The sequence below is a fragment of the Trichomycterus rosablanca genome, chromosome 19 (assembly GCF_030014385.1).
Source record: "Trichomycterus rosablanca isolate fTriRos1 chromosome 19, fTriRos1.hap1, whole genome shotgun sequence".
Classification (NCBI taxonomy): Eukaryota; Metazoa; Chordata; class Actinopteri; order Siluriformes; family Trichomycteridae; genus Trichomycterus; species Trichomycterus rosablanca.
This window is the reverse complement of record NC_086006.1, coordinates 18424671-18546566: the sequence shown is the minus strand read 5'-3', so window position 1 is coordinate 18546566 and position 121896 is coordinate 18424671. Positions and strand designations below refer to the sequence as shown.

General features: G+C 41.1%; 2 protein-coding genes across 2 annotated transcripts; both read right to left on the bottom strand.

Annotated features, from left to right (window-relative positions):
* Nucleotides 1-3134: 3134 nt before the first annotated feature.
* Nucleotides 3135-78285, bottom strand: xkr7b (XK, Kell blood group complex subunit-related family, member 7b). Its single transcript, XM_063016060.1, has 3 exons — nt 77777-78285; nt 15281-15465; nt 3135-4105 (listed from the first exon to the last, which is right to left on the bottom strand). Exons 1-3 carry the CDS (start codon nt 78283-78285, stop codon nt 3135-3137), a joined length of 1665 nt encoding a protein of 554 aa, XP_062872130.1.
* Nucleotides 78286-117862: 39577 nt separating this feature from the next.
* On the bottom strand, nt 117863-120198 carry sox18 (SRY-box transcription factor 18). Its single transcript, XM_063015533.1, has 2 exons — nt 119865-120198; nt 117863-119030 (listed from the first exon to the last, which is right to left on the bottom strand). Exons 1-2 carry the CDS (start codon nt 120196-120198, stop codon nt 118069-118071), a joined length of 1296 nt encoding a protein of 431 aa, XP_062871603.1. The 3' UTR covers nt 117863-118068.
* Between the last annotated feature and the right edge of the window lie 1698 nt (nt 120199-121896).

Below are 121896 nucleotides of genomic sequence, written 5' to 3'. Positions count from 1 at the left end.
TGGTTGTACGTGATAGTGACACCCAGTGTTCAAGCTAGGAATTACTTTTTTAGACCTTAGACCTGTGGGCCAACTTTCATTTAATTTCTAAAATACTGTACCTCACAGGCTATTTCAGATAAAGTAACAGGCCACAAATGGCCCACGGGCCGCAGTTTGGACACCCCTGGTCTATGTGAACCTCTGTTATTTGATTCATGATGCTAAGAAATCTTACATATGAAAATACACCAACTAGGCATAACATTATGACCACTGACAGGTGAAGTGAATAACACTGATTATCTCTTCATCACGGCACCTGTTAGTGGGTGGGATATATTAGGCAGCAAACATTTTATCCTCAAAGTCGATGTGTTAGAAGCAGGAAAAATGGACAAGCGTAAGGATTTGAACGAGTTTGACAAGGGCCAAATTGTGATGGCTAGACGACTGGGTCAGAGCATCTCCAAAACTGCAGCTCTTGTGCGGTGTTCCCGGTCTGCATGGGTCAGTATCTATTAAAACCGGTCCAAGGGCCGCTCAGGTGGCACAGCGGTAAAAACACACGCTGGAACCAGAGCTGGGATCTCGAATACATCGTATCGAATCCCAGCTCTGCCTGCCGGCTAAGGCTGAGCGGCCACACGAACAACGATTGGCCTGTTGTTCAGATATGGGCGGGACTAAGCCGGATGGGGTCTCTCTCCCATGACTGGTGCAATTACGACCTCTGCTGGCTGATTGATGGCGCCTGCACTGAGATGAGAAAAGAGTGCTCTCAGGGTGTGTCTCTCCGTGCACAACGCTGAGCTGCACTGCACTCGTCAAAGTGTAGGAGATAAGGTGCATACGGCATTGCTGCCCACGTGTCGGAGGGGGAGTGGGTTAGCTTCGTTCTCTTCAATCAGAGCAGGGATCGGCATAGGCGGAGAGGAAGCGTGATGCAATAGGGCAATTGGACGCGCTAAAGGGGGAGAAAAAGGGGAGAAAATGCATCAAGAAAAAAAAAAAAACGGTCCAAGGAAGGAACAGTGGTAAACCGGCAACAGGGTCATGGGCAGCCAAAGGCTCACTGATGCACGTTGGGAGCGAAGGCTGGCCCGTGTGGGCTACTGTAGCTCAAATTGCTGAAGAGGTTAATGCTGGTTCTGATAGAAAGGTGTCAGAATACACAGTGCATCACAGTTACAAAGCTGTTTTGGCAGCAAAACGTGGACACACACAAGATAAGAAAGGTGGTCATAATGTTATGGCCGATCGGTGTACATTGCTAATCAATCATTGCCCTACCTGAGCAGTTGCAGTGTTTGTAATTCTGAGTTAGCCACTACAAAAACTCTCTTTGTATCTGTTGTTTCTGGTATTTTGTCCACCCAAAATCTCACGCTGCATCTTGCTGTTTGAATCAAATGCCTTGTATAATAGAATCACAGCTTTGCAAAGGAATAAAATAAGACAAAAATGGATCTTTTGCTAAGGCTGTTGACTCAACCATTTTTACTAGAGTTTATTTTCCAACTACATATAGATCATAGCATTTGTGTTCTGTCTGGTCCACAGAAAAACTGATACATTTGACAACATTTGCATTTTTAGACAGCATTAGTCTTCCACTGCTGGGGATTCGGATCGCCTTGGGCTGCTAACCAGGGTCCTTGCACAGAGTTTGAAGACCCCACCCACTAATTAGTCCGGTCTTTCCCACCCAGCAGACTGGTGGCCAATTTTGTCTGCTGCAGGCACTGCCAATTGTGCCCACTAGGGGGCACCAAGCTGATTGGTAATAGAGCTGAGATTCGAACACGGGAAGTTCAGAATCCCAGAGCTGGTGCACTAGCGGAATATCCCGCTGCATCCCGCCCCTAATGGCTTTTTAAAATGCATTTTCTCCCTTTTTCTCCCAAATGTAGTGCGTCCAATTGCGTTATGCTCACCCCGATTGAGGAGAGCGAGACTGTCACACGCCCCCTCCGACACATGTGCAGTAGCCGACTGTATCTTTTCACCTGCACGAGGCGAGTTCATACATAGATCAGATTTGTGCACGGATCAGCATTATTCCTCGACTCAGTGCAGACGCCATCAACCAGCCAGCAGAGGTCGTAATTCGCTCAGTTATGAGAGTCTCTATGCGGCTTATCCTACAGTATGAACAACAGCCAGTCGTTGTTCATGCAGCCGCCCAGCCCTGCCGGCTGGCAGAGCAGAGATTCGATACGATGTATTCGAAATCCCAGCTCTGGTGTGCTAGTGTGTTCTACCGCTGCGCCACCTGAGCAGCCCTAGAGGCTTTTTTATCAGTAGATAGCTTTGCACTGGCATTTACGAGAGGCTATGTTGCACCTTATTCACGCTACAACTCAAAATGCAAGAGAAGTGGATCGAGCCAAGTTTGTTTTCAAATGTATCGACGCTTCCGTGGAACAGCCCTCAGGGTCGAGAGCTATTTCGACTTCACATAGGTTTTTTTTCCCTCTTTTTATCCTGACAGATAAACATTGCAGTATGATCAAAGACCAGCTTCACATACAGACAACCGAGTAAGACATTCATACCCATACACTGATACCATTCCAATACTGTATACATATAACCAAAAATTATATGTATACATTAATATATTATAAGAATTATTTTATGGCTACAGAGTAACAAAAAATAAATCTACCTAGTCAATAAATAAATGGACAATTTTTTTTTGAAAGAATATAGATTATTCGACTGGCTAATCGCATCATTCACATAAGCAAATTAATACACCATCGGTACTATTTTTTAAGTCACTAGAACATTGATTTAGATCATACAGATCTGAGGACAGTCCAAGATCGTTATCATTCTTACCGTCATGCATATCGTCATCGCAACATCTACGGACGTGTTTCACATTTTCAGATTAACACTTACTGCTGGCATTGTATCGTTCTTCAATACCGTTTCTGACATCCAACCACTAATCTAGTTCAATAAGTCCAGTCATACCTTCTCACAGACCTTCTCAAACCATTGCCAGGCAAAGGCAACATCCAAACCATGCACATTAGGTTGTACATTAGAGCACCAATGATATTCTGTGAGCTTGGCTTGCTTCAACATTACAAGATCTGGGTCACACAAGACACCCCCTGATGACAACAGGTCAGAAACTGTAACTACACGGTAGTCTCATATTCCATAACCTCTTTGGGGCTGCCTTGGCTGCGGTACTGAATCCGTGGTGTAACCGGAGAGGTATTCTCCAGCAACAGGATGGTTTTTCTTAACCGCCGGTCAATGAAATGCGCATCCCAGGCCGGGTAGCTCTTTCTGGGCAGATCAATACGGATCACAGGGCCCTCAGTCTTTGGCGTGTGGAGCGGAGGTCCAGGAGTCACACTGATAGACCTGACCTGAAACACAGGCAGGCAACTATCCCTGTCCCCTGATTCACGATCCCCATCTTTAGTCCTTTGCAAGGTTCTTGGTGGACTTGTTACCACATCCGGTTGGGGCAAAGGTGTCCCCAGGTCTCCTACTCCTCCCATTCCCAATGCACCCATCCCTTCATCCACACAGCTCCACTGGGAGCCCAGAATAGGGCCATCAGGATGAAGCAGGCAGTAGTAGATGAACATAAAAAAGGTTCCCAGAGCAAAACTGCTCACCACGACGCACAAAATAACGAGGGCGTAAAAGTCTGACGTGTGCGGGTTCCTGTAGGCGTACCAGGCGGCCGTAAGAGCCACGTTCTCCACCAGGATCACACAGTAGTACGTAGCCAGGCGGCAGCGTGCCGGGCCCTCCTTGACGTTAAACCAGCAGAAGATGTAGATGATCCCCACGACCATGTTGTAGATGATCTCCTCCCACTTGGACATGCAGAAGTCCGTCTCACCCTGGATGATCCAGAAGGTCATGGCGCACCAATGTGCCACGACGAATACGCCAAAGTAGAGCTGGAAGACGGAGGCGAAGAGCGCGAAGGCGATAGTACGTGCGCCTATGGTGAACAGGTGCCAGAGCATCTGCACAATCACTGCCTTGTAGGACATGGGTAGCTTGTCGTCTCGGGAGTCACGCAGGACCTTCTGGTAGGAGGCGATCATCCAGGCTAGGGACACCAGAGAGGCGGAGGCAGAAAGACCTGTTTAAAGTCAAAAGAGAGGCAAGTTAGAGAGGCGACTTATATAAGGTTTTCATTTTCTGCATTTATCAGACGCTTTTATCCAAAACAACTTACAGTACTGTGACAGTATATTGTCTAAGCAATTGACGGCTAAGGGCCTTGCTTAAGGGCTTCAACCAGTGACCTTTTGATTACTAGAGCAGTACCTTAACCACTAGGCTACAACTGCACTCTAAGCTTTATATACTGTATGTACAACCCCAAATAAGTTGGGACAGTATGGAAAATGCAAATAATTATAAAACACAGATTTTTTTACATTTACTTTTATTTGATTGCAGACAGGATGAACCTGAGATATTTCATCTTTTGTCTGGTAAACTTTATTTTATTTATTAATAAACATCCATTCCTGCATTTCAGGCCTGCAACACATTCCAAAAAAAGGTGGGACAGTAAAGCATTTACCACTTAAAAGACGTTTTGGCACCGAGGATACCAAGTGATTTAGTGTCTCAGGTTGAATTTTGTCCCATTCTTCCTGCAAACACGTCTTTAAGATGTGCAACAGTACGGGGTCGTCGTTGTCGCATTTTCTGTTTCAAAATTCTCCACACATTCTCTATTGGGGACAGGTCAGGACTCCAGGCAGGTCAGTCTAGTACCCGTACCCTCTTCTTCCACAGTCATAAGATGACGTCTTGAAGGCAGCATATGTTGCTCTAAGATCTCAATGTACTTTTCTGAATTAATGCTGCCATCACAGAAGCGTAAATGACCTTTGCCAAGGGCACTGACACAGCCCCATACCATGACAGATCCTGGCTTTTGGACTTGCTGCTGATAACAGTCAGGATGGTCCTTTTCGTCTTTGGTCCGGAGCACACAGCATCCATTTTTTCCAAAAAAAGACCTGGAATGCTGATTCATCTGACCACAGTAAATTTTTCCACTGTTCTCAAAACCCAGAGAAGTTGACAGTTTCTCTCTGTCATACTTGCCAGGTCCTCTGTTGGCGCACCTGCTTTTCTCTGAAGCCGTGATACTGGGCCACCTGTGGGAACTTACCCTGGTCTCACAGGGTCTCACGATGGAACAACCCTGGGAGTGCAGATTGCCCCTGAGGAGGTTTTTATCGCCTGTACTTGCTTAGGATATGGTTCTAGACCCCCACTAGCAGCACCTACATGCCTTATTATAGAAAAAAAACCCTATCACAGCTTTATTAAACTGTATTTTGTTGAATGATGCTGAACGTACAACCTGATCAGATGTATTACTGCAAAAAAAAAAAAACCTAGATTTTTATATTTTTGGAACAGCACCCTCAATATTTAATCAGTTCTAATGTAATGTATTGCGAATTAGACGTCACTGAATTATTAACAGATGAACAATGAATAATTCATGCATCAAATGATCTCTCGTCACTCGCGACTCATGATGTATATGAGTCCATGAATATTTCCTGCTCTTTAACTGACCGGGCTGATTAGAAACGCCAAGATTAAATAATAAACAGACATTACACTGATATAACAGACCTTTGTAATCTTTGTAATAATTATGACTGCGTTTACAGGTTAGCTGTGCTACCCGCAGGGACGACAACATCTGTGCGGCTGCCTGTGATGCCCCCTTGATGTGAGTGTGTGTTTGTGTGTGTGAGCACCAGTCTGACAAGTGCTTTTCTTTTCGATTCAAGGGACCCTGGGGTGTAAAGGAAGAAAAAGTATGCATATGTTTGCGTGAATGTCAGAGTATGTGAAGACTTAAACAGCATCCTTATATCCACATCCACAACTATGTGCATTATAGTAGAAGTGGTGCATATTTGCTGCTTTGGACCTCTGGAAAGGCTTTTTGATGCATTATAAAGCATAATAATAGCATTAGTAAGGTCAGGCTGATGTTGGGCTATAAGTCTTACCAGCAGTCAGCATCCCTGATCAACTCAAATGTAATGGTTGATGTTATTTAATTTAAATAGGCGGTGGCAGCTCAGTGGTTAAGGTACTGGACTAGTAACCAAAAGGTTATTGGTTTAAATCCACACTAATGCCAGATTGCCAATGTTGGGCGGTAGTGCAAGACTCTTAACCCTCAATTGCTTGGATTGTATACTGTATTGTATACAATTGTAAATTACTTTAACCAAGGCTTTCAAGTGGCAGTGCAGTAAAACACACTAGCACACCAGAGCGGATGAGTTCAAATCTCAGCTCAATGGACAACGATTGGCTCGACTAAGGGAGGAATTGCTGAAGGAGACCAGAGCACACCAGGGGATAATGGGGATCAGTGCGTGACTTTCTGTACGTGATACTAAGACCCATGTAAACCTCTCTTGTGCAGGTACAAAGAAGCAGTCGGCTACTGCCCACAGGTCGGAGGGGGCGTGTGCTAGTCAGAAGTAAAGGTCAGCATCAGTATAGAGGAAGAAAAATGCAATTACAACTATATCACTTTTATACACTGATCAGCCATAACATTAAAACTACCTCCTTGTTTCTACACTCACTGTCCATTTTATCAGCTCCACTTACTATATAAAAGTACTTTGTAGTTCTACAATTACTGACTGTAGTCCATCTGTTTCTCTGAATGCTTTTTTAGCCTGCTTTCACCCTGTTCTTCAATTGTCAGGACCCCCACAGGACCCCCACAGAGCAGGTATTATTTAGGTGGTGGATCATTCTCAGCACTGCAGTGACACTGACACGGTGGTGGTGTGTTAGTGTGTGTTGTGCTGGTATGAGTGGATCAGACACAGCAGCGCTGCTGGAGTTTTTAAATACCGTGTCCACTCACTGTCCACTCTATTAGACAGTCATAGACGATTGCTCATCTATTGCTGCTGTTTGAGTTGATCATCTTCTAGACCTTCATGAGTGGTCACAGGACGCTGCCCACGGGGCGCTGTTGGCTGGATATTTTTGGTTGGTGGACTATTCTCAGTCCAGCAGTGACAGTGAGGTGTTCACTCATACCAGCACAACACACACTAACACACCATGTCCATGTCAGTGTCACTGCAGTGCTGAGAATGATTCACCACCTAAATAATACCTGCTCTGTAGTGGTCCTGTGGGGATCCTGACCATTGAATAACAGCATGAAAGGGGGCTAACAAAGCATGCAGAGAAACAGATGGACTACAGGCAGTAATTGTAGAACTACAAAGTGCTTCTATATGGTCAGTGGAGCTGATAAAATGGACAGTGAGAGTAGCAACAAGGAGGCAGTTTTAATGTTGTGGCTGATCAGTATATTTTGGTTGGAAGTGGTGAGGGTGGGAGGAGTAGTAATCGATGGCGTTTAAGAGACTGAGAGAGAGCTTACAGTTCGGATTTAGCGCCATCTGATTTCAACCTTTGTGGACCGCTCAAAGAAGCTTTAAGGGGAAGAAGATTTTCATGTGATGATGATGTGAAAGCAGCGGTGCATCAGTGGCTACGCGCTCAACCCAAAACATTTTATGCTGATGGCATTAAAAACCTAGAAGCCAATCCACCTTCCTAAGGTGCAGGGCTGTGTGAATATAACCCCCTTTTAGCAATAGCTTTGGGTGTAATAGTTATATTCATTAAGTTAAAACAGTGTCCACATAATTTTAGCCACATAAAGTATATCATGCACTTACACACAGGTCCTAAGTCAATTACTTTCTCTGCTCTTAGACTTTTCATTACTATAGAGCCAAGTACCGGCTTATAATTCCTTTTTCCCCCTTCTCAGCTGTTGCCTTTCACTCGCTCTCTTTTGGAGTACACCTAGACTAATAGAGGTCTTAATTAATGGCGGACTGATAGCGTTAGGCCCGGTGTCAGACTACCGCATGCTCTCTGTCTGAATCTGGACACCGCGTTTCTGCTGCCCTCATGAAACATGACGGACAATCTTAATTAAATCAAACAGCGGAAACCGCCGCCACGTAGATTAAAGCCCGGGCGAAAGAAAGAGGCACGGATTCATCGAACACAGAGCTGGCAACCTGCTGAGAAGTAACTGTAATTGGAGAATTGGTTCTGCTAACTGAACGTGGGTGACATCTGGCTGCACGGTATTTTTCCAGGATGCTAATTTACAAATGATCTGGAAAAGAAAGCCTCATTAGTTATAAGCTACTAAAACCAAATAATAAAAAACATCTCACTTCAGATCCAGTCTCACCAGCCAGACTTTTACTCACAAATCTGGAGAATCTGTCTAGTGATCTGGGCTTAAGGGTAGGTAAAAAATGCATATAATAAATTTGAACTGACGGGCGGCACAGTGGCTCGGTGGGTAGCGCTGTCACCTCACAGCAAGAAGGTCCTGGGTTCGATCCCAGGCGGGGCGGTCCGGGTTCTTTCTGTGTGGAGTTTGCATGTTCTCCCCGTGTCTGCGTACACTGGAACTGACTGAAGTTGAGACGGGCGGCACGGTGGCTCGGGGGGTAGCACTGTCGCCTCACAGCAAAAAGGTCCAGGGTTCGATCCCCAGGCGGGGCGGTCCGGGTCCTTTCTGTGTGGAGTTTGCATGTTCTCCCCGTGTCTGCGTGGGTTTCCTCCGGGAGCTCCGGTTTCCTCCCACAGTCCAAACACATGCAGTCAGGTTAATTGAAGAAACTGACTTGCCCTATAAGTGAATGGGTGTGTGTATGTGTGTGTCTGCCCTGCGATGGATTGGCATCCTGTCCAGGGTGTGCCTTGCGCCCATTGAAAGGCTGGGATAGGCTCCAGCACCCCCCCCCCCCCAACCCTAATCGGATAAATGGATAGTAAAATGAATGAATGAATGAAGTTGAGACTGAGGGCAATACATGGCTCTTAAAGGGACTGTGTCCCAAATCGCACATTACCTGTTTATTGATTTGTGATTTGAAGGGTGGGTGGTGGGTAGAAAAAAAAAACTGGAACTGAGTCAGCTGGAATTAAAGCCAAGTGTTAAAGGGGCTGTGTCTCAAATCACACATTACCAAACTAAATAATATGTCGTCACTAAAAGTAGTGGACTTCTAATTATTTTGTACACTATGTAGGACTTAGGATATGGTTTGGGGCTCAACCCAGGATTTACCAGTAAACTATTTCTTTATGAGTAAAATCACAGAGTACAATTAAGTGTAATTTCATTAAGTGAGCAAAACTGCAGTAAAATTAAATATTCATTAATTCCATGTCTGTTTTCCCAGTGCTTTATCCTATTCAGGGTTGTGGTGGGTTCATCCTGGAACGGTTGCCAGTCCATCACAGGGCAAACACACACACACAATTTTAGTACCTTCAGTTAACCTGACTGCATGTCTTCGGACTGGGAAAGGAAATCGGAGCACCCAGAGGAAACCCACGCAGACATGGGGAGAACATGCACACAGTCCACAAGTCCACACAGAAACAATGGGTATTTAACCCAGGACCTTCTTGGTGTGAGGCGACAGCACTACCCACCATGCCACTGTGCCACCAAGACTAAACTTTTTGGAATACATAAATTTTAAACTGTACTGTAGCATTAGAAGAAATCCCTGCACAGGATGGTTAGATAAGTAATGGCGCACTGGAGCTGAACAATGTGCTGTTACTCATGAGGAGGGATACAAAAAAGTTGTGTTATGCAAAAGTTTTGGACAGTTTTTGGACACAGTTAATTAACATAATCTTAGAGTGTTACTCTCAGGCTGCAGATCCTAATATTAGGTTGAATTAGAAGAGCAGGACTATGAGTGTGTATGTGTAGCCTGTGTGTGTATGTGTGTTACAGGGGTATTTATGTGTACAGTGGGGGTATCTTGCGTTCTTAACCTCCAGGATCGTGATGCTGAGCTGCAGCTACAGCTAAAAATCATGGTGGGTGTAGTGTGTGTGTGTGTGGTTGTACTGCAGAGGATGTATGTCGTTGCCATGAATTTTGATGCTGAGAAACCGCAGCTCTGTGAGCTGTGTGTGTGTGTGTGGTTGTACTGCAGGGGATGCATGTTGTTGTCATGAATTTTGATGCTGAGAAACAGCAGCTCTGTAAGTTTGTGTGTTTGTGTGTGTGTGTGTGTGTGTGCATAGCCAGCAGACGCTAAGGAATTTCATTGTTATGGATCACAGTGCTGATCCTGTGTGTGTATATGTGTGTGTGTGTGTGTGTGTGTATATTTGTGTATGTGTGCATGTACAGTATATATGTGTGTGTGTGTGTGTGTGTGTGTGTGTGTGCATAGCTGAAGGACTCATAGGAATTTTATTGTTAGGGATCACAGTGCTGATCATGTGTCTGTATATGTGTGTGTGTGTGTGTGTATGTATGTGTGAATATATATTTGTGTATGTGTGAGTATGTGTATATGTGTGTTTATGTGGATATATATTTATTTGTGTATGTGTGTGTATATATTTGTGTGTATATATATATTTGTGTATGTGTGTGTATATATATATTTGTGTGTGTATACATATATATATATATATATATATATATATATATATATATATATATATATATTTGGGTGTGTGTGTATATATATTTGTGTATGTGTGTGTATATATATATTTGTGTGTGTATATATATATATTTGTGTGTGTGTATATATATTTGTGTATGTGTGTGTATATATATATTTGTGTGTGTGCGTGTATATATATGTGTATGTGTGTATATATATTTATTTGTGTGTGTATGTGTGTGTGTATATGTTTGTATGTGTGCGTGTATATATATATTTGTGTGTGTGTATATATATTTGTGTATGTGTGTATATATATATTTGTGTATGTGTGTATATATATATTTGTGTGTGTGCGTGTATATATATTTGTGTGTATGCGTGTATATATATTTGTGTATGTGTGTGTATATATATATTTGTGTGTGTTTGTTTACATATTTGTGTGTATATATTTGTGTGTGTATATATGGGTGTGTGTGTACGTATTTGTGTATGTGTGTGTATACATTTGTGTGTATGTGTGTGTTTACATATTTGTGTGCATGTATATATATTTGTGTGTGTGTGTGAATGTATATATTTGTGTATGTGTGTGTGTATATATGCATGTGTGTATATACATTTGTGTGTGTGTATACATATTTGTGTGTGTGCGTGTATATATATATTTGTGTATGTGTGTGTATATATGCATGTGTGTATATATATTTGTGTATATATATTTGTGTGTGTGTGCGTGTATATATATTTGTGTATGTGTGTGTGTATATATGCATGTGTGTATATATATTTGTGTATATACATTTGTGTGTGTATACATATTTGAGTGTGTGCGTGTATATATATTTGTGTGTGTGTATATATACAGTGTATCACAAAAGTGAGTACACCCCTCACATATCTGCAGATATTTAAGTATATCTTTTCATGGGACAACACTGACAAAATGACACTTTGACACAATGAAAAGTAGTCTGTGTGCAGCTTATATAACAGTGTAAATTTATTCTTCCCTCAAAATAACTCAATATACAGCCATTAATGTCTAAACCACCGGCAACAAAAGTGAGTACACCCCTTAGTGAAAGTTCCTGAAGTGTCAATATTTTGTGTGGCCACCATTATTTCCCAGAACTGCCTTAACTCTCCTGGGCATGGAGTTTACCAGAGCTTCACAGGTTGCCACTGGAATGCTTTTCCACTCCTCCATGACGACATCAATATTTCGGATATATTCGAGATATTCGGATATTCGAGACTTTGCGCTCCTCCACCTTCCGCTTGAGGATGCCCCAAAGATGTTCTATTGGGTTTAGGTCTGGAGACATGCTTGGCCAGTCCATCACCTTTACCCTCAGCCTCTTCAATAAAGCAGTGGTCGTCTTAGAGGTGTGTTTGGGGTCATTATCATGCTGGAACACTGCCCTGCGACCCAGTTTCCGGAGGGAGGGGATCATGCTCTGCTTCAGTATTTCACAGTACATATTGGAGTTCATGTGTCCCTCAATGAAATGTAACTCCCCAACACCTGCTGCACTCATGCAGCCCCAGACCATGGCATTCCCACCACCATGCTTGACTGTAGGCATGACACACTTATCTTTGTACTCCTCACCTGATTGCCGCCACACATGCTTGAGACCATCTGAACCAAACAAATTAATCTTGGTCTCATCAGACCATAGGACATGGTTCCAGTAATCCATGTCCTTTGTTGACATGTCTTCAGCAAACTGTTTGCGGGCTTTCTTGTGTAGAGACTTCAGAAGAGGCTTCCTTCTGGGGTGACAGCCATGCAGACCAATTTGATGTAGTGTGCGGCGTATGGTCTGAGCACTGACAGGCTGACCCCCCACCTTTTCAATCTCTGCAGCAATGCTGACAGCACTCCTGCGCCTATCTTTCAAAGACAGCAGTTGGATGTGACGCTGAGCACGTGCACTCAGCTTCTTTGGACGACCAACGCGAGGTCTGTTCTGAGTGGACCCTGCTCTTTTAAAACGCTGGATGATCTTGGCCACTGTGCTGCAGCTCAGTTTCAGGGTGTTGGCAATCTTCTTGTAGCCTTGGCCATCTTCATGTAGCGCAACAATTCGTCTTTTAAGATCCTCAGAGAGTTCTTTGCTATGAGGTGCCATGTTGGAACTTTCAGTGACCAGTATGAGAGAGTGTGAGAGCTGTACTACTAAATTGAACACACCTGCTCCCTATGCACACCTGAGACCTAGTAACACTAATAAATCACATGACATTTTGGAGGGAAAATGACAAGCAGTGCTCAATTTGGACATTTAGGGGTGTAGTCTCTTAGGGGTGTACTCACTTTTGTTGCCGGTGGTTTAGACATTAATGGCTGTATATTGAGTTATTTTGAGGGAAGAATAAATTTACACTGTTATATAAGCTGCACACAGACTACTTTTCATTGTGTCAAAGTGTCATTTTGTCAGTGTTGTCCCATGAAAAGATATACTTAAATATCTGCAGAAATGTGAGGGGTGTACTCACTTTTGTGATACACTGTATATATATATATATTTGTGTGTATATATTTGTGTGTATATATTTGTGTATGTGTGTGCATATATGGGTGTGTGTGTACATATTTGTGTATGTGTGTGTGTATTTATATCTGTGTATGTGTGTGTGTTTACATTTGTGTGTATGTGTGTGTTTACATATTTGTGTGTGCATGTATATATATTTGTGTGTGTGAATGTATATATACACTATAATTGTGTATGAGTATATATATGCATGTGTGTATATATATTTGTGTATATACATTTGTGTGTGTATGTGTGTGTGTATACATATTTGTGTGTGTGTGCGTGTATATACAGTGTATCACAAAAGTGAGTACACCCCTCACATTTCTGCAAATATTTTATTATATCTTTTCATGGGACAACACTATAGACATGAAACTTGGATATAACTTAGAGTAGTCAGTGTACAGCTTGCAGAGCAGTGTAGATTTACTGTCTTCTGAAAATAACCCAACACACAGCCATTAATGTCTAAATAGCTGGCAACATAAGTGAGTACACCCCACAGTGAACATGTCCAAATTGTGCCCAAATGTGTCGTTGTCCCTCCCTGGTGTCATGTGTCAAGGTCCCAGGTGTAAATGGGGAGCAGGGCTGTTAAATTTGGTGTTTTGGGTACAATTCTCTCATACTGGCCACTGGATATTCAACATGGCACCTCATGGCAAAGAACTCTCTGAGGATGTGAGAAATAGAATTGTTGCTCTCCACAAAGATGGCCTGGGCTATAAGAAGATTGCTAACACCCTGAAACTGAGCTACAGCATGGTGGCCAAGGTCATACAGCGGTTTTCCAGGACAGGTTCCACTCGGAACAGGCTTCGCCAGGGTCGACCAAAGAAGTTGAGTCCACGTGTTCGGCGTCAAATCCAGAGGTTGGCTTTAAAAAATAGACACATGATTGCTGCCAGCATTGCTGCAGAGGTTGAAGACGTGGGAGGTCAGCCTGTCAGTGCTCAGACCATACGCCGCACACTGCATCAACTCGGTCTGCATGGTCGTCATCCCAGAAGGAAGCTGACGCACAAGAAAGCCCGCAAACAGTTTGCTGAAGACAAGCAGTCCAAGAACATGGATTACTAGAATGCCCTGTGGTCTGACGAGACCAAGATAAACTTGTTTGGCTTAGATGGTGTCCAGCATGTGTGGCGGCGCCCTGGTGAGAAGTACCAAGACAACTGTCTCTTGCCTACAGTCAAGCATGGTGGTGGTAGCATCATGGTCTTGGGCTGCATGAGTGTTGCTGGCACTGGGGAGCTGCAGTTCATTGAGGGAAGCATGAATTCCAACATGTACTGTGACATTCTGAAACAGAGCATGATCCCCTCCCTTCGAAAACTGGGCCTCATGGCAGTTTTCCAACAGGATAACGACCCCAAACACAACCTCCAAGATGACAACTGCCTTGCTGAAGAAGCTGAAGGTAAAGGTGATGGACTAAACCCAATTGAGCACCTGTGGCACATCCTCAAGTGGAAGGTAAAGGAGTTCAAGGTGTCTAACATCCACCAGCTCCGTGATGTCATCATGGAGGAGTGGAAGAGGATTCCAGTAGCAACCTGTGCAGCTCTGGTGAATTCCATGCCCAGGAGGGTTAAGGCAGTGCTGGATAATAATGGTGGTCACACAAAATATTGACACTTTGGGCACAATTTGGACATGTTCACTGTGGGGTGTACTCACTTATGTTGCCAGCTATTTAGACATTAACGGCTGTGTGTTGAGTTATTTTCAGAAGACAGTAAATCTACACTGCTATACAAGCTGTACACTGACTACTTTAAGTTATATCCAAGTTTTATTTCTATAGTGTTGTCCCATGAAAAGATATAATAAAATATTTGCAGAAATGTGAGGGGTGTACTCACTTTTGTGATACACTGTATATATTTGTGTATGTGTGTGTATACATATTTGTGTATGTGTGTGTGTATATATATTTGTGTGTGTGTTTACATTTGTGTGTATGTGTGTGTTTACATATGTGTGTGCATGTATATATATATTTGTGTGTGTGCATGTATATATATATTTGTGTGTGTGAGAATGTATGTATATATTTGTGTATGTGTGTGTATATACTGTATATGCATGTATGTATATATATTTGTGTATATACAGTATATGTGTGTGTGTATGTGTGTGGGTATACATATTTGTGTGTGTGCGCGTATATATATTTGTGTATGTGTATGTGTGTGTGTGTGTGTGAATGCGTGTACTTGCCCTGCAGGGGTAGGATGTGTTTGCTGTGGATCATGATGCTGAGTTGCAGAACGAGCTGGGGTGCACTCTTCAGGAAAGCCTCCAGCAGCCTCAGCATGTTCACGTCAGCCGTCTCGAACATCAGACGCCAGTAGCAGTGACGATACCACTGACTCTGCACACCCAGGTACAGCGTGTGGATGTATCTGAACACACACACAAACACACACAAGAGTGTTACACAGTAATGAACCGCAGATGGCTTGTGGATCTATTTGCAGGAGGGGTTTTCGAGACAATATGATTTAAGAAACAATATCAATGTAAACAGTCTGTTGTAATACGCAGGTGATGTATGTTTACTATCTTTACACCATGTTAACACCATCTTTCTTATTAATTACATTTTTAAGTCATTCTTGCTTACCATTCCTGCTCAACAGTCCAACAGTGGCTGTTATCCGTGGTAAAACACTGATCATGCTGCCCCCTGGTGGCCGGGTGGAGCGTTTCTCTCAGAGCTTGATGGATGAAGTCAAGTAGCAGTTTAATATGTGCTGACAATGGGTCTGTCTCAAAACCTACTGAGCTCTCTACACTGATCAGCCATAACATTAAAACCACCTCCTTGTTTCTACACAGACTGTCCACGTTATCGGCTCCACTTACCATATAAAAGCACTTTGTAGTTCTACAATTACTGACTGTAGTCCATCTGTTTCTCTGCATGCTTTGTTAGCCCCCTTTCATGCTGTTCTTCAGTGGTCAGGACCCCCACAGGACCACTACAGAGCAGGTATTATTTGGGTGGTGGATCATTCTAAGCACTGCAGTGACACTGACATGGTGGTGGTGTGTTAGTGTGTGTTGTGCTGGTATGAGTGGATCAAACACAGCCATGCTGCTGGAGGTTATAAATACCTCACTGTCACTGCTGGACTGAGAAAAGTCCACCAACCAAAAACATCCAGCCAACAGCGCCCCATGGGCAGCATGGTCCTCTGACCACTTATGAATGTCTAGAAGATGACCAACTCAAACAGCAGCAATAGATGAGCGATCGTCTCTGACTTTACATCTACAGGGTGGACCAACTAGGTAGGAGGGTCTAATAGAGTGGACAGTGAGTGGACACGGTAATTAAAAACTCCAGCAGCACTGCTGTGTCTGATCCACTCATACCAGCACAACACACACTAACACAACACCACCATGTCAGTGTCAATGCGGTGCTGAGAATGACCCACCACCTAAATAATACCTGCTCTGTGGTGGTCCTGTGGGGGTCCTGACCATTGAAGAACAGGGTGAAAGCAGGCTAAAAAAGTATGTAGAGAAACAGATGGACTACAGTCAGTAATTGTATAACTACAAAGTGCTTCTATGTGGTAAGTGGAGCTGATGAAATGAACAGTGAGTGTAGAAACAAGGAGGTGGTTTTATGATGTTATGGCTGATCCTGAATGAGAAATAAAATATACATTTTAGAGCAGATGCTGTAGGTTTAGCTGCTTTATCTCTAAAGCAGAGCAAATGTTTTTATATACAGTAATTCCCTAAGCTTATAGACTGCAGTGAGACAATTGTAAGCCATGCTTGAGTCCTCTGTAGAAGATTGTTTCATGCTGATCTGTAACCATATGTTCCACCCAGAGGTGATTATTTTCTTCATGTCGCCCCATTCACAGTTTGTTTGAGGCTTGTGGGCTTTTTTTTTTACCTCAGGTTTACCGCTGGTTGCTTGGCTTTATGAAAATGCCATAATGTAGCGTTAGTTTGTCGATTTTTAAAAGCTGCATCTAGACATTAGTGGAGGCTTTCCTAAACTGTTGTCACAAAGTTGTCACGAGGCGAGTTTCTATGCGATCAGCCTTGTGCATGGAGAGCCACACCCTGATCAGCATTATTCCATTACTCTGAGCAGACGCCATCAATCAACCAGCATCAATCAGGTCGTAATTGCACCAGTAATGAGGTCCCTATCCGGCTCCCTAACCCTGGCCGCCCAACCCATGTACAGATGTATTCGAAATCCCAGCTCTGGTGTGCTAACGTATTTTACTGCTGCGCCACTTCTGACAGTCCCAACTTTTTAGTAAATGTGGTTTGTAGATGCATTTTGCCACAAGATTATTTTATCTGACATGTCAAATCCACAAGGGCACAGAGACCTGACAGAAAGATGATTTCGTTGAAGGCGATGAAATCAGGGCAGAGTCGTAGAGCAGAAAAGAAGTTACGCCAACCTGTAGTCTTTGAATGACACTAAATACGGCAGGTGCAAATGAGTCTCAACAGCCGGCATCACAGCAGTAACAAAGCAAACAGAAGGAGCTTCCTGGCATGCTACGCTCTTCTGTAACACCCCAGTCATACACAGAATCCTGCTCATCAGAGACATGATATGCCCACTCATTCAGACAATATAACCAATCAGATTTACAATATAGAAAATTGGATACATAATATAGCGAATCATGAAATGCACTACCCAGTAATTAGCTGTGAATTTAAACCGATATATAAAACACACTGCTGTATGATGCTTGCTTTAAAAAAAAAGTTTGTTAAGGATTTTGACAGCTACTTTGAAAAGTGATTAATAGACATCAGTCTATAGCTGCGTGTCATTTTAATAAACTATATAAAATTCTGAATCCTAAAAAAAGCTGAAAATGCTTAAATCAGTTCATCTGGACACAAGTTTCTTATAGAGATACGTTTCATCACTCATCCAAGTGACTTCTCCAGTCTGAGCTTACACTGATCAGCCATAACATTAAAACCACCTCCTTGTTTCTACCTTCACTTACCACATGGAAGCACTTTGTAGTTCTACAATTACTGACTGTAGTCCATCTGTTTCTCTGCATGCTTTGTTAGCCCCCTTTCATGCTGTTCTTTAATGGTCAGGACTACCACAGAGCAGGTATTATGTAGATGGTGGGTCATTCTCAGCACTGCAGTGACACTGACATGATGCTGGTATGAGTGGATCAGGAGTTTTTAAACACCTCACTGTGACTGCTGGACTGAGAATAGTCCACCAACCAAAAATATATCCAGCCAACAACGCCCCGTGGGCAGCGTCCTGTGACCACTGATGAAGGTCTAGAAGATGACCAACTCAAACAGCATCAATAGATGAGCGATCGTCTCTGACTTTACATGTACAAGGTGGACCAACTAGGTAGGAGTGTCTAATAGAGTGGACAATGAGTGAACACGGTATTTAAAAATTCCAGCAGCGCTGCTGTGTCTGATCCACTCATACCAGCACAACACACACTAACACACCACCACCATGTCAGTGTCAATGCAGTGCTGAGAATGACCCACCACCCAAATAATACCTGCTCTGTGGTGGTCCTTGGAGAGTCCTGACCATTGAAGAACAGCATGAAAGGGGGCAAACAAAGCATGCAGAGGAACAGATGGACTACAGTCAGTAATTGTAGAACTACAAAGCGCTTCTATATGGGCAGTGGAGCTGATAAAATGGACAGTGTGTGTAGAAACAAGGTGGTTTTAATGTTATGGCTGATCGGTTTGTGTGTGTGTTTATATATATATATATATATATATATATATATATATATATATATAAAAAAAACTAAAAACAATATATTACCAATAAAGCTCTGAGTAAAAAGACTGAAACTTCTGACAGCTGCCAAGTGTTTAAACCCCTACCAGGCATGGTTGGCAATATTTGTTGCAATATATTTAAGCTCTATAGTGGGTCCAAAAATACAAAACTAAATAATGTCTGAATTTCGCTGGAATAAACGGCCAAATATATATATATGCATTTTCTCATAAATAAAGCCAATTAGTCTTCCGTTGCTAAGGACCCTGATCGTGTGTGATAAGGGGATATTCATCTGACACACCGAACCCTTCTTATTTGTCCAGATTTGCACATGAGGCCAGTCTCACTCATGGAGAGTCACGCACTGATCTCCGCGTTCCTCCACTTCTGTACAGGTGACTCGGGCTACTAACCAGGGTCCTTACCCCACCCTCTTTTTAGTCCGGTCTTTTCCCACCTAGCAGTCCAGTGGCCAATTATGTCTGCTGCAGGCACTGCCAATTGTGCCAGCTAGAGGGCGCCCAGTCAACCCATAGCAGAAACAAATATTTTTTAACTCACATTCTGAGCCCAATCGAGACTGTGGTACAGCATCCCTATTATATTTTAGATGCCTTTTAGCCTCTAGTCTTATTTTTAGCAAGTGAAACACATACTCCATCAGCGTGGGATTAGCAAACTGACTGAACTCAAATCATTTTCACTTTCTGGCCTGAAATAGTTTATTTTAGCAAAACAACGTTCCATAAACTGCTGTGAGAGCAGAAAGAACCCTGACCCTGCAAAATTCTACTAATACTAATATTCTGGTACGAATTACTTCAGTGATACAGAGCACAATTGGTCCGGCATAATCTACAGAATGTCAAATTACATTGATGTGTTTGTCAAGAATACAAAACGATGCACTTATTAAACAAAGCAAATAGTCATCCACACATTACTCACGATCAGAGTCATTTGTTACTCAAGTGATGATGAAGTTAGAAAGGCTCTTAGCAAATAATGAATTCAGGAAAAAGCCTAAACCCACAGAACCAAACTTATTTTCTACAAATACACCTAAAACATCATACCACTTGAGTTCAAAAATAAGCTGAAATGATGGGCACAATTTTGTAAATGACTTTTACTACCTAGATTTAGACCTGATGCACCCTGAGGATGAGACTTGAAAATTGTTATCATCTAGTACTCAAGTAGCGCCTGATCTATATGCAGACAGACAGATAGATAGTGTTATGCCTAGTTCACACTACACGATTTTTCGCCCTGATTTTCGCTCGGCGACTGGTCGGCGCTAGATTTGCTGGCTCGGGAGCAACTGGGCGTTCGCTCGGCGATTGAAAATCGGCTCTCAATCGCTATGTGTGAACTACTCAACAACTCTATCCGAGCGGCTCGCCGAGCGTTCGGCGACCGAAGCGAGATTTCTAGCATGTCAGATATCTGAATCTGAGTCGCACAACTGGCAATGAGTGCTATGTCGAACAGCCAATGAGAACGCAAGATAAGGTGTGAGGGGAAACGCAGGGTAGTTGTTGTAAAAGGTGGGACAGGGGCATAATATAGTTTATATCAGAATACATCAGCATACACACAAGTTTTACAGAATTTCTGACCTGATCATTTATTTTTCCTCTTTGATCTTACGCTGCACATCAGCGCACAAACTTTGATCGCTCGCTACTTGTTGACGTGCATTTTTGGACGTGGTATCGCTAAACCTTTCGTCACTTCTTGCGTTTGTTTTCGTAGTTTGGGAGAGCAGAGAAGCTCGCCTGCGATTCCAGTTGGTGATAGATGGTGTAGTGTGAAACCGATCAGTCGTGTAGTGTGAAAGCCACACCGACCTGAAAGACTCTCGATTACTCACTTTGTAGATGTAAAGTCAGAGACGATCGCTCATCTATTACTGCTGTTTGAGTTGGTCATCTTCTAGACCTTTTATATGGTAAAAGGAGCTGAGAAAATGGACAGTGAGTGTGGTTTTAATGTTATGGCTGATCGGTGTATAGTACACTGAAAGACTATTAATGATTTCAGTTGTATGCTTTCAACTGAACAATTCACTATAAAATACTTGTGAACAGAGATGCTGCTTTTGTGCTCCGGCTGGACAGTGATGGACAGTTCTATAGGTGAACGCTGACATTCTACTGCGAGTTGAAAGCAAACATCTTAACCTTTATAGCCCAAAGAAAAAGCAGACACAGAGCACTAGCTATCAGCTGGTTGTATCCCAGGAGGAAAAAGGGATGGTGTTGGTGTGCTAGAGAGGGAGGTGATATCGAGTCGTGTAAAAATGTGTAAAAAAACCGAAAAAACATGAAATACAGACATAGGCAGAGGGGATTGTTATGATGCTTTCTTCTTTCATGGCTTCCCAAACAAAGCAAAAAACAAGATACAGTGGTACCTTGTAACCTAACATCCCCTAAACTCAAAATCTTTGAAACTCAACGCCCTTCATCGATAAATTTGTACCCTTAAACTCAACGTGTTCAGTTTTTTTTTTTTTTTACATGTATTTATTTAATTTAAAAATAAAAAGTCGCTTTGTTCAGCGCTGTGCGGTAAAACGTCGTCAAAGTGCGCATATGAGACGAATCTGCATTTGTGTGGAATAACTGTCAAATCCACTCTGAAAGCTCCACATGTATCTGTGTTTAGCTGGACTTTTCTCCTGTTTCACTTATAAACTTGTATTACAGCTCGAGGTTCTGAGAAATTGTAAGAATAAGCTTTTTATTTCAGTTATACTCCACAAGATGGCGCCGTTGTTTGGCGACGTCTCAGGTGTGCTACCTGTTGTTATGTTTTTATTACTGTTTGTGTCTCTGTTCAGTCAAGTGCATGCTGTGTCTATTACCTATGACCGTGGGACGTTATTTAGTATTCGTACTCGGATGCTCGAGGGCTTTTTTAGAGAGAAAGGTGCGGGATATCCCTTTCCCCTACCTCTACTGCTTCTACCGGCGGCTTTGGAGGTGTGTCGCTCCCAATACTGGACAATACATTCAACTGGACGTAAACAGCGGCGGAGGAAACGAGGAAAAAGAGGTGGCCTCCTGGTCCGGCTGCGGGACCAGTACAATCACCGTTCAGATCGGTCTTATGAATTTAATAACTGGCGGCTTTCTGATGGCACAGACATACGCCTCGGATATTTCCCACGGCTACGCTCAATGGAGGAGCGCTACGTTTGGTTGCAGCCGGTGTTTCCAGGACAACATCCTTGTGTGCATTCCAGGAAACCTGTAATGAGGGGCGGTGGAGTGGATTTTAAAAATCTACGTGCAATTCCCTGCCTATCACCCTTGGATACGAGTAATGTCTCAAATTCTAAGCTGGCACTGTTTAACGTCAGATCACTATCTGATAAGGCATTTGTTATGCGTGACTTTATATCCTCTCATGTCATGGATTTTTTGTTTTTAGTAGAGACCTGGCTTAAACCTAGTGAGAACTGGCACCTAAATGAACTGTGTCCCCCGAATTATTCTTGTTTAAATTCCCCGAGGACGTCAGGACGGGGTGGCGGCCTGGCGGTCATTTATAAAGACTCATTTACATGTTTGAGTGTATCTGTAGGAGTTTTTACAACTTTTGAAATGTTGTCTTTTAAAGTGCTAGGAAAGATTCCAGTATTTTGTGCTGTGATTTACCGCCCCCCCTCCAAGTCTCAAAGCGGTTTCATGTCAGAATTATCGGATTTTCTGTCTTCACTAGTTTTGGAATATGATAAAGTATTGTTGCTTGGTGATTTTAATATGCATATTGATGATGCCTCTGATGGAACTGCCGTAGAATTTTTGAACACTATGGAATCTTTTAATTTTGTTCAGCATGTGGTTGGCCCAACTCACAATAGGGGTCACACACTGGATTTGGTGTTTACTTTAGGCTTGGGTCTCCACTCTGTATCTGTGACAGATCTATTTGTGTCTGACCATAAGTGTATCACTTTTAATATGCCCTTATTTATTAATATGTCTGCTTCTAAACGCTATGTGCACTCACGAATATTTAACAATGAGTCAATATCACAGTTTTTAAATGAGTTTACAGGACTTAGTGAACAAGTGTTCATTTGTACTGATGTTAATGCTCTGGCTAGCTCTTTTAACAATGTATGTTTAAGTATTTTAGACAAGGTTGCTCCAGTTAGTCTGAGGATAAAACCTCTTGTTAACTCTACCCCATGGATAAATGATGATATCAGGCACTTAAAAAGGATATGCAGGAGGGTAGAGCGGGAATGGAAAAAGTCACAGCTTCAAGTTCACTATTTATTTCTGAAGGACTTATGGTCTATCTTTAACAATAAACTGAGGAATGCTAGAACCAAATATTTTAAGGAGTTAATAACTGCAAATAAACACAACCCAAGGATTTTGTTTTCTAGGATAGATAGTCTAGTAAATGGGGTAGCGGGGAACACAACCATTTCTGAGATTGACCCTGAATTGTTTTTAAAGTTTTTTGTTGAAAAAATCATAGATCTTAAAAGTAATATAATAATACCTCCCTCTACAGATTATGAAGTTGTTCCTCCGAGTGGAAGGGTTGAAATTTTAAATCAGTTTTCTCCCATTTCTTTAGAGGACTTTGTGCACTGTTTGCATCCCTCAACCTCTCCTGATGACATTCTCCCAGCTTCATTTGTGAAGAAAGTTTTTTATTTTGTTGGCAGTAATCTTCAATCAATAGTGAATTTATCACTTAGTTCAGGCTGTGTGCCAGATTGTTTAAAATTGGCGACGGTGGAGCCTATACTCAAAAAACCTGGTCTTGACTCAACAAATTGTGAGAATTACAGACCAATCTCAAAGTTACCTTTCTTTTCGAAAATTCTGGAGAAAGTGGTGGCAAACCAGCTGTTAGTAGTACTAGAAAAAAACAGTATATTTGAGAAATTTCAATCAGGTTTTAGGCAGAAACATAGCACAGAGACAGCACTTGTGAGAATTTTAAATGATCTTCTAGTGAATGCTGATGCTGGTGAGGTGTCTGTTTTGGTTCTGTTGGATATTAGTGCAGCCTTTGATACGGTTGATCATACTATCTTAATGAAGAGGCTGCATCAGTGGGTGGGAATATCAGGATCTGCATTAGATTGGTTTGTCTCATACTTATCCAATAGAACATTTAGGGTATCTAGTGGAGATAGGTTGTCTTCATGTGCTGATCTTCTGTGTGGGGTTCCACAGGGATCTATCCTTGGCCCCATTTTATTTTCTTTATATATGCTCCCTTTGGGAAACTTGATACGTCATTTTAATATTTCATACCACTTTTATGCTGATAATACACAACTTTATCTTTCTGTAAAGAGGAATGACTTCAGTAGATTAAAGAGTCTAACTGAATGTATTCATGCAATAAAGGATTGGATGAGCTGTAATTTCCTTAAATTGAATGAGGGAAAAACTGAAGTATTGGTTCTGGGCCCCCAATATGTTGCCAACAACTTAAGGAAGGGACTTGGGTCATTGGCTATACAGTCAAATCCTTATCCCAGAAATCTCGGTGTTATTTTTGACTCTGAGCTGAATTTCTCAGGGCATATAACCAAGCTGGTACAGGCTTGTTATTTTCAATTGAGAAATATTGCTAAAGTCAAAAAAATGCTCTCCTTCCAGGATACAGAGCGGATTATTCATGCTTTTGTATCGTCACGCCTTGATTACTGTAATGCTCTGTTCACTTGTTTGAGTCAAGGGGAAATGGCACGGCTGCAATTGGTCCAAAATGCAGCTGCCCGAGTACTCACTAGGACTATAAGACGGGAGCATATTACTCCCATATTGGCATCGTTGCATTGGTTGCCTGTTGCTTTTAGAGTTCAGTTTAAAATTTTGGTTTTAACATTCCAGGTGATGGACCAGAATATATTTCTGATCTCTTAATTCCGTATGCCGGCGCCAGGGCTCTGAGGTCCTCCAGTCAGGGGCTTTTAGTTGTCCCTAGGACAAAGCGGAAACGGAAGGGGGACTGTGCGTTTTCCGCATTTGCTCCTAAGTTGTGGAATACCCTGCCCTTGGATATTAGACTTGCTGGGTCAAAGGAGATTTAAAAAAAAAGGCTTAAGACATATCTTTATACCCTAGCCTTTGAGAATGGACTTTAAATGATGTTTCCTGTCTTATGGTTTATTAGAGGAAGCTGCACTGTTTGGATAATTTATGTCTGTTTTTAGTTCACCCATGGATGTATTTGGGTTGTTTTTCTTGTTTTATATGTATTTTATGTGTTTTATTTCTTTTTCTTTTTAATTAGATCATATCTTATTGATCTTATTGATTGTGAAGCACTTTGTAGCATTGTCTTAAAAAAGTGCTATATAAATAAAGGTTTACTTACTTACTTACTTACTTATATTTCATATTATATTTGTGTTATTTTCAGTGTATAAGTGTAAAAAAACTCCTTTATTTTACATTAGCCTAAAATATATGCAGTTCCAAGAGACCATGGAACGCATTAACAGGTTTCCCATACATCCACATGGGAAAAAAATACCTTGAAACTCAAAGCTTTTTAAAGTCAACGCCAGTCCCAGAACCAATTGACGTTGAGTTTCATGGTACCACTGTATCCTTAACAGTTCAGCTAGATCAAAATTCAGCGACAAGAGTTTTAACACAAATGGCGAAAGGTTTAGTTGTGTTTTAAAATATACAGTAGCGGGACAGTGGGAGTATAGTGGGTAGAGCCTTTGCACTACCAATCAATAGATTGTGGCTTTGAATCACAGTCCCAACCACTGTTGGGCACCTGAGCAAGACCCTTAACCCTGTTTGCTTTAAGGGCGCCATACAATGGCTCACCCCGCACTCTGACCCCAGCTTCTAAACAATCTGGGATATGCAAAGTTTCATTGTTCTGTATACGTGTACATATGACAAATAAAGACATTCTATTCTATTCTAAAGGGAAACAAGTGTTTGCTCAAGGACCCAACAGTGGCTGCATGGCAGAGCTGGGATTTGAACTCTAAACATTTCAATTGATAGCCTAAAGCTCTACCCACTAGGCCACCACTGCTACCACTGTCCCTTACTGTCTCATCTGCCTTTTATATTGTTGTATACACTGATCAGCCATAACATTAAAACCACCTCCTTGTTTCTAAACTCGCTGTCCATTTTATCAGCTCTACTTACCATATAGAAGCACTTTGTAGTTCTACAATTATTGACTGTAGTCTATCTGTTTCTCTGCATGCTTTGTTCATGCTGTTCTTTAATGGTCAGGACCCCCACAAGACCACTACAGAGCAGGTATTATTTGGGTGGTGGATCATTCTCAGCACTGCAGTGACACTGACATGGTGGTGGTGTGTTAGTGTGTGTTGTGCTGGTATGAGTGGATGAGAATAGTCTATTAACCAAAAATATATCCAGCCAACAGCACCCCGTGGGCAGCGTCCTGTGACCACTGATGAAGGTCTAGAAGATGACCAACTCAAACAGCAGCAATAGATGAGCGATCGTCTCTGACTTTACATCTACAAGGTGGACCAACTAAGTAGGAATGTCTGATAGAGTGGACAGTGAGTGGACACGGTATTTAAAAACTCCAGCAGCGCTGCTGTGTGTGATCCACTCATACCAGCACAACACACACTAACACACGACCACCATGTCAGTGTCACTGCAGTGCTGAGAATGATCCACCACCTAAATAATACCTGCTCTGTAGTGGTCCTGACCATTAAAGAACAGAGTGAAAGCAGGCTAAAAAGTATGTAGAGAAATAGATGGACTACAGTCAGTAATTGTAGAACTACAAAGTGCTTCTATATGGTTAATAAAGGATTTACTCTCTTCCTTTCTAGAAAGAACTTTAAGCTGTCTCACTGAACAACAGTATGTATAAATACAGTAGTACCTCAGCACTTGACTGCTTCACCACTTGAATTTTTGGCACTTGACCCATTTTTACGAGAAAAAAAAATGCTCCGCACTCGATGTCTGCTGGGCTCAAACAGACGCGCGTGCTCAAACCTGTATGGGTCAAGATGCCCGCCCTCGGATGCCCTACCGGCCAAAACAAAGGAGCGTGTGCCAGTTTTTCTGTTATTTTCACACGTTTGTGCAAATATTAATAACCTTGGATCTTACAAAGGTCAGTGAAAACACCCAACCCTTAAACACTCAAAGGAAATAGGTGAGAACAACAACAGAGCTAAATCAGGCATCAGGCACTGATCAGGCATAGCATTATGACCACCTTCCTAATATTGTGTTGGTCCCCCTTTTGCTGCCAAAACAGCCCTGACCTGTCAAGGCATGGACTCTTCTAGCCCTCTGAAGATCCTTTAACTCCTGTAAGTTGAGAGGTGGGGCCCCCATGGATCAGACTTGTTTGTCCAGCACATCCTACAGACACTCTATTGGATTGAGATCTGGGGAATTTGGAGGCCGAGTCAACACCTCAAACTGGTCGTTGTGCTCCTCAAACCATTCCTGAAGCATTTTTGCTTTGTGGCAGGGAGCATTATCCTGCTGAAAGAGGCCACAGCCATCAGGGAATACCGTTTCCATGAAAGGGTGTACATGGTCTGCAACAGTGCTTAGGTAGGTGGTACGTATCAAAGTAGCATCCACATGGATGGCAGGACCCAAGGTTTCCCAGCAAAACACTGCCCAAAGCATCACATTGCCTCTGCAGGTTTGCCTTCTTCCCATAGTGCATCCTGGTGCCATGTGTTTCCCAGGTGAGCGACGCACACGCACCCGGCCATCCACCTGATGTAAAAGAAAACGTGATTCATCAGACCAGGCCACCTTCTTCCATTGCTCAGTGGTCCAGTTCTGATGCTCACGTGCCTATTGCCTACAGGGGTCAGCATGGGCACCCTGACTGGTCTGCGACTATGCAGCACCATACGCAACAAACTGTGATGCACTGTGTATTCTGACACCTTTCTATCAGAACCAGCATTAACTTCTTCAGCAATTTGAGCTACAGTAGCTCGTCTGTTGGATCGGACCACACGGGTCAGCCTTCGCTCCCCACGTGCATCAATGAGCCTTGGCCGCCCATGACCCTGTCGCCGGTTATACTGACCACTGGAGACAGGGAACACCCCACAATTTGGAGATGCTCTGACCCAGTCGTCTAGTCGTCTGGAAGCTACAATACTAACACTGCTAACACTTGAATATGAAATGACTATTATACCTTTATTCCATATGTAGGAAATCTGCTCGGCACTCAACCTGCTCCATACTCGACAAGCTTTCTACAATGAATTAAGTTAATTAATGAAGTAAGAGTGTTGAGGTACTACTGTATTGTTGTTATAACTGTTACACTATTACACTATTAATTTTTTAAAAAGAAGAATTGCACACAAGAATTGCCTAAGAACCAGATTTTTATGTGAATACGATAAAAACAGATTTCATTTCATCTCCAAAATGAAATGACTCAGCCTTCGAATCAACTGAATAAAAACAATTCCATTATTGTATCATATTGTCAATCTGTTTCTCAGAACAGCTTCAAGAATTCTACAGTTCTGCTATCTGTCCATCTCTGCCTTCTACAATTCAGCGTGCCTGCCAATCACGGGTTTCTGCTCTCTGTGGGGAATGACAGCTTCAATAAAGCATTAAATACTGTCAGAAGAAGTTAAAAAGTGAGTCAGATTCAGAGTTGGCAAAGTCAAGAGGGTGATTAGTAAAGAGAATAACGTTTTTTCTTTACTTGGCCTAGTGGATAGAGCTTTGGACTATCAATTGAAAGGATGTGGGTCCTCAATGGCCTCTCGGTTCCAGGTGCACCGGACAATGGCAGTCCGTATGTTCTGACCCCAGCTTCCAAACAAGCTGAGAAACGTGGAAATAAATGTCATTGTAGTGTCCACGAGTATACACCGATCAGCCATAACATTAAAACCACCTCCTTTTATCAGCTCCACTATCAGTTCTGTAGTCCATCTGTTTCTCTGCATGCTTTGTTAGCCCACTTTCATGCTGTTCTTCAATGGTCAGGACCCCCACAGGACCACTACAGAGTAGGTATTATTTGGGTGGTGGGTCATTCTCAGCACTGCAGTGACAATGACATGGTGGTGGTGTGTTAGTGTGTGTTGTTCTGGTATGAGTGTCAGCACATAAGTCACAGCAGCGCTGCTGGAGTTTTTAAATATCATGTCCACTCACTGTCCACTCTATTAGACACTCCTACCTAGTTGGTCTACTTTGTAGATGTAAAGTCAGAGACGATCGCTCATCTATTGCTGCTGTTTGAGTTGACTGGATCAGTGATCACAGGACGCTGCCCACTGGGCACTGTTGACTGGATATATTTTTAGTTGGTGGACTATTCTCAGTCCAGCAGGGACAGTGAGGTGTTTAAAAACTCCAGCAGCGCTGCTGTGTCTGATCCGCTCATACCAGCACAACACACACTAACACACCACCACCATGTCAGTGTCACTGCAGCGGTTTGAATGATCCACCACCCAAATAATACCTGCTCTGTGGTGGTCCTGGGAGAGTCCTGACCATTAAAGAACAGGTGAAAGCAGGCTAAAAAAGTATGCAGAGAAACAGATGGACTACAGTCAGTAATTCTAGAACTACAAAGTGCTTCGATAAGGTAAGTGGAGCTGATAAAATGGACAGTGAGTGTAGAAACAAGGAGGTGATTTTAATGTTATGGCTGATCGGTGTATGTATATATGACAAATAAAGGAGTTCCATTCTAGTCTATTGTGTATTAGTGTATTTGGTCCCAATCGGAACTCCATTTAAATATCACAGCTAGCATTCTGCAAGAAAGAAACGTATAGAACTCAAAATACTAAAATGCCTTAAATACAAACTCCATTTCTGAAAAAGTTGGGACATTTTGTAAAATGCAATGAAAACAATCAATAATTTGCTAATTCTTTTAATCCAACTGTCAAAAGTACAAATTATTGACTTTTGAGGTTTTGGCAACTTAATTGTACTTTGTATATATACACAAACTGCAAAAAAAAAAAAAAAATTGGGACTGGCTGGGATTCTGAGCTCCCCGAGTTCGAATCTCAGCTCTGCTATGGGTCGGCTGTACGCCCTCTAGTGTGCACGACTGGTAGTACCGGCAGCAGACAAAATTGGCCATCAGTCTACTCGGTGGAAAAGACTGGACTAATACGTGGGTGGGGTCTTCAAACACTGTGCAAGAACGCTGGTTAGCAGCCTGAGGCACCTGTACAGATGTGGAGGAGCATGGAGGAGTTGGGACTGGCCAAATAAGAGTGAAAAAGTCCCACAATATAGTGAATTGTTAACAGGTGAGGGTATTGTTACATTTAGCAGACACTGTACAATTACAACAACTGAGGGTTAAGGCCTTGGTCACGGGCCCTACAGTGGCAATGTGGCAACATGACAGTGGTGGGGCTTATTCAGTACTAATCCAGAACCACTAAGCTTCCACTGCCAATTACCACTTTATTATAATTGGGTATAAAATAAAGATCCACCAAAGGCTCACTAAATTTTTTAATAAACTGCATAAAATCAACTAAAAAAACGGCTTTTAATATCTACCGTACATAATATTGTGAAAAGACACCCTCTTTCTGTCTGTGTCACAACTCTGGGTTACCATGGAAACATAAAAGATGCACTCAAGATGACCACTGGCTTTTAATAGAAATACAGTGAGGGCTGAAATACATTTCTCAATGCAAGATTGTAATTACAAGATTGTAGGTGTTTTACCATCTACCGTACATAATATTGTAAAAAGATTCAGAAAATCCTGAGAAATCTCAGTCTGTTTAGCACGGGTCAGAAACTACTAGTGAATGTTCATGATCATTGAGCCCTTGGGCAAGACTGTAGGAAACCATCATGCCACTGTGGTAAATACAGCCACAATTCTATAACCAGCAGGGATCTGGATGACCTTCTTTCTCTCTATGTCACTACTCTGGGGTACCACGGCAAAATAAGGACAGAAACCACTAGTGAATGTTCGTTACTATTGAGCCCTTAGATGACACTGTATAGGAAACCGTCATGCCACAATTCTATGACCAGCAGGGATCTGAGATGACCACTGAAGTTCCTTCCCAATGAATTGATGGACTTGGCTTTGTACATTTACCATGGCAACGTAAAAGATGCACTCAAGATGACCACTGGCTTTTAATGGAAATACAGCGAGGGCTGAAATACATTTCTCAATGCAAAATCGTAATTACAAGATTGTAGGTGTTTTACCATCTACTGTACATAATATTGTAAAAAGATTCAGAAAAAAAAGCCCTCTCCACTGATGCCGATCCACACCCTGACTGAAGAGAACGAGACTGACACACGCCCCCTCCGACACGTGTGCAGTAGCCAGTTGCATCTTTTCACCTGCACGAGGTGCGTTCATATGAAGATCAGCTTTGTGTACGGAGAGGTCGTAATTGCATCAGTTATGAGGTCCCTATCCGGCTCCCATCCTGTATGATTCAACAGCCAATCGTTGTACATGTAGGCGCCCAGCCCAGAAACCACTAGTGAATGTTCATGACCATTGAGCCCTTGGGCGAGACTGTATAGAAAACCATCACGCCACTGTGATAAATACAGCCACAATTCTATGACCAGCAGGGACCTGACGACCTTCTGGGTTACCATGGCAACATTAAAGCTAGTTCCATACATGCTTATTAAATAGTCAGAAATAAGAGATTTAAAAGATAAACTCAAGATGACTGGCTTCTAAAGGAAATACAGCAAGGCTGAAATACAATGTGACACCCGATCAGCCGATATTTAGTTCATAGAGTTTACCCCCCTTAACCAGCCCCCCGCCCTGTCTTTTAGTTCCCCTTTTCTGCAGTTTTCACATATTGACAGTTTGACGGTCTTATTTACAGAATGAACTTTCTCTCTCTCTATACTTACACCTTCTAACTGCCAACATCAGTCTTACTCTTATTGGAAAAGCCAGAGATCCATCAATCAAAGGAGTGAAGGTTGAGAAAGAAAAGAGAGAGACGGCGATCGATATGTTCGGTCAATTCTCTCAGCTCCGATGAGATCTCTCTGAGAGCTAATGTCTAATTAGCCCCCCAAAAAAACAGTTACCTGAAGTTTTGTTGTAATCAGACAATGTGAATAGGGCCAAATTAAAATGGGGTTGATTCTTGCAAAGAAAATAGTCAGACTTTGATCATTTATTCTGCAAATATTCAAGTAAAATGTACTATGGTGATGGTGGTAATAGAGTTTTTTTTTTTTAATGCATTTTCTCCCCTTTTTCTCCCCCTTTAGCAAGACCAATTGCCCAAATAGCCTCCGACACGTGGGCAGCAAGCCACAAGCATCTTATCAGCCATACACTGATGAGTGTTGTGCCACCTAGCGTTGTATACGGAGAGAAACACCCTAAGAGCACTCTTTCCTCATCTCTGTATAGGCGCCTCTAATCAGCCAGCAGAGGTCGTAATTGCACCAGTCTGACAGAGAGAGACCCATATCCGGCTTAGTCCCGCCCATCTGAACAACAGGCCAATCGTTGATCATGTGGCCGCTCAGCCTCAGCCAGCAAGGCAGAGCTGAGATTCGATACGATGTATACGAGATCCCAGCTCTGGTTGCAGCGTGCGTTTTTACCGGTGCATCACCTGAGCGGCTGTGTAATATAGGTATTTTTACAACAAAAAAAACAGTGGTTAAATAATTTACAACAGCAAATCAGAAAAAGTTGGGACAGTATGGAAAATGCAAATAAAATAAAAACACAGTGTTCCTGACATTTACTTTGACTTTTATTTGATTGCAGACAGTTTGAACCCAAGATATTTCATGTTTTATCTGTTTTATCTGCTCAACTTCATTTCATTTGTTAATAAACTTTGTTAAACCTCCATTTCTGCATTTCAGGCCTACAACACATTCCAAAAAAAGTTGGGATGAGGCAATTTAGGGCTAGTAATGAAGTGAAAAAACTAAATAATTATGTGATTCCAAACAGGTGATTGTAATCATGGTTTGGTACAAAAGCAGCATCCAGGAAATACTGAGTCTTTGATGAGCAAAGATGATCAGAGGATCTCCAGTTTGTCATTAAATGCGTGAGAAAATGATTGAACCTCAAAGAAAGATTGGAAGGGATTTGCATATTTCTCCCTCTACAGTGCATTATATCATTAAATGATTCAAGGAATCAGGAGGAATTTCAGTGCGTAAAGGCCAAGAGCACAAGCTTGTGATCTTCCATCCCTCAGACGGTGTTGCATCAAGAACCGCCACTCAACAATAGCTGATATAACCACATGGGTGAGGGATTACTTTGGAAAACCTTGGTCAAGCACTACAATACAGAGTTACATGCACAAATGGCTCTTAAAACTTTACTGTGCAAAAAATAAGCCTTATGTTAACCATGTTCAGAAGCGGCGACAACTTCTCTGAGCTTGGAAGCATCTAGGATGGACCATCACACAGTGGGAACGTGTATTGTGGTCAGATGAATCAGCATTCAAGGTCTTTTTTTTTGACAAGTGAGGTAAAAACATATTCTGATCAATGGACAGTCAACGGGCAACAGTCAGTTGTTGATGCAAATTCCTAATGAGCAAGATGTGACCCTTGCTTAAAGTATAAGAATAAAACCTCATTACTAGCCCCAAATTGCCCGTCTCAACTTTTTTTGGAATGTGTTGCAGACCTGAAATTCAGGAATGGAGGTATATTAACAAATGAAATGAAGTTGAGCAGATAAAACATGAAATATCTTGCAATCAAATAAAAGTCAATGCAGGGGCGTAACTACAGGGGGGGCAGGTGGGGCAAGTGCACTGGGGCCCATGGCAGGGGGGGCCCTCCACGACATGAACTCACTTCATTTTAATTTAACTACCTTTAATTCATTCTGATCAGCTATCAGCATGCAGCATATATATACAGTATATATATATATATACATGAAACTTGTTGAGGGGGCCCCAAATTCTTTTTTGCACTGGGGTACATGAGCTCTTAGTTACGCCACTGAGTCAATGTAAAAGTAAATGTAAGGAACACTGCATTTTTATTTTATTTGCATTTTCCATACTGTCCCAACTTTTTCTGATTTGGGGTTGTACATTCAGCATTTTTATCTATTGTCAATAACTGGCGACAGTCTGCAGGACCGCGTGAATCATCGAGCCGCCTGTTGAAAAGCTCTGCTCCAAAGTGATGAACCACATTTTACCATCTGGCATTCTGTATCATAGAAGTACCATACAGTTGGTTCTGAAAGCCATTCAGTCATGTCTCCACCTTTGGGGGTAATTTGGAATGATGAATGTGAGCTAAGTCTAATCATTCATCTTTTGTGCCTAAATTTATTAGGTTTCTTGATGAATGAATGGCTGAATAGATATACAGTACAATGATCAGGCAAAATATTAGGACCACCCAACTAATATGCAGCCAAAGCCGCTCTGACCTGCAGAGACCATGTCCACAGGACTTGGTAAAAGAAGTGGGCGATATGGCCATCAAATAACATCACATAATTTTGGTAATATTATTTGGTTCAATTTGGTTCATTTTAAAAAACTAAAAAGTGGTAGCCTGGCACCCAGGTGGCGCAGCGGGATATTCCACTACCACACCAGCGCCGAGATTCAGAACTCCTCATTTGGAAACTCGGCGCTGCCACCGGTCGGCTGGGCGCCATCTAGCGGGCACAATTGGCAGTGCCTGCAGCAGACACGTCTCTGTAGGGAACATAATTAATTATGTAATACACTATCTAGTGCACTATGTAAGGAACACAAATCATCATCTAGTTATACTTTCTAGTGCACTATGTAGTGAACATGAATGCGTTATCTAATACACTACCTAGGGAACATAAATCCGTGATCTGATATACAATCTAGTGCACTGTGTAGGGAACAAAAACCAATTGTCTAATTCACTATCTAGTACACTACATAGTAGTTTAGATATGAATTTATGTTCCCTATCTTGTGCACTATGTAGTGAACATAAATCCGTTATCTGATATACAATTTAGTGCACTATGTAGGGAACCTAAATCCATTAACTAATACGCTACCTAAAGCATTATGTAAGAAACATAAGTCTATTATCTATTACACTATCTAGTGCACTAAGTAAGGAACATAAATTCTTTTCTAGTATACAATCTAGTGCACTATGTAGGGAACATAAATCTATTATCTTTTACACTATCTAGTGCACTATGTAGTACACATTAATGTGTTTGTGACGCGAACAGTTAGCTTAGTAGCTCAGTTAGCAGCTCCTAAAAGTTCTGTTTTCACCCATATCCTTTGGGGTGCGAGAGGTTTTTTAGCTTTTTTTTTTTTTTTTTTTGGGCTTGGGGGGTCGGGGTCGAGGTCCGGGTCCGGGGGTACCTCCCTGTAATGAGTTTTTGCAACTTGGGATGTCTGCCGCTTCGCCACCTGAGCAGCATTACCAGGCTGTTTAATCAACCTCTAGTTGTGTCTGTTAACATAGGTGTATGAGTGCAAGTGACAGTTAGTGTGGCAGTCGGCTCAGGCAGATTTCCCTCCCAATCTAGTTGTATCCAATTACCCAATCACATTTCGCCGCCATTACTGCTGATCACCACTACTGACCAAGGAGGGTCATGACACGTATAGTAGCCGACTGCGAGTTCATATGATCTGTGCTCTTTACCTAACTGGGCACTGAACATTCATAATTGTGTCTGAGGGAGGGGGGTCGCCAATGGATTCCTTTGAGAACATGCAAACTTTACACAGAAAGGACCCTGGCCGGCCAAACCCAGACCCTTCTTGCTAAGACACGACAGCGCTACCCAGTGTCACCATGACCCCCCCTTCCAACCCCATCCCAGCCATCTGTTCCATATCTGACACTTCCCATAATCACCAAATGACATTAAAACAGTCTGTTTATGAGGTGTGTATGGATTTAATTCAGTAATTACATTGCCTACCATTGCCTTGATTAAATGGATACGCTGGCGTACTCTGGATTCTGTTAAGAAAGCATGGCTGGCTAGACATCAATCTCGCAGTGAGAAGCCAGACAGGAAGCAGAGAGGAGCGATGGATTTTTCCGGCGAAGAAAGGAGCCAAAATCTGCTTCTTTTAAAAGCTCTGTGGGCAGGCGGAAGAGAATATTGCCATCAATCAGTGCAATTATTCACCTGAACAACATCAGACCGGAGGAAATGAGGCCGTGTGGCCGGGTCCGGCCCATTCATTTTAGTTAAGAGCTAGAGAGAGACGGTAAAGTAGTCTCCTTAGGAGGCAGCTCATATTAAAGCCTGGAAATAATGTCGTCCACTCTTCATGGTCTCAGACGGAGACGGGTCACAGGTCTGATTTAAGTACTCGCTAAAGATGACGTGGGCGGCACGGTGGCGCAGTGGGTGGCGCTGTCGTTTGTCCGTTCTGTGTTGAGTTTTCACGTTCTTCCAGTGTCCACATGGATGTCCTGGTTGCCACTGTTGGGCCCTTGAGCAACGTCCTTAACCTTCAATTGCTTAGACAATATACACCGAATAGGCATAACATTATGACCACCTTCATAATATTGTGTTGGTCCTTCTTTCGCTGCCGAAACAGCCCTGCAACACTGTGTATTGGGACACCTTTCTATCAGAACCAGCATTAACTTCTTCAGCAATTTGAGCTACAGTAGCTCGTCTGTTGGATCGGACCACAAGGGCCAGCCTTCTCTCCCCACAGCATGAATGAGCCTTTGCTGCCCATGACCCTGTCGCCGGTTTACCACTGTTCCTTCCTTTTTTTTATGCATTTTCAATTTTCAATTGCCCGATTGCGTCATGCTTCCTCTCCACCAATGCCGATCCCTGCTCTGATTGAGGAGAACAAAGCTAACCCACGCCCCCTCCGACATGTGGGACACGTGGGCAGCATGCCGTATGCATCTTATCACCTACACTTTGACGAGTGCAGTGCAGCTCAGCACTGTGTATAGAGAGACACACCCTGAGAGCACTCTTTTCTCATCTCTGTGCAGGAGCCATCAATCAGTCGTAATTGCATTAGTTATGAGAGAGAGACCCCCATCCGGCTTAATCCCACCCATATCTGAACAACAGGCCAATCGTTGTTCATGTGGCTGCTCAGCCTAGCCGGCAGGCAGATCTGAAATTCGATACAATGTATTCGAGATCCCAGCTCTGGTTCCAGCGTGTGTTTGTACCGCTGCGCCACCTGAGCGGCTTCTTCCTTGGACCACTTTTGATAGATACTGACCACTACAGACCGGGAACACCCCACAAGAGCTGCAGTTTTGTCCCAGTCGTCTAGCCATCACAATTTGGCCCTTGTCAACCTCACCCATTTTTCCTGCTTCTAACACATCAACTTTGAGGATAAAATGTTCATTTGCTGCCTAATATATCCCACCTACTAACAAGTGCCGTGATGAGGAGAAAATCAGTGTTATTCACTTCAACTGTCAGTGGTCATAATGTTATGCCTGGTCGGTGTATTTAACACATTAGATCGGCGAGCGCTTGGCGACTCGGATAGAGTCATTAAACAGTTCACACATAGGATTTTCGAGCCTCCTGTCGGCGAGCGAAAAACGTGTAGTGTGAACCTCGCATTATCGCCCCAAGTGTCCACATACTTTTGGCCATTTTTACTCACACGACAGACTCAGACTAACTATTAAGATGTTGCAAAATTGCTCTTCAGGTGCTTATCAGACATGTTTCTCATGGAAATGACATTTTTATTGGCTATTTAAATCCCCCTGCTGTTAGAATAAGGGTTGTGTTATTTGTAATACATCGGGGTAATTGAGTGATAATAATAGCTATTGCCACTCTGACACATCTCCACGAATGGTGGCCATAATTAATAGTGGAATCAACAAAGAACAAACATTTACATGATTTAACATGGATCATTAATAATTCAATGCGGCAGAACAATATAAACAAGCTGCGTTTAGTGCGTGTGTGTGTGTGTGTGTGTGCTTGTTGAGCTGGGCCTACAGGGCATTGTGGCATATAGAAATATGAAATATATGCATCCCGGCTTTCTTATTAGATGGTAAGTTGTTCCAAAGGGGCTGATAACACTCACATGTTTTCTTTAATCGGCAATAGAGCTAAATTAAGTGCATTCTTTTCCCTATTGAGCTAAATGAAAGATATGTAAATATTAGGGCTGGCTCTATACCACTTTTTTATGTCCGATACCGATACTGCAAACTGAGTATCTGCAGATACCTATACCAGTCCGATACTGTCATTTCTCTAAGCAGTAATAATACATGTCTCAATGCACCATGGTTACACTAGCTATCTAAATAACAATGCTCAGACTGTGAAACAAATATTCTAAAGGAATAAATACAGAACCTACAACATCACACTTATGCAAAACTGCTGTTTTTATTTTCACTTTTACACACAGAACATTAAGCAGCATTTTTGGCGTGTTTAACAAAAGTGTCTACAATCGGAAGATGTAGATGTCAATCAAACGCGATGGACCAGTTAGAATTGAGAGTTGAGTTTTTTTCGTTAAAGTTCTGTCACGTTTTTAGTTTATTAAAAATTAAAGCATGCTAATTAAAACACCCTGCTGGATTTTGAAGAGGAAAATGGGAAACGGTGTAGTTTGTTTTATTTCATAACACTAATGGATTAATCGTTGAGGATGTGAGAGATCTCCAAGCCGGGACATGACTGATTTATCCAAGTCTGATTTATCATTTATAAAGCGATTTTTATTGTGTTTAAACAGTGTTTTTAGATGTGGCGGTAGTAGACGATTTTTTAAATGCTAAAAGTGTAAGTAGATCGGTGTGTTTTAATTTCTGAATAGCTGTTGCGGATGAGTTGTAGATCAGTGGCACATGTTAGTGATGTCATCAAGCGTGAGTGGCAATAAACGACACTTGTCATGTAATGTGAATTACATATATATTGTCTGGCCCTTTAAGAATGTTAAGTGTACAATGCTAGGGTATAGGGAGCGAGTGTGTAGCCGGCTGTGCTATGTTGTTCTGTGTTTGCACTGAGTGTTCTCGTGAAACCCCACTCGAATGTTTGAACATTGAATTATTTTACAACACTCTGTTGGAACGTATCTTCGTGTGTTATTTGCTTTACACACAAACAATGGCCTTATTTACATTGTGTTATTTACATTAAGCAACAGTATCAGATTACATGTTTTTTTTCCTTCTGATATCCAGTCCAGTGATTTGGGCCAACATTAGACCGATACCAATACCGAGTATCAGATCGGTGCCAGCCCTAGTAAATATGCAAGTGTGTGTGTGTGAATCTGCCGTAGAATGAGGCGCATCACTAAAGGCGACAGCAGGGCTGATGCATGGTGGGAAGAAGTTTACGTCTGCACTTTCCTCTTCTTAATGAAAGTAGGAACTGTCATCAAGATAACCATAACGAATTTGTCCTTCTTTCACTCTTTCCAGGCTGTTATCAGGTGCAGGAGTTTGTCGGTCCTTGATTGAGTTTCTTTACAAATGACTAAAGTCGGAATGTGTAGAGGTGCTCAGCAAAATTTGGGATTTGATGAGGCAGTCGGAGATTTGGGAGTGAATAATGAACTATAGTAAAGTAAAAGATTTTCATACACTTGTAGGGAACAAGTCTTGGGATTTTTGTTTCGTTTGGAAGCGTTAGCACTGTCGCCTCACAGCAAGAATGTCCTGGGTTTGATACCCAGACGGGGCGGTCCTGGTCCTTTCTGTGCGGAGTTTGCATGTTCTCCCCGTGTCTGCGTGGGTTTCCTCCGGGAGCTCCGGTTTCCTCCCACAGTCCAAAAACATGCAGTCAGGTTAATTGGAGACACTGAATTGCCCTATAGGTGAATGGGTGTATATGTGTGTCTGCCGTGCGATGGACTGGCGCCCCGTCCAGGGTGTTACTGTGTGCCTTGCGCCCATTAAAAAGCTGGGATAGGCTCCAGCACCCCCTGCAACCCTAATTGAATAAGCGGTTAAGAAAGTGAGTAAGTGACTGTTCCTTCCTTGTACTCGTCTATTCTACTCTAAATCACTGTCCACTGTCCAGATGTTCGCTCACTGTACATATATACACTGTATATATACAAATTAAAACCACCTCTTTGTTTCTACACTCAATGTCCATTTTATCAGCTTCACTTATCATATAGAAGCACTTTGTAGTTCTACAATTACTGACTGTAGTCCATCTGTTGCTCTGCATGCTTTGTTAGCCCCCTTTCATGTTGTTCTTCAATGGTCAGGACTCTCCCAGGACCACTACAGAGCAGGTATTATTTGGGTGGTGGGTCATTCTCAGCACTGCAGTGACACTGACATGGTGGTGGTGTGTTAGTGTGTGTCGTGCTGGTATGAGAATAGTTTTTAAACACCTGACTGTCACTGCTGGACTGAGAATAGTCCACCAACCAAAAATATCCAGCCAACAGCGCTCCGTGGGCAGCGTCCTGTGACCACTGATGAAGGTCTAGAAGATGACCAACTCAAACAGGAGCAATAGATGAGCGATCGTCTCTGACTTTACATCTACAAGGTGGACCAACTAGGTAGGAGTGTTTATTATAGAGGACAGTGAGTGGACACGGTATTTAAAAACTCCAGCAGCGCTGCTGTGTCTGATCCAGACTAACACACCACCACCATGTCAGTGTCACTGCAGTGCTGAGAATGATCCACCACCTAAATAATACCTGCTCTGAGGTGGTCCTGTGGGGGTCCTGACCATTAAAGAACAGGGTGAAAGCAGGGTAAAACAGTATGTAGAGAAACAGATTGACTACATTCAGTAATTGTAGAACTGCAAAGTGCTTCTATATGATAAGTGGAGCTGATACAATGGACAATGTGTGTAGAAACAAGGAGGTGGTTTTAATGTTATGGCTGATCAGTGTACATGTACCTTACAAGTGTAAATAAAAGACAAAGATGCCATTTAACACCATCCTGCATGATAGTTCTATAATAAACAAATGCAAATAACAGAGCAGATTGGTCATTAAACTTCATTCTTGCCAAAATGTGTGCGAAAAAGACTGTAGAAGAACATTGTGTTGAATCTCTTTGTGTGATCACACGTCTTTTATGCCAATTCCAGCAAAGAGATGGGTTTCAAAACAGGTGAGAACATGGCCTGAAGGAGCCCTACCAGCAATTTATTACTGTTTTGATCCAAGACCAGTTTCTGGACACCAGAGATGCATGGTGTATGTGCCAGGGCTTTAGGCCATCAGCTACTGCAAGATAATACCAACAACTTGGATGAGAATATCTCATTCCTAAGGGCTGTAAACAGTGTTTGCAGATGATCTGAGCTCTACATAGATGGCATTTTACGTCATCCTACACACGCTCCTGAGAAGAAGGCTGTCTGAATTCTTAAAATGCTGCCTACTTATTACAAGGCTATAAACTGACTGAGCGGATCAGACACAGCAGCGCTGCTGGAGTTTTTAAACACCTTACCGTCACTGCTGGACTGAGAATAGTCCACCAACCAAAAATTTCCAGCCAACAGCGCCCTGTGGGCAGGGTCCTTAGACCACTGATGAAGGTCTAGAAGATGACCAACTCAAACAGCAGCAATAGATGAGCCATCGTCTCTGACTTTACATCTACAAGGTGGACCAACTAGATAGGAGTGTCTGACAGAGTGGACAGTAAGTGGACACGGTATTTAAAGACTCCAGCAGCACTGCTGTGTCTGATCCACTCATACCAGCACAACACACACTAACACACCACCGCCATGTCAGTATCACTGCAGTGCTGAGAATGATCCACCACCTAAATAATACCTGCTCTGTGGTGGTCCTGTGGGGCTCCTGACCATTGAAGAACAGCATGAAAGGGGGCTAACAAAGCATGCAGAGAAACAGATGGACTACAGTCAGTAATTATAGAACTACAAAGTGCTTCTATATGGTAAATGGAGCTGATGAAATGGACAGTGAGTGTAGAAACAAGGAGGTGGTTTTAATATTATGGCTGATCAGTGTATGTCACAAATTATAATAGCATGGCCTCGTAGACATAAATTACATGTGGTTGACTGGCCTGCCTGCAGTCCAGATCTGTCTATTGACAATTGATGGCATATCATGAAGAGGAGAATCAGACAACAGTGACCATGGTCTGTTGAGCAGCTCAGGGCTTGTATGCAGCAAGAATGGATAAAAATTCTACTTGCAAAACTGCAACAATTAGTGTATTAAATTCCTAAATGATTAAAAAGTTATAATTAAAAGAAAAGGTCATGTGGCCCACTGATAGACATGATTCTGTCCTAGCTCATTTTGAGTGTGGGGCAATTAGTTTACACTGAATAAGTAAAATTAAGTTATAAAGGTTCATTGAATTAACAAATTACAGATTCTAAGTGTTTTGACCTTTTTTTAAATGGAGTTTGTACAATGCTGGGTCAACCCACCCACCGGCTTCTTATCTAATTTATTTCTACATTATAAAATCATTTCTTTCTCTTTATTCTGTGTTTGCCGGGCGACGGTGTACATAAAGTGCAGACTCTTCACTATGCATTGCTTGGCCTGTAAAACTGCCTCAACAGCAAACCAGGCACCCCTGGAAATGAAGTGTTTGCTTTGTTTTACTCGCACCGCTGGCCTTAAAATACACCCTCTACTCCCTATTTATTTATAAGGCTATTTATCAGTACACCGAGGTGCAAAAAAAACAAAAAAAAACAAGCGGCGATAGGGTGGTCTATTAAAGCTAAACACTTTGTTATAATGGCTTGGGCACTGTGTAAAAAAGATGATTAGGGATGCGGCCAGCAGTGTGTGATTTGTGGGCTGTTTTTTTATCGTGAATATATCTGCAAAAGCTAGTGTGACTGTCCACTCCTGGGTTAAAAAGGGCTCAATACACCATTGCACAGAGGATATTTAGAAAAGAAAGAAAAAGGTCACTGCTCTCCTTAGTCAGAGTGGTCAACATCAGTAGAGAGGAAGCGCAATGCAATTGGGTAATTGAATATGATTAAATTGGGGGGAAACTTTCTAGATTAAAGTATACTGTCTGTCTAGTCATCTGTCTGTCTATCTATCTATCTGTCTGTCTGTCTGTCTGTCTGTCCATCCATCCATCTATCTATGTAGTTACCTATTTATTTGTCTGTCTATCTGTCTATCTATCTATCTATCTGTCTGTCTGTCTGTCTGTCTGTCTGTCTGTCTGTCTGTCTGTCTGTCTGTCTGTCTGTCCATCCGTCCATCTATCTATGTAGTTATCTATTTATTTGTCTGTCTATCTATGTCTGTCTATCTAGTTATTTCTATCTATCTATCTATCTATCTATCTATCTATCTATCTATCTATCTATCTATCTATCTATCTATCTATCTATCTATCTATCTCCATCCAGCTATCTATCTATCTATCTATCTATCTATCTATCTATCTATCTATCTATCTATCTATCTATCTATCTATCTGTCTGTCTATCTGTCTGTCTTATCTATCTGTCTGTCTGTCTATCTGTCTATCTAGTTATATATACAGTATATATCTGTCTGTCTAGTTATCTATCTATCTGTCTGTCCGTCCGTCTATCTATCTAGTTATCTATTTATTTGTGTCTGTCTGTCTATCTGTCTATTTAGTTATCTATCTCTGTCCGTCCGTCCATCCATCTATCTAGTTATTTATTTATTTGTCTGACTGTCTATCTATCTATCTATCTATCTATCTATCTATCTATCTATCTATCTATCTATCTATCTATCTATCTATCTAACCATCTGTCTGTTTATCGATCTGTCTGTCTGTCTAGCTATCAGATATGGCCATCTGTACATGGTGTACATGGTACGAATGGCAGTGAAATCTTTGATAACTGCACAGCCAGGTGAGCAATTAATTAAAACTATACACTTAAGTACAGAAATATTTAAAAATTAGAAAATGTAAAATAGAGATTTAAATCAGAAGTAGAAAACAACAGAAGTAAATTAAAATAGAAGACAGACATACAAGGATGCAAGGAGAGAATTTAATGTTAGGCACCATAATGCTGTGAGAAAAGTGAGAGTCCATTATTAGGATGGCTGGGGTCCTTCACTATCTCCCTGGCCCCTGACCAGCATTGTTTCCTATATATGGACTGCAGGCCAGGAAGCTCGGTCGGGATGATCCGGATGATTAGCTGCATAATTTAGATTTTTTTATATTCTTCCCATAATTAAAACCCTATTTGAATGTATTAAAGGAAATAGTGAACAAATTAATTCAATAATTCAGTAATTCATTCTCACAGCTGATGAACTAACTAGTACATTGTGCTCCTGTGCTCTCTTATTAACGTGTTATCTCTAAATGTGGACGATGTAGACACGTACAGTAGTAATCAAAGCTGCGTATACAATCGAATCCCGATCCCATGAATGTACATTAACCTGAGTCACAAAGAGCTACTCAGACTTTTACTTAACCTCCCCGCCCCCTTTCCCACTGTTCTCCACAAAAAGCCCTACTCGGGTTCGTGAGATGAACTCTTTATCACCGGCTGTAAATGGGCGACTCTTTATTTCGTCTCCGAAATGAAAAATGCCTTTACGATCGGCTCTTTCTCTTTCTCGCCCTGTCTCCCTCTCTCGCTCTCTCTCTATCTGATGACAACAGTGATTTGTCACAGGAGATAGTGCGCTGAGGATCTACTATACTGCTGAAAGGTGATAAAAAATAGAAGAAATAGAGAGTACGGAGGTGAACGATGATGAAAAGATGATAAAGAGGTGGGGAAATACAAAGAGCAGCATTGGGGAGATTATGACATTTATCATAAAGGATATTTGTTTCATAGAGCAAATTCAGCCTAGCGCTGCACCACATCGACGGGTATTATTGAGAAAATGCAAACCTTTTAGGGGCTGGCAATGGCTAGAAAAAGCAGAATGAAACCCAACGACTGCTGTGTTCAGTCGCATTAAATGTTTAATTCTTGACAGCCTATTGTTGGAAACAATGCAGAGTGACAAAGTGAGAGCAAGAAAGCGAGTAGAATGTAGAACCACTGCAGATGACTGTTGAAATATGATTGAAAAAATAAAAATCACACAAGAATCATTTAAATATTCAATAAAAATAGAAATGTTTAAAAGAAAAATGGCTTTTTCTGTTCCAGCATGACACAAAGTGAAGTACATAAAGACATGGTGTATAATTATTACCTCTCCATTTGTTCTATATAAGCTATTTATAATAGTAATTGCATTGCATAGCAAATTTCTTTCCTTATTTTATCAATTTTATTCTACTTTTATTTACTCTACTTACTGTACTTACACTGTACTGGAGCTGCTGTATTACTAGACTTTCCCCCATGGGGATCAATAAAGGAATCTTATCTCATCTTATCTTATCTAAACTCAAGAACATGATCCTCTGTATTGTCACAATTGATTTAGGTACTGGATTAATAACCAGAATATTTCCGGTTCAAGCCCCACCAACGCTAAGTTGCCACTGTTGGGCTCCTGGCGAGTCCCTAAACCCTCAGTTGCTCAAATACTGTGTTGTTCATGATTGTAAGTCACTTCGGAAAAAAAGGCTGGAAATTGATTACAGTTTAGAAAGGTTCATCCAACATCAGTGCCCGACCTTACAAAAGCTCTTTTGGCCACAAATTCCCACAGAATATACAACCCCTAATCGAAAAAAGTTGAGACAGTATGAAAAAATGCGAATAAAATAAAAATGCAGTGTTCCTTACATTTATTTGGACTTTTATTTGACTGCAGACAGTTTGAACCCAAGATAGTTTTATCTGCTCAACTTCATTTCATTTGTTAATATACCTCCATTCCTGCATTTCAGGCCTGCAACACATTCCAAAAACAGTTGGGACGGGGACAATTTAGAGCTAGTGATGAGGTGAAAAAACTAAATAATGATGTGATTCCAAACAGGTGATGTCAACAGGTGACAAACAGGTACAAAAGCAGCATCCAGGAAAGGCTGAGTCTTTGATAAGCAAAGATGATCAGAGGATCTCCAGTTTGTCATATTTCTCCTCTACAGTGCATAATATCATTAAACTAGTCAAAGAATCGGGAGATATTTCAGTGCGTAAAGGCACTCGATCCCTCAGACGGCACTGCATCAAGAACCGCCACTCAACAATAGCTGATATAACCACATGGGTGAGGGATTACTTTGGTAAACCTTTGTCAAGCACTACAATACAGAGTTACATGCACAAATGCCACTTAAAACTTTACTGTGCAAAAAAGAAGCCTCATGTTAACCATGTCCAGAAGCATCGTTGACTTCTCTGGGCTCTAAGGCATCTAGGGTGGACCACCACACAGTGGAAACGTGTATTGTGGTCAGATGAATCAGCATTCCAGGTCTTTTTTTTTTTTTTTGGAAAAAATGGACGCTGTGTGCTCCGGACCAAAGATGAAAAAGGACCATCCAGACTGTTATCAGCAACAAGTCCAAATGCCAGGGTCTTTTATGGTATGGGGCTGTGTCAGTGCCCTTGGCAAAGGTCATTTACACTTCTGTGATGGCAGCATTAATGCAAAAAATGACATTTATCATAAAGGATATTTGTTTCATAGAGCAAATTCAGCCTAGCGCTGCACCACATCGACGGGTATTATTGAGAAAATGCAAACCTTTTAGGGGCTGGCAATGGCTAGAAAAAGCAGAATGAAACCCAACGACTGCTGTGTTCAGTCGCATTAAATGTTTAATTCTTGACAGCCTATTGTTGGAAACAATGCAGAGTGACAAAGTGAGAGCAAGAAAGCGAGTAGAATGTAGAACCACTGCAGATGACTGTTGAAATATGATTGAAAAAATAAAAATCACACAAGAATCATTTAAATATTCAATAAAAATAGAAATGTTTAAAAGAAAAATGGCTTTTTCTGTTCCAGCATGACACAAAGTGAAGTACATAAAGACATGGTGTATAATTATTACCTCTCCATTTGTTCTATATAAGCTATTTATAATAGTAATTGCATTGCATAGCAAATTTCTTTCCTTATTTTATCAATTTTATTCTACTTTTATTTACTCTACTTACTGTACTTACACTGTACTGGAGCTGCTGTATTACTAGACTTTCCCCCATGGGGATCAATAAAGGAATCTTATCTCATCTTATCTTATCTAAACTCAAGAACATGATCCTCTGTATTGTCACAATTGATTTAGGTACTGGATTAATAACCAGAATATTTCTGGTTCAAGCCCCACCAACGCTAAATTGCCACTGTTGGGCTCCTGGCTAGTCCCTAAACCCTCAGTTGCTCAAATACTGTGTTGTTCATGATTGTAAGTCACTTTGGAAAAAAAGGCTGGAAATTGATTACAGTTTAGAAAGGTTCATCCAACATCAGTGCCCGACCTTACAAAAGCTCTTTTGGCCACAAATCCCCACAGAATATACAACCCCTAATCGGAAAAAGTTGAGACAGTATGAAAAAATGCAAATAAAATAAAAATGCAGTGTTCCTTACATTTATTTTGACTTTTATTTGACTGCAGACAGTTTGAACCCAAGATAGTTTTATCTGCTCAACTTCATTTCATTTGTTAATATACCTCCATTCCTGCATTTCAGGCCTGCAACACATTCCAAAAACAGTTGGGACGGGGACAATTTAGAGCTAGTGATGAGGTGAAAAAACTAAATAATGGTGTGATTCCAAACAGGTGATGTCAACAGGTGACAAACAGGTACAAAAGCAGCATCCAGGAAAGGCTGAGTCTTTGATAAGCAAAGATGATCAGAGGATCTACAGTTTGTCATATTTCTCCTCTACAGTGCATAATATCATTAAACTAGTCAAAGAATCGGGAGATATTTCAGTGCGTAAAGGCCAAGGCCGCAAGCTTAAGCTGAACGCCTGTGATCTTCGATCCCTCAGATGGCACTGCATCAAGAACCGCCACTCAACAATAGCTGATAGAACCACATGGGTGAGGGATTACTTTGGTAAACCTTTGTCAAGCACTGCAATACAGAGTTACATGCACAAATGCCACTTAAAACTTTACTGTGCAAAAAAGAAGCCTCATGTTAACCATGTCCAGAAGCATCGTTGACTTCTCTGGGCTCTGAGGCATCTAGGGTGGACCACCACACAGTGGAAACGTGTATTGTGGTCAGATGAATCAGCATTCCAGGTCTTTTTTTTTTTTTTTGAAAAAAATGGACGCTGTGTGCTCCGGACCAAAGATGAAAAAGGACCATCCTGACTGTTATCAGCAACAAGTCCAAATGCCAGGGTCTTTTATGGTATGGGGCTGTGTCAGTGCCCTTGGCAAAGGTCATTTACACTTCTGTGATGGCAGCATTAATGCAAAAAAGTACATTGAGATCTTAGAGCAACATATGCTGCCTTCAAGACGTCATCTTTACCAGGGACGTTCATGCATTTTTCAATAAGACATGCTGCACACATTACAAGGCATGGGTGCGGAAGAAGAGGGTACGGGTACTGGACTGGCCTGCCTGCAGCCCTGACCTGTCCACAATATAGAATGTGTGGAGAATTTTGAAACAAAAAATGCGACAACGACGACCCCGTACTGTTGCACATCTTAAGACGTGTTTGCTGGAAGAACGGGACAAAATAAAAGCTGAAACACTAAATCACTTGGTCTCCTCGGTGCAAAAAGTGTGGTGAAAAAGAAATGGCAACATTACGAAGTAGTAAATGCTTACTTTTGGTCATATGGAGTGTCTTATAATACCTAAAAAAAATTCTATTTATTTCACATAAGCAGAGATGAATAGACTGAATAGCTAATGAAGGAAAAAAATCAGTGTTATAAAGTCCAGACCTCAACCCCATTGAGATGCTGGGTCAGGGTCTTATGAGATCTGTGCATAAACAAACAAGCCCGAACATCAATAAATAAATGGAAGCAATGTTGTAATGTGAGCCAAAAGTTGACTCCTACAGGACACTTATTGATGCTGAAGGTGTTTCCATATGCTACTAAATTATAGAGTGGGCTTATTTTCCACCTGGTTTCTGAATGTTGGTTGCTTTAAAATAAAAAATACTACATTTTGATATGTACAATATGTACAACAGAACAGATGGCAGGTGTACTTTCTTTTTCTTATGACTGTATACACAAACACACACTGTTTTCTCTTATACTAAAAGATTAGGGCTGAAGAGAAAGGGTTGAAAATTGATTACAGTTTAGAAAGTTTCATCCAACATCAGTGCCTGACCTTACAAAAGCTCTTTTGGCTAACCGTCCACAAATTCCCACAGAATGTTCGAGGCTGTTAAAGCCACATTAACTCCAGATCAATGACCATACTTGGATAAAGTGTCATGTTCAGGTGTCTACATACTTTTGGCCATATAGCGTGTCTCATATTACAGTGGTACCTTGTAACTCAACAACCCCTAAACTCGAAATCTTTGAAACTCGACACCCTTCATCGAGAAATTTGTACCCTTAAACTCAACGTGTGAGCGACTGCCGCTTTGTTCAGCATTTGGCTTGAGCGGTGCGGTAAAACGTCATCAAAGTGCGACTATGAGACGAATCTGCATTTGTGTGGAATTACCGACAAATTAACTCTAAAAGCGTGTGCATGTATGTGTGTTTGGCTGGATTTTCCTGCTGTTTCACTTTTAAACTTGTGTTATAGCTCGGGGTGCTGAGAAATTGTGAGAATCAGCTTTTCCAAGACTTAATGTATTAAAAGAACAACAAAGGAACACTAAACCTCTCCTAATTATTACTACTCATAAGTTCTCTCCACTATTGGAATTCCTCGCTCGTTGTTTTAGTACAATAAGTCACGTTAAGTTTTGTGCACCAGCACCCTCCATAGGAAATAACGGCACAGCCAGCGCAAAAGCGGTTTTGCTGCTTCTCATGTGAATGCGCCTTTACTAAACATAAGGAAACAATACAAAACAAGTAAAGATTGTACTGTATTTTATTTCTGATTTTACTATAACTTTTTAAATTGCATTTCAGTGTTTTATAATATATTTGTGTTATTTTTAATAAGTGTCAAAAACAACGCCATTATTTTACATTAGCCTAAAATATAGTCTAGTGCATGCCGTCTTGTAAAAGATAATAAAGCAGCACAAGGGTGTCTGGGAAATGTAGTCAGCAATACACATGTAATAAAACAGTGCAGTGTCTTTAGGCCTAGCATCAAGTGCCAAGTTATTATTTAACCATATTACATATTTAGTAAAATATACTATAATACAAATACAAATATATACAAATTAAGTGATTGGATAGATTTTTTTTTTCTCCCACTTTTTTTTTGCGCATCCAATTTCTGCCCGTCAATCATCCTCTCACTAATGCTGGTCCCTGCTCCTGATTGGGGAGGACGAGGCTGCTCCACGCCCCTTCCGACATGTGCACAGCAATCGATCATCCTATCACCTACACTTGACGAGTGCAGCGCGGCACAGCACTGTGTACGGAAGGTCAAACCCTCTACCGCACTGCTTCCCCATCTCCGTGCAGGCGCCACCAATCAGCCAGCAGAGGTCGTAATCGCACTAGTCTGAGAGAGAGTCCCCATCCGGCTTAATCTCGCCCCTATCTGAACAACGGGCCAATTGTTGTTCATGTAGCCACTCAGCCTCAGCCGGCAAGGCATAGCTGAGATTCGATACGATGTATCCGAGATCTCAGCTCTGGTGAACAGCGTGTGTCAACCACCTGAGCGGCAGATTTTTTATTATTATTAGTTTCATCAACCACTTTATCCTGGTCAGGGTCACAGTGGGACTGTAAAACACTGGCAGGAAGCAGGAATACCCTTCTACAGACATGTAGACACCCGACTGGCCGATAGCACCGCCACGATTTGAACCTGGATCTCAGCTGTGGTGGGCTACGCCACCCCAGCAGTGTTTGACTGTGCCTTTTTGAACTGTGAGAGTGAAATCCTTATTTACTCCTATAAAAGAGCATAAAAATGAAAAGGCCGGCTTGAGAGGAGATGTTATTCATGAAGCCTTTTGATTTTAGAAGCTGATATCAAGTACTATCCTGAGGGAAAGATTTGGGCTTTTGTGGTTAGATGCCTCAATCCAAATGTGCACACCACACACACACACACACACACACACACACACACACACACACACACACACACACACACACTAAACAGTAATAGCATAGTAAAGTTGAACTGCAGCACTGTTAACCCCACAGTATCCCAGAGCGCTTCTGAAAGCTGCTAGCCTTAGCAAACATAATCTGCTCAGTTCTGCACTCAGAAAGAATCACATTCAGGATTTTATTTACTTATTTACTAACAGTTTCTACACAGAATTCCTTTATTTTTACAAATGTGCACAAATTTATTTGTTTTATTTGTTTGCCTAGAGGAATATGTCATTTGAAGGCAACCAGGGGCTCACATTCAATCAAATAGAAACATGAGGCCAACTCAGTTCGAGTACACATCCTTTCGTACGTACCCGATGTTCTTTTGTTACCATGGAATTCACAAATGAATAGCCCTCACAGGGGCAATAAACTCACCCACAAGTCAGTCATATATATGACCACCTTTCTAATATTGTGTTGGTCCCCCTTTTGCTGCCAAAACAGTCCTGACCCATCAAGGCATGGACTCCACTAGACCCCTGAAGGTGTGCTGTGGTACCAAGATGTTAGCAGCATATCCTTTAACTCCTGTAAGCTGTGAGGTGGGGCCTCCATGGATCAGACTTGTTTGTCCAGCACATCCCACAGATGCTCGACTGGATTGAGATCTGGGCAATTTGGAGGACAAGCCAGCACCTCAAACTCATTGTTGTGCTCCTCAAACCATTCCTGAAGCATTTTTGCTCGGTGGCTGGGCGCATTATCCTGCTGAGAGAGGCCACAACCATCAACTGCAACAATGCTTAGGTAGGATGTACGTGTCAAAGTAGCATCCACATGGATGGCAGGACACAAGGTTTCCCAGCAGAACATTGCCCAGAGCATCACACTGCCTCTGCCAGCTTGCCTTCTTCCCATAGTGCATCCTGGTGCCATGTGTTCCCCGGGTAAGCGACGCACACGCACCCGGCCATCCACCTGATGTAAAAGAATATGTGAATTATCAGACCAGGCCACCTTCTTCCATTGCTCCATGGTCTAGTTCTGATGCTCACGTGCCCATTGTTGGCACTTTTGGCAGTGGACAGGGGTCAGCATGGGCACCCTGACTGGTCTACGACTATGCAGCCCCATACACTTTCTATCAGAACCAGCATTAACTTCTTCAGCAATTTGAGCTACAGTAGCTCGTCTGTTCAGCCTTCTCTTCCCACATGCATCAAGGAGCCTTGGCCGCCCATGACCCTGTCGCTAGTTTACCAATGTTCCTTCCTTGGACCACTTTTGATAGATACTGACCACTACAGACCAGGAACACCACACAAGAGCTGCAGTTTTGGAGATGCTCTGACCCAGTCGTCTAGCCATCACAATTTGGCCCTTGTCAAACTCGCTCAAATCCTTACGCTCACCCATTTTTCCTGCTTCTAACATCAACTTTGAGGATAAAATGTTCACTTGCTGCCTAATATATCCCACCTACTAACAGGTGCCGTGATCAAGAGATAATCAGTGTTCTCCCAAACTAGTTGTTTCCCATTACTCAATGGCAACCTCCTCCACCCCTAGACGAGTCACACAGGTTTTTCTTTTACTTACCAGAGACATGCAAAGAGACACGCTATACTAATCCATGCGCCACCCATCCATCCCCCTTTGTTTAGGCACATCCAATCAGCAGTAAAAAACCCATTCAACCCTCAAGTATAGCCAACTGTGCCTGTTGGACACCCAACCAGGATGATAGAAGAGCTGAAATCTGAACTCCAGAGCTCAAGATCTCAGCAGTGTTGAACTAGCACATTAGACCAAGGGGTCCAAAATAAATTGGTGACAAAAACAATGACTGCTGTTATAGGACATATGTGTGTGTGTCTTTAAGAGAGGTGTATAGTGGGAGATGCTCTGTTCACTGTATCGCTATAAGTGAGTCAGGAGTCGATTCGTATGAAGAGAAGCGTGTACACGTTCTGAGTTTCTCTCCTCAGTCACCTCACAGTTTTTACAGTTATTAATAAATGCTGCGGTTTTAAATAAACACCAGATACTGGAACATTTTGTGTGACTCGCTTTTCTTACAGGTACAGTGTATCACAAAAGTGAGTACACCCCTCACATTTCTGCAAATATTTTATTATATCTTTTCATGGGACAACACTATAGAAATAAAACTTGGATATAACTTAGAGTAGTCAGTGCACAACTTATGTAGCAGTGTAGATTTACTGTCTCCTGAAAATAACTCAACACACAGCCATTAATGTCTAAATGGCTGGCAACATAAGTGAGTACACCCCACAGTGAACGTGTCCAAATTGTGCCCAAAGTGTCAATATTTTGTGTGACCACCATTATTATCCAGCACTGCCTTAACCCTCCTGGGCATGGAATTCACCAGAGCTGCACAGGTTGCTACTGGAATCCTCTTCCACTCCTCCATGATGACATCACGGAGCTGGTGGATGTTAGACACCTTGAACTCCTCCACCTTCCACTTGAGGATGCGCCACAGGTGCTCAATTGGGTTTAGTCCATCACCTTTACCTTCAGTTTTCGAAGGGAGGGGATCATGCTCTGTTTCAGAATGTCACAGTACATGTTGGAATTCATGTTTCCCTCAATGAACTGCAGCTCCCCAGTGCCAGCAACACTCATGCAGCCCAAGACCATGATGCTACCACCACCATGCTTGACTGTAGGCAAGATACAGTTGTCTTGGTACTTCTCACCAGGGTGCCGCCACACATGCTGGACACCATCTGAGCCTAACAAGTTTATATTGGTCTCGTCAGACCACAGGGCATTCCAGTAATCCATGTTCTTGGACTGCTTGTCTTCAGCAAACTGTTTGCGGGCTTTCTTGTGCGTCAGCTTCCTTCTGGGATGACGACCATGCAGACCGAGTTGATGCAGTGTGCGGCGTATGGTCTGAGCACTGACAGGCTGACCTCCCACGTCTTCAACCTCTGCAGCAATGCTGGCAGCACTCATGTGTCTATTTTTTAAAGCCAACCTCTGGATATGACGGCGAACACGTGGACTCGACTTCTTTCGTCGACCCTGGCGAAGCCTGTTCCGAGTGGAACCTGTCCTGGAAAACCGCTGTATGACCTTGGCCACCATGCTGTAGCTCAGTTTCAGGGTGTTAGCAATCTTCTTATAGCCCAGGCCATCTTTGTGGAGAGCAACAATTCTATTTCTCACATCCTCAGAGAGTTCTTTGCCATGAGGTGCCATGTTGAATATCCAGTGGCCAGTATGAGAGAATTGTACCCAAAACACCAAATTTAACAGCCCTGCTCCCCATTTACACCTGGGACCTTGACACATGACACCAGGGAGGGACAACGACACATTTGGGCACAATTTGGACATGTTCACTGTGGGGAGTACTCACTTATGTTGCCAGCTATTTAGACATTAATGGCTGTGTGTTGAGTTATTTTCAGAAGACAGTAAATCTACACTGCTATACAAGTTGTACACTGACTACTCTAAGTTATATCCAAGTTTCATGTCTATAGTGTTGTCCCATGAAAATATATAATGAAATATTTGCAGAAATGTGAGGGGTGTACTCACTTTTGTGATACACTGTAGGAGGCTGAATTAAACTGGCTATTACCACAGAGCGGTAGCCAAGTCAGACACGTTCTGTCCGTGGAGCTAAAAGTTATCCCCCCTGAGTTTTCTGTCAGTCAAAGCTTAGCATTGATGTACTTTTGCCACTACTTGGCTCTGTGAAGTAACATTTTCTGCTCTCATCTACATTAAAAGCACCGCTTATGATTTATGATTTTATATTGAATTTCTATAATGCGCTTGCAGAATATGTTCAGCCGTCGCATTGAATAACATCCGGCTTTCAATATTTCAATTAGCGAAACTGCATCATATGTATCATGCTCACAACGTTTATTATGTTATTTTAGCTTGTCAAGAGCTTTCACGATGGTTTCTGTGTGAGGGTTGATGCGGTGGTGGGGCAAGGTTGACACGAAAAAGGGGCGCATGTCCAAAAAGGTTGAAAACCCCGGCACCCATGCATTACACCACTGCAACATTAATTTTCTATTTAACCTGTTATTAATGAGTACAGCCAAACCACCTTAATTTAATAATTAGACTTGGTGTCTTGAGATGTTCAAATACCTACTTTTCCATTTATGATCCAATTCTAATGTCAAAGCTCTTAATTAAAAGTAATCTGTTGCTAATATCTGATTGATTTTCTGGATGCAAGCTGTGAAAAACATACATAAGATGGATAGGCTGTTCTTAAGTCAAAATGTTCGTTAGTTAAACCTGTTTTTCCCATAAGAAATAATGTAAATGGAATTAATCTGTGCCAGACCTTCCAACCACCCCCCCCCCCCCCTTATCTAACCTTTCTAATGTCTTAAATGGTCTTTTTTGTTATAAATACAAGAATATTTTCCCTTAAATCTTAAATTATAGAATAGACATCAATGTAATAAACAATAATACACAGTAGTACTGTACATAAAAACACACACACCACATTTCAGTACAGTACGTGTGCTGTACCATACACCATAATACATTTCTTTCTTTTTTTTTATAAAATGTATCTACCAGAAACAACAATAACTCTCATATTTCTCTATGGTGCTCTTCTTTATTTTAGTAGTGTTGTATTTTGTAGGTGTAATTGCACGAGAGAAAGAATATTTTACTCAACATTTCCTTCTTCTCTCTCACTCACTGTCCCCTCTGTCTGATACACAGTAACAGCTACTGGCAGGAGTAATTATACAACAACAAATGTAATAGATTTGTTAATTTTCTCAGCACTACGCTTCCTCTGCACCTTCTTTGAGGCCATTTTAATATTGAATTTTACAAAATATAAAGAAAACACCGAAAAAACACCATCCGCTGTCCGTTCACTGTATATATATATACAGTGTATCACAAAAGTGAGTACACCTCTCACATTTCTGCAGATATTTAAGTATATCTTTTCATGGGACAACACTGACAAAATGACACTTTGACACATTGAAAAGTAGTCTGTGTGCAGCTTATATAACAGTGTAAATTTATTCTTCCCTCAAAATAACTCAATATACAGCCATTAATGTCTAAACCACCGGCAACAAAAGTGAGTACACCCCTTAGTGAAAGTTCCTGAAGTGTCAATATTTTGTGTGGCCACCATTATTTCCCAGAACTGCCTTAACTCTCATGGGCATGGAGTTTACCAGAGCTTCACAGGTTGCCACTGGAATGCTTTTCCACTCCTCCATGACGACATCACGGAGCTGGCGGATATTCGAGACTTTGCGCTCCTCCACCTTCCGCTTGAGGATGCCCCAAAGATGTTCTATTGGGTTTAGGACTGGAGACATGCTTGGCCATTCCATCACCTTTACCCTCAGCCTCTTCAATTAAGCAGTGGTCGTCTTAGAGGTGTGTTTGGGGTCATTATCATGCTGGAACACTGCCCTGCGACCCAGTTTCCGGAGGGAGGGGATCATGCTCTGCTTCAGTATTTCACAGTACATATTGGAGTTCATGTGTCCCTCAATGAAATGTAACTCCCCAACACCTGCTGCACTCATGCAGCCCAAGACCATGGCATTCCCACCACCATGCTTGACTGTAGGCATGACACACTTATCTTTGTACTCCTCACCTGATTGCCGCCACACATGCTTGAGACCATCTGAACCAAACAAATTAATCTTGGTCTCATCAGACCATAGGACATGGTTCCAGTAATCCATGTCCTTTGTTGACATGTCTTCAGCAAACTGTTTGCGGGCTTTCTTGTGTAGAGACTTCAGAAGAGGCTTCCTTCTGGGGTGACAGCCATGCAGACCAATTTGATGTAGTGTGCGGCGTATGGTCTGAGCACTGACAGGCTGACCCCCCACCTTTTCAATCTCTGCAGCAATGCTAACAGCACTCCTGCGCCTATCTTTCAAAGACAGCAGTTGGATGTGACGCTGAGCACGTGCACTCAGCTTCTTTGGACGACCAACGCGAGGTCTGTTCTGAGTGGACCCTGCTCTTTTAAAATGCTGGATGATCTTGGCCACTGTGCTGCAGCTCAGTTTCAGGGTGTTGGCAATCTTCTTGTAGCCTTGGCCATCTTCATGTAGCGCAACAATTCATCTTTTAAGATCCTCAGAGAGTTCTTTGCCATGAGGTGCCATGTTGGAACTTTCAGTGACCAGTATGAGAGAGTGTGAGAGCTGTACTACTAAATTGAACACACCTGCTCCCTATGCACACCTGAGACCTAGTAACACTAACAAATCACATGACATTTTGGAGGGAAAATGACAAGCAGTGCTCAATTTGGACATTTAGGGGTGTAGTCTCTTAGGGGTGTACTTACTTTTGTTGCCGGTGGTTTAGACATTAATGGCTGTATATTGAGTTGTTTTGAGGGAAGAATAAATTTACACTGTTATATAAGCTGCACACAGACTACTTTTCATTGTGTCAAAGTGTCATTTTGTCAGTGTTGTCCCATGAAAAGATATACTTAAATATCTGCAGAAATGTGAGGGGTGTACTCACTTTTGTGATACACTGTATATATATATATATAAAGAGAGAAAGAGAGAGAGAGAGAGAGAGAGAGACGGTCGGAGTTAACTTGTTCGTGACGTCACGTGTTTCGTGAATTTCGGTTTGTAATCCGAAATTTGTTCGTACGTTAAGTTGAAAAAGATCATTCGTAACCCAAAATCTTCGTATGGTAAACCGTTCATAACCCAAGGGTCCAATGTAATTGCACCAGCGGCCACTCTACATATAGGCAGGATTGGCTGGTTGGGGATGGTTAAGGTGATGGACTGGCATTATGTCCGGGACCCTGATCAGAATAAAAAGACAGAGTAAAAAATAAAGTAGAGAAATTATAGGCATCATGATAATGCTTTGAGATAAATTCCTTCTATCTGGGGCAGCTTGCACGTTCAGGGTGATTCCTTCGTGATGCCCAAATAGTACCAAAACACCAGCTCAGTTCCTAGAAAGAGATAAACTGTGTTGTTTACTGGACCAAACCGAGCCCGAAAACATGATTTCAGAGAAAGCAGGCTGCCAACAAAAGAGCTGGCAAATCCGTGAAGTAGAAACCGTGATAAATAGAAACACTTCCACCTGGATTGTATTAAATCTCACCGAGGTGCAAATGATTGTCAGTTATGAGGAACCGACCCGTCAATCCTCGGCGCCTCTGTGCCCCCTCTGCCAGCCATCTTTGGCAAAGCAGAAGAATATGATTCTATAACCAAGCCATGACACCAATCAAGTGAGCTAGGTACAATAAACAGGTACAGCTGTTTGCTCAGTATCAGTTTAGAACATCTGTAGCAAATGCACCCAAACCCTGCTATGTGGTCTGAATAATAACTGGCATGACATTTATTTTTATTCAGATTTGCTGAGCTGATAAAAGCTGAGAGCACATTTGATGCAAGCACAGGACTATCCTCTAATGCCCCATGATGCCTTATGCAAAATATGGACAAAATTGTTTTCTGGGAAGTCACTCCACAATCAAACTCGGCTTCGATCAAACCACCCTGGGTGAGCGGACTGCCCCAGAGAGGGCATGATGCCCCCTCTCGGTGCGCCAATTTGGTGCGGTTGGGACGTCACTCATATTGTGAGAAACAGTTCTAAGTTCTGCACTATCCCTGTTCTGTCTACTTTCTCCGTTGCAGGCTGTGAATCTTTTGCGCCTTTAATTTGTTACTTTGTTTCTGTTATTTTGGTCACATTATTCATTTGCGACCATCTCTGTTTTGTTAGTGGCTTTTCACCATGGTATGTTCTACCTTGATTAAAGCATTTGCCTTTGGGTTATATTTCTCTCACACAGGTGCAGGGCTTCGCCTCACGATTCAAAAGCGAGGTGTGACCCGCCCAATTACAGTCAGCAATTGGAAATGAATTAAAATGACATTTTAACCAACAGCATAAATCGGACAATTACTTATTTGTTGTTTATCGGTTCAATTTCTTTCATTTCATTTCTATGTTTTACCACAGGTTTATCTTGGTCATGGTCAAGGTGGTGGGTTTGGTTTACGTGGAATCACTGGGCGCAATGCAGTAATACTGTAACGAATTTGGGCTAGACGGGACACAGTGTTTCTAATATTGTTTAATAATAACAAAAGACAACACAATGTCCAAATGCTAGGCTAAACACATGAAACAGGAACCTAAGCTAAGCTAACAAAGAACATAGACTGACTAAAACAAAACATGAACAGGACTAACGTGAAACAAGACTTATAAACATGAACAATAGCTAACAGACATGAGCTAACAGACAGGAACCAACAGACAGGAGCAAGGTCAAAAACCAAACCAAACCAAATCTTATATGCCATGAGCAATCTACCTGGGATCAGGTGCAGCTGTGGACAATCAGCAGAAGACCAATCATGATGAAAGGCGTCGGCCTGACACTTGAAAACAAACATTACAAACATGTATACAGGCTGGATACGTGACAAATACACATCAGACAGGACACCAATCCATAGTGTGTCCTTGGCCACCCCCCACCCCCAGAAACAGTCGATCATGTCTGAATGTAGACACCCAACTTGTAGACTGCAACAGTTGGTTAGCGTAATTGAGCGCCCAGCATGTAGAAATAAACAATGCATTTAAAAAGAGAGAACAAGACACACAAGCTCACACCCAACTAGCTATTTGTGAATCTGCCATCAATATTGGGACAGTGTAATATGTCTCTTATGCACTTATGTCCAAGCATTTGCACTGTGTCTGTACAAATCAGATTCTTACTTTATATATATACATATATAGATACATCGACCAGGCATAACATTAAAACCACCTACTTGTTTCTACACTCACTGTCCAATTTATCAGCTCCACTTACCATATAGGAGCACTTTGTAATTCTACAATTACTGACTGTAGTCCATCTGTTTCTCTACATACCTTTTTAGCCTGCTTTCACCCTGTTCTTCAATAGTCAGGACCCTCACAGGACCCCCTACAGAGCAGGTATTATTTAGGTGGTGGATGATTTTCAGCACTGCAGTGACAATGACATGGTGGTGGTGTGTTAGTGTGTGTTGTGCTGGTATGAGTGGATCAGACACAGCAGCACTGCTGGAATTTTTAAATACCGTGTCCACTCACTGGCCACTCTATTAGACACTCCTACCTAGTTGATTCACCTTGTAGATGTAAAGGTAGAGACGATCGCTCATCTATTGCTGCTGTTTGAGTTGGTCATCTTCTAGACCTTCATCAGTGGTCACAGGACGCTGCCCATGGGGCGCTGTTGGCTGGATATTTTTGGTTGGTGGACTATTCTCAGTCCAGCAGTGACACTGAGGTGTTTCAAAACTCCAGCAGCGCTGTTGTGTCTGATCCACTCAAACCAGCACAACACACACTAACACACCAACACCATGTCAGTGTCACTGCAGTGCTGAGAATGACCCACCACCCAAATAATGCCTATATATACAGTGCATCACAAAAGTGAGTACACCCCTCACATTTCTGCAAATATTTCATTATATCTTTTCATGGGACAACACTATAGACATGAAACTTGGATATAACTTAGAGTAGTCAGTGTACAGCTTGTATAGCAGTGTAGATTTACTGTCTTCTGAAAATAACTCAACACACAGCCATTAATGTCTAAATAGCTGGCAACATAAGTGAGTACACCCCACAGTGAACATGTCCAAATTGTGCCCAAATGTGTCGTTGTCCCTCCCTGGTGTCATGTGTCAAGGTCCCAGGTGTAAATGGGGAGCAGGGCTGTTAAATTTGGTGTTTTGGGTACAATTCTCTCATACTGGCCACTGAATATTCAACATGGCACCTCATGGCAAAGAACTCTCTGAGGATGTGAGAAATAGAATTGTTGCTCTCCACAAAGATGGCCTGGGCTATAAGAAGATTGCTAACACCCTGAAACTGAGCTACAGCATGGTGGCCAAGGTCATACAGCGGTTTTCCAGGACAGGTTCCACTCGGAACAGGCTTCGCCAGGGTCGACCAAAGAAGTTGAGTCCACGTGTTCGGCGTCATATCCAGAGGTTGGCTTTAAAAAATAGACACATGAATGCTGCCAGCATTGCTGCAGAGGTTGAAGACGTGGGAGGTCAGCCTGTCAGTGCTCAGACCATACGCCGCACACTGCATCAACTCGGTCTGCATGGTCGTCATCCCAGAAGGAAGCTGACGCACAAGAAAGCCCGCAAACAGTTTGCTGAAGACAAGCAGTCCAAGAACATGGATTACTGGAATGCCCTGTGGTCTGACGAGACCAAGATAAACTTGTTTGGCTCAGATGGTGTCCAACATGTGTGGCGGCGCCCTGGTGAGAAGTACCAAGACAACTGTATCTTGCCTACAGTCAAGCATGGTGGTGGTAGCATCATGGTCTTGGGCTGCATGAGTGTTGCTGGCACTGGGGAGCTGCAGTTCATTGAGGGAAACATGAATTCCAACATGTACTGTGACATTCTGAAGCAGAGCATGATCCCCTCCCTTCGAAAACAGTTTTCCAACAGGATAACGACCCCAAACACAACCTCCAAGATGACAACTGCCTTGCTGAGGAAGCTGAAGGTAAAGGTGATGGACTAAACCCAAGTGAGCACCTGTGGCGCATCCTCAAGTGGAAGGTGGAGGAGTTCAAGGTGTCTAACATCCACCAGCTCCGTGATGTCATCATGGAGGAGTGGAAGAGGATTCCAGTAGCAACCTGTGCAGCTCTGGTGAATTCCATGCCCAGGAGGGTTAAGGCAGTGCTGGATAATAATGGTGGTCACACAAAATATTGACACTTTGGGCACAATTTGGACATGTTCACTGTGGGGTGTACTCACTTATGTTGCCAGCTATTTAGACATTAATGGCTGTGTGTTGAGTTATTTTCAGAAGACAGTAAATCTACACTGCTATACAAGCTGTACACTGACTACTCTAACTTATATCCAAGATTCATGTCTATAGTGTTGTCCCATGAAAAGATATAATAAAATATTTGCAGAAATGTGAGGGGTGTACTCACTTTTGTGATACACTGTATATACAGGGGTTGGACAAAATAACTGAAACACCTGGTTTTAGACCACAATAATTTATTAGTATGGTGTAGGGCCTCCTTTTGCGGCCAATACAGCATCAATTCGTCTTGGAAATGACATATACAAGTCCTGCACAGTGGTCAGAGGGATTTTAAGCCATTCTTCTTGCAGGATAGTGGCCAGGTCACTACGTGATGCTGGTGGAGGAAAACGTTTCCTGACTCGCTTCTCCAAAACACCCCAAAGTGGCTCAATAATATTTAGATCTGGTGACTGTGCAGGCCATGGGAGATGTTCAACTTCACTTTCATGTTCATCAAACCAATCTTTCACCAGTCTTGCTGTGTGTATTGGTGCATTGTCATCCTGATACACGGCACCGCCATTGGATGCACATGGTCCTCCAGAATGGTTCGGTAGTCCTTGGCAGTGACGCGCCCATCTAGCACAAGTATTGGGCCAAGGGAATGCCATGATATGGCAGCCCAAACCATCACTGATCCACCCCCATGCTTCACTCTGGGCATGCAACAGTCTGGGTGGTACGCTTCTTTGGGGCTTCTCCACACCGTAACTCTCCCGGATGTGGGGAAAACAGTAAAGGTGGACTCATCAGAGAACAATACATGTTTCACATTGTCCACAGCCCAAGATTTGCGCTCCTTGCACCATTGAAACCGACGTTTGGCATTGGCACGAGTGACCAAAGGTTTGGCTATAGCAGCCCGGCCGTGTATATTGACCCTGTGGAGCTCCCGACGGACAGTTCTGGTGGAAACAGGAGAGTTGAGGTGCACATTTAATTCTGCCGTGATTTGGGCAGCCGTGGTTTTATGTTTTTTGGATACAATCCGGGTTAGCACCCGAACATCCCTTTCAGACAGCTTCCTCTTGCGTCCACAGTTAATCCTGTTGGATGTGGTTTGTCCTTCTTGGTGGTATGCTGACATTACCCTGGATACTGTGGCTCTTGATACATCACAAAGACTTGCTGTCTTGGTCACAGATGCGCCAGCAAGACGTGCACCAACAATTTGTCCTCTTTTGAACTCTGGTATGTCACCCATAATGTTGTGTGCATTGCAATATTTTGAGCAAAACTGTGCTCTTACCCTGCTAATTGAACCTTCACACTCTGCGCTTACTGGTGCAATGTGCAATTAATGAAGATTGGCCACCAGACTGGTCCAATTTAGCCATGAAACCTACCACACTAAAATGACAGGTGTTTCAGTTATTTTGTCCAACCCCTGTATATATATATATGTAAATACATAGGTATATAAAGAGTTACAGGTATATACAGAGTTGTTCAATACTCTAGCCCTAGAGCACTACAGTCTTGACACTGACACTGACTTTACCAGATGCTTAAAAGAAACAAACAAATGGTCATGTCTAAGGAAGGCAAAAGGGGCCACCGTGGGGATTCACCTCATTACCACTACAACAAAATCTCCTGGTCAAAGCACTGGAACAAGCAGTGGAAGACACAGAGCTTGGTACTCCATACATACTGACGCTGTTGTTAAATTCTGCAGCATGCTGGTGCAAGGTATAGGCCAGTGGCTCTCCAAGCTTACGGTTGTTCTTGGCTCTAGGAGGACTGTTGCTGGAGCAGGAAGATGACTCCCAATCCAGCTAATTGTGTCCGTATGCCAATGAAACAATTGCGTCCATGCCAATAAAGCAATATAAGTAAATGAAAAGAAGGAGACAGGGCAGCAGGAAGGGAGAGAGAACTACTTTATTTGGGAGGAGGGTGACAAGAAATGTTATACTGTCTTCCGGACAATCGCTGAGGTACACAAGTGCTTTATAGCCCTGTTTAATTAAACCAAATTAGTAGTAAATCTCTCTGTCACATGCATGAGTGTGAATTAGCTCTCCTGAATTAGCAGTATGGTATACACAATTTGACCAAAAGAATGTGGACACCTGATCATTGGATGGTTGGATATTCCATTCCAAAACCTCGGGTATTAGTAGCAATGTCCCGATCCGATCTCAAAGATTGGAATCGGGGCCGATCAAGGCATTTGGCACTGATCGGTATTCTAAGCCCAATCCTTTGTTTTACGTCAGCATGTCCGCTGTGTGGAAATACTTTAAATTGGAAAGTGAAACAAGTCCAACAGTAAAGTGTAATGTCTGAATGCGAGCGTTTCACAAGGCGGTAGGAGCAGAGCTGCGTTCATTACTGTAGAATTTTACTGTTTATTTGTCACTCTGGTTTACAAAACAATAACTTTTAATCCGAGTATGAAAACTTCAGGACCAGAACATACAGCTTTTACGAGTTTACGTTAGGGCTGCACGATATATCAGTTCAGCATCGTCATCGCGATGTGTGCATGCGCAATAGTCACATCGCAGGACGTGCGGTCACTTAATGCAAATTAAATCAAATACGTCATGCTACAACTTTTTTGCTGCTTGACACAAAAACAAAAATTCACACCGTTCTTAATTTCCATGACATATCTACACCAGTGTGTTTGAAATCCTAGTGAGCTGCCTCGCTGTCTTACTGCCTACATATGCAGCTGCCTCAGTAGAGAGGATTCTAATAATTCATTAACTTTTATAAGGCAGGTTATTTGAATACTTAGCGATTCCATCGGGTTTCGCGTTTAGCATTTAGCATCTTGCCATTAAAACCAATAGAATGAGGTGGGACAGCGCTAACATGTCAATATAACATCTCGATTCGTGTACAGAAAACTGTTACATTTGCTGACAAGCCCAAACTTGCAAATAAAAACAATCATTAAAAATCAATAATTATTTATTTACGTTTGAAAATAACTTTGTCCGCACCGTCAGCCATGTTTATTTTTCTGTGAGAGAAGAGATGCCGCAATTAATTCTGGGATTGCCTTCATCACTAAGGATGCGTCGGATGATCACTCGTTCTTGAGTCAAAATAACATTGAAATATTAGGATGCCTCAGTAGTGAGCTTAGTAAGGCATCTCGGATTTCGAACAGGTGTATAGCTGCTCTTTTGTTTGTATAGTTTTTAAAAAAATAATGTTTACTACTTGAAGAGGTTTTGATTGTAAAATAAAATATTAAATGACCCATTTTGTCAATTTTGTTAATTCCTTCATGTGATATTGAAGCTTTCTTAGTTTAATGCTCAGTTTTAACCGAGTACAAAGATGTAGCTTGTCATAATCTCTTGTATCACTTGTAGGCACCACCATTTTTTCACCTTATTTAGAGTAAGATACATGCATTATTAATATTATTAATATTTTTTTTAATATCGCAATATATATCGCAGGAAGAAAAAAAATCGCAATGTCAGTTTTTTCCAATATCGTGCAGCCCTAGTTTACGTGTTACAAGACTGAACGACATCTCAGTATCAAGTGTATATTCACAAATTGTCGGGAGCATAACACTTTATTAACTTCTTCTGTTACGGTACCGAATAGCAGACAGCTAGAGTCATCGCGTTAGCCAAGCACGCTATTGCATGCACTATGGAAGCCCCAAAGGGTCAAAACACACTCACTTCACGTAGAAACGTCCATTAATCCATTGTCACAATACAACCACAGAAAAGTTTGTTACAGTTACAACACGCATACAAGTACGGTGGTTCATAAGAAACAAACCAGATATTATTTAACCAAACGATCTACAATTACTACCAATTTGATACGGCACCTAAAAAATAAACACTCGGTCGAATACAGCGAGTTTATTATTATGTGATGAAAAGAGGAACCGGCTGTCCGCTAACACGGCAGAGATGCTGATTTTCCTCAAAAAGAACCTTCACTTCATTTTGAGTGTTTTAGTTTTACTACTACGTACAATGCTGCATTAAGTTTGTTTACTTTTATTTTGTAAAAATAAAAGAACATTAAGCAATAGCTTGGATGCAGGCAATTTTTTTCCTACAGCACTGCAGAGCTATTCAGTTGTTAAACATATACATTGGATTAATTTAAATAACTGTAATGTACTTAAAGTGTGCACTGTGTGAACAGTATTATCTAGTTCTTATCTAGACAATATCTAGAAAATACAAGTATCGGTTTGAGACTCGGTATCGGATCGGGATCAAAATTAATGATCGGGATCGGGAACAAAAAAACGTGATCGGGACATCCCTATGCAGTATATAGTGTTTTAGTCTGTTCTAAACTGCCGACACGGCTCATTTCTTTGGCAGGTTCTTCCGGTGCATATTTGGTCTCCCTCTCTTCATCTTCCATCTGTTTTATGTGTGTTTATTTTTTCACCATATTAAGGAAACCTCTCTCATCTGTTAACACTGTTATGCTAAAGCTACCGGCTAACGCTACTGAGCTGTACTTAATCTGCACAGCGCTCCATATACTAAACATAATATTGTGCAACAAAATGCTGTGAAAGTTGTGATTAATATATAGATCATATATTATCAATCTATAATATACAGTATAAGTATCCTCTCTAGCCTGCTATGAGCACTGACCGGCCAAGCCGTCTTCACGCTTGTAATCGGATTGAAAAAATTTTTGTCAGAAATGTGTTGTTTTTTAAGCTTGGCTGAAACAAACAGATCACCTGAACATTTTTGTTGAGTGCAGTGCAGCTGATGTGTAATCCTTAATTTTTGTCAGAATTTAATGATCCATGATAAAGCATTTAGATAAAATAGATCTGCTTTTCACAGTAATCTGTCAAAACAATAATGAGGATTATAATTATTAATAATTATTTTATATTTTATTATTTTTAGCGCTTGTGGCATTTAGCAGACGATTTTATCCAAAACGACTAAACACAAATAGAGCAATTGAGGGTTAAGGGCCTTGCTCAGGGGCCCAACTCCTTTTAAAAAGTTACCAGCCACTTTCATTCTCTTTCCTCTTGAGAGAATCTTTTAAATTTTCCTGTAGCCTCAGCCTCACATTTCCAAGGTACATAGACTGAGCACACCAATTAGAGCTGAACAGTATGACGGTACATTCGGTATACCGGCCCGGGTCCTGGGTTCGATCCCCAGGCGGGGCGGTCCGGGTCCTTTCTGTGCGGAGTTTGCATGTTCTGAGTGGGTTTCCTCAGGGAGCTCCGGTTTCCTCCCACAGTCCAAAAACATGCAGTCAGGTTAACTGGAGATACTGAATTGCCCTATAAGTGAATGGGTGTGTGTATGTGTGTCTGCCCTGAGATGGACTGGCGTCCCATCCAGAATGTTACTGTGTGCCTTACGCCCATTGAAAAGCTGGGATAGGCTCCAGCACCACACCCGTGACCCTAATTGGATAAGCGGATAAGAAAATGAATGAATGAATGAATGAATGAATAAACATCATATATATTGCACCTGTTTTACGCATCATTTTGTGGGGCCAAGCAAACCTTATAGTACTCAAAACCTTCATTATATACATGGTGAAATTAAATGTTTTATATTTTATGTACTTATGACAGTGAAATCAGCCCCAGACATATTAAAATTTCCAGTCATACAAAAAATAAAATATACCGTGATATACAGTGTAACAAACTTTCGGTTATACCGCCCAGCCCTAATGCCAATTATATTTATTGCCCCGTCCAGCTTAAACTGTCCCGTGCACACTGAAATAGCACAATTTCTTTTAAGTGGTTTAAACACTCCAAACCGGATCGCGGTAGTTTAAGAAATGGAGACAAACGGGGAGACGAGAGGGAGATAACGACTCTCCCAGGAGAAAGCTGACCCATTGAATCCAATGGCTACAGGCTCCCTATACTTAGCGAATAACGACCCGGCGAGATGACAGCAAATCAGTTGGGGGCGGACGGCAGTGCATTTCTTACAGGTAATCCTGCTACAGCCTGCTATTTACTATTTAGCAAGGTGCTTCTAAAACTGTTAATGAAAGGGAGGTACTAATCCAGCAGGGGCTAAACATAGGTGCTGAGGTGTCCAAGTATATGAATGTGATTTCAATTATACGATAATGAAAGGTACTAGGCAGCTGGTTCCTACATATGTATTTCTAAGATTCTAAAACATAACCTTTGTTCATCAAAGACTTTCCTGGATGCTGTTTTTGTACCAAACCATGATTACAATCACCTGTTGACATCACCTGTTTAAAATTGCATCATTATTTAGTTTTTTCATTTCATGCCCCCGTCCCAACTTTTTTTGGAATGTGTTGCAGGCCTGAAATGCAGGAATGGATGTTTAGTAATAAATGAACACAAAAAATACACATACACGCATACACAAGACGCTCTATAAACTCGACCAGCCGGCTGATAGCACTATCGAAATTCCAACCCGGATCTCAAAGGTGGTAGGCTAGTGTAATTTGTTTGACACTTTTCTCTTCATGTCAGTGTACCAGTATGAATCTGTCAACTAGGGGTGGGCGATATAATATCGTTCACGATAATACCGGTATAGTTGTAAACTCGATATGATTTTTGCCATATCGCGATATTGTTAGCAAACGTGCTTCACTCGCTCTCAAGCGCGTAACAGTGAAATAATGGCAACCAATGCAGAGAGTAGTACCGGAGTTAGCACTGCGGATGAACTAGTCCCCACAAGGGGAGCTACATCACTAGTGTGGAAGGTTTTCGGATACAGAAGCTCAGACTCCAAACAAACGACTCTAATTTGCAAAACGTGCAAAAATACTGATGACAAAAGGTGGCAACATCACATTTATTTCAGCACCTAAAGCAAAAGCACCCGCGTGAGTACGAGGAGTTTCGGTCACTGCGCGAGTCCGAGAATGATGTGAGGCCAAAAACTGTGTCAGTGAACGAACAGAATACACAGGTTACCATCTGAGAACGTTTAAAACACAAAAGCGTTAAATGGAACGCTTTACTTCACATATGAGCATGGAAACTGAATCACTGAGTCAATGAGTCAGAAACGACTCTTTTCAGATGAATTATTCATTGGAATCGAATCCGAAAACTGTGCTCTTATCTGTGGTAAAGATTCATTCGTGTTGCTGACTCTGTGGGCAAACAACTTCAATTCAAGAGATTCAGATGTATGAACCAATCAGAGCTTTGAATTTAGACTTTGGGCGGAATTTCAAGCTCTCTCTTAATTGGTTGCTGTATAATTGACAGACACACTTTCATTATGCAATGATGGCAAAGCATGATCAAATATTAAACGTTTTCAGGATTTTTTGATGCTTATTTAATTGAAGTAAAACAAAGCTGTTAAATGTCGTCAAAATGAATACAAATACAGCCTTATAATAATACAAAATATAAACACTGTAATTAGATAGAATTGATCAGAACTACAGTGTTTTGTGTTTTTAAGAGAACTTATAAACAATATAAGGTAAAATACGGGCGGTGGCCTGCCATTGTACTTTAAGTTAACATTATATCGTATCGTATATCACTACTTCTCAAAAGCATATGGAGAGATGAGTTTTTTTAGCCATATCGCCCAGCCCTACTGGAAGTGATGCTTAATTTAATGTACATTTAGTAACATTTGTACTTTAGATTTCCTGAGTGTCTGCAAAACAAAAGTGTTCTTAAATATCGCGAGAAATGATCATTATTGCAAAAATATCCCAAAATATCGTGATATTATTTAAAGGCCATATCGCCCACCCTTACTGTCAACCATGCTTTAAATAGAAAAGAAAACATACAATAATAATAATAATAATAAGAAGAAGAAGACGTTGACAAATCAGTACAGAATTTACACTGTGCCATCATCATTCTGTGTGCATTTTTCTCCATTTAGAAATTCGACCAAAACCCCATCTTAGTGTCAAGCCTGTGTCAATAATATCTGTTTCAGCATAATCTAATACCCGCCGGTCTGTGGCACATGGCCCTCTCACTCTGTCCCCTGGCACCACCTCTAGGCTGGCAATGCCGCCTGGCCAAACAGCAAACAAGCCAACACAGAATGAGGAATACTGCTCACTGCTTCCATCTGTCTTCAGTCAAAAGTATGTAGACACTTAGCAAAATCTTAAGGAAAGACATCGCCCAGTTAAAACCAGTGGCGACGCCACCATGCCAAACAACAGTACTATCACGACACATGAAATAATTAATAGTATTGGTAAGTTCTTCCTTCTCCTTAGCTGTACATTGACTGCTTAAGAAAACTGAGTCACGCTACATTAATTCTGACTGTTATTAATGAGTTGTGGCTTTGATGTAAATCTAGCAGCTCTGATAATAGAGCACTGTCAAAATATTACACCTCCTACTGCTTAGTACTGGGTGACATGGAGGCACAGCAGGTGGTGTTGGTGCCACGCAGCTCCACTTAATCAGGGGAGTGCAGAAGAGAAGGTCCATATCAGTAACTGAATAAGTTTTAATACAAATGTATAGAAATTAGGATATTAGGAATACGTAGATGATAAATTAAGGTGTTATGGTCAGTGGTGTTATAGTTAGAGATGTTATGGTCAGTGGTGTTATAGTTAGAGATGTTATGGTCAGTGGTGTTATAGTTAGAGATGTTATGGTCAGTGGTGTTATAGTTAGAGATGTTATGGTCGGTGGTGTTATAGTTAGATGTGTTATGGTCAGTGGTGTTATAGTTAGAGATGTTATGGTCAGTGGTGTTATAGTTAGAGATGTTATGGTCAGTGGTGTTATAGTTAGAGATGTTATGGTCGGTGGTGTTATAGTTAGATGTGTTATGGTCAGTGGTGTTATAGTTAGATGTGTTATGGTCAGTGGTGTTACAGTTAGTGGTGTGGTGGTCAGTGGTGTTATAGTTAGAGATGTTATGGTCGGTGGTGTTATAGTTAGATGTGTTATGGTCAGTGGTGTTATAGTTAGAGATGTTATGGTCAGTGGTGTTATAGTTAGATGTGTTATGGTCAGTGGTGTTATAGTTAGAGATGTTATGGTCGGTGGTGTTATAGTTAGATGTGTTATGGTCAGTGGTGTTATAGTTAGAGATGTTATGGTCAGTGGTGTTATAGTTAGAGGGGTTATGGTTAGTGGTGTTGTGGTCAGTGATGTTATGTTATGGTCAGTGGTGTGGTGTTCAGTGGTGTTATAGTTACAGGTGTTATGGTCAGTGGTGTTATAGTTAGATGTGTTATGGTTAGTGGTGTGGTGGTCAGTCAGGGCTCTAGAGTGCGACCAATTTGGTCGCACATGCGACCTAATTTCTCAATGGTGCGACTAAAAAAAATCTGAGGTCGCACCGGTACGACCAGCTGTTCAAGGGGAAAAAAGTCTCCGCTACTCTGAAAGTCTCCCTGTGGTACAACAGACACACATCAGGCCCAAATCATGGTCTAAACCAATCAGAGACAGTGAAGGGCGGGACAATATTGTAGCGGCGATATGTGAGCGACATTCAGCTCAGCCAATCAGAATGCAGCACCAGGTTTATACATGTGCGTTTCGACGTTCAGTTGGTTTAGTTTTGTATATGAGACTCGCCGGACAGTCCCAGCATTAAAGTTCGGTTTCTGGAGCTAGACAGTGAAGTCTACCTTGTACCTTTTATTCCCACACCTCCATCACCACACAGCAAGAGACCTGTAACATCCCGGACAGTGGTGAGCCGACCCTCTAGTAGCAATAGGCTAATGCTAGCGGTAAAGTGCGGCGATAGCGAAAGTAAAAACACCACAATATTTTCGTTAAGTAAAATATAAAAATAACTAAAAGACAGTGAAATATTAGAATAAGTGTACCGCAGTAAGTGCACCGCAAGTGATTTTGGGAATCTGTGTAAAAGATCCAGTAAAGCCGATAATATAATGCACTGTATTTAAGATTACACTCTAACACTCTAGAGCCCCCCCACACACACACAAATATATATATACATATAATTTTAAATATACACACACATATAAATAGATAGACACACATACAGTGTATCACAAAAGTGAGTACACCCCTCACATTTCTGCAGATATTTAAGTATATCTTTTCATGGAACAACACTGACAAAATGACACTTTGACACAATGAAAAGTAGTCTGTGTGCAGCTTATATAACAGTGTAAATTTATTCTTCCCTCAAAATAACTCAATATACAGCCATTAATGTCTAAACCACCGGCAACAAAAGTGAGTACACCCCTAAGAGACTACACCCCTAAATGTCCAAATTGAGCACTGCTTGTCATTTTCCCTCCAAAATGTCATGTGATTTGTTAGTGTTACTAGGTCTCAGGTGTGCATAGGGAGCAGGTGTGTTCAATTTAGTAGTACAGCTCTCACACTCTCTCATACTGGTCACTGAAAGTTCCAACATGGCACCTCATGGCAAAGAACTCTCTGAGGATCTTAAAAGACGAATTGTTGCGCTACATGAAGATGGCCAAGGCTACAAGAAGATTGCCAACACCCTGAAACTGAGCTGCAGCACAGTGGCCAAGATCATCCAGCGTTTTAAAAGAGCAGGGTCCACTCAGAACAGACCTCGCGTTGGTCGTCCAAAGAAGCTGAGTGCACGTGCTCAGCGTCACATCCAACTGCTGTCTTTGAAAGATAGGCGCAGGAGTGCTGTCAGCATTGCTGCAGAGATTGAAAAGGTGGGGGGTCAGCCTGTCAGTGCTCAGACCATACGCCGCACACTACATCAAATTAGTCTGCATGGCTTTCACCCCAGAAGGAAGCCTCTTCTGAAGTCTCTACACAAGAAAGCCCGCAAACAGTTTGCTGAAGACATGTCAACAAAGGACATGGATTACTGGAACCATGTCCTATGGTCTGATGAGACCAAGATTCATTTATTTGGTTCAGATGGTCTCAAGCATGTGTGGCGGCAATCAGGTGAGGAGTACAAAGATAAGTGTGTCATGCCTACAGTCAAGCATGGTGGTGGGAATGCCATGGTCTGGGGCTGCATGTGCAGCAGGTGTTGGGGAGTTACATTTCATTGAGGGACACATGAACTCCAATATGTACTGTGAAATACTGAAGCAGAGCATGATCCCCTCCCTCCGGAAACTGGGTCGCAGGGCAGTGTTCCAGCATGATAATGACCCCAAACACACCTCTAAGACGACCACTGCTTTATTGAAGAGGCTGAGGGTAAAGGTGATGGACTGGCCAAGCATGTCTCCAGACCTAAACCCAATAGAACATCTTTGGGGCATCCTCAAGCGGAAGGTGGAGGAGCGCAAAGTCTCGAATATCCGCCAGCTCCGTGATGTCGTCATGGAGGAGTGGAAAAGCATTCCAGTGGCAACCTGTGAAGCTCTGGTAAACTCCATGCCCAGGAGAGTTAAGGCAGTTCTGGGAAATAATGGTGGCCACACAAAATATTGACACTTCAGGAACTTTCACTAAGGGGTGTACTCACTTTTGTTGCCGGTGGTTTAGACATTAATGGCTGTATATTGAGTTATTTTGAGGGAAGAATAAATTTACACTGTTATATAAGCTGCACACAGACTACTTTTCATTGTGTCAAAGTGTCATTTTGTCAGTGTTGTCCCATGAAAAGATATACTTAAATATCTGCAGAAATGTGAGGGGTGTACTCACTTTTGTGATACACTGTACATACACACATTTACTCTATTATTATTGTTATAATTTTTATAATAGTGTACTATAATTAGACTATAATACTATAATTAACTGTAAAGACCATGGGAAGACCATGGCCGGCAATAGTGTATTTGAGACTGGTTCTAATACATTTCGAATTGAAAGGCTGAAAAGCACAATGCATCTATAAAACACATTACGTGCCCCAATAAATGCACTGCCCAAGTGTCCCCTTGCCCAAGTGTCCCCTCTCCCCACTGCCTTTCAGCGGCAGGCAGCAGCAAACAGATCATCAGACGAGGCCATGTTGACCATATTGTTAGTTAATCATTTACAAGTCAATATTGCCTATATGGACAGCGAAAAAAAAGTGAACCTGTAAAACTGCGGTGTTAAATGCGATGCGGTCGAAAATTAGGGTGCACCTAACTTTTGTGCTGGTGCACCTAAGAAAAAAAGTTAGGCGCACCAGTGCAACCAGTGCAAAAAGTTAGTCTAGAGCCCTGTCAGTGGTGTTATAGTTAGAGAGGTTATGGTCAGTGGTATACAGTTAGTGGTGTTGTGGTTAGATATGTTATGGTCAGTGGTGTTATAGCTAGAGGTGTTATGGTTAGTGGTGTGGTGGTCAGTGGTGTTATAGTTAGAGAGGTTATGGTCAGTGGTGTTACAGTTAGTGGTGTTGTGGTTAGATATGTTATGGTCAGTGGTGTTATAGTTAGATGTGTTATGGTCTGTGGTGTTATAGTTAGATGTGTTATGGTCAGTGGTGTTACAGTTACAGGTGTTGTGGTCAGTGGTGTTATAGTTAGATGTGTTATGGTCAGTGGTGTTATAGTTAGTTGTGTTATGGTCAGTGGTGTTATAGTTAGATGTGTTATGGTCAGTAGTGTTACAGTTAGTGGTGTTGTGGTCAGTGGTGTTATAGTTAAAGGTGTTATGGTCAGTGTTGTTATAGTTAGAGGTGTTATGGTCAGTGATGTTATAGTTAGTGGTGATATGGTCAGTGGTGTTAGAGTCGTTATGTTTGTGGTAGTGTAGTCGTTAAGTGTGTTATGTCATTGGTGTTACAGTTAAAGGTGTTAGTGGTGTTATACTCATTTTTGTCTATCTTTAATTATGTTATGTCAGTAGTGTTATAGTTAGTAATGTAAAGGTCTGTGGTATTAAAGTTGGCAGTGTTATGCTCAGCAGTGTTACAGTTAGGAATGTAAGGGACAAGTGTAATGCACTATCCCACCACTGCTAAAATTTCAAGCTCTTAAGTTCTAATAGCAGTGGGTCCTCTCTACCCGATAGTGTCAGCGCTCCTCTGCCAGCGTGAAAGTGGTACAAGAGGCAAGAGAATTGCAATAGTGTCTTAGCAATGATGAAGCTGGGATGAATATAGATGAAAATGCAAAACAAACAAAAAATACATGCAATCTAGAGGTCAGTGGTGTCAGTGCAGTTGATGGTGTAAGTCAGTAGTGTCAAAGTTAGTGGTCGTATTGTCAGTGGTCTAATAGTTCATGGTTATATTCTCAGTGTTATAGTTTTAGTGTAACAGTCATTAGTAGTGTTACAGTTAATTGTGATACCGTCAGTGATATTAGGTATGGAAGTAAAGGTCAGTAGTGTTATAAATGGTGTAAAAGCTATGGGTTTTATAGTTGTGTTACAGTCAGTCGTGTTATAGGGAATGATTTTGCAATAAGTGGTGATTGGTAGTGGCTACAACCACAATTGCAAAATGTCCCACCTGATGCACCACTGACTTGACTCCTAAATAAGTGTTACCATTACCCAAGTTAGTACTGTATCATTTAGGCTGATCAATTAAGATGACCTGGTGATGAGCGCACACGACCTGGCCGGGGAGACGGGGCGACACACCCTGTCCTGGCTGCCCCGGGAGGAGAGGCTGTGCCAGCACTGCACTCTCGGTACAGTAGAGACGGAGCTGCACTTCCTCACCCAGTGTACCAAGTACCACCACATCCGGTCCCAAGTCTTCCCCGACAAACTGCCCTACCTACTGGGAGAGCACAGACAGAGCTGCACACTAGCAGCACTCTATACACACACCTGCCACCAGGTCTGTTTGTTTATTAGGGTTTTAACGTCAGGTTTTACACTTTTGGTTACATTCATGACAGGAACGGTTGTTACTCATTACACAAGGTTCATTACTTCTTGCATGTCTTTGGACTGTGGAAGGAAACGGGAGCACCCGGAGGAAACCCATGCAGACATGGGGAGAACGTGCAAACTCCACACAGAAAGGACCCGGCCAGCCCCACCTGGGGATCGAACCCAGGACCTTCGTGCTGTGAGGCGAGAGTGCTACCCAGGCCACCAGGTGAGGGACAGTGGGTGAGCATGTCTCATACACACACACACACACACACACAACAAACGTTTTTATACTACCTCAATGTTGTAAATGTCACCTTTTTAATTGTTATTATTTGCACTGTTTATATTATTTTATTCTATTTTATATTTTAGCACCTATTGTAACTGTTTTGTATATATTTGTTCTTATTGTTATTTTTATTATTTCTCTGTAACTGAGCTTTGGCAATACGAATGTCCTATTTTGTCATGCCAGTAAAGCTTCTTTTGAGTTCGAGTTTGATTGATGCTGGATTTACTGTAATTAATGACCTGTGTGACAAAATAGAGCACTCCTGTCTCTTGGTGTCATCCTGGATAACCAGCTGACCTTCTCTCCTCACGTAGCCAACATGACAAGATCGTGCCGGTTCCTCCTCTACAACATCAAGAAGATTCGACCATCTCTCTCCATGGAAGCCACTCAGATTCTGGTCCAGTCACTTGTAATCTCAAGGTTGGACTACTGCATCTCCCTCCTGGCAGGTGCTCCCATGTCCACTATCAAACCCTTGCAGCTCATCCAAAATGCAGCTGCTCGCCTGGTTTTTAACCAACCTAAATAAACACTGCCACATCACCCCACTGCTGCGTTCTCTTCACTGGCTTCCTGTAGCTGCACGCATTCAGTTTAAAACACTGATGCTCGCCTACAAAGCCAAAAATGGACCAGGTCCAAGCTACCTTCGCGGTCTACTCAACCCCCGCTCTGTACCACGCAGCCACCAGTCTCACTCGTCTTGATCCTCCACCCAGGACTCAAGGAAGACAAGCATCAAGGCTCTTCTCTGTTCTAGCACCCAAGCGGTAGAACGAACTTCCTCTGTCTGTCCGAACATCTGAGTCTCCTGCTGTCTTTAAAAAACGATTAAAAACCTTTACTAAGCACTTAAGCTGACTTGTACTTATTTACTAACATTTTTCCATTTCCAGAAAAAAAACCACTTGCTTCTTACAGGTTTCAGCAGATTTGTGTTCTTCGACTGTTGTTTACTTAAACTAGAGTAATGAAATGTTTACTTTGGAAGCACTTCTGTAAGTCGCTCTGGATAAGAGCGTCTGCTAAATGCAGAAAATGTAAATGTAAATGTAATAGGGCGGCACGGTGGCTTAGTGGGTAGCACTGTCGCCTCACAACAAGAAGGTCCTGGGTCCTTTCTGTGCGGAGTTTGCATAATCTCCCCGTGTCCGCGTGGGTTTCCTCCGGGTGCTCCGGTGTCCTCCCACAGTCCAAAAACATGCCACCAGGCTAATTGGAAACACTGAATTGTCCTATAGATACCCAGCCGCTAGATGCACAAACCAGTGCATTGTAGTGCCGGTCCCAAGCCCGGATAAAAATAGCGAGGGTTGTGTCAGGAAGGGCATCCGGCGTAAAAAAAGTGCCAAATCGATGCGCGGATCGTGATCCGCCGAGAGCCGACCCCGCAACGGAAGGGGACAAAGGCCAAGGAAAAGAAGAAGTAAATGTAAATGTAATGTAAACCCAGGACCTTCTTGCTGTGAGGCGAGAGTGCTACCCACTTAGCCATAGTGCCGCCCCCTGCCACCAGGTGAGGGACAGTGGGTGACCATGTCTCATACACACACACAACAAACGTTTTTACACTACCTCAATATTGTAAATGTCACCTTTTTAATTGTTATAATTTGCACTGTTTATATTATTTTATTCTATTTTATATTTTTGCACCTATTGTAACTGTTTTGTTCTTATTGTTATTTTTATTAATGAGCTTTGGCAATAGGAATGAGTCTGAGTTTGAGTGATGCTGGATTTACTGTAATTAATGACCTGTGTGACAAAATAGAGCACTCCTGTCAAAATATTATAATCACACCACTTGGTATGTGTGCGTGGTTCCAGACTCTACCCTGCAGACTCCATGCACACTTACCTCCACATCTGGCCCAGCTGTAGGATGTGCACGAGGGACTGGAAGATCCACATGCACGCTCGACAGCACCTGAGAGTCCTGCTCTGCGAGCGCACGCTTGTTTGCACCCTCTCATCCTCCCCTTGCTGCTGCTCCTCCTCATCCTCCTGCTGCTGCTGCTGCTCCAGCACGGTGTAATCGTACAGCACCCAGCGGAAACTGAGCACCTGCACCACGGCGGAGGGCAGCGCGGTGAACACCAGCGTCAGCGCGAACCACCAGTAATCTCCGCGCGCGTAGTAATCAACCGCCAGCCACACGTCCGTAGCACCATCACAGAAAAACACCAGGAGCGCGCACAACACCCAGCAGCAGTCCAGCAGCGCGCGCCGCTGCTCACCCTGCACACAGGGCTGCTCCTCTTCCGCCGTCTCACCGCGCGCCCCCGGCTGCTTACCGAGGGTACATCCCGCCGACGAGCCCACCGAACCCGCAGAGTCAGCCGCGCCTCCGTCCGACTTGGCGGCCATGTTTGTTTGAGGAAACAGGAGGGAGAGAAAAGGAGAAGGGAGAAGTGGAGGAGAGGAGTGGAAAGGAAAGGAGAGGAGAGGAGAGGGGTGTGTGAGAGTACGCGTGTGTGTGCGCGCGCACTAGGGTTAGCGCGAGAGCGCTAGCGCGCGCGCTCTCTAAATGTGTAAATGTGTAAGCGTTCTTGTGTGAGCGCGTGGTGGCTGTACAAACAGTACAAAATATACATAGATTTACACACAAAAACCTTCTTGCTTTGTTTATTTATTTATTTATCTTTAATAAATGAAGGAAATACACTCTTTTTCTTCCTCCATCCACCTTCATTTTTAGTTAAACACATATTCATTTATTCATTCATCTCTTGAGCCAAACACACATCCAATGAGATTTGAACTATCAGAGAAAAACGTTTAGATCTGTTATATTTTGACCTATTATTTCTGTGGCTTTTCTTTTTCTGTGACTATAAGATTAGGACACGTTTTATGGTCAGTGGTGTTATAGTTAGATGTGTTATGGTCAGTGGTGTTATAGTTAGGTGTGTTATGGTCAGTGGTGTTATAGTTAGATGTGTTATGGTCTGTGGTGTTATAGTTAGGTGTGTTATGGTCAGTGGTGTTATAGTTAGGTGTGTTATGGTCAGTGGTGTTATAGTTAGGTGTGTTATGGTCTGTGGTGTTATAGTTAGGTGTGTTATGGTCAGTGGTGTTATAGTTAGGTGTGTTATGGTCAGTGGTGTTATAGTTAGATGTGTTATGGTCAGTGGTGTTATAGTTAGGTGTGTTATGGTCAGTGGTGTTATAGTTAGATGTGTTATGGTCTGTGGTGTTATAGTTAGGTGTGTTATGGTCAGTGGTGTTATAGTTAGGTGTGTTATGGTCAGTGGTGTTATAGTTAGGTGTGTTATGGTCTGTGGTGTTATAGTTAGGTGTGTTATGGTCAGTGGTGTTATAGTTAGGTGTGTTATGGTCAGTGGTGTTATAGTTAGATGTGTTATGGTCAGTGGTGTTATAGTTAGATGTGTTATGGTCTGTGGTGTTATAGTTAGGTGTGTTATGGTCTGTGGTGTTATAGTTAGAGGTGTTATGTCAGTGGTGTTATAGTTAGAGATGTTATGGTTAGTGGTGTTATAGCTAGAGGTGTTATGGTCAGTGGTGTTATAGTTAGGTGTGTTATGGTCTGTGGTGTTATAGTTAGATGTGTTATGGTCAGTGGTGTTATAGTTAGATGTGTTATGGTCTGTGGTGTTATAGTTAGGTGTGTTATGGTCTGTGGTGTTATAGTTAGGTGTGTTATGGTCTGTGGTGTTATAGTTAGGTGTGTTATGGTCAGTGGTGTTATAGTTAGATGTGTTATGGTCAGTGGTGTTATAGTTAGGTGTGTTATGGTCATAGTTAGGTGTGTTATGGTCTGTGGTGTTATAGTTAGGTGTGTTATGGTCAGTGGTGTTATAGTTAGATGTGTTATGGTCAGTGGTGTTATAGTTAGATGTGTTATGGTTAGTGGTGTTATAGCTAGAGGTGTTATGGTCAGTGGTGTTATAGTTAGAGGTGTGGTGGTCAGTGGTGTTATAGTTAGATGTGCTATGGTCTGTGGTGTTATAGTTAGAGGTGTTATGTCAGTGGTGTTATAGTTAGAGATGTTATGGTTAGTGGTGTTATAGCTAGAGGTGTTATGGTCAGTGGTGTTATAGTTAGGTGTGTTATGGTCTGTGGTGTTATAGTTAGATGTGTTATGGTCAGTGGTGTTATAGTTAGATGTGTTATGGTTAGTGGTGTTATAGTTAGAGGTGTTATGGTCAGTGGTGTTATAGTTAGGTGTGTTATGGTCTGTGGTGTTATAGTTAGATGTGTTATGGTCAGTGGTGTTATAGTTAGATGTGTTATGGTTAGTGGTGTTATAGCTAGAGGTGTTATGGTCAGTGGTGTTATAGTTAGACGTGTTATGGTCTGTGGTGTTATAGATAAAGGTATTATGGTCAGTGTTGTTATAGTTAGAGGTGTTATGGTCAGTGGCGTAATAGATAAAGGTGTTATGGTCAGTGGTGTTATAGTTAGATGTGTTATGGTCTGTGGTGTTATAGTTAGATGTGTTATGGTCAGTGGTGTTATAGTTAGATGTGTTATGGTCTGTGGTGTTATAGTTAGGTGTGTTATGGTCAGTGGTGTTATAGTTAGGTGTGTTATGGTCAGTGGTGTTATAGTTAGGTGTGTTATGGTCTGTGGTGTTATAGTTAGGTGTGTTATGGTCAGTGGTGTTATAGTTAGGTGTGTTATGGTCAGTGGTGTTATAGTTAGATGTGTTATGGTCAGTGGTGTTATAGTTAGATGTGTTATGGTCTGTGGTGTTATAGTTAGGTGTGTTATGGTCTGTGGTGTTATAGTTAGGTGTGTTATGGTCAGTGGTATAGTTAGATGTGTTATGGTCAGTGGTGTTATAGTTAGATGTGTTATGGTCTGTGGTGTTATAGTTAGGTGTGTTATGGTCTGTGGTGTTATAGTTAGGTGTGTTATGGTCTGTGGTGTTATAGTTAGGTGTGTTATGGTCAGTGGTGTTATAGTTAGATGTGTTATGGTCAGTGGTGTTATAGTTAGATGTGTTATGGTCTGTGGTGTTATAGTTAGATGTGTTATGGTCTGTGGTGTTATAGTTAGGTGTGTTATGGTCTGTGGTGTTATAGTTAGATGTGTTATGGTCTGTGGTGTTATAGTTAGATGTGTTATGGTCTGTGGTGTTATAGTTAGGTGTGTTATGGTCAGTGGTGTTATAGTTAGATGTGTTATGGTCTGTGGTGTTATAGTTAGATGTGTTATGGTCAGTGGTGTTATAGTTAGATGTGTTATGGTCTGTGGTGTTATAGTTAGATGTGTTATGGTCTTTGGTGTTATAGTTAGATGTGTTATGGTCTGTGGTGTTATAGTTAGGTGTGTTATGGTCAGTGGTGTTATAGTTAGATGTGTTATGGTCAGTGGTGTTATAGTTAGATGTGTTATGGTTAGTGGTGTTATAGCTAGAGGTGTTATGGTCAGTGGTGTTATAGGTAGAGGTGTGGTGGTCAGTGGTGTTATAGTTAGATGTGTTATGGTTAGTGGTGTTATAGCTAGAGGTGTTATGGTCAGTGGTGTTATAGTTAGGTGTGTTATGGTCTGTGGTGTTATAGTTAGATGTGTTATGGTCAGTGGTGTTATAGTTAGATGTGTTATGGTTAGTGGTGTTATAGTTAGAGGTGTTATGGTCAGTGGTGTTATAGTTAGGTGTGTTATGGTCTGTGGTGTTATAGTTAGAGGTGTTATGTCAGTGGTGTTATAGTTAGAGATGTTATGGTTAGTGGTGTTATAGCTAGAGGTGTTATGGTCAGTGGTGTTATAGTTAGGTGTGTTATGGTCTGTGGTGTTATAGTTAGATGTGTTATGGTCAGTGGTGTTATAGTTAGATGTGTTATGGTTAGTGGTGTTATAGTTAGAGGTGTTATGGTCAGTGGTGTTATAGTTAGGTGTGTTATGGTCTGTGGTGTTATAGTTAGATGTGTTTTGGTCAGTGGTGTTATAGTTAGATGTGTTATGGTTAGTGGTGTTATAGCTAGAGGTGTTATGGTCAGTGGTGTTATAGTTAGACGTGTTATGGTCTGTGGTGTTATAGATAAAGGTATTATGGTCAGTGTTGTTATAGTTAGAGGTGTTATGGTCAGTGGCGTTATAGATAAAGGTGTTATGGTCAGTGGTGTTATAGTTAGATGTGTTATGGTCTGTGGTGTTATAGTTAGATGTGTTATGGTCAGTGGTGTTATAGTTAGATGTGTTATGGTCAGTGGTGTTATAGTTAGATGTGTTATGGTCTGTGGTGTTATAGTTAGGTGTGTTATGGTCAGTGGTGTTATAGTTAGATGTGTTATGGTCAGTGGTGTTATAGTTAGATGTGTTATGGTCTGTGGTGTTATAGTTAGATGTGTTATGGTCTGTGGTGTTATAGTTAGATGTGTTATGGTCAGTGGTGTTATAGTTAGATGTGTTATGGTCAGTGGTGTTAAAGTTGAAGGTGTTATGGTCTGTGGTGTTATAGTTAGATGTGTTATGGTCTGTGGTGTTATAGTTAGATGTGTTATGGTCTGTGGTGTTATAGTTAGGTGTGTTATGGTCAGTGGTGTTATAGTTAGATGTGTTATGGTCAGTGGTGTTATAGTTAGATGTGTTATGGTCTGTGGTGTTATAGTTAGATGTGTTATGGTCTGTGGTGTTATAGTTAGGTGTGTTATGGTCAGTGGTGTTATAGTTAGATGTGTTATGGTCAGTGGTGTTATAGTTAGATGTGTTATGGTTAGTGGTGTTATAGCTAGAGGTGTTATGGTCAGTGGTGTTATAGTTAGGTGTGTTATGGTCTGTGGTGTTATAGTTAGATGTGTTATGGTCAGTGGTGTTATAGTTAGATGTGTTATGGTTAGTGGTGTTATAGTTAGAGGTGTTATGGTCAGTGGTGTTATAGTTAGGTGTGTTATGGTCTGTGGTGTTATAGTTAGATGTGTTATGGTCAGTGGTGTTATAGTTAGATGTGTTATGGTTAGTGGTGTTATAGCTAGAGGTGTTATGGTCAGTGGTGTTATAGTTAGACGTGTTATGGTCTGTGGTGTTATAGATAAAGGTATTATGGTCAGTGTTGTTATAGTTAGAGGTGTTATGGTCAGTGGCGTTATAGATAAAGGTGTTATGGTCTGTGGTGTTATAGTTAGATGTGTTATGGTCAGTGGTGTTATAGTTAGAGGTGTTATGGTTAGTGGTGTTATAGTTAGAGGTGTTATGGTCAGTGGTGTTATAGTTAGAGGTGTGGTGGTCAGTGGTGTTATAGTTAGATGTGTTATGGTTAGTGGTGTTATAGCTAGAGGTGTTATGGTCAGTGGTGTTATAGTTAGACGTGTTATGGTCTGTGGTGTTATAGATAAAGGTATTATGGTCAGTGTTGTTATAGTTAGATGTGTTATGGTCAGTGGCGTTATAGATAAAGGTGTTATGGTCTGTGGTGTTATAGTTAGATGTGTTATGGTCAGTGTTGTTATAGTTAGAGATGTTGTGGTCAGCGGTGTTATAGTTGAAGGTGTTATGGTCAGTGGTGTTATAGTTAGAGGTGTTATGGAACACAAAGTTTTTTTATAACACTATATTTTTATAAAAATATAAAATATGATTGGTCAAAACAATGCAAAACATGTAGATTATTTATTTGGTGGTTTGGAGAGTTCTGTAATATTAATTTCATGGAATTGCCTTCAAATGTTTTGTTTGTCAGTACAACGACAGCTAGTAAATGTGTCCATATGCATAAATAACTATGGTGAGTTTTACTTAAATCATAAGACTGAGCCACAAGCATTGCAGTGTCTAAAACACTTTGCATAAATGACAAGAAGTGAATAATACATTTGCATAAGTCAGGAATGTCATTTGGAACTAATGTCAAATATTGTTGGGAGGGGTTTGCTTCCAGTGGAACTGATGCATTCCTGAAAGAGAACAAAATAATACAGAAAGAAGATTACCTCTAAATTATTGAGCAGAACCTCATGTCAACAGACTAGGGGTTGAATTTTGGCAAGAACTGACCCAGTGACCCAAAAACATTCCAAATTAGTTTTGGTATGGCTCAGTCAGGCCAAAACTAAGCTGTTGGAATGGCCTTTCTAAGGTCCTGACCTTAAAACTATTGAGAATATGTGAACCGCAATCTAAAGTCATGATCACTCTTGAAAATGATCAGATTTAATAACAGCCGATTAATGTGAAAAACACTAAATGACATATAATCAAAGTTTAGGTGTGCTATATGTGTTTAAGCAGATTCTATCAAATAGCACATAGCTTCCACTAATGTAATACACAATTTGTGCAGATCTCTTATTTAACATTTATTTATGCAGTTCTGTTTTATGAAACCCACCTTGCTGAAGCTGAGCATTTTATCATATTTAAATGCATTGTGCAACATTCAGAAATGTAACTTCTTAATAGCTGATGACGCAGTAAAGTCCTTTAAAAACTTAAATCAAATCTATGCTTGTATGGTACCAATATAGTATAATAATTCCTGCAATGTAGGGTACATTTAGCATTGCCATTCTACTTTTATTTTCTATATGGGATGTAAAATACCAATTAAAGTGTATATAATCTTAGCACAGCGCAATGTTCAATAAGCCAAATTAACCTTGTTTCCATTAAGTCTATTAGGGTTGTAGCTTACTCAGTGAACTGGCAAAGCATTAGTGGTGTAAGCTCTTGAACATCCAACATACATAAATCCTGATCTGCCAAAAACTTGCACATAAGACAAATTGCAAGTTCTGTTCTGTCCTTTTCTCTTATGCAACAAACCTGGGAACGTGGTGCAGTGCAACACCAGTAATACCTTTTGCACCACTTTGTCACCATGTATTTTCAAGGATGGGTTGAGGTTCCCCAATGCAAAACTGAATGAGCAACATTTACATAATTAAAATATTTAATGAATACTAAAGAATACCTTACCTTAGATAGACAGGTTCTGTAATTAATATAACCAAATGGGCACAGAAATAGGTTAAAAAACCCTTTTCAGTAAACCAATTGCATTGTTAGATTTGCAAAAAGCACAAGACATATAAGGTATTAACAACACCCAGAAACGACAGCAATGGAAGGATGTCTGCAGTCCAGACCTGTCTCTAATTGATAATGTATGCCACACAATGAAGTTCAATATACACTGATCAGCCATAACATTAAAACCACCTGCTTGTTCCTACACTCACTGTCCATTTTATCAGCTCCACTTACCATAGGGAAGCACTTTGTAGCTCTACAATTACTGACTGTAGTCAATCTGTTTCTTTGCATGCGTTGTTAGCCCCCTATCACCCTGTTCTTCAATGGTCAGGACTCAGGACCACCACAGAGTAGGTATTATTTGGGTGGTGTGTCATTCTCAGCACTGCAGTGACACTGACATGGTGGTGGCGTGGACTGAGAATAGTCCACCAACCAAAAACATCCAGCCAACAGTGCCCTGTAAGCAGCGTCCTGTGACCACTGATGAAGGTCTAGAAGATGACCAACTCAAACAGCAGCAATAGATGAGCGATCGTCTCTGACTTTACATCTACAAGGTGGACCAACTAGGTAGGAGTGTCTAATAGAGTGGACAATGAGTGGACGCGGTATTTAAAAACTCCAGCAGCGCTGCTGTGTCTGATCCACTCATACCAGCACAACACACACTAACACACCACCACCATGTCAGTGTCACTGCAGTCCTGAGAATGATCCACCACCTAAATAATACCTACTCTGTGGTGGTCCTGACCATTAAAGAACAGGTGAAAGCAGGCTAAAAAAGTAAGTAGAGATACAGATGGACTACAGTCAAGAATTGTAGAACTACAAAGTGCTTCTATATGGTAAGTGGAGCTGATAAAATGGACAGTGAGTGTAGAAACAAGGAGGTGGTTTTAATGTTATGGCTGATCAGTGTACACCGACAAAGGTCCAGCCTGATGAGAAGCCCCTCAGGAAGAAAGCAGATGTTCTGCAATATCTGTTTTGTCCCATCTTTTTTGGGAACATAATGGGAGATTAAGTGTTCTTTACACAAAAATCAAAGTTGATTATTTGAGAGTACCATTTAAGCAGGTTTAGTTGTTAATTTTTAGTTAACATTTGGCCTACTGTTCCCACTGTTGCCTTTTTTGTAATTACGTTTGTAAAATCTCCCGTGTTAAATGATATTTTATGGGGTGGTAAGTGCTTCATTACAAAGAGGCACCAGATGTAACTATAAAACAGAATAGAGGAAAATAATAAGTAAAGGAACACATAATAAAATTGGAGAAATTATTAAAACAAACAAACCAAGGTTGCAGCCCAAAGCAGGTCACTTAATTACAGGAGCAAAACATTACACTCCATACAACATGATCAACAGGAAATACAGGGAACAAAGAGACATACCCAAGAAGAAACAGCTCCACCAGCTACTCGATACACCAGCTTATTCCAACTTAAATGCTCACTAGAGGAACTCAAAAATCGGCAGTATATTTAAAACCCCAGAAAGCTGCCATACCAACCACAGGAAAACAAACTGAATAATAATCATGGCAGCTACAGTAACCAGAAAGCCACTAACATTTACTGACTGAGTTCCCAAAAAACAGAGCTAAAAATGCTAACAAGGGAGCTAGATTCAGTTGTGAGCTTTAAACTGGTTCAAGAGTTTATCCCAGGCTAGACGACTGGGTCAGAGCATCTCCAAAACTGCAGCTCTTGAGGGCCGTTCCCGGTCTGCAGTTCTAGAGTTTATTAATGTTTGAATGTGCAATACACACAAAAACAGATTTAACTTATTTCAAACATCTTTATTTAACTGACCTTGCTTATTGAGCATAACAATAACAAAATATTAATGACCAGTAGGCCTGCTCTGCCTGAAAAATATATGCATTGTTCATAACAAATTGCATATTACATTCTTTATAAAACTGGGTATCATAAAAGCAGCTGTGACATTATGTTGCTATTATACTGCCAGCAGTGCCAGATGTTTCAGATTTGTTGTGTTTTTACTCGTCGCCCCACATGGTTTACACATCGTCTTGTTTTTCACGACGTCAAATGAGAAATGTGTCCAGATATCGGCTCTCATCTTTCTCCCTGTTGACATCGTGGAGTTAACCTGGTTCCATGAGTAAAGAAAGTTCACAGGCTAGTCTGGTCTTCCCGGGTTTAGATCAAACTTGTGCGAGTGTGCACTTAACGCGGTACTGCAAAAGATTAGTACTGATTGGATGGCTAATCGGCTTGTCCCGCCCCTCCACATACGCTAAAGTAGTTCTGATTGGATCTCTTTCTAACTTGTCCCTACCTTCCACAAAACTAAATCAGTTCTGATTGGATGTCGTCCCTGCCAAACATTTTCGTCTCGTTTTTATTCGTTGACGAAAGTGTCGATTCATTTCGTCATAGTTTTTATCTTTTTTTGTAGTTTTTATTTAGTCATCGTCTCGTTTTCGTCATGAAAAAAAGGTTCGTTGACGAAAACTATGACGAAAATCATTCGTCAACGAAATTAACACTGCTAGGCATAACATTATGACCAAGCCCCACCACCGCCAAGTTGCCACTGTTGGGCCCCTGAGCAAGGCCCTTAACCCTCAATTGCTCAAAATTGTGTTCAGTCATAACTGTAAGTCGCTTTGGATAAAAGCGTCTACTAAATGCCAAAAATGTAAATGTAAATGGACTGGAATGAGCACCCCGGTATCATGGTTTCATGAAAGAGCAGGTTTGCCAAAAAGGAACTGGCAAGTAGGAGAGAAAGAAGCTGTAATATATAGAAAAAACTCCCACCTGAAGCAAATTAATGCTCTCACAGTGGTGATGTTCATTTAAGAGAAAGTGACACATTAATAATCTGCGCCTCCGTGCTCCCTTTGCAGGCAAAACTGAATTACAAGACTTTCACGTAGACCTACTGCTTGTGGCCTCATTGTTACTAACAGGGTGCCAAGGCATTTCAGGCATGTCAACTAGTACCTAGGGCCAAAACAGAGTAGCCAGTCATTCTTCAGCAGGTTTTGAGGTGTCAAGAAACTGCAACAACTAAGGGAAACCTGATGCCAAAATAGCAAACAGTGACCTAACCAAAGGTTCAAACCTGGAATCTTTGGAAGCATGCTGTGCGGCACCCACTCTACTAGCTGCACAAACATGCCACCCAGCAAAAAAATAAAAGCAGCAGATGTAAATAGGCACAGGGAAGTGCCAGCAGTGCAGGAAGAACTCACTGATGAATTTAATGGCCCATTAGCAGAACGGGGGAGAAGTTTTTTTTATCATGTAAAGTAGATTAACTTCAGAAAAGCATGGATGCTCTTGTCAGCAATTCGCCAGCTTCCAGACCCATATCTTAATGAAAACAGTCTCTTCAAAACACACACACACACACATACACACACACACACACACACACACACACACACAGATCCGCTTTGCCATGCCAAGCTCACTCAGCTCATCGAGCGGTGTTTATTGATGCTGCATGTCATTTTCACATTCACTCACCTTTTTAAATGCGTTTACCGTGATTACTAAGGCGAGTTACTGCCTCTGCTCTTCCCTGACTCAAATGAGACGATGGAAAAGATGGAGGAAGCAGAATTTTCTAGATGAACTAAAAGGAAAAAAAAAATAATAATAAAAAAAAAATTATAATAAATATATACTGTATATATATATACTGTATATATATATATATATATATATATATATATATATATATATATATACAGGCCTACCTGTTTTCAATCTGCCTGCTCGGGGTGAGGAGGCTTGAGGCGTCTTCTAAACTATTCCCAGCTGATTTGGATGAAAATATTGTAGGCTTTTAAGGAACTGGTTACAAGTGTGGCTCTTTATTTGTGGAATGTGCATAATCTTTGAGCCTTGAGATGGCATTGCATAAGAACCAGCCATGCCGCTGTGATAAATATAGCCACATGGGTACACTAAGAGAAAGCTGTGCATCAATTCTGTGCATCCATTCCAAGCTTATCTTGGATGGACCAAAAGACAGTGGGAATATGTGATGTGGTCAGATAAGTCCATGGTTCAGCTCATTTTTGGGAAGAATTGACATGAAGTGTCTATTCCAATGACAATAAGACCATCCAGACTGTTATAATGGTAGCAGTGAAGCGGTAGCTGGACTATTAATTAGAAGGCTCTACACTCACTGTCCATTTTATCAGCTCCACTTACCATTTAGAAGCACTTTGTAGTTCTACAACTACTGACTGTAGTCCATCTGTTTCTCTGCATACCTTTTTAGCCCTCTTTAGCCTTGCTGTCCTGTGACCACTGATGAAGGTCTAGAAGATGACCAACTCAAACAGCAGCAATAGATGAGCGATCGTCTCTGACTTCACATCTACAAGGTGGATCAACTAGGTAGGAGTGTCTAATAGAGTGGACAGTGAGTGGACGCGGTATTTAAAAACTCCAGCAGCGCTGCTGTGTCTGTTCCACTCATACCAGCACAACACACACTAACACACCACCACCATGTCAGTGTCACTGCAGGGCTGAGAATGATCCACCACCTAAATAATATCTACTCTGTGGTGGTCCTGACCATTGAAGAACAGGGTGAAAGTAGGCTAAAAAAGCATGTAGAGAAACAGATGGTGAGATCTGGAGAAACATACAGTCAGTAATTGTAACCTATATGGTAAGTGGAGCTGATAAAATGGACAGTGAGTGTGGAGACAAGGAGGTGGTTTCAATGTAACCAAAGTGTGTAAAACAGGGGCGTAATTACCGGGGGGAGGGGGTGGGGGGGTCCTAGTTACGCCACTGGTGTAAAACATAAGGTTACAATTTTTTTTTATATATTGTGCCAAGGGACACAGTTCGGGTGAAAAACACTTTCACTAGGTCAGAGACAATATCCTAATTTTATGTGATTAATTTCATACACATGTTACAGATGAAACACCTTTGAAACATACACTATATTGCCAAAAGTATTCACTCACCCATCCAAATAATTGAATTTAGGTGTTCCGATCACTTCCATGGCCACATATGTATAAAACCAAGCACCTAGGCATGCAGACTGCTTCTACAAACATTTGTGAAAGAATGGGTTGTGATAGGATGCCACCTGTGCAACAAGTCCAGTCGTGAAATTTCCTCACTACTAAATATTCCACAGTCAACTGTAGCCACATAAAATGACAGAGCGGGGTCAGCGGATGCTGAGGCACATAGTGCGCAGAGGTCACCAACTTTCTGCAGAGTCAATCGCTACAGACCTCCAAACTTCATGTGGCCTTCAGATTAGCTCAAGAACAGTGCGTCGAGAGCTTCATGGAATGGGTTTCCATGGCCGAGCAGCTGCATCCAAGCCTTACAGCAACAAGCGCAATGCAAAGCGTCGGATGCAGTGGTGTAAAGCACGCCGCCACTGGACTCTAGAGAATTTGGACAATTTCATGCTCCCAACTTGGTGGGAACAGTTTGGGGATGGCCCCTTCCTGTTCCAACAAGAAGCAAGGTCCATAAAGACATGGATGGAACATGGAAGTTTGGTATGAAAGAACTTGACTGGCCTGCACAGAGTCCTGACCTTAACCTGATAGAACACTTTTGGGATGAATTAGAGTGGCAATATAATGTATGTTTGGATTCATTGGACGGTAAACAGCGCACATGCTGCAGTGCTGCTCTCTAGTGGTCAAAAGTAAAACGTGCACCCTCCCTACCTCTTTAACACACACACACACACACACACACACACACACACACACACACACACACACACACACACACACACACACACACACTCTTTCTCTCTGGCTCTCACCCTTACTTAACCCCTCACGCTTATCCATCCAGATTCACTCTACCATTCACATTCACCCTGTCCCTACTTTTCGCTCTCTACCCTCTCACTACCCTCTTTCATTCCACCACCCTCTCTTTCGCTCTCAATAGGAAGTGCTATGATTAGCTCCCTCCAGGAGTAGTCACCATCTGCCAAGGTCAAGAGCTCTTATCAGCCATACTGCAGCTGTCTGACCGGCAAAATACACAACACATCGTCAACAACGGAGAGTGAGAGAAGTGTCAAAGCGGTGAAAGATGAAGTGATTATAGACAGTAGTAACAGGGTTGAAGGAGGAAAGCGGGTACGGGAATGTGAGATAAACGTAATAGAAAACATAAGAGCAAGCATCCAAACATGCATCACTAAGCCTAAATATATAGCAATGGATATTTAAATTAGTTAGTGAAGAGGGAAATTTTCCCACTGAGCCACCGTGTCACCCCTTGTGAATACATTATTTGTCGTAGTATATTCACTAGACGCAATTTACACTGATCAGCCATAACATTAAAACCACCTGCTTGTTTCTACACTCACCGTCCATTTTATCAGCTCCACTTACCATATAGAAGCACTTTGTAGTTCTACAGTTACTGACTGTAGTCCATCTGTTTCTCTGCATGCTTTGTTAGCCCCCTTTCATGCTGTTCTTCAGTGGGCAGGACTCTACAATGGTCAGGACCACTACAGAGCAGGTATTATTTAGGTGGTGGATCATTCTCAGCACTGCAGTGACACTGACATGGTGGTGGCGTGGACTGAGAATAGTCCACCAACCAAAAACATCCAGCCAACAGTGTTAGTGTGTGTTGAGCTGGTATGAGTGGATAAACACCTCACTGTCACTGCAGGACTGAGAATAGTCCACCAACCAAAAATATCCAGCCAACAGCGCCCCATGGGCAGCGTCGTGTGACCACTGATGCAGGTCTAGAAGATGACCAACTCAAACAGCAGCAATAGATGAGCGATCGTCTCTGACTTTACATCTACAAGGTGGACCAACTAGGTAGGAGTGTCTAATAGAGTGGACAGTGAGTGGACACGGTGTTTAAAAACTATATTCAAACCAAACAGTTTAAGTGTTTTTGAATCTCTCTCTTTCTGCATTGGTGTGTTGTTAAAATGTTTATCAAGATCATTATCCAAACACATGCAGGACTGGGGTACAAGTAGCAGGTGCATATTCCACAGCCAAAAAACACATGAAAGCAGAGATCTGAGCGAGCATGGGGTAAACATGAGCCAGGCAGCTATTGTTTGGGGGTTGCTGTGTGTGATTTCCCAAACTTTGTTGCTGGGAGCATCCTGTCAATAACTCCCCTAACTGAGGCCTCAGGAAAAGTCTGCAAGAGGTTGTTTAGACAGGCATGGATGTAAGTGTGTGTGTGTTGGTGTGTGTTTTTCTACAAGCAACACAGCAGCTTGGGAATATGTGTGTATGAGGGTGAGAACCACTAAAACACCTGCTAAACAAAGCAGGAAGGAGTAGTTTTAAATAAAAAAAGATTGTTAGCACCCCTTCCTCGTCTTCCTTAGTACTAATCAACCCTAAACCAGCTGTGGTCCAGAATTCGGCCGTATATGGAGCCCTGATCTTAACCTCACTGAACACTATTGGGATAAATCATGAATCAGGTCTTCTTGTCTAATATCAGTGTTTGACCTTAAAATGTATTTATATATTTTTTATATTTTTGTTTATGCATTTTCTCCCCTTTTTCTCCCTTTTAGCGCGTCCAATTGCCCGATTGCATCACGCTTCCTCTCCACCAATGCCGATCCCTGATCCAGTTGAGAAGAACGAAGCTAACCCACGCCCCCTCCGACATGTGGCAGCAGCCGTATGCATCTTATCACCTACACATGCAAATTTATAAATAATGACATACTTAGTCTAAGCTAATAACACACAATCGTTGTACTATTAATGTTTTTTAAACCAATCAAACTTGACAAGCACAGAAAAAAGCTGTAGCAACCTGCTAATGTCCTTATATGTCCTGTAGCAACCTTGCTCTGCATCACCATGAGCACGGTGGCTTCCTGTTTTCCTGCAGTTCAAAACCGTCTCTCAGGACCAACTCAGGAACCTGAATAATGCTCCTGATTTTTTCTCTCGTTCACACACAAACCTTCTGGGTTGAAAGAATAGTGTGGATAGCTCTGGAGGGTTTTGTTGACGTATGAGTTGTACACATGAGCATCATGATCAAGGTTTTTTATGTAAGTTACTGAAAAAAAACCAAACACCTATACATAGTCTCATTAGAACTCTATGACCTCACTCCAGCACCAAAGCTCAACTTTTTTCCACAACTTCTTGCAATTAAGGTTCTGATTTACTACTTTTAATTTCCATTTATTTAATTTCATTCTGATTTAAAGCTGTGGGTATTAGCTGATGCCAGAGAACAACTACTAACATCCTCACAGCAACCAAGTGAACATAACCAGGTTAAAAAATAAATAAATAAAATACTTAAATAAATACATAAATAAAATAAAAACACATAAATAAATAATTTTAAAAAACTCATCAATAAATACATATATATATTTATAAACAAATAAATAGAAACACTTACAAATAAATAAATAAAAATACTTATAAACAAATAAATAAAAAGTACTTATAAATAAATAAATAACACTTATAAACAAATAAATAAAAAATACTTATAAACAAATAAATAAAAAATACTTATGAATAAAAAAATAATACTTATAAACAAATAAATAAAAAATACTTATAAATAAATAACAAAACACTTATAAAAAAATATATATATATTCATAATTAAATAAATAAAAATACTTAAATAAATAAATAAAATAAAAACACTTATAAATGAATAAACATACTTATAAATAAATAAATAAAAATATTTATGAACAAGTAAATAATACTTATAAATAAATAAAAATACTTATAAACAAATAAATAAAAAATACTTATAAATAAAAAATACTTATAAATAGATAAATAGTACTTATAAATAAATAAAAATACATATAAACAACCAAATAAAAAAATTACTTAACTACTTATAAATAAATAAATAGTACTTATAAACAAATAAATAAAATATTTATAAATAAATAAATAGTACTTATAAATAAATAAAAATACTTATTGAAATACTTATAAATAAATAAATAAAAAATCCACTGACCCCTCTTATTTGCCCATACTTTAGTGCATTCGTGAATGAGGTCAGTTTTGCGCATGGAGAGTCACACACTGATCTCTGCATTCCTCCACTTCTGTATAGGTGCTTCAGGCTACTAACCAGGGTCCTTACACAGTGTCAAAGACCTCACCCACTTTCCAGTCCGGTCTTTTCCCAACCAACAGACTAGTGGCCAATTTTGTCTGCTGTGAGCACTGTCAGTTGTGCCCTCTAGGGAGCGCCCAGGCTACGGAAAGCAGAGCCGAGATTCAAACTCAGAAGTTTGATTGACATTTATTGGGTCAGTTGGTTCTTCCAACACACCACTTATACATCATTGTAGCTCGGTGGTTAAGGTACTGGACTAGTATTCATAAGGTTGCCGGTTCAAGCCCCACCATTGCCAGGTTGTCACTGTTGGGCACCTGAGCAAGGCCCTTCACCCTCAATTGCTTGAATTGTACAGTATATAGTGATAATTGTAAGTTGCTTTGGATAAAAGCGTCTGCAAAAAGCCGCAAATGTAGTAGAATACTGAAAATAAAAATCAATGCAATTTAATACAGTGCAGAAATGTTGATCGCGCATAAGTAGAAAAGTTTAGAGTAACCTGAGTGCTCATGAAAAGGCTTTGTTTAGAAAGCTGTGAAAAAAGTGATGAGTCTGGGAAATGCCTCACTGCAAGTACGTGAGCAGGAAACAGGAAGAAAACAGAGATGCATGGAAGACGGTTATCAGAAGACATGATTCACTGCAGGTTAAATGTAGGACAGAGGGTTAAAAACATTCTCGCTCTCATTGCCACATAAACATGCTGTTCACTCACAGCTAAATTCACGGGAAAATGTGCCAATTCTACGGATTTTTTAAGAAAAATGCCACATTTCACGGCAGGCATTAAATTACACTCATAAATTCAATAATGTCTGTGTTTTGACACACTTCCCCCTGCGTCCACAGAATTGGTTGGGAGTGTTCCAATCTCAGTTACCTGAGTAGTGTTTTTAGCTGCTTTACACTTTGACATCGTGGACATTTTGACTAACCGAGTTGCTAACTGAGTTTGCTGAGTTTATAAAGTAAGAAATAAACTGTACATAGACAAACTATTGGGAGCATAATACTTTACTGGCTTGTTCTTTTGAGGCATCAAGCATAAAATATGCTAAATGCTTACACTGACTGAAAAACACTCAGAACAAGTCCCTAAACTATTCTAAACCTTTAAATAGACTAAATAGGGGGGGGGGGGGGCGCTCAGGTGGCGCAGCGGTATAAACACACTCTGGAACCAGAGCTGGGATCTCGAACACATCGTATCGAATCTCAGTTCTGCCTGCCGGCTGGGCTGAGCGTTACATGAACAACGATTAGCCTGTTGTTCATATAGGGGTGGGAATTAAGCCGGATGGGGACTCTCTCATAACTGATGCAGTTACGACCTCTGCTGGATGATTGATGGCGTCTGCACAGGGGCAGGGAAAGAGTGCTTTTAGGGTGTGTCTTTCCGTACACAACGCTGAGCTGCACTGCACTTGTCAAAGTGTAGGTGATAAGATGCATACGGCATGCTGCCCACGTGTCGAGGGGGCGTGGGTTAGATTCATTCTCCTCAATCAGAGCAGAGATCGGCATTGGTGGAGAGGAAGCATGACGCTATCGGGCAATTGGACGCGCTAAAAAAGGGGAGAAAAATGCATAAAGAAAAAATATATATATATACGTATACACAGTGTATCACAAAAGTGAGTACACCCCTCACATTTCTGCAAATATTTTATTATATCTTTTCATGGGACAACACTATAGACATGAAACTTGGATATAACTTAGAGTAGTCAGTGTACAGCTTGTATAGCAGTGTAGATTTACTGTCTTCTGAAAATAACTCAACACACAGCCATTAATGTCTAAATGGCTGGCAACATAAGTGAGTACACCCCACAGTGAACATGTCCAAATTGTGCCCAAAGTGTCAATATTTTGTGTGACCACCATTATTATCCAGCACTGCCTTAACCCTCCTGGGCATGGAATTCACCAGAGCTGCACAGGTTTCTACTGGAATCCTCTTCCACTCCTCCATGATGACATCACGGAGCTGGTGGATGTTAGACACCTTGAACTCCTCCACCTTCCACTTGAGGATGCGCCACAGGTGCTCAATTGGGTTTAGTCCATCACCTTTACCTTCAGCTTCCTCAGCAAGGCAGTTGTCATCTTGGAGGTTGTGTTTGGGGTCGTTATCCTGTTGGAAAACTGCCATGAGGCCCAGTTTTCGAAGGGAGGGGATCATGCTCTGTTTCAGAATGTCACAGTACATGTTGGAATTCATGTTTCCCTCAATTAACTGCAGCTCCCCAGTGCCGGCAACACTCATGCAGCCCAAGACCATGATGCTACCACCACCATGCTTGACTGTAGGCAAGATACAGTTGTCTTGGTACTTCTCACCAGGGCGCCGCCACACATGCTGGACACCATCTGAGCCAAACAAGTTTATATTGGTCTCGTCAGACCACAGGGCATTCCAGTAATCCATGTTCTTGGACTGCTTGTTTTCAGCAAACCGTTTGCTGGCTTTCTTGTGTGTCAGCTTCCTTCTGGGATGACGACCATGCAGACCGAGTTGATGCAGTGTGCGGCGTATGGTCTGAGCACTGACAGGCTGACCTCCCACGTCTTCAACCTCTGCAGCAATGCTGGCAGCACTCATGTGTCTATTTTTTAAAGCCAACCTCTGGATATGACGCCGAACACGTGGACTCAACTTCTTTGATCGACCCTGGCGAAGCCTGTTCCGAGTGGAACCTGTCCTGGAAAACCGCTGTATGACCTTGGCCACCATGCTGTAGCTCAGTTTCAGGGTATTAGCAATCTTCTTATAGCCCAGGCCATCTTTGTGGAGAGCAACAATTCTATTTCTCACATCCTCAGAGAGTTCTTTGCCATGAGGTGCCATGTTGAATATCCAGTGGCCAGTATGAGAGAAATGTACCCAAAACACCAAATTTAACAGCCCTGCTCCCCATTCACATCTGGGACCTTGACACATGACACCAGGGAGGGACAACGACACATTTGGGCACAATTTGGACATGTTCACTGTGGGGTGTACTCACTTATGTTGCCAGCTATTTAGACATTAATGGCTGTGTGTTGAGTTATTTTCAGAAGACAGTAAATCTACACTGCTATACAAGTTGTACACTGACTACTCTAAGTTATATCCAAGTTTCATGTCTGTAGTGTTGTCCCATGAAAAGATATAATGAAATATTTGCAGAAATGTGAGGGGTGTACTCACTTTTGTGATACACTGTATATATAAACTAGACTAAATACTACATGCTAACTTCTAAGCTAAAGCTAATGACTATGTTTATAGAAACAGGATGGCCCAAACTTATGGAGAAATGCTGCGTCCAAGGATCTCAAAGTAAATACTACTGTTATGCTATAACAAGGTACAAGGACTCTATCATGACTACAAGACAGGTTTAGGGCTCCACTAGACTAACCAGCTTCAACCTATCAGCTTTCAATGTGAGCAAGGAAACAGGGGATACATATACACAAGACAATTACTGAATAACAAGGAACAGGTGGTGATCATGAACGTGAGGGCAAATCAGGAGGCGGGGGCAGAGACAGAGTGGGCGTGGAGCATAAACATTATAATGCAATAATAGTTAGACAAAATATATGGGCTTAAGATCTCTTATATTAAATGTGTCATAAATATGTCACACATTGTTAAAAAATATGTGTTACTTGGATGATAACATCGATTTATGCATTTTTAAGCATAATTAAATGTTAACAATTAAAATGCTGGAAAATAAGCAATTAGCACCCAAAGTAAACAAACAATTCGTTCATACATGGAGTGTGAAACGGTGTAATTTGTGTGCATGTAACAGGAAGCAACTGGAAAAACAGGGAAATAGGAAGCATGTGTACTGGTATTCACCCGGATGCCTGGGCGAAAACACAAACACACAATGTTGCAGGTGGAGATTTAGTCAGACTAATGAATGAACAAACATTTACTGGGTACTAAGGGATGGCTAAGTCTTTGCAGGCAAAGATGGGTCATGGCTTACCGTGTTGTGCCAAGCTTCATAAGATAATTGAGAATCAGGAGAAAATCCCAGGGCAAGATTGCAAATAATTCAGGACTTTCACCATCTACAGTGCATAATATTGTCAATAGATTCAGGAAATCTGGAGATATCACAGTATGTGCAAACCAATGATGAATCTCTTCATGCATGATTAATAATCCGGGTACATAAATCCACAAAGTTCACTCATCCAAGTGACTTCTTTTGACTCTTTTATCCAATGGCTGAACACGATTTGAGCAATTAAGGGTTGAGGGTCTTGCTCAGGAGCCCAACAGGGACAACTGGGTGGCAATGGAGCTTGAACCAGCAACCTTCTAAATACTACTCCAGTACCTTAACCACTGAGCTACCACTGCCCTTTCACCACCTACAGGCCATAATATTGTAAATGGATTTAGGAAATCTGAAGAAATCTCAGTCTGTGCAGACCAATGTTCAATCTCTAATAATCCAATAATTCAAGTACAAAAATCCACCAAAGTTCACTCATACAAGATCCAAGTCTTTGCAGGCAAAGATGGATTGTGGCACAATATGTTGTGCCAAGCTTAATGAGAGAATTAAGGATCAGGAGGACAAGAACATTTCTCAAGGCAAGACTGCACATAGTTTGGGGCTTTCACCATCTACAGTGCATAATATTGTGAATGGATTCAGGACATCTGGAAACATTGCAGTTTGTGCAGACCAATGTTGAATCTCTTGATGCATGAATAATAATCCAGCTACACAAATCCACAAAGTTCATGCATCCAAGTGACTTCAGTCTGAGCTGGTGGTGAATACCCCAACCTTACATGCAGCTGATTTACATAACGATCGCAATCAGTACATTGCATAACAGTGGAACAGGTGAACAGGTCCATATGCAAGTTACAATCACGGTGGTGTAAGATGGTGTAAGATGGTGAAGGATGTACCAGTTGCAGTTGTAGCCTAGTGGTAAAGATACTGGACTAATAATCGAAAGGTCGCTGGTTCAAGGCCCACCACTGCCAGGTTGGCAATGTTGGGTCCTTAGGTAAGGCCCTTGACTCTGAATTGCTTAGATAATATACTGTCACAGTACTGTAAGTTGCTTTGGATAAAAGCGTCTACTGAATGCAGAAAATGTAAATGTACTATCAGCTTCCCCCCCCCCCCCCCATGTGGAACTAACACTCTTGACTGCTGCAGCTGCATGTTGCCACTTAACAAACCTGCATTTGTTGGTGATGCCACCACTAAGGCCACCAAACAACACATTTTTTCCTCCCTCATTCTCCAAAACAGAGTATTCCACCTCAAAATTGCTTTTTTGTCTTTTGTTCCTCCATTTTCTGCTTTCTCACCTAATAATAAATAGGAAACTCCATGGTTAAGTATTTATGAGGTAATTTGCATGGACCATTTATGGTCATGTATAAGTGTGGATGGTAATGAGGTGGAACATGAGCATCGTTCACCTGTGCATATTTATAAGAAGATTTATGAAGAGGAAAAAGCATTCAGGTGTGTGTACAGTAGGTTTTATACATCGATTTTTATTGGACGCACGTAATTTCTGTTTGTTGGGCGTTCCGAAATTCATGCTGTGTTTCATAAATGGGGCCCTGGATCTGTCTCCTTTTAAACATGTATGGTGCCGCAAGAAGAGGTTAGGGTCGCGATGGATCTGATTTGTTGGCCAAAAGGCAGAAAACATGCCAGACAGGTCACCAGTCTATCACAGGGCACACACACTCACACACACACACACATTCACACACAGGGCACTTTTTAGTAGCTCAAATTAACCTGATTACATATATTTGGACTGTGGGAGGAAAAGACTGTGGGAGAAGATGTAAACTCCACACAAAAAGGACTCGGACCACCAGGCCGGGAAATCAAACCCATATACTATACTGTTGCCATTCAAGAGGACAAGAAGACAGCACATTGGATGGGAAAGACAACATGTCATTTTGCATGCTAACATATGGTACCACAAAAAATGATTTGCATACCACTGAAGTCAAATGTTAACACTCAAGGGTACAGTTTGTTGTGCCAGTCTTTAAATTTCAGTGATTTCCACGACTGTAATTTTCTATAACTGAATTATAAACCGAGACTATTTACAACAACAACAAAATCTATGTATATAAAATATGAGTGCCTATATACAGTGCTGTGAAAACGTCTTTACATTTACAGCATTTAGTTTCTGTGTGCCTTGCGCCCATTGAGAGCTGGGATAGGCTACTGCACCCCCCACGACCTTGATTCACTCACTTTCTAAGCAGCAGTGAGTGTAAGGTTATTGTGGATTTTATAGCAAAATGCAATAGCAATGAATTTAGACATATTCTAAAAGATGATCTTTTATCATCTTGAGGCAGTATACGCCGACTTACTCTCTTTATAGAAGCAGCAGTGATTGCCTGTCTGCCATTTAGGATCTTGGTGCTTAAATGGTTGCAAAATCAATTAATTTCTCCATCAAAAGGACTTCTGGGTTTACCTGGGCTGTCAAAGTCTGTAAACAAGGTCCAGGCATAAATGAATCAATGAAGTATTAATCTATCTATCAATTCATCCATCCATCCAATTTCTATCTATCTGTCTGTCCGTCCATCCGTCCATCCATCCATCCAATATCTATCTATCTGTCTGTCTGTCTCTGTCTGAATATCTATCTATCCATCCATCCATCCGATTTCTTTTTGTCTGTCTGTCTGTCTGTCTGTCTGTCTGTCTGTCTGTCTGTCTGTCTGTCTGTCTATCTGAATATCTATCAATCCATCCATCCAATATCCATCTATCTATCTGTCTGTCTGTCTGTCTGTCTGTCTGTCTGTCTGTCTGTCTGTCTGTCTGTCTGTCTATCTATCTATCTATCTATCTATTGTCTGTCTGTCTGTCTGTCTGTCTATCTACCTACCTACCTACCTACCTACCTACCTACCTACCTATCTGCCTGCCTGCCTGCCTGCCTGTCTGTCTGTCTGTCTGTCTACCTACCTACCTACCTACCTACCTACCTACCTACCTACCTACCTACCTACCTACCTATCTATCTTTCTATCTATCTATCTATCTATCTATCTATCTATCTATCTATCTATCTATCTATCTATCTATCTATCTATCTATCTATCTATCTATCTATACATCCATCAATCCATAAATCTATCTATCTATCCGTCCGTCCGTCCGTCCGTCCGTCCATCTATCTGTTCTTTTTACTGTTATTAAAGAGTAAGTTGGAGGAGTAAGACTGCCTAGTTTTATGCTTTTCTTAGTTATTCTAATAATCAGGAATGGTGTCCCTGTAGCTATTTAAAGACTGCCATTTGGTAATTTATTGGGTTGCCGGTGCAATCTTTTGGCCAGCACAGCTAACCTATGGGGGAATTGTTTTTGGTTTAGGACAAATTGTTGAGCCCCGTCTCCTCTTTCCTTGCAAACACCAAGCCTTCTTTTATTTTTTCTATTTATGTATGCCTTTTCTCCCTTTTTCTCCCGATTTAACGTAGTTAATTTGTCTTCCGCTGCTGTGGATCCCTGATTGCGCTCGAGGAGGGTACTAACCAGGGTGCTTGCACAGCGTTTGAGAAATCCCACCCACTTAGTCCTGTCATTTTCCCAACCCAGCTTACAAGGTCGCCAATTTGTGTCTCTTGCTGGCATTGCCAATTAAGCCTGCTAGATGGCGCCCAGTCGACCGGTAGCAGAGCCGAGATTCGAACCCAGGCGCCCGGGTCTCCTTTTATATCCGATCACGAAGCCTGTTACCAATTCATCTGCTTATTATGGATTGTTTTAAAACAGTCTAATGGTCTTGAATATTCTGTAAACTTTTCTCTCTTAGTTTGCCCATTCCAACGTTTTTGAGTGTGTTGCAGGCATCAAATTCAAAATTTGTTTATATTTACAAAATACAGTCAAGTTTGCCAGTCAAAACATTGTCATTTCTTTGTATTTTGTCAGCTAAATAAAGGGTTGTGAGAATTAACAAATCACTCATTCTTGTTTTTTATTGCGTATTTCAAAATGCTTCATCTTCCTGAAATGCGGTTCGTAGTTATTTTGGCAAATATACTCCAAGAGTCAATCAGAAAAAGACAAATACTCTTCCGAGGCACTTTGATTAGTCGAATGCAGAACCATAACACGTCACTCTGTAGATCTACTTCAATCCGAATGTTTTAGAAGTTTACTTATGCAAGGGCAGAATTAATAAGAGTACCATACAGATGTAAACAGTCTTGAGCGGGGGGCCGTATTGAACCAGAGCCTAGCCTGGGGCTGATGAATATATACAGCCCCTTTGATCCCAAGCCCGGGTTTGGATTTTTCTGTTACTTGTAGTTTTTGTTACATTATGTTTGGTTGGTTTGTGGTTTTGAAAGTTATTTTAGTTTCTTAGACGAATGCTGTTAGGCTTTTGGGGAATCCACATGAATGAGTTTAGATGGTAACTTCCTGTCAGACCAGACATTTTTGCCTTCTGAAGTAAGCATTGTCAGGCGGAAAATGGCCCACTGTTATGGTTCAGTTAGCAATTTAGCAGTGATTTAGCATTAAAGCTATATCTTATTTGTAATCTATAAGTTTCTTCTGGTTTTACAATCCTCATAAATGTATTACCCTTCCTAATATTGTGTTGCCAAAACAGCCCTGACCCGTTGAGGCATGGACTCCACTAGACCCCTGAAGGTGTGCTGTGGTGTCTGGCACCAAGATGTTAGCAACAGATCCTTTAACTCCTGTAAGTTGTGAGGTGGGGCCTCCATGGATCGGACTTGTTTGTCCAGCACATCCCACAGATGCTCGATTGGATTGAGATCTGGGGAATTTGGAGGCCAAGTCAACACCTCAAACTGGTTGTTGTGCTCCTCAAACCATTCCTGAACCATTTTTGCTTTGTGGCAGGGCGCATTATCCTGCTGAAAGAGGCCACAGCCATCAGGGAATACCGTTTTCATGAAGGAATGTACATGGTCTGCAACAGTGCTTAGGTAGGTGGTACGTGTCAAAGTAACATCCACATGGATGGCAGGACTTAAGGTTTCCCAGCAGAACATTGCCTAAAGCATCACACTGCCTCCGCCAGCTTTCCTTCCTCCCATAGTGCATCCTGGTGCCATGTGTTCCCCCGGTAAGCGACGCACACGCACCCGGCCATCCACGTGGTGTAAAAGAAAACGTGATTCATCAGACCAGGCCACCTTCTTTCATTGCTCCATGGTCCAGTTCCGGTGCTCATGTGCCCATTGTTGGCACTTTCGGCGGTGGACAGGGGTCAGCATGGGCACCCTGACTGGTCTGCGGCTATGCAGCCCCATACACAACAAACTGTGATGCACTGTGTATTCTGACACCTTTCTATCAGAACCAGCATTAACTTCTTCAGCAATTTGAGCTACAGTAGCTCGTCTGTTGGATCGGACCACACGGGCCAGCCTTCTCTTCCCACATGCATCAATGAGCCTGTCGCAAGTTATACTGACCACTGCAGACCAGAACACCTCACAAGAGCTGCAGTTTTGGAGATGCTCTGACCCAGTCATCTAGCTATCACAATTTGGCCCTTGTCAAACTCGCTCAAATCCTTACACCTGCCTAACTTTGAGGATAAAATGTTCACTTGCAGCCTATTATATCCCACTCACTAACAGGTGCTGTGATGAAGAAATAATCTTCACTTCACCTGTCAGTGATCATAATGTTATGCCTCATCAGTGTATATAGTTTTTTATATATACTTCAATACTTTATATCTCTAACTGGTCTTAATATATTGGTGTATTTTCTATAACAATTCAATAAGGAAATTGATTTTACTTTAATAACTGTCTGGTTACAAATCATTAACATATGTTTTTATTTAAATGTTAAAAATTATGAAATTATACAATAGTTTTTATAAAGAATGTGAGTGATTAGAGTTTGTCAAACCAGTAACGTAGGGTCAAATGCCACCAAATATTCTTTGGTCGAGGTGAATTGGGTTTGTCCCCAAATGAAGAACAGTTCCCATGCTCTTCACAACAGTTAAAACCAGAAATGATGGGTGACTGGGACAAAAAAGTAATACAAAATGTTTGGCTTTCCTTCAGAAACTTGGAAATATTTTGATCTGCCAGAGAGAGAGAGAGAGAGAGAGAGAGAGAGAGAGAGAGAGAGTACGAGTGGTTAGTGGACTTGTGAGCAACTCTTCCTCTCAACCACATTCTCATTTTCATTTTTTCTTTTTTTGGCGGGAAGGGGGGGGAGAAAGTTTTCAACAAGTGATTTTCTTTCACTTTTGAAAAGCCAAAATGAAAATAAATGGAATACACTGATAAACAACATGTGTAGGGGGAAAAGAACAAAGGGGTGCAGGAAGAGGGGAGGTTTGATGAACGATGCGACTTTATGCTCTGAGAGTATGCAGAGTTTAGTGTATCTAAAAAAAAATATTGGCATAATATTGAAGCAGGACATGGTTGTTGGGTTTTTTGTCCTTTAATGTTTGTGTTTTTAGATAAAAAATACCTAATAGAATTGTAACTCAGTTAATTGCTCTCGTTAATGTGTTAGAAGCAGGAAAAATGTGGGGTGTTCCCAGTCTGTAATGGTCAGTATCTATCAAAAGTGGTCCAAGGAGGGAACAGTGGTAAACCGGTGACAGGGTCATGGGAGCCAAGGCTCATTGATGCACGTGGGGAGTGAAGGCTGGCCTGTGTCGTCCGATCCAACAGACGACAAGTTAATGCTGGTTCTGATAGAAAGGTGTCAGAATACAAAGTGCATCACAGTTTGTCGCGTATGGGGCTGCCACAAAGCAAAAATGGTTCAGGAATGGTTTGAGGAGCACAACAACCAGTTTGAGGTGTTGACTCGGCCTCCAAATTCCCCAGATCTCAATCCAATGGAGCATCTGTGGGATGTGCTGGACAAACAAGTCTGATCCATGGAGGCCCCACCTCACAACTTACAGGAGTTAAAGGATCTGCTGCTAACATCTTGGTGCCAGATACCACAGCACACCTTCAGGGGTCTAGTGGAGTCCATGCCTCGACGGGTCATTTCTTGTGAAAAGTGTACTTATAAAGGCCATTTAAAGTTGGGACATTTTGGCACCAGTCCATCGCAGGGCAGACACACACACATCTACCTATAGGGTAATTCAGTGTCTCCAATTAACCTGACTGCATGTTTCTGGACTGTGGGAGGAAACCGGAGCTCCTGGAGGAAACCCACGCAGATATGGGGAGGACATGCAAACTCCACACAGAAAGGACCGCACCGCCTGGGGATCGAACCCAGGACCCTCTTGCTGTGAGGCGACAGTGCTACCCACCAAGCCACCGTGCCGCCCTACAAATAAATAATCTTCCACCATCTACTGTTAATAATATTGTGGAAAGATTCAATCTCAATACATGTATAGAAAAGCCAGAAACCACTGTTGAATGTGCGGGACCTTCGAGCCCAGATACTAAAATGTACATACACTTTAAAACATCAAATAACATTTTTTATATGATTTGTAGTCTAAAAAACATTCATTAAATTCAAGACATGCAAAATTGAAGCATTTTCTCTAGTGGTGTCAGACTTTTGGCCCCGCTGTGCATATTTCCCCTGCCTGTTTACGTTGTTTCTTCTCTGACTTTCTCTGTCCGTCTTTTTCTTTACCTCCTGGTTTTTGGCTCTCCTCCACCGGCCACAGTCCTGCGGTCTCTCGGCCTGTTTCTCTCCCAGAGAAAACCACTTAATGCAAATAGAGATGATTTTTATTCTCAGTTTGCAGCATGCTGTCACGTGGCTTCGGAAACAGCCATTTAACATAGTGGAGATAAATCAGTGATCGAACGGTTCTGTTCTAACAACTCGGACAGAAAGCAAAAAAAATATGCTCATCTAAGGGGATGGAGTTGTTTTTTGTAATTATATAGACGGCAAATAAATGGAAGAAAGACGAACGGAAAAGAAGAAAGAAAAAGCGTACAGAGCCATGGTTTCACAACGCCCTTATGGCACCAGTGGGTTCGGAGACTGTGGGTCCTGGGAAAATGATGTGTGTATGTATGCGTGGGTTAGTGTGTGGTTGTCACTGGGCTAGAAGGAGGGGTGTCTGAGCAAAGTCCAGCGGTGGCCAACGTATGAGATGTAACCCCAGGGACGACGAGGCAAGGGTAATACTCTCTCTGTCTGTCTCAGCATATGTGTGTGTGTGTGTACATGATTCCTGGGGCCAAGTCCTGGTCACTTATCCCAAGCAAGGCACAATTATATGTTCACAGAAAAAGCAAAATGGAAATCTGAGAATTGTGTGAAAGGGAAAAAATAGCCTCAAAAATGAGAAACAACAAAAAACACCCAAAACAACCCCCCCAAAAAAAGAAAGTGAGCATTTATGAGGGCTGGTTCTGTCTGCTGGCTTTCTCGACGATCTTTAGCGAGGCGTCACTTTGGGTCAGCAGCCCGTCTCACAGACTCTGCACTAGCAATTATACATAGCACTGTCATGGAAACTACAATAATCATGATAAAACGACCCTTACAATGTCTAACTCTATTCTCAGGGATCTATTTTAATATTTATTTGTTTGGTCAGAATCGAAGTGAGAAACACTGACTACAAAACAGGAATACATTCTGGACAGGGTGTCGATGCATTGCAGGAAAACACACACTCATACTTATTTTCTTAGACTTGGGGACATTTTACCATACGTTCAGACCGACAGCGATTTTACGCCTCTGGTCGCCTGAATTGCTGATCGCTTATTGTCCTGTGTTCACACAGGCAGTGTCAATATCACTTTACTGTCTAGTGTCTACAGAGGATATATATATTTATATGCACGGATCAGCCTTAACATTAAAACCTCCTTGTCCATTTTATCAGCTCCACTTACCTTCAGGACCCCCCACAGGACCACCACAGATCAGGTATTATTTAGGTGGTGGATCATTCTTAGCACTGCAGTTAGTGTGTGTTGTGCTGGTATGAGTGGTTAAGACACATCAATGCTGATGGAGTTTTTAAACACCTTATTGTCACTGCTGGACTGAGAATGGTCCACCAACCAAAAATATTCAGCCAACAGCACCCCGTGGGCAGCGTCCTGTGACCACTCATGAAGATCTAGAAGATGACCAACTCAAACAGCAGCAATAGATGAGCGATCGTCTCTGACTTTACATCTACAAGGTGAACCAACTAGGTAGGAGTGTCTAATAGAGTGGACAGTAAGTGGACACGGTATTTAAAAACTCCAGCAGCGCTGCTGTGTCTGATCCACTCATACCAGCACAACACACACAAACAGATGGACTACAGTCAGTAATTGTAGAACTACAAAGTGCTTCTATATGGTAAGTGGACAGTGAGTGTAGAAACAAGGAGGTGGTTTTAATGTTATGGCTGATCAGTGTAAAGGACACCCACTAACTGCTGCACCAATTTGCCACCCAATATACTGATGTTTTTTATCATCTATTGTCCAGCACTGCATATAAAAACTAATTTCCTCTTGCTTGTCTTAGTAAGCAATGACTTTAATAATAATTAAGCAGTTTTTCCTAAATGTGTCTTGGCTCTAGTGTCAAAACCCTTGTAAACAACTCATCTGACGTAAAAGCCTATTTTTACTTCCTTAAAAGCACATAAAAGCAATAAAGTGCCTTATTGTCATGGTTCTTCCTCTGCGACTCATCCTGAAGAGTTTCTTATTTTGTTCAACGTTTTTCTATAATTAAAGCATCAGCCATCCGGCTACGAACTCATTCCCAATGCCAGGCCTTTCCTTTTACCTTTGACCTCTGCCCTGTGTAGGTGTAAAATGCACGGCAGAGTGGTTCCCTGAAGCAGAATGTAGTTTCCTTTAAAAACACACATACATATTCTTTCACATTCAGCCTGCCGCTAACACAGGATGGGGAGGTAGAGCTACTTCCTGTCGGACAGGGGAAGAGTAAGGGTATGTATGGTGGCCACACATCCTGGAAAAGAGGGGGGTGTGGAGAGAGAATAAATACTAAATGACATCATGTTTAAGGTTTGCTTTGTAGGGTTGTGGGGAGAGTCTATAGTCTGGATTGATGGATCCCAAGCTGTTGGATTAAGACTTACACACACACACACACACACACACACACACGGCTGCAACAACAAAACAAAACAGTGGAATGTGTCAGAATCTATAATCTATATATCTATTCTGTTTCTCAAGCCAGATACTGGACACTTCATAGTGCAGAACCCTTCATTCATTCATTCATTGTCTGTTTTACCCATGCTTTATCCTATTCAGGTTCACGATGGGTACAATCACTGGGCGAGAGGTAGGAAACACCCTGGACAGGGCAAATACACTCACATACACTCACCTAGGACAGTTTTGTATCACCAGTTAACCTTTCAGTAAGGACCTGAATCGCTTCACTTGGAAATCGAACCCAGAACCTTCTTGGTGTGAGGTGACAGTGCTACCCACGAGCCACCATTCCACCCTAGTGCAGAACCAGGGTTGGGTAAATACTTGACTTGAACCCTCTGTCATAACAGTCTTAGATGTAGTCTCATACTTCTTACATTATGTCTGGGAAAGTCTTTGACTGAAGTCTGTTTATTTATTTATGTAGCAATGCCGTCTCACAGCAGGAAGGTCCTGGGTTCGATCCCCAGGCTGTGTGGAGTTTGCATGTTCTCCCTGTGTCAGTATGGGTTTCCTCTGGGTGCTCCGGTTTCCTCCCACAGTCTACACTCACTGTCTATTTTATCAGCTCCACTTACCATATAGAAGCACTTTGTAGTTCTACAATTACTGACTGTAGTCCATCTGTTTCTCTACATACCTTTTTAGCCTGCTTTCACCTGTTCTTTAATGATTAGGACCCCCACAGGACCACTACAGAGCAGGTATTATTTAGGTATTCTCAGCACTGCAGTGACACTGACATGGTGGTGGTGTGTTAGTGTGTGTTGTGCTGGTATGAGTGGATCAGACACAGCAGCGCTGCTGGAGTTTTTAAATACCGTGTCCACTCACTGTCCACTCTATTAGACACTCCTAACTAGTCGGTTCACCTTGTAGATGTAAAGTCAGAGACGATCGCTCATCTATTGCTGCTGTTTGAGTTGGTCATCTTCTACACCTTCATCAGTGGTCACAGGACGCTGCCCACGGGGCACTGTTGGCTGGATATATTTTTGGTTGGTGGACTATTCTCAGTCCAGCAGTGACAGTGATGTGTTTAAAAACTCCATCAGCATTGCTGTGTCTGATCCACTCATACCAGCACAACACACACTAACACACCAACACCATGTCAGTGTCACTGCAGTGCTGAGAATGATCCACCACCTACTGTAAATAATACCTGCTCTGTAGTGGTCCTGGGAGAGTCCTGACCATTGAAGAACAGCATGAAAGGGGGCTAACAAAGAAGTGGTTTTAATGTTATGGCTGATCGGTGTATCTTCCCACATACAATGAACCATCTTACCCTGTTACAGTATCTTCAAATATTTTATTTCTTTTATTCTAAATACTGACACATTTTTTCAAATGTATGGTTGACTGGATGAGACTCATACTTAATTGGTGCGCTTTTACTTTTATGAACACTTGTTTTTCATTATTAGGTTCTAGATACAATTTCGCTCCAGTGTGAAAACGTAGCCAGTCCATCTGCAACAGCAAGTGCTAAGTGATACTCATAACATTATAATGCTTCATAAAAGATTTACAGCTCTGTTGTCGATTAGGATTTGAAACCGTCTTTAAGCGGCTTTGAAGCCTCAAGCCAACATTTCTACACATAAAACTCTAGTGAAGAAAATAACAGCTTAAAAGCAAACCAAATGTAACGTGGTGCAAAATCTTAGTGCTTTGGTAAAAGCAGACATATTTAAATACAGATTCATATATGTACAGTCATATTTATTTTTTTATACCATGTGTTACAGATCCCTGCAAGATGGTCATGAGGTACACAAGGGTGTAACAGAGAAAGTGCTTGCTGGAAGTGAATGACACAGTTGACACAAATTTACTTTTGAGGTGATTTATTTAACAATTAGGAAAACAGGTGTACTAAACTAACCTAAACCAACCTAACACAAATGCAATAGGTGGCACATACCCCCAACCTAGTGTGTCTATACACAAGTAAGGCTAACGAGGAACGTATAGGCGCCTATCTTCCCTGTCAACGCTGTTTCAGTTTGGGTGCAGAAAAATAGAAAAACAGAAAAATATCCTTCAAAGTGACGTGAGGTGTACAATAAGTTCCAAAGCTTACGTTTATAAATCAAGCAATAAAGCTTTAGCATCAAATGTAAGCCGAACAGCAAATCACCTATTATAGTTAGCCTCCAACAATCATCCTTAAGCTAAGCTATGACCTTTTCTACACACAAACTGGACTAGTAAGCAGAAAGTTGCTGGTTGCTAGTTAAAACCACTGCCAGGTTGCCACTGTTGAGCCCTTGAGCAAGGCCCTTAACACAGAATTGCTTAGACTGTATAATGTAAGTCTCTTTGGACAAATGTGTCTGCTAAATGCTGAAAATGTAATGTAAGGACAAACCAATAAGCTACAGTCTACACACAAACAGCCTCTCTTTACACAATGCTAGATCTGGCTGAAGTTACTAGATGCTATATGCATCCTCCAGGTGATCCGCAGCCTCTACAGGTGGATTGGGACTGCTTCAGCCATGATTGGTGTATAGTTTCCCTATCTATCTATCTATCTATCTATCTATCTATCTATCTATCTATCTATCTATCTATCTATCTATCTATCTATCTATCTATCTATCTATCTATCTATCTATCTATCTATCTATCTATCTATCTATCTATCTATCTCCATCCATCCATCCATCCATCCATCCATCCATCCATCCATCCATCTAAACACCATGCTAAAAAACGTGTTAAAAATTATTTTATATTGGCTACACAGAGCAAAACCTTGGATGTAAAAGTCATTATGTTGCATACAATTTATGTTGCATACAATTCAGTGCACTGACAACAGAACAGTAAAGAACACTCAACAAGTGCACATATAGCAGAAAAAATAACCTAAAATATGGCTTATTCCTTTTATTTCAGTCAAAAAAGCAAACCATTGATTGTTTTACATGTTTTTTAGCAGTAATGTGAAATATGTTAAAATGTCTAGCCCTGTGATGGACTGGCGACTTGCATGACGCGTTTCCTATTTTCCACCCAGTGAATCAGACCCACCGCGACCCTGGCCAAGATAAAGCAGTTTGCCCATTAGTTCAAAAAGAACATTACTTAATACAAGATTGTAAATCATTTAGTCTTTCACCATCGACTCTTCATATTATTATAAAAACATTTAGGAAATCTGAAGAGATCTCAGTCTGTGTAGGGCAAAGCTGGAAACCACTGTTGAATTGGTGACCTATTACCTGAGATGGCACTGCATAAGAAATCATCATGCTACTGTGATAAATAAAGCCACATCAGGAGAACTTCAGAAATTGTCCATTAACACAGTCCACCGCTGCATTAAGAAATGCATTCTAAAATTCTATTACACACAGAAAAACCCAAACATCAAGTCTTTGCAGAAATGCTTTAGAGTTTTCTGACCCTGAGCTCATCTCAGATGGTTGGAAAGACAGTGGAAATGTCTAACTACAGGGTCAGATGAGTCCAGACGTTGTGTTGTCTGTGCCAAAGATGAAAAAGACCGTCCAGACTGTTATCAGCATAAGGTGAAAAAGCCAACATGTATAATGATATGGGGTGCATCAGTGCCCATATGACTTCTTATGTGTGAGGGTAGCATTGATGCAGAAGCACATATTGGGATTTTAGAGAGACACATGCTACCATCAAGGTGACGTCTTTCCCAGGGAAGTTTCCCAGGGATGATTATTTCAGCTAGACAATGTGAGGCCTAATTCTGTACATGCTACAACAGTGACTTCAAAGAATGCATGTGCTTGACTGGCCTGCCTGCAGTCCAGATCTGTGTCCTATAAAAAATGTATGGTGCAAAATAAAGAGGAGAATTAGACAACAGCGACCACGGACTGTTGAGCAGCTAAAGTCTTAAAAATTCCACTTGCAAAACTGCAACAGTTAGTGTAATCAGTTCCAAAACCATTAAAAAAGTCTCATTAATAGAAAAGGATGGAAAACTAAACACTAACACTGCTAAACACACCTGTCCCAACATTTTTTGGAGTGTGTTTTAGGCATCAAATTCTAAATGTGTTTTTTATTTACAAAATACAATAAAGTTGATCAGTGAAAACATTGGAAATGTATTCTTTCTACTTTTTCTTTCTTTTTATTTCATCTTACAAAACGTCCCAACTTTTTTGGAAATGGGGTTTGTACTACTTTTGTACCACATCTGACTTTTCCCTCTGTTTTAATCTGTGTAGTACACACACATAGCAAAAAACCCTCTTCTAAATGTTCTGGCAGTGGATTTCCTGCATTCCTCACCCCCAGCACATTGTAATATTTTGCTAAGCTTGAGGTGGGTTTAAAAAAATCAATCAAGATATTACATTGGATGACATTATTTGCTCCATTTGGCCAGTGAGTGAGCTGTTTGGACAGAAAACGCACCTCTTCCCTTTAACATCCTTCCCCCTGGAGTGAAAACACAACACAACACACATTCCAGCTCTCCCAGCATACCTAGTTTCCACAGGATCTTCCTCTGTTTTGACACTGCGGATTTTATAGCTAATTGATTGGGTGGGTGAATTTTTACTCGTCTAAGCTGAACCCTACATAGTTGAGTCAAGCAGCAACAACATAATGTATCTGGTGTGTCATTCACCTTGAATCAGAACAGCGTGGCTGCACTGAGGAACACATTCACTAGTATGGCTGCACAGACAAAGAATTAAAAAGAAAACCTAGCTAAAGGGTAACAGCCTTTTATACAATTCATTAGCTTTAATGGGAAAAAAGTTTGTAATAATTTGTATTTCATTTTGGCTACTTCAACATATAGCTCAGCTACACGGAAGCTATCCATTTAAGAAATGTAGCTTACTATACTACCACTTACACAGCTAATGTAACTATTAGACTCACATCTATTATTAATGCATTTTCTATAATAATAACAATAATAATAATAATAAACTGCAAATAATAATAATAATAATAAAAACAAACAACAACCATAATAATAATAAATATTACTAATAATAATAATAACAAACAACCATAATAATAATAATAATAATAATAACAATAATAATAATAATAATAATAAACTGCAATTAATAATAATAAACTGCAAATAATAATAAAGTGCAAATAATAATAATAAAGTGCAACTAATAATAATAATAATTACCTGCAAAAATAATTAACTGTAATAATAAAAAATAAAAAATAAACCATAATAATAATAATAATAAGCTAAACATTATAATAATAACATAAAACAACAATGACAACAACAACAATAATAAAAACAATAATAATAATAAAAACAAACAACAACAACCATAATAATAATAATAAAAAAAAACTAGAATTTGTTTTGATAATTTGGGAGTATTTTAAAATGCAATAAAAACAAGAATCTGTGATTTGTTACTTCTATCTTTTAATAAATATGAAATGACCAGCTTGTTTATGTGTTATAAATATTAACAAAGCTTTATTCCTGCAACAAACTCAAAAAAAGTAAAAGGTAAAAAGTAAAAAGTAAAAGTATAAGTTTAAAAATTCAAGTTTACTGTTTTTAACATTCCACAATAAGCAGTTGCATTGGTCAACATGACTGGATATAAAAGATGGATTTACTAAAGGCTCAGTCTTTGCAAGCAAAATGGGTCCTTTCTCACCACATAGTGCCAGATTTTAAAAGTTCATAATGAACACAAGATTGTAAATAATTAAGATCTTTTACTTTTTACTGTATGTAATTTGGTGAAAATATTCAGGACCAATACATGCAACAGTTCTATTCAGAATCACCACAAAGTTCTCTGGGCTCAAGCTCATCTCAGATGGACCAAAATGAGTTATTGAATTATGCTTTTATTATATGGTTTCTAATAACAAAACTCATTTTTATTGAATTACAAAATACAGTTGGTCAGTAACATAAAATATTTACTTTCTATTTTTGCTAGTTAAATAATGATTTAGGAGAAAGTTAGGAAACAAGTTTTTTCAAAATCAGATAATAATAATAATAATAATAAAAGTGCTACTGCTACCACTACTACTACTACTAACAACAACAATAATAATACTCCTACTACTAGTAGTAGTAACAATAATGATATTTATAAAACACTCTTTCTACTACTACTACTACTACTACTACTACTACTACTACTACTACTAAAAATACTAATATTAATAAAAATAATACCAATAATAAAAATACTACACCTACTAATACAAAAACTAATACTAATACCAATAATAATAATACTACTATTACTACTACTACTACTAAAAATACTAATATTAATAAAAATATTACCAATAATAAAAATACTACACCTACTAATAAAAATACTTATACTAATTTTATTTTATTTAAACAAGAAAATATGCTAATACCAATAATAATAATACAACTACTAAAAATACTAATATTAATAATAATAATATCAATAATAAAAATACTACACCTACTAATAAAAATACTTATACTAATACCAATAATAATAATAATAATAATAATAATAATACACCTACTAATAAAAATACTACTACTACTACTACTACTACTACTACTAATAATAATAATAATAAAAATACTACACCTACTAATAAAAATACTACTATTAATATTATTAATAATAATGATAATAAAAATACTACAACTACCAATAAAAATACTAATATTAATAATAATAGTAATAATAATAATAATAAAAATAATACATCTACAGATAAAAATACTAATAATACTAATAATAATAATGTAATGAGAATATGTATGTACAAGATATATACACTGAAATGTTTAAAAACTTTATTTTTTGAAAAATACAGTATAAAAATGTGTTAATAAGCTGAAGTGCAATACAAATACATTTAACCTGTTTACATATTTAAATCTAAAAACATATGTCCTCTGCAGTGTGGGAAACCAATTGCATGGCGTGAACTTACAACTGTGTTTCCAATCGAACTGGTGAGTTGAGATCATTTCATTGGAAACTTTTTTATTTCAAGATAATTACTGCCAACAGCTGGTGGTTAATTACAGTCACCATGTTTTAATCAACTGCTGACTCAGATGACTACACATATGATAACACCCTTACAGAGGATTAATAAAATACACATCACTAAACAATCTTTTCAGCCATACAGTAAAAAACGACTCAATAAATTACAGTCTGAAAATATCCGGATTCTTCTTTCATATACAGAATTTATTTTATTTTTTATTTTTGGATTAAAAAGATCAAGTGCATAATTACAGAATTTCGAGCAGTTTCACATACATTTGAAAACATTTTGACCCAGTGCAAACATTTATACAAAAGAAAATACAAAAAGACAAATAAGGAAAAAACACAAACCTCTGAGACAATGCAAAAAATATGTTCACATTCTTAATGTCCCTGTATTTTAATCTTTAATTAATATGAATAAAACTGTACTGAATTGAACATATGCAGGGGTGGACAAATCAGTAGCCCTGCTGCCTGGGACAAATTTTGTATCTGTAGAACAAACAAGTAGGCTGCTGATAAAGTGTTAACAAAAAATAGTTATAATAAAAAAAACTTATAGTAGCTAGTATATATATATATATATATATATATATATATATATATATATATATATATATATATATATATATATATATATATTAGTAGATTATATATTGTCTAGTAGGCTGCTGATTAGGTGTTAACAAAAAAATAAATAAATAAACTAATATACTAATATTAGTAAATGATATATTTTCTAGTAGGCTGCTGATAAGGTGTTAACAAAAATTGTCTTTTAACAAAAAATATTATATTATAATTAAGTATTATAATATTAGTATTATAATTAGCATAATATTAGTATATTAGTTTTTTTTGTTAACACCTTATCAGCAGCCTACTAGACAATATATAATCTACTAATATATGTATATATATGTATATATATATACAATTATGAAAAATTATTTTCATAATTTTTTATATTTAGATCAGCCTTTATTTAATATTGCTGTTATGTGAATGCATTTTACTGTAAAGCAGCCCCGGTTCTGGACTGCTTTGCTTGGGGGGGCAGTAAAACCTAATGAGGGGGCATGTTGATAGTCATGTTTTTGAAGCCAGAAATATATTCAAGGCTTGATTTGTGCATGAATGATGACAGCCAAGCTATTGATACTGGCTTAAAGTGATGTATGAGGTAAAGAAATAAAAATGCATGTTTTCGAACTTAAACTTAAAACCCAATGATTAAAAAATACATGTTGATTATGTAAATGGAGAAAAAAGATTATCTAATTGTATTTCATTTTAATACGCCCCCTTAATTAAATTGCCATTACTAATAGAACAACTCTATTTCTTGAAAGGCTTTAATACAAATTTAAGTCAAAGCTGACAAATGTACCTACACACAGACTGAGAATATTCAAACGTGGAAATAGGAATGAGTGAGAATATTTATATTATTGGGAAATTAAAATATAAAGAAAACAAAAGAATACTAATTCTGTAAAAAAAAAGTGTTTACCAGTATACCTGCCTCTCGCTCACACTAACAGAACATATGCTGCCGAACTGAACTGTTTGGGGCAGTCTGCCGATTTTTATATGACTCAAAGAGCCAATCAGGAATAAGCAAGGAAATATCTTCACACTGTAAAACAAAATGCATTTTTGTGATTGGTTCAGAGATAATTTTAAAAATAGCCGTTGCTTGCATTGTGCTTGGGGGGGCAAAGACACAATTTGGGGGGGCAATGCCCCCCTCAGCCCCCCCCTAGCGCCGGCCCTGCTGTAAAGCCTGCTGATTTATTTATTTTTAAGTAACCGAAATATCAAGGTTGACAAGCATATCATATGATTTACATGCCCAGCTGGCTGATTTGTCCACCCCATAATATAAAAGCTTAACTGTTGACTGGAACAAAGGTGTCAAGTCCAATAAACTAAATGCTTGAAACAAGTTCTGGACTGAATAAAAATACTGAAAGTGATTCTTTACTGAACATGTTTAATCTTGGTCTATAATACTGCATTTGCTTGGGCAGATGAACAGATCTGTTTGAACAAAATATAAAGGTTGCATATGGGTTACTGTCTGGAAGGAGTGGCATTGTCACATGTTTTAAGGTCTCAAAATGCTTAAAATAATGCAAATAATAAATTTAAATAGACTTATAATTACAAAAGTATCTCATGTGTTTTCGTGTCGTTGGAGTGCGTTATGATTTCTGTTGTGAAATCTGAAACCTCTGAATGATACGTTTATTCAGTACATACTTTCCATCTCTAATAAATGTATTTTTTATTTGTACTTCGGATTGCAATAGCGTCTCTGATAGACAGAATTTCATATTAAGTTAAAACAAGTGTCTCATTTAACAGGCTGTAAAACATTTGAGTACATTTCTGTTAAAGGGTTTATTAAAAATGCTTAATTGAGACATTTCCCTTATGACTATATATAATAATTGAGATTAACCTTTGAGAAATGTCACTGGTGCCACACTTTATGTCTGTAACACCAGTGATATTGTGTTAAATCAGAAACAAATGTGTTCAAGTGTACGCATTTACAGTTGTGCCTTTTGGTTGAGTGACAGCTCCCGTGTTTTATTATTGTCCATTGCTAGCTGTGTTACAAATTTGTTTTAGAGCATTTTCTTTTATTTATTGTAAAATGAAGTTCCTTTTATGTATGTAGTGTAAAAACAATGTAAAAAAATCCTATTTATTTGTGTAAAATGTTAAAATATAAAAGACGTCTTAGATTAATTTTTAGAATTAATGTATTAATTATGATTATTTTTGCTTAATTCCACAAATGCCACCATCCAGACAGTAACCCATGTGCTCCAAATTTCAGGAACAGCATTTACCAGAGCTTAATGCTAAATTTCATCCGGTTATACAGGTACTGTAGTAAACAGCATTGCTGGCATCAGACAGAACTGATATAAGCGTACTGCTCTCCTCACATGACACATTCCTATTTGCTCGAGTCCTGCTGGCACTCAGATACTGCTCAAACTCATGTCGATCCACTTCGCTCCAGAAATCAACAGGATGTTCCAGCTGGTTGTTACTGTCCAGAGGTGGTTGTGAAATCTGGGGCGCGATGGCGGCAGGGGTAGCCGATTCCGGAGGTGGGGAAAGTTGACCTAATTGGGAGGTAAATGCAGCCTGTTGTTGGGTGTTATCATAGATCTGAGCGTAGTAAGCACTTTGAAGGGGAAGACTTGAAGGTTGGGGGATCTTGACTTGATCTGGGAGAGTTATGGAATGTGAATTGTAGAGATTGTGAGGGTTCGTGAGTTCGGAGCACTTCTCCTGCATGGATCGACAAGCCAGAGCAGATTTCTGATTAAGGTGGGGATGGGGTTGATGCACCGAGTGGATATTGGGTGGACTATGGTTGGAAAGGTGGCTCTGGTTTTGCTGTTGGTGCTGGTGGTAACTGACCCAAGGGACCAAACCAACGTCTTCCTGCATGTGATGAGGAAAGAAAATCGAGTCTCCTGCACCCTCTTCTAGAACATCCAAAGGAGACATTTCAGGCGTGGGGAGTCCGTAGATCTCCCGATCCGAGCCTCCAGGTCCGTGGTGAAGGTCTCGAAAATGGCCCAAAGGGGGTAGAAGATGGTGAGGGTAAGACTCACCGCTTCCAGGACCTCTAGAACCCCCACCCAAGCCTTGGAGAAGCAGCCCGGGCTCAACACGCTTCATTTTTTTGGGCTGTTTCTTGCGTCGAGGCCGGTATTTGTAGTTAGGGTGATCTTGGAGGTGCTGGAGCCGGAGTCGCTCGGCTTCTTCAACAAAGGGACGTTTGTCCAGCGTGCTCAAAGCCTTCCAGGATTGGCCTAAAAATAGAAACGCTGTTATTAAGACTGAATGTATATTCTATTGTACAATATTATTTATTTAGCAGGTGCTTTTCAAAAGCAGTGGACAGAACAAGTGTGGACAGCAATTAAGGTAAGACCTTTAGGCCCAATAGCTTGTCACCTATTGTAAATATTCTGATCATTACAAATCCCAACATTAGTTTAGATGATCCGCTGGGCTGTTGATTGATGTTGTTGTTTGGAGAACATTTAAGTTTATGTTTAGTACAATTACAAATGTGACAATCAGCAGCTTTTGAGCTCAAGTCTCTCTGCCCCGACCTGCCCTTTCACTGGCAGGAACTTTGCCAGAGTTTTCTTGAAGACCAGCAATCAAACATTGTGCAACTCCCGCACACTCATTTTGTATTACCACACTCCGGGTTTTTCTCTCTTTCTGAAATTATTTGTGTGCTTTTTAAACAAGAATTTAATCATCTGTAACAAACCAAACCTCAAAGCACATGCACAAACAGTTTCAAATAATGGCAGCAGATCTGAAACAACATGAGACCATCAGAGAAGGAGTCATAAACTGGATTGTGGAGAAATATTATCTACATAACTGGGTATAACATGTGTTATTAATAGGTTTTGGATTTATATTAGGGTCTGTCCAAAAAGTGTCTAACAAGATGACATCTGGACGAAATCAATAGAAGTCTTAAGCTAAAGATATAGTTAATGAATTTATCAAATTAACCTAAAATGTATCAATAATTACCAACTAGGCTCAAGTGATCTAGAAAGGAACATTATTTCCCAAACTAGATGACATTTCAATCAAGAAAATGCTAATAAACGTCTTACCGAGCATCTTGCTCAGCACTGCGTTGTGCAGGTCCGGATTCTGCAGCGCCAATCGCTTTCGCTCATCCTTAGCCCACACCATGAAGGCGTTCATGGGTCTGCGGATCCGCTGTTCCGCTCCGCACTTTCCCTCCCCGGGCTGGGTCGAGTCTGGGCTTCCCGTTCTCCTTTCCTTCACTCCTGCACCTTGTCCTTCATGGTCGAACCTGTGACCCCGTTCGGGGGCCATAGGGCCGGAGGAAGCGGTTTGCGAAGTGGACCATACTCCACGCTCCACAACCTGGCTGGGCTGAGTGCTGGCCTCTGGACAGTAACTACAATCAGATATATTCATTCCAGCAAAGACCGCCTTGTGATGATAACACAAAGTTTGCTTAAAGAAAATGTCAAAGCCTTTATACTAGTCGTGTCTGGCCCACAAACTAAAGAAATCAAAGAGCCAAAATGCAACAAACTTGAAGAATAAATGCAGATATATGTTGGGAGAAAATCTTATAAAGCTTATAATCCCAAGATGAACGACAGATCTCTGGAGCTCCTGCTGTCCAGGCAGTCTGTGTGTTTTTGGTTCCAATTGTGAACGTTGTGGTGAGCATTGAGGGTCCTGTGTTGTATATATATAAGTGGCCTGAGCCAATCGGATTGCAGGTTGACCTGACGTAGCCCGCCCCCACGGAGTCTCCGTAGACAGAGAAATGTAACTTGAGAGGGCCATTGTTTTACTCTAGTACGAAATACACACACGTACACACTTAAACACCCACAGTAAAGCTCTCACGTGTGCACTCGCAAAGACACACTCATTTGGATCCCCTGCTGGGGTGTAAGTACAGGGTTGTGGCTAAAGGGGGGGGCACAGAGAAAGTTATGCTCGTTAATGCTAATCTTAACAAGAAGAGCAAATGTTAACTTTTGCAGGACTAAATTATAAAAAATGATGCCCATGCACAATACATTACACAATGCTGTATATGTATACATACACTGATCAGTCATAACATTAAAACCACCTCCTTGTTTCTACACTCACTGTCCATTTTATCAGCTCCACTTACCATATAGAAGCACTTTGTAGTTCTACAATCCTTTCCTGCTGTTCTTCAATGGTCAGGACCCACACAGGACCACCACAGAGCAGGTATTATTTAGATGGTGGATCATTCTCAGCACGGCAGTGACAAAAGACATGGTGGTGGTGTGTTAGGACCCGGACCTTCTTGCCATGAGGCGACAGTGCTACCCACTTAGCCACCGTGCCGCCCAACCACAATACTTCAATATCAAAACCTTCTTTCTTCTGGGTCTCAGGAGGATATTTGCCTTTATGTCAGTGGTACCTTCACACATGTGCAAGTCACCTATGTCTAGGAAACTGATGCACCATCCTACCATGACAGATGTTGGCTTTTGCATCTTTTGCTGATAACAGTCTGGATGGTTCTTTTTACCTTTGTGTTTAAATTTTTCCAGAAAACAAGCTGAACTTTTTTTTATCGCTTTTCTTTTCTTTTTTCCCCTTTTTTCTCCCACTTCAGCACATCCAATTACTGCCCGTTAATCATCCTCTCACTAATGCTCGTCCCCGCTCCTGATTGGGGAGAACGAGGCCGCCCCACGCCCTCTCCGTAATCGCACTAGTCGTAATCGCACTAGTCTGAGAGAGACTCAGTGTCTGTCATCCGGCTTAATCCCACCCCTATCTGAACAACAGGCCAATCGTTGTTCATGTAGCCGCTCACCCTCAGCCGGCAGGCAGAGCCGAGATTCGATACGATGTATCCGAGATCTCAGCTCTGGTGTACAGCGTGTGTTTTACCGCTGCGCCACCTGAGCGGCATTTTATCGCTTTTCAGTCCATCTGAGATGAGCTTGGGTCCAGAGAACACTCTGTTTAGTTACAGTATTTTTTTTAAGTACTCCTGAGTCTATGTACGGGCAAGCCGTAGCCTAGTGGTTAAGGCACAAGACTAGTAATCCAAAGGTTGCTGGTTCAAGCCCCACCACTGCTCGGTTGCTGCTGTTGGGCCCTTGA

What these genes read in the sequence shown, in the direction of transcription:
- xkr7b (XM_063016060.1), bottom strand. Translation starts at nt 78,285, where the DNA reads ATGGCCGCCAAGTCGGACGGAGGCGCGGCTGACTCTGCGGGTTCGGTG. An exon ending in CAGCTGGGCCAGATGTGGAG is followed by an intron (nt 15,466 to 77,776) that starts GTAAGTGTGCAT and finishes GTGTGTGTTCAG; the next exon opens with ATACATCCACACGCTGTACC. An exon ending in ACACATCCTACCCCTGCAGG is followed by an intron (nt 4,106 to 15,280) that starts GCAAGTACACGC and finishes GACTTTAAACAG; the next exon opens with GTCTTTCTGCCTCCGCCTCT.
- sox18 (XM_063015533.1), bottom strand. Translation starts at nt 120,198, where the DNA reads ATGAATATATCTGATTGTAGTTACTGTCCAGAGGCCAGCACTCAGCCC. An exon ending in AGTGCTGAGCAAGATGCTCG is followed by an intron (nt 119,031 to 119,864) that starts GTAAGACGTTTA and finishes TTCTATTTTTAG; the next exon opens with GCCAATCCTGGAAGGCTTTG.